Source organism: Lissotriton vulgaris, chromosome 8 (genome assembly GCF_964263255.1).
Source record: "Lissotriton vulgaris chromosome 8, aLisVul1.2, whole genome shotgun sequence".
Classification (NCBI taxonomy): domain Eukaryota; kingdom Metazoa; phylum Chordata; class Amphibia; order Caudata; family Salamandridae; genus Lissotriton; species Lissotriton vulgaris.
The window spans coordinates 677,090,627-677,234,805 of record NC_141696.1 but is presented as its reverse complement, the minus strand read 5'-3'; positions in this window follow the sequence as shown (position 1 = coordinate 677,234,805).

The window sequence follows — 144,179 nt, the reverse complement described above, 5'->3', positions numbered from 1 at the left end:
TTGCACCCCAGGGAGAAAAAGAAGGGAGCACAACAACTGAAGGAAGAACTCGTAAAACTATTGAAAACCGAGAACACAAATAGCCTAATTATCACAGGGGGCTTCAATCTAAATATGCTTAGCGCCTTGGATCCTGAAACCAAAGACGATGAGGACCCGTTCGCCTGGGAGTACAACCATCAAGACTGTACCTCGGGAGGCAGAACCACAAAAACATCAAGGAGCCTGCTGGCCAAACTAGAAAAGCTGGGCCTTAGGGCACTCAATGGTAGATTTTCAGGCGATCGACCGCAGTCTGCAACATTCCACAGTACACTGGCAAGCTCTACAATTGACTTTACCTTCCTCTCTCGCAGCCTGTACTACAGGGTAAGAGATTTCCACATCTGCCCAATGGATTACAGTGACCACCTGCCCCAGAAAACAACGAAAATCACACCGACAATACCAAACCCGCCAAGCGCCAACAACCTGGGTACGGACTTTACAACAAACGAAAAACTGGTAAAATGTAAAGTTACCAACCCACAAAACCTTTTAGAGCAAGCGAAGCACGCTTTCCACGAAGCGCAGTTCAAATCATCAAACCTGATAATACGTTGGGAGGTTTTCACAAAAAAATGAAAGACATCGCTGAAAGAAAAGTGCATACAAAGCGAGTAGGCAAGACCAGCGATGCGATACACAAGAGCCACTATAACTTCCGAAATTATACCAATCTAAAATGACTGAAGACACAAATTAATCATACTCTGCAAAGAGCAAAAATAGATCCCTCCGCCTACCAGGCGTTAAGACAGTTAAAAGGCGACCGAAGGAAATTAATATGGCAACTAAAAAAGGACGCAGATGAGACATTCTGGGGAAAAGTCCTACACGATGCCAAGACAAACAACAGCGCACAGTTCTTGCAAAAGATTAACGGCCTGATCAACCAGCAAAGCCACGCGATGGAATCCCATTTGACAGAAGATGCCTGGACAACCCATATTAGCACACACTTCTGCGACACCAACGAAACATGGAAAGAAACTGGCAAAACCAACATCAGGAGCAAAGAATACTTGCCTCCACTTAAAGAATCCTCGACAACCAACGAAGGACTATCAATTACGGCTCTACAAATAACTAATAGGATTTCCAAAGGGAGAACAGAGGGAGCTCCAGGCCCCAACGGTATACCCCCAATAATATTCAAGCAGGCACCAGAATACTGGGCACCTACTCTAAAACCAATGTTTGAAAAAATATGGCAGACTGCGACAATTCCACGATCATGGAGGGGGGCAATAATCTCACCAATATATAAAAAAAGCGTCAGGAAAGATCCAAGAAGCTATTGGTTAATTGCCTTTATTAGACAACGAAGCAAAATACTATGCTGGCCTCTTACTTCAGGAACTGACATTATGGGCGGAAGAAACTTCAGCAATCCCACTTAATCAAACAGGCTTCAGAAAAAACATGGGGACGACCACAAACATCCTTGCCTTGTCACTCCTGATCGACTCAGCTCTAGAAGGAAAACAACCCTTGTACCTGTGTTTTATTGACTACAGCTCCGCCTTCGACCGCGTAAACAGAAATCTGCTGTGGCAAAAACTGGAGAGAATGAAAATTCCAGCAACACTACTGAACCAACTAATCCTCCTGCACAGCGACACTTGGGTCCAAGTTAAACTAGGTACCGGCGACTTTTTAACTAAGAAAATTCCAACTAACACAGGAGTAAAGCAAGGATGTGTGCTAGCGCCAACTTTATTTAATCTCTTTATGGCCGACCTATCTACCACACTAAACGAAAACAACTCACATGCGCCAAAACTGGGGGGCACTCAATTGTCTAACTTATTTTATGCTGATGACTTGGTGCTAATCAGCCGGACCCCGATCGGCCTACAGCGGCTCCTCGACATCACCGCACAACACTCCAAAACAAATAAACTCAGTATTAATTATTGTAAAACAAAAGTAATGCGCCTCAACTATTGCAAGAAGAAACCAACATTCAGTTGGAACCTGGATAAAAATAAACTGGAAGTCACAAATAAATATCGTTACTTGGGAGTGACTATTGATCATAGGGGGAGCTTTAAACCGCAATGTGAGGAGATAAAAAAGAGAGGCTTAATGATAGCTGTATCTCTAAGGAACTTGAAAAATAAGATCATCGGCCCAAGCTTCACCCCACTCCTAAAACTGATACAAGCCAAACTGATACCATCCATTACATACGGTAGCGAAGCATTGAGAGGCAGAGATACCGGAACCTTAGAAGGAGTAATTACAAGAGCAATGCGGATGATGTTTGGCCTCCTGAGATACACTTCTCCGGCGCAGATCCGACTCGAATTTGGGCAGGTTAAGGAGGAGCTTGCTCGCAAGAGAGCATACCTTAAGACCTCGCACAAAATTAGCAGAGGGGAAGCAAACACCCTCAACGCACTCCTCTGGAAGGATCTACAAAGCAAAGACAACAGCCCAGCAAGACTCTTTCTAGAGGATGCAATTAAACAGCTGGGGGCGAGTCAACTATGGGATCTGCAAGGGAGCCTGGCAGGTTTCAAAAAAGCTGTACACAATACAGTTAGGAAAGAATCCCTCCTACAAGACAAAGCCTCACTAACGGAGAGAGTACATGGCTGGCTGACAGTACAAACCTACAATAAACTCACACCACAGGCATACCTTCTGACCAGCTTCACTAAAAAAACAAAAGAAACATTCCTAAAATTATGATTAGGAGTATTACCCTCAGCTGACCACATGGCCCCTTGGCTGCGGCCCCCAAAACCGGCAAACTGTCGCCTGTGTGGAACTCATGAGGAAAACATAGTACATCTCATTACCATCTGCAAAGAGCTGCAGCAAGATCGCAGGAACCTACTGAGACCCCTATTCATAAAAAAAGGAATCAGGACGTGCAGACAAGCAACTTTGGCTTGCTTCAGAGGCGACGAAGTGCAAATGACTTGCCGACTGGTAAAATACCTCAGAGCTGTAGAAAGCAGAATCAACACAAAGAAAGAACAAACGGACAAGGACAGCACACCCTCAATACTGTGAGTGCCAAAACATCAAGACAGCTCAGAGACTTAAACTGAATTAAAACACTGGCATACTATAACTAAAAGTTATGAACATTCAGGGTAAATGCCAGCCAGTCTTCCAAAAAGGAATAGGCACTGCAATACCTAACTTTGTATAGAAATGAGGGCCAGGACTGATAAAAGAAACCCTCTCCGTAGAAGGACACGACCACCTAACGGCAGACGGACACTCCGTTCTTTTTAACATTTTTTAAACTGCACTTTGTAACATGGCTTAAATTGAATAACTCCATCATCTATGCTGCTATAAATATTTTTAATACTTTCCTTTTTTACTGCTGATGGTTTTTGTAATGATTTTTATTAACTCTACAATAAAGTATTACCTTACCTGTGGAAAGTGTGAAAAAAAGGTGAAAAAGGCAAAGTGACCCCTCACGGGCAAACCACCAAGGGGGTAGCTGGCAGGTACTCACCAGATAAGCCCACTGTTCTCATCATTGGTAGTCATTTTGTCTAAAACAAAAAAGTGTTCTAAAGCAACAAAATGTGTGGGTGCGAAAGAGTGACAAATAAGTACTCTCTATAATAGTGACGAAATTAGATTAAAATTACCAGGCACACCTTTCACACAATTGCTTTATTATTCACTAGGAGTGAACTGTCAAATAAAAAATGTGTGCAGGTTGCTATTCATGCATACCTAGTCCACATGCCAACATGTTTCATTGCCTACAATTTTCGGCAAATTCTTCAGGGCTAAACGACTGGTCACAGAACCAGAGTTGGACACATCATTCTAGAGGGACCTCATTAAGCCTTTGTCTCTCATACCAGCCTATGAGACACACGCTTGATACACGATACTCTTTGCCTTAGAGAATGGGTTTTGTTGATGAATATGTCTCCTATATATGGCCCAGTTCTCTACAGCCTTATTCTGAGGACTCACAGGGCTCACAGGTCCAGCAACGCTCCAGGTGCCTCACGAGGCATCATTGTCTGTCCACAAAATAGCAGTCGCTATTGCCGTTCTCTCCTCGCGTGAACCCAAGAGTAAAGCTCTGTCACATAGTTCTCCTACCGGGCAGATCCCTGCGGCGCAGGAACCTGAGCCGCTCGGACCCACCCTCAGCACCGAGCTCTCACGGCCGCCTCCTCGGGTCCCGCAACCAGAGCGACCCACCAAGCTCCTCCGCCAACAGATTGCAGTCCAAGCTGCTCCGGGCCTCGAGGCAACGCAGTCCGGCTATCACCAGGGCCCACACAGCAGCCCCCGGGCGCAGCGCCCCTCTCCCCAATGTCTTCTCACCACGCCGGGAGATTGCACAGCGGGCACAAGCAAACTCACCCCTCACACGCGGTCCTCGTCAGAACGTGCCGCTTGGCTGTCGGCCACACAAGTCCCCGGCTTCAACAGCCGCGCAGGCCTCACTCCAGCCCGGGACTTTTTCAACAATATCTGCATCCTCCGTTGGGGTACAGCTGTCGGATCTGCACCGATGTGGTCAGGACCGGCCCCCGCACCTAGCGCTGTAGGTTGCTCCCTGTGTCCAGTCTGAGGTATGCGGATATTTGTCAGATTACCCCTTCAATGCAGCGGCTATTCCGCCACAGTGCTAAGGGGGCGGGGCGGAAATGCGGCGGGCACATGCTGGTGACTGAACCGCTCCGTCACCAGTGTCGGTTGCGCTGTGCTTATGACTGAGCGATTCCGTCATGGCCCCGCCCGCTCAATAGAACGCTCAGCGCAGGCGCTGAATTCGCGCCACGCATGAGCATCGGGCGGGCCATGAAGGAACCGCTCCGTCATCAGCTCAGCGCCACCGCACCTGATGACGGAGCGGTTCCGTCATCAGCATGCAACGGGTTAATGGGCTCGGCCGGCAGAGCCGCGTTAACAAGCGGCCATTCCGCTGCACGGCTAAGCCATGCCCCCCACAATTACCAGAGTTAATTACTATTTAATAAACATGATTAAACAGCTAATTATGAATTCATAAATTAAAAATAAATTACTACCAACCCTGTCCACCCTTTAAACCTATAAACACCCCAACACACACCTAAAACTAATTACACAATTACCATCATCAACTACCAATGAACTAATTAATAATTAACAACCACTTATTAATTATTTGATAATAAATTACTTTACACATGTAACACTATAACATCTCAATCAAACAAATATTAATAAATAAAAAATATTCAATAATTTTAATATAATTAAATTACTTTCCACCCTATTCCCCTATAAACCCACAACCCACTACAGAACTAAAAATGTAAAATGCAAATGAAAAATATGTATAACTACAAAAAGTAATCAATTAATTTTATATAAATAAATTTCTTCCCACCCTATCTATACTCTATACTACTATTATAAAGAGAGAACTGTGTCCTTTGAGCCAGGTAAACTCGAAAAGTACACAACCAATCGCAACACCCAATACAGCGTTGGAAAGGGGGGGTCCTGTAGATGGACATAGGTTATAAAAAAAAAAAAAGTTATTTAAAAAATAAACAATAAAAAAAGTAGTCCCTAAGAAGTAGCGCTGGCCGTGTGAGCAAACAACGTGGACGTGCGTGCTGACATCATCTAGCGCGTGGAGGAGCGGCGGACAGCAGTGGTGAAGTTGGGCTGAGGTAGATGAAGCGCGGGGAGGAGCGGAACGTGTGCGGCTGAGTGAAGCAATGGGAGGAGGCGGAACGAGGAGCAGTGAAGTCGGGCTGAGGTAGGTGCGGAACGTGTGCGGCAGACTGAAGCAATGGGAGGAGGCGGAACGAGGAGCGGTGAAGTCGAGCTGAGGTAGGTGAAGCGCGGGAGCGCTAGGAGGAGGTGGAACGTGTGCGGCTCAGTGAAGCGCTGGGAGTAGGCGGAACGTGTGCGGCTAAGTGAAGCGCGGGGAGGAGTGGCCCGTTAGCGGGGGGAGGAGCGGTGAACTGTGTGCGGATGATTGGGGGCCATGAAGGTCGCGGTTCGGCTGATTGGGGGCCCTGAAGGTGGCGGTTGCGCTCCAGGGGACCCCCGGACAACGTTGAACGGGCAGCGGCCATGAAGCAGCCTTTTGCTCCCGGACAACGTCGGGACGGGATGCTAATTCCCCTATAAAGCCACAACCTGCTACAGAACTAAAAATGAAAAAATCTAATAAAAAAACTGAATTCCTACAAAAAATTTCACACATGTAAAATACAAACAATTCTTATACAAAAAAATACATCACATACATATACAATACATACTAAAATACATAACAATAATAAAAAATCGATATTTTTAACAATTATACTTTTTCAAAATATATTTTACACTTAGATATTTTTAACGTCAATATTACTTAACTAAAATCAATACTCTTGACCACAAGAATTTGTATGTCGATATTTCTTCCCAATGGTATTTTTAACTTCATATTTGTGTAATTCGATATTTTTGATTCAATATTCTGTTTCTGCACCAGATTTGACAATGGATGGGGGGACACCTCCCCCCTTCTAACATATTATTCCTGGTGTCTAGCGGTTCCTGCTCATGGGTATGTTCATTGATTACCTGGTGCCTTAATATCCTCCTTGTGTGGGGAGATAAGGTGGTCATATATATGTGTGTGTCTGTAGTTGTTTTAGGGACATTGGTTGGGTGTACTTCTCCCATTACTTCAATGTTTAGACTAGTCTTAAATGAATTGGTATTCTTATTACAGTTTTTGTGGTGTGTGGTCTGACTGTTTCGAATGAGCCCTCATTGGGAATTCCAGGGCAGCTCTGAATTCTGAACACTGAGTCACGGCAAGGAAATGGTGTGTTTTATTATTATAAGTACAAAACGTCACCAGCAGTGTTGGCACAGGACATTTTGCACTACCTATGTAAGCGTGGTAAATGCCTCACAGGTGTATGTCCACACATCTCTAATTAAAATTTCACATATAATGTGTTTGGGCATATCGTATGGGACAGGGATAGACCTAAATCATGGCCGAGTCAAATAACACTTCTGCGAGCAACTTCCACTGAACAATACATATGTTTTTGTCAGGAGAACTGAGATGATATAGATGATGTATTTGGTCTCCTAGAAAATGTGGTCTAGCAGCTAGAGCTGCCCACTTTGAAAATGGGGATCCAGGTTTGAATCCAGACCTCAGCTCAGCATCTGGTGTTGCTTGCAAATGGCTTTGAAAATATGCAATGTTTAGTTCACATCTAAAGCGTTCTAACGCCCTTGGTCCAAGTCAGTGCTACATAAAAACTGAAAAATGAAAAAATGGTTTGTCTTTGTCATTGTGCTAAACATTTCTATTTTTTTGGGGATCACAGCTTTAAGAGACATTGACAAGGGTAGAACTAAGAACAAATTTGTACGTCGTGGTTTCGGAAACCAGTACATTTGAGTTTTAGAATGCACATGTGCTTCGTTGCTGAGCATCGCCATCAAGTTTTCGTTTAATGTTTCCTATTCTTCTTTTCGCATTTTTCACAATTGCACATCACATTTCCCAGAGCTAGGAGCCTTGAACAACGAATCCGCGAGTGAACCAGCATATCACTTCTCCATCTTTTTCACAGCAGGTTTTCTTTATGTGTCGGCTCTGATTTAATCAGGCAGCTGACACTTTTCCTGCTTGTATTGAATTTAATTTCGCACATCACATGAAATGCTGGAGGTGTGGTTGTTTGCTCCTTCCGATAAACAGCAGGGTGAAAAAGCTACTAGTCCAGCAGTCCTTTGCACTATCCTTAATTTCCTTGTTTTTCTCAAGAAAGGCAACTTGCTGCGTGTCTGATACTAATCTGATCTTCAATGCTGATAAGGTTGCCTCCTAAAAATCAATTCCCTTGTATTTGTCTCCTTCTTGTGAGGTAGCAGAGGTCACTGTGACTAAGCCAGGGCATGACTGCCAGAGATAGACGTCGAGAGGGAACTCAAGGCCATCTTCGCTGATATATTTAAAAGCAGACAGTGACCTTCGGCGAAGGGTTTTTCTGTGCTACATCAGATACTGTCTGCCAACAAGAGACGGAAATAGAGGATCCATTATTAAAAGAAAAAGATGATGTCGTATTCAGACTTTCTGGTGGCAGTGAAGTGTTAAACGATCACTTATATTTAGAAAAGGTGCGATTAGACACGAATCTTCTACTGACGCGCTCTGCAGTCGGCGAAAATTACAATGACAGTAACACGGCAGGAAAGAAAGGGATTTCTCTCTACACAGCAGGCTGACGGCTTGTATAGGATCAGAATAGATTTTTCACAAAAGAACCATGTAATCTGAAAGATTAAATCACCAGTGCTGTATAAACGCAATTACCGTTTCATTACAGTAGAACCTAAGGTCACATTTCTAAAACATAATATTGCAGTGTTAAATGTATGCAAATTCTGTCAGAGCACAGAGATTTTCTGATCTTAAAAGTGCACAACTCCATTGTGTGCAGTGGCATTTTCAGTTCAAAACACAATTTAAAGAGACCAGAATTTAAAGAACATATTTATATTATATTTGGGTATGTGTCAAATGACAATAGACTGCTGCAGTCTCACCCAAAACAGTTTCATCTTGTCTCTCTGCATCCTTTTAAAATCACGAGAGTTGTCTGATTCTAACACTGCTTTTTCCTCAAAAGGCCAATCAATATTGTCCGCTTCTCTACTCAGCAACAGACTGCTTTATCGTCTTACGTGTGTCTCGACACTTCCTTCCAATTGTATCACTAAACGTCTCTAATTTTCAGCATTGTGTTCATTCAATTATATATTTAACTTAACTGGCTGTGAAGAGGGATCGAGTGCACACCTATGCCAGAAACACTCAACATCTCGCCTTGCGGTATTTGGACAAAATATTGAATTATAAATATCAAGATACACAAATATCGAGTTTTTAATATCGTCGTGACACGTAAATAATGTGATGCAGAAATATAGTTGACAAGAATATCGATTTTTTTTAGGCAATTCAAATTGCTTACAAGAATATCTGTATTTGTAATATTGTTTTCAATAATATAATTGTTATAAATATCGTTTTTAATTATTTTTAATTGTTTCAGTTCATATATTAACTTTATATGGTAAATATTGTTTGTATAATTGTTGACAATATTTAAAAAATCATGTGTCATTTTAAGTTATTTATCTTTTTGAATTTAATTGTTAATAGTCATTTATAGTGTCATAGTGGGTTGTGAGTTGTTTAGGGTAAAGGGTGGCAAGTTAATTTTCGGCTGCACGGAGTCCCTCACCTGTCCACCGCTGCTGCTGCTGGCTGGGGCGTTGCCTTGCTACCGCGAATCTCCTTGCCGGTACCGCCAGCTTGCCCGCCTGCCCAGATCGCCCAGAACGCTGCCTTGTCATCGCCGGTCTCCTCCCCCCGCCGCAGCCTCTGACCACCTGTGCTGCCGCCGAGCGGGGGAGTTAGACACCACAACCCCCAGAAGCCTCCGCGACCTGAACGGAAGTCGAGTCGAGGCTGAGCGCGCCAGGAGGTGCACAAAAAGGGGCATCACTTGCTGGAGAGCGGGCGTTCCTTTTCGGCTGCACGGAGTCCCTCACCTGTCCACCGCTGCTGCTGCTGGCTGGGGCGTTGCCTTGCTACCGCGAATCTCCTTGCCGGTACCGCCAGCTTGCCTGCCTGCCCAGATCGCCCAGAACGCTGCCTTGTCATCGCCGGTCTCCTCCCCCCGCCGCAGCCTCTGACCACCTGTGCTGCCGCCGAGCGGGGGAGTTAGAGACCACAACCCCCAGAAGCCTCCGCGACCTGAACGGAAGTCGCGTCGAGGCTGAGCGCGCCAGGGGGCGCACAAAAAGGGGCATCACTTCCCGCGTCGCGGGACGCGCGCGGGCGGGCGCCGGGTGAAGCCTGGACAAAGGGCGGGCCCTATGAGGCCCTCAGAGGTCAACAGTGGTCGGGCGGGCCACTCCTCTAACCCTCATTTGAAGGTAAGCCCGTTGTCTCAATCATGGGGAAACGCAACGTTACCAGTAATGCTACCAATATAGACACACAGGATACTGTAGTTTCTGCATCTTTCCAACTCTCCTTTGAGAGTCTAATAGACACTGCCTTTAATGAGATTGCAGAGACTGAGAGGAGGCTCTCTTTGGGTTCACTTAACATCAGTCAACCTACTATCACAGTCACTCCCAAACATACCACACCCCTATTCCCTGAAGTAATTGTGGTGAAATCTATCCCTGCGGTCAGCTCATCTGAATTATTACGAGAGTGAAACACCCCCGATATAGCTCCTGGTGTTGTTCCTGATCCCGGGTCGCAATTAGCACCTCCACCAACAACTACGAACACTGAGAATACTGAGACGGTACACAGACAAAATATCGATTTTTAAATATCGATATGCAAAAATATTGAAGTTTAAATATCGAAATACAAAAATATCGAAGGTAAGTAATATCGACAGTCTAAATATCGATATTGGTATGATATCAGTAATATCGAAGTTGAAAATATCGATGTTAATAATATCGAAATTAATAACTTTGATGTTACTAATATCAATTTTTAAATAAATTTAGTGTATATTATATTGTATTTATTATGTTTTATTATTTATTTTTAATGATATTTTATTAAATATTGTCTTTTACTACTGTAGCGGGTTGTGGGTTTATAGGGGAATAGGGTGGGAAGTAATTTAATTATGTTAAATTAATTATTAATTAGTAGGAATTATTAATTAATTAATTGAGAATTAATTTTTAATTATTTTTAATTAATTTATTAATTGATAAATTTGTTCTGTAGCGGGTTATGGGTTTATAGGGGAATAGGGTGGGAAGTAATTTAATAATAATTAATTAATTGATATATGTTTGTACATATTTTAATTATTAATTAATTGGTAATTAATTTCTATTAATTAGTTAATTAATTATTATATTTTTAACATATTTATAATTATTAATTAGTTTGTAATTAATTATTATTAATTATTTAATTACATTAATTATAGTAATTTTTTATATAGATATTTTATTGTTATTCTTAATTAATTAATTGTGCAAAATAATATTAATTATTAAATTAAATTAATTACAGCAAATGTGCTAATATATTTACTTTATTGTTATTGTTAATTAATAATTAATTGGTAATTAAATAATAATAATTAATTTTGGGTACAGGGGTATTTTTAAGGTTCAGGGTCAGTTTTCAGTTCATGGGTACAGGGGTATTTTTAGGGTTCAGGGTCAGTTTTCAGTTTTTGGGTAAAGGGGTATTTTTAGGGTTCAGGGTCAGTTTTCAGTTCATGGGTAAAGGGGTATTTTTAGGGTTCAGGGTCAGTTTTCAGTTCATGGGTACAGGGGTATTTTTAGGGTTCAGGGTCAGTTTTCAGTTCATGGGTAAAGGGGTATTTTTAGGGTTCAGGGTCAGTTTTCAGTTTTTGGGTAAAGGGGTATTTTTAGGGTTCAGGGTCAGTTTTCAGTTCATGGGTAAAGGGGTATTTTTAAGGTTCAGGGTCAGTTTTCAGTTTTTGGGTAAAGGGGTATTTTTAGGGGTCAGGGTCAGTTTTCAGTTTTTGGGTAAAGGGGTATTTTTAGGGTTTAGGGTCAGTTTTGGGTTTTTGGGGTACCGGGATATTTTTTGGGTTCAGGGTCAGTTTGGGGTTTTTGGGTAAAGGGGTATTTTTAAGGTTCAGGGTCAGTTTTGTGTTTTTGGGGTACAGTCGTACAGGGTAAAAATAAAATAAATTTAAATTAAATCAATTAAATGAAATAAAAAAATATAAAATTACATTTAATTATTAAGATTTTAATTTATTTTAAATGTATATGTATTAGTTTTAATTTTTTAATTATGTTTTAATATTTTTATTTAATATTTGTAACATTATATGTATTTTACAATTATTTTTACATTATTATTAATACATTTAAAAAAACGATATTTTTAATTACGATATTTTTGTACTACGATATTATTTTTTCGATATTTTTGTACTTACCTTGTTAGGGATAGGATTCCGATATTTTTGACTTCGATATTTGTGTCCCGATATTTTTGTATTTCGATATTTTTGATTTCGATATTTAGTCAGACATTCACTGAGACTACTGGAGCAAAACGTAAAAGGGGTCCAGCCAAGACCACAATAAATAAGAGGAAGCAGCCCCCTAGGAGTAACAACCAGCCAACTCCACAGAGCATGTGGACTAGGGGGAAGAAACAACAAACAGGGCCCCCAACAGTTTGCTCTGACTCAGGGGATCACTGTGATACTGTTACAACAAATGAGGGCATAAACTCCATCTCTACACAGACTGAATTCCCTAATGAAAGCAGCCTTCAATCCAAACCAAAGGGGAAATTCATAGAGACCATTGCTGATACAATTTTTAAACAACTAGAAGGTCAAATGATCAAACAATTTAATATAATTTTTAAGAGACTTGATAGACTGGAAACCCTCGTGAAAAATGATGAAGCTAAGAGGAAGGGTATGGTTTGCCTAGACAAAATTAGAGGCGAACGCCTGTTAAAAGACTTAGAGTCTATTAATAGCGCCTTCTCTAGCGGAGATCTTACCAAAAACTGTAATCCAGCCACAGCTAAAGGGGCCAAAGGGGTATCAAATGCTAGTTCTCTCTCTATACCTAAATTACCACCGGTGGAAGTAAATACAAGGCAAAACCATTCTGCCTCAACTTCGTCATCCACTCCTTTACTACCTTCCAGTTTACCTAGCATCATAAACAATAATCAGAAGAGGAACGCCCCCAGAGGCATAGCCAAGCAGAAGGTACTTTCCAACCCTGTCCAGCATAGGGGACAACCGGAGGACAACAGGCCGATAAAACACCAAGGTCCTGCCCTACATCTCTCTCCTGAGGCTTGCCCCTATGTTTTGGTTCTGGCTGGCATACCACCGCTTGGGGAGGGTCAAGGAGAATCCTGGGTCCAGTTACATAACAAATGCATTGACTGGTTAACTAAACATAAGCGGGTCGGCTATGACATATCCAATGAAATTCTTTCTACACGCCGGGTGACCTGGGTCGGACCTCTGTTTAAAAATATTAACGGGGACTGTATCACAATCAACTTTAGGAACCCGGACACAGTAACATTTTTATTAAACAGGAATTTCACCCAGTACGGCCCAACTACTGTGGTGACCCCCTTACCACTGAGTTACTTTTACAGACCCCCACACAGAATGCTGCAACCACCCCCCTTGTTTCCGCTACATAACAGATTTTTGGCACTTTGTGACAAGGGAACTTTGGACTGACTGCCAGGAACCCAGGAAGATCCAGCTGCGGTGGTCCCTGATGTTGAATTTGCACAGAAAGTAGTGCCTGAGGTGTCTCTGACACCACCCGACTTTTCCCTACCTTCCAACTTACAATGTAATCCATTGGCTAATCCAATAGCAACTGCCCAGGTGTCAATTCAGGATGTTTGTCCACGGCCTGACGAGAACTTGTCAATCATAAGCTGGAACATTGCTGGGCTGAAGGCAAAAGTGGAAATTAAAGCCTGGAAGGATTGGGTAAACTGCCATGATGTCTTAATGTTCCAAGAAACTTGGTGTACAACTCATTTGTTATTTGAAGGGTATAGTTGCCATAATAGGATTGTACCGGCCCCTCCTTTGGGCGGTCCTAGGCGGGGTTAATCGATTTGGGTAAAGATAACTGCAGAGGTAAAAACAGAAGCAATACAAATTAATAACCCAAGTTTTATGGCACTGATATATACATGAAGGGTAAAACTATGTCTGATTAATTTCTACAATAATGATTTTATATCCCATCCCAATCGTAATTTTTTAGACCTGTTTTATTTTATTGATGAACTAGTGGAAGGACGGAAATACGGGAAGTTCGATGGCATTTGTTTAGGAGGAGATTTCAATGCACACATTCATTCAAGAAATCCCCCTTGTAGGAGAGGTGTAGAACTATTTGATCTCCTTGCAACTAGAGAACTCGTAAACTCTATGGAGTTCGCCGGTACTGGTATAAGCACTGCCCCGGTCCCCACTTTCATCGGCCATGGGAGTGCAACAACAATCGACTATATATTTGTTTCACCCTCCCTTGCTGATGTTTTATTAAAAGCTGAGGTATTGTGTAATGTATACAGTGATCACTATCCAATTGTGATTTATCTGAAATCATTAGGGGGTAAAATATCACATAGTGAAATCGGGGCAACAAACCTGGAAGCCTCGACGGATAGATTAAGGGTTGTTTGGAGGGGAGTGGATAACAGGGGAGTTTTGGCCAGTGTGATTAAGAAACACCCTGCATTGATCACAAACTGCCTTGCCATTGATAGCTGCGGGGGCAACACAATTAAATCATTTAGGGAACTTTGCTCCGCAATAAAAAGCAAGATCTCCATACCAGCATCTAGGAAAACTGAGGAAGCTCCAAGATGGTTTGATACCTCCTGCTCAAAAGCAAACCGGGATTTAAGGGCTGCACTCATGTCCAAACCGCGGGATATTTCCCGGGTAAGGTTCCTGAGAGCAAGGTATAAATCCACCTTACGCATTAGATCCAATGAATTAGTGAAAGATCATTGGGAATCCCTTGTATGTATGGCTGCCCTAAAAGATACCTCAGGGTTTTGAAGGGAGGTAAAGAACCTAAGATCTCTTGGTTCAAATATAACACCATTTAATTGTAACATCATTGGGCCTGTGTGGGTTGACCATTTTTCGAAGATCTATGCTGCATCTGGCAACCACGCAGCAACCCTTTCCCCTCCAACTCCACTGAACATCTCATTGCTTGAGGTAGAGGACGCCATCGCAGAAAGTGCTGGTAATAAAGCCCCTGGTCCTGACGGCCTTTCAATTGACCAACTAAAATGTGAAATCAACTTTTGGGCCCCACTGCTGTGTAATGTCTTTAACAACCTAACATATGAATCTATCCCTGAAACATGGTCCAGCAGTACTATTGTACCCATTTTTAAAAAAGGCGACAGGCTGGATCCTGGGTGCTACCGCCCAATATCATTAATTGATAACACCCTGAAAGTCTTGGGCAGGGTATTTTTTAAAAGAATTAGAACCTGGGCGGAGGAAAGTAACATTCTACACCCGAGCCAGCTAGGTTTCCGTAGTAGTGTGGCACTGTAGAACAATGTCTGAACCTGAATTTAATAATGGCTAAATATAATATTGCAAAAAAATTCCCCTTATACTTTGGTTTCATGGATTTAAGTTCTGCCTTTGATTTTGTAAATCGCTCCCTTTTATGGTCCGTCCTCCTTAATTATGGTTTAGATGACTATTTGGTTTACTTTTTATCCTACCTTCATAGCGACCTAAGCGCCCGTGTGTGTATTAACCACCCTGGCGAAGTTTCTAGTGACATTTTAATCGGCAGGGGGGTCAGACAGGGCTGTGTTCTGGCCCCTCTGCTTTTTATTTTATATATTAATGAGCTGAGTAGTTCCCTGAGTATCCTAACAAAAGATGTACCGTATGTAAACGGCACTCCTATACCCACCCTCCTTTACGCAGATGATGCGGTCCTAATGGGCCGCACTCCAAAGGCACTGCGTATTTTAATTCCAGGTTTTGTTAGTTTTATGGCCGACTTAGGTTTAACCACTAATTTCAAAAAATCCCTTTTTATGACCTGTGGTCCAAAAAAGTATAAAATTACTGAGATTATGTCAGGGGAAAATGTTTTTAAAAGTACCTGCACCTTTCCATATTTGGGGCTGCTGTTTTCTAACACTGGTTCCTGGCAACCACATGTTTCCTATGCGAGGAACAAATTAGGTAAAGCGATTAACTCAATAATTTCCCTGCGCCAACCTAATCATGCAGACGTGATCATGCCATTAGTAAAGATCTATCAAACCCAATCCATCCCTACAGGTACCTACGGTGCAGAGGTATGGGGACATACAAACTGTCTCCATATCCAGACAGAAGAAAATAGATTCTGTCGGAAGGTGTTGGGTGGAGTCATTTGTTCCTCAAACTATATATGCCATAGTGAATTAAATATCCCCTATATAGAGGACTTTGTTAGATCAAGGCCGCCCCTTTTCTGGTTAAAGATATGGATGAACCCCGCACCCACATTGACACGCGGCATAATCTCAGACTGTTTAAAATGTGACAGGGCACATGGTATACCATGGTTGAAAGCCGTAAATGAATGTTTAATAGTGTAGGGCAAGGACACCTGTTTACATTTCCTAATCTTATAGATCGTTCACATAAGACTCTGATCCAAAGGGCTCTGTATGACCTCTACAGAGAGGAGCGGGAAAGGAAAAATTTCTCAAAGTGTACAGTTATAAAGTACATGGGCCATTTTGAGCCCCCTGCCAGTTACCCTGCCCAGCCCCAGAAATATCTACGTTTACATCTCGGTAGATGGAACAGGAGTTTACTGTTTCCGCTTTCGGGACGGGAGCATTGTAAATTTACTAAATTTCCCCTTGGGCTACAATAAACATTTGGAAAACTTAGGTTGTCCGTGTAACCTGAACATGAAACAGAGTTTTATGCATTTTTTGTTCTTTTGTGATTTTTATAAATCGTTTACTGTCCATTATTTAATGCCTTACTGTCGGAAACATGACCTGTCAGATTTCAAGATAGCACTGAGGAATTTATTAATGTTAGGATCAGATGAAATAATATTTAGAGTGAGCTGCTTTCTCAAAGCCGCAGTCCGCTCACGAGCTACTTTGCACATTGATTGATAAAATTTGCACATTGCACTGTGCACTTTATATTTTTATCAATTTGCATATTTGTATTTTGTACAAATATCTGTTTTGACTTTTGTTTTCTGTCCAATACTTCATAGCCGTCGCTATTTTTAAAATGTTTCAAAAATCTTTTAATCGTACTTATTGTTTTGTTCTCTTTTAATATGTACCTGCCTTTTAGTAGAACTAGACAGACTATATTCCTAGTTGTTTATTTTCTATTCTTGTATTGTATTCTTTGCCATTGTATCCTGTAATGCACTTTTATGGATGTTTTATTCCGAATAAAGATCTTTGACTTTGACTGACTTTGAATTAAGTATAATTCATTAATAATACATGTTTAATTGAGTATTACTTATTTCATTGATCATTAATGATGAATATTGTGTATTATTGTCTTTTAAATTAAATTTTAGTTGAGGGTATTTTGGTATGTAGGGGTATAGGGTGGAATGTTAATTAAGTAATAATTAACACTTTATCATTTATTATTTATTTAATCATTTAATTCATGTAATTATTAGATTTTTTAAGTTATATTTTAGTTGTGGGTTATTGGGTATGTATATGGATAGGGTGGGAAGTTAATAAAATATTAATTAATTAATAATTCATTCTTAATGTATTATTACTTATTTAATTGATTGGTAAATATGTAAATTGTGTAAATATATTTTTTAAGTTTCTTTTAGGCATGGGTTGTTAGGTTTGTTGGGTTATAGGGTGAGACGATAATTAAGCAATACTTTATTAGCAATTAATTATTCATTTATTAATCATTTACATTGCTTAATACTTATATATTTTTTACATTTTATATTAGGTGGGGGCTGTTATAGGTGCATAGGGTGGGAAGTAAGTTATTTTGTCTATAATTAATTAAAAATTATTATTTCATTTATTACTAATTATTTAATTGATAATTACATTTGTTCATTGCGTTATAGTTCGTTATTTTAGTTACATTTTAAGTGTAGTCTGCTAGGCTCGTGGGAGTATAGTCTGAAAACTTGATAGAATAAAAATTATAAGTTTTTTCTTATTTAAAATTACGCCCACCGCAGAGCTTCCCGGGGAGCGTACAATGGGGAAAAAAGAATGATAGAGTTTTTTTAAAAAGTAGCCTTTTTTTATAAATTGGAGGTAGTTCTAAAAATAACTGTTTTTTTCTTCTTTTTTGTTGTTTTATATTTTTTGAATGTTTTTTGAACATTTTGTACTTTTTTTGGCTTTTATGAACTATTTTATATTTTTTTTGTTATTTTTATGGGGAGAAACAAAAAACAGGGAATTGAAAATGGCTCAACTGGAGCAAAACAAAAAAAATTGGGTTTTTTGGGGCAATTGTGGTTGTCACCAGCAAGGAGGATGAGCTTGATGCTCTGTTCACCATAGGAGATGGTCTTACCACAAAAATAAATGTAATTCTGTATTCCCCAAACCGTGGTTGTATGCAAGGGATTGTCTCCCTTTTTCTCTGGTCCCGATGGAGTGGGTTGCTTTCTTTTGGAGGTGGTGGTTGAAGATTGGGGAGGGTTACTGGCCAGTTCTCTCATCTATGCAGCAGAATAGTTGTTTGGATGCTTGCGCTGCATGTGTCTAATCATGGTATTATTACCAAAAGAATATTTTTTGTTCGGGTTCCCCCTTGAAAGTTCGATGCTACAGATTAGGCAAGTCACCTTGGCCCCATTGACTTTCTTCTTACCCTCTGGGATAGACAAAAACTCCCATACAATGTGTGGTCTTGGCTTGTATGGGGTATTGTCTTCTGGCAGCCACCTTCTCCCCTCCTCAACCTCTTCTTCCTCCTCCTCCTCTTCTTGACCACCAATGTAATGTTGTGGTGGTCCTCTTGGTGGTGGTGCAGATACTTCAGCTGCTGCTGCTACTGTAGCCATTTTAAAGTACAAATATTTCTCAAAGATGTTGAAACAGGTCTTCCTCAGTCAAAGGACACAGTCAGAATAAGGAAAAAAGGTGGGGTCTTTCATCATTTGGAAAAAAAAATTGTCCTGAACCAATGAAAAGTGTTATTTTCAGATCACATGACCTGGGCTTCATCATTTGGAAACCAAAACTGTTCTGCACCAATAAAAAGTGTTATTTTCAGGTCACATGACCCGACACGATTACGCGTAAGCGCATAGGATGTTTACGTTGCGCGATCGTATTCGCTCGAGTGCTTCCGGGTGCGCTTACGCCATGCGTATCACGCGGATGCGGCTACGTGATACGTCACGATGATGTTTTCGTTCGCGGCAATAGCGCTAACGGGACGCTAACCAGAGCGCACACCTGGGCGCGCTCCTGGAGCGCTCCATGGCAAAAAAATAAAATATTGTATTATATAAATATACAATATAGGATTCATTATAAAAAATATTACATTTCAGAGGTTTGAGGCCCTATATATAGTTAGGTATTAGCATTTAAAAAACCTATGAAATTCACTGAAAAAACCATAGGTTTCACACCAGTTATAGTTAGGAATTAGCATTTAAAAAACCTATTAAATTCACTGAAAAAAACATAGGTTTCACAGCAGTTATAGTTAGCTGGAAATTTTACTGACATAAAACCATTGAAATTCCCACGTTATAGTTAGTTGGACTCACTATAACTTGCACGCCTGCAATGCACTGCTGATGATGTCACCTATTACATCACTCATGACATGGTCAGTGACAACACTCATGACATCACTGATGACACCATCCTTGTGACAGACTGAAAGACCTCCTTTCAGTGTAATGTAGCCCTTGAAACACATATTCAAAAATAGAAACTAACATTTTCAAAAAATAGAGATACCCATACCAGTTACAACAACCAATTCAGTAATTCCACCATCTATATACACATCCACTCATTCAGCAACATTTCTATATAGTCACTCATACATATGCTCACTCATCATATGTAGTGATACAAATATACATCCTGTTACACACCGACAGTCATCCAAAAGTTACTCACACACATACTCACACATGCAAATAAACTATTGAACATCCATTTATTTGCATATACAACTATACACACACTAGCACATTGCTTCTAAGGAAACTTACACATACTTACTCTCTTAAACAATCACTTATAGAAACATATACTTATTTATACAGGAACTCTTTCAATCTCTCACTCTCACATATACTTTCTTATATACATCAATACTCACATATACTAGATTAAAACATATGTAGTTACTCATAAAGACACTAGTGAGGCAGGCATTCACTCACTAACACACACATATACACACTCATCCACCCATACAGTCCTGCACATATGCTGCCTTCAAAACACATACAAACAGTGAGTCAGTCACCAACCCATGCAGCCACTTATACACAAAGTGAAACACTGATACATATATTTAACTATTTAAAAATTACTCGCTAATATATGTATTCACTAAGATACACTTAATAAGCCAGTTAACCAATCAAGTTTTTTTTTTCTTAAAACATCCATTTAGACACTTATTTAAAAATGTATTCTTACATCGAATTTTACAAATACATTTGTAAAACATATTTATTTTACAGAAAGACACACATTCACTGGATGGTGTCATCAGTGATGTCATGAGTGATGTCACTGACCATGTCATGAGTGATGTAATATGTGACGTCATCAGCAGTGCATTGCAGGCGCGCAAGTTATAGTGAGTTCAACTAACTATAACGTGGGAATTTCAATGGTTTTATGTCAGTAAAATTTCCAGCTAACTATAACTGCTGTGAAACCTATGGTTTTTTTCAGTGAATTTAATAGGTTTTTTAAATGCTAATTCCTAACTATAACTGGTGTGAAACCTATGGTTTTTTCAGTGAATTTCATAGGTTTTTTAAATGCTAATTCCTTTCTATATCGAGTTTCTAACCTATGATTTTTTTTAAAATTTGCTGTTTTGTGTAAGTATTAATTATTATTTATTTATTTATTTTTTATTTTTTTCATTTTTTCCTGGGGCGCTCTGGGTGCGCGCTCCGGTAAGCTCTCCGGAAAGCGCACCCAGAGCGCTGCTTTCGATCGTGAAAAAAAATATGAATGAAAAGTAAATAATAACGCAAGACATTTAGTACCATACATATAAAAGCAGTTTTTTTGAATAAGGAAATGAAAATGATTTTGCATTTCCGTGAAACTATCAAAACGTCACTTCGGCGCGCCGCGTAAGCGCCCCCGGAAGCGCCTATGTTCGTGCTGCGTATGCGCCCCGGAAGGGCCTACGTTCGCGCCGCGTATGCACCTACGTTTGCGCCACGTATGCGCACCCGGAAGCGCTCCGGTGCGCGCAGCGTCAGCGCGTCAAGTCATGTGACCTTAAAATAACACTTTTCATGGGTTGCTAACAGTTTTTTTTTACAAAGAATGAAATCCCCACCCATTTCCTTCACTTCTTCTTTCACTTTTGTGACTGAAAGACCTATTTTTTGCTCTTGGATCTTTCTTGGTTTACCATGGCTGCCAGAGAATCCAGCAGTGAAGATCAGCATGAATTCATCAATGAAGACCCTCCTCAACCAAAGGTGAAGGAGCATTTCATTTGGAAATTTTTTAAAATACTACCTAACCAGAAAAAGGTGAATGCTCCAAAAGTGGAGTGCAGGATCTGCAAACAAGTCCTGTCACGGGGTGACCCCAAGAAGAAATATTCTTTTGGGAACTTTACAATGATACGGCATGTGGAGAGGAGGCACCCCCAGAATTTTGCCCGGGAAAGTGTCAGGGCTCTGGCACAAGAGGTTCCCAGTGATGGGGCCTCTACATCTACCGGAGGAGCAACTACTTCTGGGAGGGGGCGATCGCAGGAGCTTGTGCCAAATATTCAACCTGCTTTCAACAATGCTGTCCTGAAATGCAGATACTGCGATCAACTCCTTACCTATGGGGAGCAAAGTGTCCAGCTCATGGTTCGAGCATTAGAGAACCATCACTGCCGTTCCCATCCCTAATTTTTTTGTGTTTTTTTGCTCCTGTTGAGCAGTTTCCATTACCTGTTTTTGTTTCTGTTCTTAAAAAAAAGAAGAAAAAAAAGTTCTTTTCAGAACTACCTCCAATTCTCATCAAAGAGCTATATTCTTAAAAAAATGAAAAAGAGTAAGTGAAATGGAGTGCATTGATAATGGAAAGGAAAATGAGTAAGAAAAAACAGAAAGGTATGAGAGGAGAAAGGAAGTGAAGTAGGGGGACTAAAAGAAGGTGAGTGTTGGGAAGGAAAGTAAGGAGAAGAAGAGTGAATATGGGGAATGTGGATTTTCAAAGAAAATGTTGAAAAGGAACGGGGGTGGAAGGGTAAGAAAAGATGCATTGCTGGAGTTGAAGACTGAAGGCCTCATTTATGAAGCCATGCGTCACTTTAACGCCACCAGAGCATTACTTTTTGTGACGCATAAGTACAGTAAAAACTGCACCTTATTCAGTCATATTTACAAAGTGGCGCATCTAGGTAAATGCGTCACTTTGTAAGCCCCTGCGCCACATTATTCCTACGTCAGGTGTAATGTATGCAAAAGGGACGTATTGACGCAAGAAAGGGTCATAGAGGTGACGCAGTGAAATCTATGAGATATCACTGCGTCACTTTTATGATGCTGTTGCGTCCAAATATTACGCCTGTTTCACAGCAGACGTGCAGGCCCTTTCACATGGGGCCTGGTCCCATGTGATAGGATGCATTGCTGGAGTTGCATCATTTTTGAGACACACTCCAGCAATACATCACTTTTGCGCTTACTGATATGTCTGAAATACTGACATATCTGTAAGAACTTCCAACATAATACGTCATAAATTTAATATGACGCATGAGTAGAAGACTAAAGGCCTCATTTATGAGGCCATGCGTCACTTTAACGCCACCGGTGCATCACTTTTTGTGACACACCAGTGCTGTAAATAATGCACCTGATTCAGTCATATTTACAAAGTGACGCATCTAGGTAGATGTGTCACTTTGTTAGCCCCTGCGCCACATTATGCCTACGTCAGGTGTAATGTATGCAAAAGGGACGTATTGACGCAAGAAAGGGTCGTAGAGGTGACGCAGTGAAATCTATGAGATATCACTGCGTCACTTTTATAACGCTGTTGCTTCTAAATATTATGCCTGTTTCACAGCAGGCGTGCAGGCCCTTTCACATGGGGCTTGGCCCCATGTGAAAGGATGCATTGCTGGAGTTGCTTCATTTTTGTGACACACTCCAGCAATGCATCACTTTTGTGCTTACAGATACGTCTGAAATACTGACGTATCTGTAAGAACTTCCAACATAATACGTCGTAGAGGTGATGCAGTGAAATCTATGAGATATCACTGCGTCACTTTTATGACGCTGTTGCGTCCAAATATTACGCCTGTTTCACAGCAGACGTGCAGGCCTTTCACATGGGGCCTGGCCCAATGTGAAAGGATGCATTGCTGGAGTTGCATCATTTTTGAGACACACTCCAGCAATACATCACTTTTGCGCTTACAGATACGTCTGAAATACTGACGTATCTGTAAGAACTTCCAACATAATACGTCATAAATTTAATATGATGCATGAGTAGAAGACTGAAGGACTCATTTATGAGGCCATGCGTCACTTTAACGCCACCGGAGCGTCACTTTTTGTGACACACCAGTGCTGTAAAAAATGCACCCTATTCAGTCATATTTACAAAGTAACGCATCTAGGTAGTTGCGTCACTTTGTAAGCCCCTGCGCCACATTATTCCTACGTCAGGTGTAATGTATGCAAAAGGGACGTATTGATGCAAGAAAGGGTCGTAGAGGTGACACAGTGAATAAACTGGGGGCCTCATTTATGAAAAGTGACGCATCGCTGCGTGAAAACAGCGATGCGTCACTTTTCAGTGCGCACTCCTTACGACATTCCTGATGCTTCATATTTAATGTATGACGAATCATGTCGCAAGGAGTTACAGATACATCAGTATTTTCTGACGTATCTGTAAGCGCAAAAGTGACGCATTGCTGGAGTGTGTCACAAAAGTGACGCAACTCCAGTAATGCGACCTTTCACATGTGGAAAGCCCCATGTGAAAGGGCTTGCGTCAGTCTTACGCCTGCTGTGAGGCAGGCGCAAGATTTTGACGCAACAGCGTCCTAAAACGCAGTGAAATCTCATAGATTTCACTGCGTCACTATTACGAGGCTTTTTGCGGGGGAACGCCCCCTCTGCATACATTATACCTGACGCAGGTATAATGTGGCGCAGGGGTTTAAAAAGTGACCCAACTACCTAGATGCGTCACTTTTTAAATATGACACAACAAGGCGCATTTTTTACACCGCTGGTGCGTCACAAAAAGTGACGCACCGGCGGCACAAAACAAGCCCCATGTGAAAGGGCTTGCGTCAGTCTTACCCCTGCTGTGAGGCAGGCGCAGATTTTGACGCAACAGCGTCCTAAAAGTGACGAAGTGAAATCTCAGTGACGCACCGGCGGCGCAAAACTGTCGCAAGGCCTTCATAAATAAGGCCCTGGATTTTCCCCATGCTTCGCCCCCTGGTGCACTCCCCGGTGCCCGTACCAGGCGTTCCCCCGCGCAAATCGATTTTTTTTTTATGCCCCGCGGGACCCTATTATAGCCCCCACATCAAACCTAGGAGGTCAGGGGGGGGGGGTGTACCCTGCCCCCTTATAGTAATTTCCCCCTTTTTTTATGCCACCTCTTGTGTCTCGATCCTACCGAGACACAAGATGGCTGCCGCTCCGGACTGTTTCGAATGTTTACAGACACCCGTGAGCCAATCAGCTTTCCATGCGCAAGTCGCGTTGCACGCCCGGTGCGCGTACCGGGGCGCGCCTATAGATATATATATGTTTTTTTGAACCTAAATTACTCAAAATCCACTGGAGCACAAATCTTGAGACATAGCAAAGGCACATCGGGCTACCAGTCCCTACAATTTTCCAAGTTTGGTGTAAATCCATGCAGCCGTTCGGGCTTAAAGTGAGGTTGACCGCCCTATGGAAATTAACATGGGGAAAATGCGTTTTGGGACCCCCCTTTTATGTTGGCCCCCGCTTGACGCATCCCCCCTAAACTTACAGGGAAGGACCGGAGCTCGACGAGGCCATTTTGAGGAAATTTTCAGGCAGATTCGTCAATCGGCGCAAAAGTTATTCCAAATAGAATTTTGAGATTTAGCATTGAAAAAAATCTTAACTATAACTACTTACTGGCGACCGCCAGTAGGTAATATAGATACATAGCAATATATCGATATATATGTGTGGGTGTAAACATGTATACATTGTATATGTTTGGGTGTTTTTAAATGAATATATAAATATATTTTTCAATATTAAAATTAAGTATTTTATATTGTTTTAATATTACATGTTAAAATATTTTGGATTTACTATTTTATACTATATATGTAATGAAAATCTTTATTTTTTTTGTTTTTTAATGATATTAGTGTTAAATAATATTTGTTTTTTGATATTTTTGTATTTGCCATTATAAGTGTACACAAACTATATTTTCGTACTCAAAATTTTTGTCATATTTTTGTATCAGTATATTTGTATGATTGCTTTTATGTCAGTAATCCTGCCACACAGCCATGAGCAACGAAAACAGCCTTTACATAACTTCTGTTTAATCAGATGCAGGTGGAATTTTAGTGGAGGTAACTGTCTTCCTCACCCATTATTAAAATGAAAGCCTTTGTGTGATCAATTCCTGTTTTTAGTTGTAGATAGCTAAGTAGAACAGTCCGGTTTTACAACAGAAATGTGTTGGATTGACATGCTGTATCTCCTAGTAAACAAACCCAATACATCCAAGGTCAAGTTATAGATAATATATTTAATAACAAGTTAGATAGGTAGGGTAGTTAAAATACTGAACAACACAAAATAATCCAATGGTCCTAAAACATTTTGGATCTGAGATGTGACCAAACGTAAACAGTTACATTCCAGACACCTGTTAAAATCTATGTAGTGTTGTGTAATTCAAGGACAATTAAACTGTGGATAATGCAGGGAAAAGACAGAGAACGAATCATGATCCTAGGACCCTCTCTGATTTTCTTTATATTTTCACCTCCATTATTGTAATTTTCTTTTGTGTATATGAATGAGGTGTTTGTGTAGTGTGAGCAGCATACAGTCAATGACTGATAGGAGATATAGCTGGTTATAGGATTGTTACTGCATTGTGATGTAGTTTTCTTTAAAGAGATATGTCTTCAACGCTTTACTAAATTGGAGTAGCTTTGGAGCAGTCCTGATGGATAGAAGTATGACATTCCAAACCCTTGATGAAATAGATAAAAAGTACTTGCTGCCTTGATTTTTCCTTATTACACTTCTTAGTTTCCATTCTGATTGTGTACTGGCCATGGGTGCACTGAGAGTCACCAGAGATGGGGAACTTGACCGCAAGATCAGTAGGGATGCTTATCATGAAGATGTTTCCCCCTGCTTTTCCTTGGTATGAATTTTACGCTGTAACACACAGGTGTTATTCGCTAAATTTCAACTTTGAAGACGTTACAATGTATATATTTTTGCACACACGTTGAAGGTTCATAGTCTAAATCTTTAAAGAAAAGCAAATCAAATCAAATATATAGTCCTTGGCTAATACAGAATCGTCTGTTTTTAATAACAAACAGTCTTTTACACCAAGGTGAAATGGGATCCCAAATCATAAATAAGAGTGCTTATTTTGGCAAAAGGAATATTGGAAAGCATTTCTTGCTCTTGTGTCTGTAGTGTACAATGTCTACAAGATAGCATGTTGTTAATGTGGTGTCAGTAAGGCTGGGCTACAGACTTAGGAACAATTAAGTTACGTGCTGGTTCTCTTCAAAGCATAGCATGCCAGACAGTAACAAGGAGATGGATTGGTATTTTGTGGTTTTCACTCAAAGGGACACAATCAATATTATGGATAACTATCTCAGTACTAACTGCTCATAGTGAACATGTTCTGTTGGCATGGGCACTTACTAGTTTTATTGGCATCCACCATATTGTAGCAGAGAACTTTGTCTAGGGTGATAGCACTTTAAGCTCTTTAAATAAAAATACCTCCAGAAATCCTAATTCATGGAATGGTCACTCCAAGAGATATGAATTCAGAGTGACATGTTCTAACCAACAGGCCACCCCTCATTGCTCTAGGATGTAAGGGAAAACAAGTGTGTTCATTCATGTATGGGTAATACTACCTCAAAGTTAGGATAGTTGAGAGGCAGTGCAAGATTTTGAAAAGACTCAATTATTTGATGATTTCAACATTGATTCTGAAACCTGGCCAGATTGGCTGGTGGAGCTCATGGCCCCTCAGCAAAATATGACCCTTGAGACAACCTATATATAAGCCACGTTCATTTCCCAGGCTTCTGCCTGCTTTCCATGGCCAGCTGCTGTCATAACGAGTGAGTACAGAGGCTCATTTTCTTGGTATTGCAGCGCAGAAGGGCTTTTCCAGTAATTTAGGCTTGGGTTTAGACTTGAACAGATCAGCAATATGTTGTTTTGGCTAAAAATAGGGGTGGGCGGAATTTGTGTAGTCGTGCTACGCAAAACTTTGCGAAATGGTAAAAAATCTCTGCAAGCAAAAGTTCAGTGAACACACGGAATTGCTTGTTCCGCCCGTTCGCAATGCTTTTTTCCTGTTTGCGAACGCTGTCTGCGGGCTCGGGGAGAATATCTTGCGAACACGCATTTTAAAACATGAACAAGCAGAAAATTCTGCACATCCGCGATCGGGGAATTTATGGCAATTTTGCGTTCTCCGCGGAATGCAAAATTACCAAAATTCCGCAAATTCCACGAGCGGAACGGAATCTACTGCCCAGGCCCACTAAATACCTTGTCTGAACTGGAGTGCAGAGCCCAATTCAAGGTCAAAGGTGAATACAAGGAACTGGCACAGGAGAGTCAGATCGAATGCAGTTCTGGAGACAAGACTACTGACTGTAAACTAGCACCATTCAGAATGTAGAGCAGCTTCTAAATGCAAATCTCCGACCAATCCACAAACCCTTCTTGCAAGGAATGTTGGCAGGGAAAGGAATTGGGAATAAGTGGTCACCGGGATTTGTTTTGGTGTAAGCAGAGGATAACCTTCCCAGGAGATGGTAAAGTGTTAATAGGCAAACCTTTTGACATGGTACCTATGCAGACAATTCCACCGAATTTACTGTTCTCCCGCAAGGCTTTATCATGGAATGCTATGCACAAGTTATCATGTCCAGCTGAAAGACAATGATGACCTAAAGGTAAAATTCTATTGTGTTGTAAAATATGGTGTCCATGAAAAGAACACCATTCATGTCACACATGAGCTCAAATAAGTGGCATAATCACAAACACATCATGTATACTTGGGAGGAAGTGTAGGACCCCTGTGGTAGGAGGTTAAGCAGAGCTTCCATAAGAGTTCCTCCAATCAGGGTAAGGTGAAATAGGTCTCTTTTGTGTATCAGATAGTCACCATTCCACAATCACAGATTCATCACTCCACATCTGTAAAGGAAGTAGTCATTTCCACAATGTGTGGGTGTGGGAAATTGTGTTACTGGTTGAGGGAAGTTGTTGGAATGGGTGAATACGATGTCAATGAATACTAGGATATGTGCAGACCCAACAATAGCAATACCAATAAATGGTACTGCTGAAGTGAGTCAACTGACCCTTTGACTCACTTCAGCCTACCTGGGATGTAGGATGCACATCCAGTCTTCATTATAAGCAAGCAGGGCAGGCAGCAAACGACAGAGCAGCAGGGCCTCATACTTCTGTATTATCCATGCATCCAATATTTATAGCTGGCGCCCACATTTCAATAAGAGTTTCCCTCTATTTAGGTGCTTGGAATTTTCTGCCTCTCTGCCCTGTTCCCAGTCTCAATGGGGCACAATAGGCTATTGTGAAGATCTGTGAGTGTGTGCAGAGGCAGCCCCAATCAATTGCAAGTGTGGCAGTTAACAGCTCTCCCCCCTCATCCTGCCAGAGATGGTCCATCTTGCCAACACCCAGACACTCTTTTGTGTGGCTGCCTAGGAGGAATACACGAAGGCCAACTGCCAATTACACATAGTTATATGAGCCAGGAACAGGCTACAGACACCAAATTGTTAGGACAAGAATATGGCAACTTCTTAAACACAGCATTTTCAGACTTGTAAATTAAATTCTGGCTTTACCATTAAAGACGGTTTTAAATAACAATTCCTCAGATATCAACCTTGCTATTCCTACCTGTCCTCAATCAAAAGTTAGCCTTTAATAAATGTAATAGGTAATCCAATGTTTTCGTATGCGAGAGGCAAGTCTTGCAATAGTGAAAAACAAATGTGTGAGTTTTTTACTCTCCGGACTTATTTAAATACAATGCACCCTGCTCTATGGGCTGTTCAAGGACTACCCTAGGTGTGTCTTATATGTAGTAAAAAATAAGGTTTAGGAATGGCAAAAGTTTTCTTTTGCCAGTTTGAAATGGCAGTTTAAAACTGTTCACACAGGCTGCAATGGCAGACATGTGACATGATTAAAAGGGCTATTAGTTGCATTTAATTTACATGCACTGGTAGTACCACTTCACTAGGGACTTACATGTAAATTAAAGTTGACAATTGGGTGGGAGTCAATGTTACCATCTTTAGGGGAGAGCACAAGTAATTTACCACTATTATATCACAATATTATATCACTGTTATTGAAGCATTGCTGATTAGTTGATGTTAAGCCTTAATTCGAGACAATGGTCCATCCACCAAGTACAGCTTGTACTTGAATTTATACCAATGATTTGGATAGTGCAAAACCCATCCATCGCATCTTCAATTGTGAAAAAATGCTTGAGAAATGTTGTCTAAAGTACACTGATCGTGGAAATGAAATGGAAGCTAAGGCTGTGCAAATCCAAACAAGTATTGATGTGAAGTATGACACAAAGGCCTTAGCAAGTAGGCAGCTCTGGAAAAGGCACTATCTTGTAGTAAATCCACCTTGTAACAATGCGATTACATCTAAAGCTTCTTTGAAGGCTTTCACGTCTGAATGAATGCTGAATGTCCTTTAGCCTTTAATGATGTTTGTTGTCACAATGTCTTCATTGGGGTAGTTTGTGTTACTTTTCCTTTGAGCTTCTAATCAGTTTGTACACCATCAGCTACTCTTGTGTGTACATTCTGCTTGCAAGTTTTTTTGAAAGCCTTGAGCTTGTTAAGAGTCTGTTGTTTGGCAGTGATGCAGTGGATGGGCCTGTGTGGAGGTTGTTAAAAAGGAACACAAACATTTGCACTTTTACGTAATGTAGCTAATAGTGATATTTTAGGTCTGGCTTGACAGCGCAGCTTTTTCCATAATGTCTGTGATTACCAGAAAGGACATTTAAGAAGCAGGACTGAGAAAAGGGCACAACATCGTCCCACTTTTCGATCTTCCTCTCCACAAGCGTCTGATTAGGTGGAAGCTCTACACTTCCACTAAAATGAGTGCTTATATTTCACTTTTGTATGTCAGAGCATATTCTACATTCAGTAATCTTGAGATATGGTAACACGCCATTCATCCAGGCTGATCTGTTTATTAAGAAATGTTGGGGCGTGGCTTGGACGGCAATGTGGACGGTCGTCTAGGTCCGTCAGCTCCGCATCCCTGAGGGAAAACCAACACGCCAAACCAGCCAAACACAACAATCAAGCAAAGAATCGAGCAGGGGAAGCATCCAGGAAGCGGGGAAGCCGACCTGAAGCAAGGAATTCGCCAATCGCATCGTGAAAACAGCTCTAAGAAACTTTGCCAGGGGCCATAACGGCGAGAGTTCAAAATGGCGCCCCGTGTTTGTCTGCTGTGACAACATCCAAGCAGCGAACAGAGCACAACAGAGTAACTTGCCAGCAAGCGGAGAGCAGCGGAGGGAAGAAAAGAAACACGATAATCGCGGAAAAGCAGGAAGCAAAACGGGGTGGCACAGAAAGCGCTTTGGCCGAGAGCACTCACCAGAGAAGCGGCACGGACTCTCCCACCTCCGTAAACAAGGCGGACTCACAAGGCGGTGAAGCAAGGTAAGCCCGCCAGACCAGCGACCCCCTGAGCGACTCGAAGCAGAGTCAGGAGGACAGGCACCGGAAGTGGCAGGAGGGAAGGCGCCATTACATGAAGTCTTCTCCGGTCCCAGACGGAAGTCCGGGATCGGAAGCGGATGCACGTCAGTCCCCGAGCGCCGGAAAAGAAACAGCAGAGGAGCTGTGTGGTGAGTCGCGCAACAGCCCTGCAGTGAGGAGACGCGGAGAGGATCGCTAACGCCTGACAACCTGACAGCGCTTTACCAAGAATCACACGCGGCGAAGGAGCGGCTACTGACGGGGGGCAAGCAGAGAAAGCGGGACACGAAAACGAAGGTGCAATAAGGAAAAAAAAAAAAGAAAAAAAAATACGCAAACAAAACGGTGCGAACATTGGAAAGACAGCGCGAGTGCAGGGCGAGCGCTGCATCAAGCGTGGGGAGGTGCTTTAAAGCAATCGGTATAAAAACATAAAGGGGCGAAGCCACAAACGAGCAAACAAGCACTGCTCAGCAACAGCCTGCTACAACCTGCCAAACAGCGCCAAAGAGTAAGACCCCCTAAAAAGCCACAACGAAGCAACGACAAGGCAGATAGGCAACTAGCCTAAGCGGTGTAGAGGTCAGAGGCTGAAAGCGCCACAACAAAGCCAAGGTCAAGCTCCAAGAACCATACAAACACACACAGCAAGTGCATGAGAGAGAGGTGAGGTATCAGGCAGGACCAGATAACAAGCACGACTCCAAACACCAGCCTACTCCCCAGAACACCAGACGCTAGGTAGTAACCCGAGCAGTGGACAGAAGCTGGCCAGAACGTGAACGAGACAAGGCACACGCTGGCAGGTCTTAAGGCAAAGACCAGAACGAGGCACATCCGAGAGCCTAGCAGATATAGACTGCAGAGCATCGCCACACCAACGTCAAAGGCAACGGGCGTACCGAAGACGTCCCTAGCGGAAGGGCGACTAGGAAACGTCCTGTCAAGGAGGGGCATTGCAACAATGGCAGGCAACGAGGGGAAGGCAGCTGGAGAGCAAAAAAAGCCCAAGATTGACAACCAAGGATCGCCTCTGAAAAACAATAGAAGCAAGACGGCCACCCTCGAAGCGATCCTGCGGAGAGTAAATGAAGGGATCGAAGTGGGGAAAGATACAAAACTCAAGGTGGAGAACATGCAGCTCGAGATGGCGGCTATAAGAGCGGACCTCCACAAAGCTACGACAAGAATTGAGATGACAGAAGGTAGAATAAGTGCAGTGGAGGATGAGACAAGGGACAACACCAAGGCCATAGCCGAGCTGCAGAAAACCACGAAAGCCATACAAAAACAGCTTGCCGAGAAGGACGATAGAGCGAGAAGAGGCAACGTAAGGATCCTGGGAGTGCCGGAGGGGACAGAAGACAAAGCGGGATCATGCGCAGCAATGCTAGAGGAGTTGATCCCCAAGCTCACCGGCATCACATTCGACAGAAGGTTCGAGGTGCAAAAGGCATACAGAATACCGGCAGGAAAGCCCACAACAGGAAGAGGGCCGAGAGCAATAATATGCAGCCCGCTCAGACTAAGCCAAACAGACGCCATCTTTGCCTTCGCTAGGAAAAACCAGAACCTGAAGTGGGAAGGCAGCAAGATCGTTTTAACCCAAGACTACTCCAAACCAACGGTAGAGTCAAGAAAAGGATTCCTGGCCCTCAGAGAAACACTACGCAGAAGAGGAGCCACCTTCAGCTTCGTTGGTCCTGCCAGGTTCAAAGTAATGGACAAGTGGAAGACAATGATTTTTGAAAGCCCGGAGGAACTAAGGAGATACCTGCAAGGCCCACCCGTGGAAGAGATGGAGGACAACAGAAGCCCAGGAGCAGCGAAAAGAAGCGCCTCACCGGATGAGAATGGACAATCAGAATAAATGAACGCGATAAAAGCCGAAGGGAAAAGAAAAGGAATAAAACAGCCAATGCACAAGGAACATATCTACCTCATTAAACCCACAGCGGGAAATAAAAAGGACAATAATTAGAATGAAGAGCTACAGCTAGTACATCAAATCCAAGGTCAACCATGGCACTATCTAAACAAGACAATCAAGCCGCAGCAGAGCAGGGTGCCGGGCTCTGTCCTTGGTACCATTTCCACCTCAGCCAAGCTACATCAAGGAAGCAAACAGACACTACCTCAGGGGTAAGACGCGGAGCAAAGGAACTTTGTCGTCGCACACCCACTCAGCAAGTAAGGGAGGGGGGGAGGGACAATCGGGGGGGAGGGGGCGGGAGAACGGGGGGGAGCGGGGAGCACATACATGGGTCTACTCACTATCATCTGTCCTTTCTATACTCTATCTTTCTATCTTTCTATCTTTCTCCATACACTCACACGGAGGAGATGTACACGCAGGAGAAGGGGGATGGTCCCACACACAAGCCGAAGATCGAAAAGACGCAGAGAAAGGCCACTGCAAATGCGGAAACCAAAGCATTGTAAATGATAAACAGCAACAAGAGTAGCATTGCGTCCGACATCAAGATAGTGTCCCTAAACGTCAAGGGTCTGAATAGCCCCGTGAAAAGGAGGAAAGTACTCGAACACCTTAGGAAACTTAAGTGCGACATATACGTACTCCAAGAAACAAGATTGCAAGCAGAAGACATCAGCCGCATAGGGGCCAATTGGATAGGTGAGGTGCAGGGCTCACCAGCACAGAATAAGAAGTACGGGGTAGTAACAATTATAAGCAAACACTCCAAAATAGAAGTGGTAGGCTCTCAGGCAGACACACAAGGGAGAATGCTTACGACGACACTCAGAAGGGCTGGGGAGACATTCCATGTAGCTAACATATATGGGCCCAACAGTGACGACAGAACATTTTGGGAGGGGGTGGGCGCACAACTATACTCACTACCGCTAGGAGACCTGCTGATCGTCGCGGGGGATATGAACCAAGTTCTAGACCCAGCAATTGATAAGCATCCATACAGGCCAAGCCAATCAACAAACAATCCCCACATCCTTAAAAATCTCTGTTCCAAACTAAGCCTAAGAGACCCCTGGCGCATAAGCAACCCAGATGCCAGGGAGTACACTTTCTACTCCAACCCACACAACTCATATAGCCGAATAGATTACATTCTGATGTCAGAAACACATACCCACCTCATAGACCACACGGAAATAGGACCCAGAACTATATCAGACCACTCACACATTAGCCTAACACTATCGGGCAGACACAACGACGAGCAGACCCGCAGATGGCGATTCGATGACAGTCTGCTCCAAAACGCCCCAGCGAGAGCCAAAATAGAGGAGGCAATAAAAGAATATCTACTACTTAACGATAAACCAAACACAAGCAGGGAAGTCCTATGGGACGCCCTGAAGGCCACCATTCGGGGTACAGTCATGACAGTCAAGGGAAGGATGAACAAGGACAGGAACAAGAAAGTTGCAGACCTAGAGAAGGAAATCAAAAAACTTGAGAACAGCCACATAGCTAGAATAGAGGACAGGAACACACTCACAAACCTAACCAAATTAAAGTACGAGCTAAACAGGATACTGAGCGAGAGGGCGGGCACCTGGATCAATAAATATAAATCAATTAATCTATGTACCGCAAACAAAGCGGGCAAAAACCTAGCATCCTACCTGAGAGGAAAGCAGAGACACCACACGATAGGAGCCATCAAAGACAAACACGGCATATCCCAGACCTCAAACAAAGACATCCTAGAAGTCTTCAGGGATTTCTACGAGGGACTGTACACAAAGGATGTTACACTGCAAGATGATGGGGGGAAAGAGCTACTAGCAAACATAGCCACACCCACACTGACGGACCAGGAACGAGACATCCTGGAAATGTCCATAACGGCGGATGAGATAGAGAGAGCCACGCAAAGCCTCAAAGATAACAAGGCACCTGGGCCAGACGGGTTCACAGCTGGCTTCTATAAGCAATACCTGAACATACTCAAACCCACAATGAGGGAGGTATTCACAGCATGCGCCCAGAGCGGACACATGACACCCTCAATGGCGGAGGCAAATATAATAGTGATACCCAAGGAAGGGAAAGACACAACAGAGGCGAAGAACTTTAGACCGATCTCCCTCATCAATGTAGACTGCAAAATTTATGCAAAAATACTAGCCAATAGACTCAACGCATATCTTCCGAAACTCATACACAACTCGCAAGTAGGCTATCTTAAAAACCGGATGTCACATGACAACACGAGACTCCTATGCCACGTAATTAATCACTCCTCACGTAGCGAAAACGCAGCAGTCATGATAGCTCTAGATGCTGAGAAAGCCTTTGATAGAGTCTCATGGCCCTTCTTGGATCAGTGCATGGGGAAATTCAGGTTAGGTCCAAACTATAGGAAGATGGTGATGGCCCTATATGAGAACCCCAAAGCAAGGGTGGTGGTCAACGGAGGCACATCAAACATACTTAACTTGGGAAGGGGAACCAGACAAGGAAGCCCCCTGTCACCAGCCCTATTCCTCCTAGCCATAGAACCGCTCCTCACGATGATCAGATCCAATGTGGACATTGTAGGGATACCAATAGGGGGAGAGACTTTCAAGCTAGCGGCGTATGCAGATGACGTACTAATAGTCACGGAGGACCCAGAGAGATCCATAAAAGCACTAACTGACACCATTGACAAATACGCCAGGGTCTCGGGGTACAAACTTAACAGAGACAAATCTGAATGCAAACCTCTAAACATCCACACAACAAGAACAGTATTAGGAACATCAGGACTAACATGGCAACCAAAACCTATAAAATATCTGGGTATCCTCTTCGAGAGGGACCTAAGAATGACACTGGAACACAACGAGCACGCAACGATACAGAAAATCAAGGACAAGGTAGAAGGGTGGTCCCCCAGGTTCACAACATGGTGGGGAAGGATTGAGGCAATCAAAATGATGCTCTCACCGATGGTCAACTATCTACTAACTATGCTCCCACTGACTAACACAGAGGGCTTCCACAAGACACTTGACAAGTTACTTAACAGCTTCCTGTGGAGGGGGAAGAAACCAAGAATAAGCCTACACAAGCTAAGGCTATCTAAAGAACAGGGTGGCCTGAACATAACGAATTTCAAGCGATTCCAGACGGCATGTATAGCTAGACAGGGACTACATTGGCTAGACCCAAGAAAGGAATACACCCCAGCATGGCTATCTTTCGAGCGCGGCCTACTAAAGGGCATGAACCCTATAACACTCCTGACAGCCACACGACACCCAGCAGTGAGGGAAAACCCAGTCCTCAGGAACACAAGGACAGCTCTACTGAGCGTCGACAAAACACTGTCAACAAGCATCAGGGGAGGCCAATTTGAATCCCTCTGGCACAACCCTACCTTAAAATACAGAGATAAGGTTCTAGACATGCCTGTGTGGTACGGACAAGGCATATCCACGGCCCATGACCTTCTAAGACAAGGCGAAAACACAACGTTTGACACACTCAAGGATGCACACAACCTACAAAACATAGAACTATACAACTTCCTGAAAATAAAAGTAGCTATTAGGAAGGCAAACCTCACAAGCATGACACCTTCACTCTTACAGCTTGCAGCTAACCTCAACAAAACAGGACACCAAATAGCACACCTCTACAGAGCCCTACGCCCCAAACACACCAAACTCAATGACAAGGTCACAAACTTCTGGGGGACTGTAGCAGGGAAGGAACTAAGCGAAACAGAAAAGGCCGAATTGTGGAGATCGACCACTAGGAAAAAGATAACTGCTTCACTAAATCAGACCAAATACTGGTTAGTGCACAAGGCATACTGGGCACCGGCCCGCCTATCTACCCTGGGGATCCGAGAGAGCGACACATGCTGGAACTGTAACGAAGGTAGGGGGGATTTAGAGCATCTCTTACTCAGCTGCCCTCAGATCAAGGATTTCTGGGAAAGAACGGGGAAGCTTATCAATGACATCACTGGGGTAGCCATGCACATAGATTTTCCAAGTCTAGTCCTGGGCTTTGCATCCCCGTCCATTACAACGACAGAAGACCGCGACCTCATTGACCTACTGTTGACTGCTGCAGTCAAAATTATCCTAAGCAACTGGAAAGACACCACAAAAGCGACACCACAGGCATGGCTCAACTGGGTCACTTTCCTAAGAGGGGCAGATAACAATACAGCGAAATATACACCGAAAACACACAGGCAATCAAACATGTGGAGGCCCTTAGACCTCTACCTTTCATCACACAAACCCCCCTAGGCGCAGACACAGGACACTAGACAGCCACCGAGGGACACAGCACAGGGACCGACACTACAACAAGAGAAACCGGCTAGGAAGTACACTCTCCTATCTCCTACCTCTATCACTCTCTATCCTCTCTATCGTCCGGGGTGCTATACCCACCAGGCAGATCAAAGGGGGGAAAGAAGACAACGCCAAGCGAGACTCGGATAACGGACTTCTTCTTCCTTCTTGGACTAGTAGATCTATACAACCCCACGCACCATGGCAAGGAACGAACTATTGCAGGACAATATTACTATACCCCCCCCCCCGGCGCCTTCTTTTTTTTTTTTCTCCTTTCTTCTTTCTCCTCTTTTCTTTCCGCCACTCATGTATGCTCCATGTAAATATATATTTTTTTTATATACAATAAAAAATTACAGAAGTGAAGAAATGTTACAGCGAAGAACTGACTCTTTTATTGTGAAACACATATCTTAAGGGTGTGAGGTTTAATTCGGGATTGTTTACACACTGTGAAAGCCTGCACACTGGTGTTTTGTTACATGAAATATCACATATTACCAATATTAGTCAAGGGTTTCGATTAACTCATCTCACAAACCCTGTTAGTAAAAGGGTTTCACTGTGATAATCTGTGTGAAAATTGTATATTGTTTTGCTAATTGCAAGTGTGTAATTTTGACTTTATGCTGATGGTTGTAAGTCTTTACTCAATACAGTAGGTATGAGTCGACCATGGCGACAAGCCAACGATAAATGCTGTAGACCTGATTAATTACTGTTGAAACATTATGTCAGATCTTTTTATTTTTTAAAGTTACAACAATGGCAATAGGCCTGGCTAATTTATTGTAAAAACCATATTTCAAAGCTAATAGCCTTCACAGGTGGATTATTGTTGTTATTACATTGTGTTAAAGCCAGTAGATCAGTATTTGGTACATGGAAATCACATATTACTTTTGTAGGCAAGGGTTTTGATGTTTGTCACCCGGCCTTACCAGCCCTAGAAATAGAATATATGCATTCTGATAATCCTTGTTATCTCCCTTAGGAGGTACTGTACATTGTTTTTCCAAATATACGTGTATAAATATTTGCAATTTTGTGACTGTGGGCCTGATGGATGCCTTGGGGGAAAGCTTATGCTCAGGACAATAGGGATGCAATTGTAATGATAACAAGCCAGAGATAAAAGGCTTATATCTGACTTGTTCATTAGAAAAACATTTCATGTTGTAAGCTTGTTATGTTTAATATGAAACATTGGGACAAAGGTAGTAGGCCTGATCTACGTAGTATGAAAAACATATACTAAAACCAACAGGTCTTTATATGTGCATTGTTACTGCACAAAGTTAAAGCCTGAAGAAAGGCACTTTGCTAAATGAAATCTCACAGATTACTGCAGCATGCAAAGATTTTGGAGTTGATTAGGCCTCTGACAAACACTGAGGCTGGAAGATGTCACTATGATAATCAGTCAGTCAGTCAGTCAAAATACTTAATTCGATAATTCAATATCATAAAAAGACAATGATGAACAAAATACAATCAATTACAATCACACATTTTAAAAATCTTAAAAATCCAGCCAAATTTAAAAAAAACGTTAAAAATTCAAAAACATTAAAAATGGTCAGTTCACAGAATGGTAGCTGCCATGATAGGTCATTAGTTTAAAAAGACAATATATACAGAAAGTGCATTTTTATAGGGGTACATTTAAGCACGAAGTTTCATTATCTTATTTCTCTCCCGAACTGTCCCCACCAAAAAACAAGCGACATGAGAAATAACCCTCGGACTGTCTAGTAGTTGCAGGTACAGGAGTGCGGGCCTCGCTTGAATGAAGCCTGCCTCCTTAAGGATAGGCACAAGAAACTTCCTCCTTGCGGCCATATAATGGCCACAGAACATTACAAAATGCATTGTGTCCTGCTTTGAAAAATTATTGAAGGAATACGGCGGTGCCTGATCAGAAGTGTTCCATTCCGTGAGTTGACCCAATGTTAAATAGATCAAATTTAAACGAAAACGCGTTAAAAGAAACCTATGATAGGGTCGATTCACTAAAAGCAAGTAAAGTTCAGGACCAGGGGGATTAGCAACCATAATGAAGTATCTAACAGTGGTTTTTCTGAGCTCCCTTTCCTCCCTGTCGAGAGATAGCATCTGTAACATAGTCCCCTTTGTAATTGCTATGTCCCTACGAGTTACACTTTCTGGGGAGTGAAAAAACTCAGGTCTTCCAATTTTCTGAAAACCCTGTTTGACGTAGGATAGCCACTTAATTTTATTTAGGTTGTCTAAACTAAGACAATCCTTAAGAATGGCATGACTCAGGGAGAGTTCATCGTTCAACTAAGTCTTCAGCCAAGTTATTAGTGGGGCTACCTTCAACATGTCTGTGATAAAATCAACACCCAACTCTGCATGCACTGCAAAAGAAGGGGTTGACTGCGGCACCGATAAGATTGATCTCATGAATTTATTTTCGGTGGTTTGCAAGCAGTTCGTAGTACTGTATCCCCAAAGTGAGCAGCCATACGTGGATACTGACAAGCACTTAGCTTTGTAGATGTTTAACAGAGCTGATATGGGCCTAGCCCCAAGTTTTTTGCTAAAGGCCATGATTGCCATAGAGGTTCTAGCAAAAGCAATATTTCTTGCTTTAATCTGTGGGCCCCATTTCCCCCTCTCCTCAAAAATAATACCCAAATACGGAAAGGTGGGGACTCTGCTAAGTTCCTCATTGCAACAGAAAAAAGTTTTTATATTTTTCTTTCGAGATCCTCTCTTGTCTGATTGGAAAACCAGGGGGGGATGGCTACGGAGTTCCACACCTCCGTGTAGCCTCCTGTGACCTGTGGACTGTGACCCTGCCCCTCGAATGGCGGAATGCGAAGACGCTGATCGAGACACCGCAGCCACGTCGGGGCGATGCTGCTGCTACGGCGTCTATTGATTTAGCTGAGGAATCACGGCGTATCGTTTGTGCGGTGGGGGACGCCTGCTGCTGCAAGCCGCTGGGAGAGTCGCGGATTATTCTTCATTCATGTTTGCCGATCAGGTGTTCTCCTGGGTCCCGGCGTTACAGCCTCCCTCAGCTTGCCCCAGCCTGCCATGGACACTGCCTCCTTCCTTTCTTGCTCGCTCGAGGTTGCTTGCTCACGGCTTTAGGTATTCCTAGCTTCTAGAGCCTGGGGCAGATTTCTTTAAGTTTCATCGGGCTTTCTACTGTTACCTGCCGAGTTTTCCACTGCTCTGCGCTGCTAATTGAAAGCGGGGTTTGCAGCTACAGCTACCGGATCAGTGCAGGCGGAACCTTTGAATTTAACACTGTGAGCCTCCTGAAAAGCTCCCCCGAAGAAAAGGATCCTAAAGAAAATCTTCCTGTAGCACTGGCTTGTTAAGAAGCTCAAACCCACAGCACTGGTAGTAGCAACGGGTGTGGGGGGGTAAGAAGACTGCATAAGGAATTTTTTTTTAGTTTTTTTGACAAAACTGACAGAAAAAATACGTAAAAATGGGCAAACCTCAAAGGGAAGGTGGGGAGGCAATTAAGGCCAGCAAAGCCGAATTAGCTGCCCGTCAGAAAGCGAGAACTCGCTTAGCCCAAGCTAAAAAGTCCTCTCGCAAGGCGGCTAAGGAGAATGATAAAAGCAAAGGTAAAGCTGGGGGGAAAAGCTCAGCCGGGGATACGCTACCGGAATCTTCAGAGGATGAATTACCTACTCCTCCTAACCCCAAAGAGATAAAAAAGGCTGGGATAGTCTGTCAAGAAAGCAATGACTTAATGATACAGTCAGATCCAGAACTTGAATGAAGCCTGCCTCCTTAAGGATAGGCACAAGAAACTTCCTCCTTGCGGCCATATAATGGCCACAGAACATTACAAAATGCATTGTGTCCTGCTTTGAAAAATTATTGAAGGAATACGGCGGTGCCTGATCAGAAGTGTTCCATTCCGTGAGTTGACCCAATGTTAAATAGATCAAATTTAAACGAAAACGCGTTAAAAGAAACCTATGATAGGGTCGATTCACTAAAAGCAAGTAAAGTTCAGGACCAGGGGGATTAGCAACCATAATGAAGTATCTAACAGTGGTTTTTCTGAGCTCCCTTTCCTCCCTGTCGAGAGATAGCATCTGTAACATAGTCCCCTTTGTAATTGCTATGTCCCTACGAGTTACACTTTCTGGGGAGTGAAAAAACTCAGGTCTTCCAATTTTCTGAAAACCCTGTTTGACGTAGGATAGCCACTTAATTTTATTTAGGTTGTCTAAACTAAGACAATCCTTAAGAATGGCATGACTCAGGGAGAGTTCATCGTTCAACTAAGTCTTCAGCCAAGTTATTAGTGGGGCTACCTTCAACATGTCTGTGATAAAATCAACACCCAACTCTGCATGCACTGCAAAAGAAGGGGTTGACTGCGGCACCGATAAGATTGATCTCATGAATTTATTTTCGGTGGTTTGCAAGCAGTTCGTAGTACTGTATCCCCAAAGTGAGCAGCCATACGTGGATACTGACAAGCACTTAGCTTTGTAGATGTTTAACAGAGCTGATATGGGCCTAGCCCCAAGTTTTTTGCTAAAGGCCATGATTGCCATAGAGGTTCTAGCAAAAGCAATATTTCTTGCTTTAATCTGTGGGCCCCATTTCCCCCTCTCCTCAAAAATAATACCCAAATACGGAAAGGTGGGGACTCTGCTAAGTTCCTCATTGCAACAGAAAAAAGTTTTTATATTTTTCTTTCGAGATCCTCTCTTGTCTGATTGGAAAACCAGGGGGGGATGGCTACGGAGTTCCACACCTCCGTGTAGCCTCCTGTGACCTGTGGACTGTGACCCTGCCCCTCGAATGGCGGAATGCGAAGACGCTGATCGAGACACCGCAGCCACGTCAGGGCGATGCTGCTGCTACGGCGTCTATTGATTTAGCTGAGGAATCACGGCGTATCGTTTGTGCGGTGGGGGACGCCTGCTGCTGCAAGCCGCTGGGAGAGTCGCGGATTATTCTTCATTCATGTTTGCCGATCAGGTGTTCTCCTGGGTCCCGGCGTTACAGCCTCCCTCAGCTTGCCCCAGCCTGCCATGGACACTGCCTCCTTCCTTTCTTGCTCGCTCGAGGTTGCTTGCTCACGGCTTTAGGTATTCCTAGCTTCTAGAGCCTGGGGCAGATTTCTTTAAGTTTCATCGGGCTTTCTACTGTTACCTGCCGAGTTTTCCACTGCTCTGCGCTGCTAATTGAAAGCGGGGTTTGCAGCTACAGCTACCGGATCAGTGCAGGCGGAACCTTTGAATTTAACACTGTGAGCCTCCTGAAAAGCTCCCCCGAAGAAAAGGATCCTAAAGAAAATCTTCCTGTAGCACTGGCTTGTTAAGAAGCTCAAACCCACAGCACTGGTAGTAGCAACGGGTGTGGGGGGGTAAGAAGACTGCATAAGGAATTTTTTTTTAGTTTTTTTGACAAAACTGACAGAAAAAATACGTAAAAATGGGCAAACCTCAAAGGGAAGGTGGGGAGGCCATTAAGGCCAGCAAAGCCGAATTAGCTGCCCGTCAGAAAGCGAGAACTCGCTTAGCCCAAGCTAAAAAGTCCTCTCGCAAGGCGGCTAAGGAGAATGATAAAAGCAAAGGTAAAGCTGGGGGGAAAAGCTCAGCCGGGGATACGCTACCGGAATCTTCAGAGGATGAATTACCTACTCCTCCTAACCCCAAAGAGATAAAAAAGGCTGGGATAGTCTGTCAAGAAAGCAATGACTTAATGATACAGTCAGATCCAGAACTTGAGCTAGAGCCAGAACCAGAGCTGGAAGTAGAATTACTAGCCGGCACTTTAGAATCAGTTCCGGAAACGTCACCTCAAACAGGAGAGGTTAAAAATAAAAATGGTAAAGGAGGAAAGGAGGTTAAATATTATCCGCTCTTTGCAAAAAAAAACACTCCTAAGTCTCTTTCTGCACAATCCCCCGTTGCCTTAGCTCCTGCCGCCTCACCAACCACAGCATCTTTATTAGCCTCACCAGCCAACATAGCACGATCTAATGAACAATCTAATGACTCTGGCCCAATAAAATCGTCCAAAGGAATCTTTCATGATAAGACGTCTGCGCCTCTTCTTTTAAGTGTTTCACAACCTTCCAGAAACTGCACACTAGAGTCTCTGGGTGGGAAGGGTCACACGCAAGTCTGCTCTTCATCTCCAGTTAAACAAAGCGAGGTACTGGGAGCCCCAAATGCAGAGGGGAATGAAGTACAGTTGTGCTCTGTCGAAACCAATTTAGGTGCTACAATAAATCCTTCAGTAGGAGAAGATAATTTTTTGGGGCTGGAAGAGAGTCCAGAGGCAAGATATCAGCTCGGCATCCGCAAAATGTTGAACCTGATTCTAGATGAAACTTGAGAAATCAAACATAACCAGCAAGTGGAGATAGCTGCCCTTCAATTGAGAATGGATACATTTGAGGAATCCATGCTGGTAATCCCAAAGAGACTTCAGGAGGCAGAGACGAGGATCCCTACACTCGAAGATCAAATAAACCTGGTTGCGGGAGAGGCAAAGGAGGCAGCTAAGAAGAAGAATGCTCTTGAAAACAAGCTAGAGGAGCTCGAAAATCATTCTAGAAGGTCAAACCTAAGGATCGTGGGGGTTCCAGAATGATCAGAGGGCTCCGATCCCATTCAGTGGGTTGATTCTTTTATTCACCATACAGCTTTACCTGAATTCGAGGGGAAGGAAACAAGCTTCCGGGGACCGGTTTCTTGCATTTCAGCCGTCGTCGGCCCGGCTTGCTTGAATCCTGATGGTGCAATGAGCAAGGGACTCACATCTGAGTATACCCTTCCACGCTTAGGGTGGACAAAATATATAACAACAAGGGGTGGTGATGGACAGAGTTTCTGAATTAAGCAGAATACTCTCACCCAGTCAAGAGATCAGGGCTAGATCCAACACCGTTTTTAGCTCACTGCACCATCCCAGCTCAGAACCTGGCTATATGCAAATTAGTCTGTTCCTGTCCCAGTGCATGATGGGAACAGGGCAAACTAAACTACCAAGCCAATTCTTACACTGGGAAGGAAACAAGCTTCCGGGGACCGGTTTCTGGTATTTCAGCCGTCGTCGGCCCGGCTTGCTTGAATCCTGATGGTGCAATGAGCAAGGGACTCACATCTGAGTATACACTTCCACGCTCAGGGTGGACAAAATATTTAACAACCCCCTTTTTTTAATTGTTTTTGGCCACTATAGGTGTGGCAGGGTATACTCAGACATGAGTCCCTTGCTCACTGCACCATCAGGATTCAAGCAAGCCGGGCCAACGACGGCTGAAATGCCAGAAACCGGTCCCCGGAAGCTTGCCTCCTTTCCGGTGAAGAATTGGCTTGGTAGTTTGGTCTGCCCTGTTCCCATGATGCACTGGGCCTGGGACAGACTAATTTGCAAATAGCCAGGTTCTCAGCTGGAATGGTGCAGTGAGCTAAATAACGGTGATGTATCAAGCCCTGATCTTTGGACTGGGTAAGAGTGGTCTGCTTAATTCAGACACTCTGTTCATCACCGCACCCTTTTTTGAATCGTTTTTGGCCACTATAGGTGTGGCAGGGTAAACTCAGACATGAGTCCCTTGCTCACTGCACCATCAGGATTCAAGCAAGCCGGGCCGACGACGGCTGAAATGCCAGAAACCGGTCCCTGGAAGCTTGTCTCCTTTCCGGTGAAGAATTGGCTTGGTAGTTTGGTCTGCCCTGTTCCCATGATGCACTGGGCCAGGGACAGACTAATTTGCATATAGCCAGGTTCTGAGCTGGGATGGTGCAGTGAGCTAAATAACGGTGATGGATCAAGCCCTGATCTTTGGACTGGGTAAGAGTGGTCTGCTTAATTCAGACACTCTGTTCATCACCACCCCCTCTTTTGAATCGCCAAATAAGACATCTCCTCCTTTCCTGATTCTGTTGTATCTAGTAGGACCTCAAAGAAGCTCTAGGAATCGTCTATCACAGGGTAACTGCAGGTACGGGGGATAAATGAAGCCATAGGTTAGGAAGGTCTGGGAACACATGTATCTTCCTCAATTGTTAACAGTCTCGCACTACTTACAAACATTACATGGCAGTCATCCTGATAAACCAAATAACCCTTCTACTCGAAGAATAGGGATTTCAGTAACTGTGTCCAAATAAAGAGACTCAAACACAGCAACGCTGTATAGTTGTTCAAGTCAGTGAAAGAAATAACGAAACCAGGAAGTAGCGCTCCTGCGCAATGTAAATAATGCAAAATCAGCAAGGCAGTATGAACAGAACACAAAATCAGCAAGGCAGAATAAGCAGCTCCCAAAATCAGCAAGGCATGGAAACAAAAAGAACCAAAATCATCAAGGTGTAATAGCAGAACACAAAGGGCTTTCAGCATTCCATGATATGTCCCAAAGGAAAGTACTCGGACAATAGAAGTCCTACAACTCGATACAAGAACCTCTTTAGAAAATGAAAGTCGGGTTTGAGATGAAAATAGGCTCTGGCGACGGAGAACGGCAAACGCGCTCCTGCGCAGTTATCTACGTCTGAATTGCCTTGACATGCAGCCTACTTGTTAATACTAAGGGGAAGGAGGGGGAAGAAGGGTCGGCTTTCACGAGGTACTGTATTGGAACGGCCAGACCCAGGGGGCACGAGACGGAGAGCGGTCAATGCGCTCCTGCGCTGCTCTCCGTGTATCATACCAAAAACCTTATCTAGGTGTGGTGCGGGCTTCGACAAAGGCTCCGGGTCTCGGACAAATGTACGAACAGCCGTTCATTCCTGGGCTCTCCTCCGGAATGTAAATTGACAAGCCCCGCTCCTTTGACATGGAAGGGCTTTGTAGGGGAAGCCGGTCTTACCTCTTCTGGTTCGAAACCCCGTATGCTTCTGGGTAATGTAGTTCGTGGGATGCCTGGTTCCTCCTGATGGTATCTGATGGACTTGACGGACATGTCTAGTGATGCCACGCATACTACTCTGTTGATAGCGTGGTCCCAACCCCCTACCCTTACACAAAAGGCTTGTGATCGCTACAGTCTGCTTGTCTTAGGTTCAGGGGGAGTTCATTCCAGAGGTGGGCACCCACCACGTTGAATACCCTCCCTCCAGCCCTGACCCGTTTGAACCTGGAGACCGACAAGAGGCCAGTACTCGAAGAGCAAAGATTCAGTTTGGGTTGGTACCACCTAAATTTTTCCTGCATGGGAATCGGTCCCAGTTTGTGCACTGCTCTGAAAATCAAACATAAGGACTTAAAGTGTATCCTTTCCTTAATTGGCAGCCAATGTAGCTCTCTGAGAACCAAGGTGGAAGATGAACTGCGCGACCTATTGAGTGCCAATTTTGCCGCAGCAGACTGTAATCTCTGCAAGCCCTGAATGATGTATTGTGGGGTGCCCAAGTACAGAGAGTTACAATAATCCAGCCTGCTTAGTACTGTGCTTCTTACCACCTCCGGGTGAGAATCCATTGGTAGCAGCGGTAGTATTTTTCGTAGCAACCGTATCAAGGAGAAGCATACATTAGCAGTCTTATTTGCATGTGACTCCATCTGGAGGTTGTCGTCGTTCCAAACCCCCAGGTTGCGTACCTTCTTGACCGGCGCTATAGGTCCCTCCTCAGGAGTGAGTTTGAATTCACAAGCTAGAGGTTTAGGTATACTTGTGGAGGAGCTATACAGCACCTCGGTCTTTCCGCTATTAAATTGAAGGGAGTTTCTCCTGAGCCAGCCAGCTGTGCATTGCATGCACTCCTGGAAGGTATCCAGGGAGATCGCGTGTTCACCTTCTAAGGAGAACGCCAACTGAGTATCATCAGCATATCTTACTAGGCTGACTCCAAAAGATTTAATAATAAGAAGCAAGGGCTGCAGATATATATTGAACGAAATGGGGCTGATCGCAGAGCCCTGCGGCACTCCATTTATTACCGGCGATTTACTAGAGGAAAAGGTGCTAAGGACACAAACTGCTGTCTCCCCGTCAGGTAAGACTGAATCCATTGCAGTGCTCACCCCTTCACCCCTAGCCTCCAAAGTCTCTCTACCAGGATGGAGTGGTTAACCGTGTTGAATGCTGCCGACATATCAAGAAGCACTAAAACTGTGGCATTCCCGTTGTCGGCACGCATTCACAGGTTATCCATCATGGTGACAAGCGCCGTCTCAGTCCCATGGCCTTGTCGAAACCCAAATTGGTATTTGTCAAGTAGTAGATTTTCTTCCAGAAAACATGACAGTGTCTTACTGACTGCTTTCTCCAGGATTTTGACCGGACAGGGCAAAAGAGAAATTGGTCTAAAACTGGCCGGGACTGATGGATCGAGGGTAGGTTTCTTAATCAGCGGGGTCACCACCGCCTGTTTCCAACAGTCCGGGACAGTTCCCTCCAACAGTGATTGATTACAAATCTGTCTCAGCCACGGGAGAGTTTCTTTGCCAAAAAGTCTTCCAGACTTTCAGGAGGAGGGGGATCAAGGGGAGGCCCCGATATGACACTGTGCACCAAACTGTTAAAAACATCAGCAGTAAGAGCCGGAAAGTCATCCAGGGCTGCTTGCTGGGGAGGATCTTCTTCCCCCGGTAGTTCTAAGTCATCAAGGCCTTCATTATTAGGATGAAGAGTGTTAACAATGTTTTATAATTTTGTCCTGAAAATAATCAGAAATATTATCACATAATTTTTGTGATGCTGCTACCTTATTGCTTAGAGATATCGGAGCAGACAGGTCTTTGATGATTAGTACTTTGATGGTCTAGTACTCACCAAGCCCAGGGATCTTGACACCAAGCAGGTCGAGCAGGTCTTGTTCCGGGTCCAGGATGTCGGACCACCGGTGTGTCACCTGGTTGTAGGTGCGCCGGACCCCAGACTCTCGATACATGACCCGGCACACCTTACCCCATAGCTGGTGATGATCCCGAAAGCCATACCCGGTACCGGGCCTGCCGCGGTGGTCTTACGGAAGATCTCCCTGGGACTTACAGACTCCCCCCTTAATTGCCCACAAGAGAGCCGGCTACGGGGTGCGGGACTCTTCCCCTTCAACTTGCCGGCTCCCTTTGCCCTGGTCCTGGGTCAAAAAAGAAAGGAAAAATAGGAAAGAATAGGGAAAAAAGTAAATAAAAGAAAAGAGAGAGCTAAAAAAAAGTAGTTATTAAAGTAACAAAAAGTTGAAAAAAACACAAAATATAGATGTACAAAAATAGAGATAAATAATCAGTAAAAAAGATTTTTAAAAAGTTCAAACAAACAAAGGATTACAAAGATTGAAACAGGATAGAAAAGGCATGCCCAGAACCCTAGCAATGAATGAAAAACAAGATGGTGCGCCCATTGCAACCACGTGGGTAAGTTTGCGCAATATTTTCCCTGCAAGCACGCAAAAACGGACGCGAACACGCAATTTTGCCCCGAGAACAGGAAATGCACAATGCGAGCATGCAACTACCGACCGGAAAAAGAAATACGCAACGCGAACAGTGAAATCAAGATTATATACGACCGCATGGATAAGTTTGCGGTAGCCGCGGTGAAAAAAATCCAGCGAACATGAAAAAATAAAAAAATCCGCAATCTTGCGAAAGTTTGCGGATTTTGCGGACCGCGAGTACGCTTTTGCACAAATTCGCATAACGCGAATTTGCAAAATTCGCCCATACTTACCTGTAAGGCACCTCTATTGCTGGCATTATCAATCCTGAAAGCAGGGTCCCATAACAAGTAGCCCCAACCTCTGGTACTATTTCCACCAAAGAACTCTGGCCTCCTCACACAGAGTGCTCCGTGGGCTGCTGTTTTCCTGAGCCTCTGGCATGTGGGTCCCCTTGAGGGTCAACACTGCTTTTCCTGGTCTCCCCTGGTTGCTCCAGCCTGCCATGACTCCCCTGTGTTTGGTGAGTCTCCTGGGCCTTGCTGGTCCAAACTGTAACTTTCTTGACCTTCATTGTGGGTTGCTGTTGCCAAGGCTTGTTGGTGCTACCACCGAACACTGACCCCCCCAGCACTCGACATCCATCATGGGACAGCTCATATACAGCTCCTGGTTGTCCTCTACATCTGCGGTTCCCAGTGGCTGCAGAGTCAAGAACCCCCGCAATCCACCTGAAGCACCTGACATCGGTGGGCATTCGTTTACCAAGCCCCAGGTCACTCCTGATTGATCCCGACTCTGTCCCCTCTACTTTCAGGTACTCTTCATCAAGAATCCACCTTTGGATTCCAATGAAACTTATCTTCTTCCCAGCAGTGGCTCTTCTTCAAAGTCCACCATAGAGATCGACAGCAGTTTCCAACACCACTTCAGACCTATACACTTAGCTTCCCTGGGATAGGTAACTCTGGTACTACAGTATCCATGGGTGGGGTGACTCCAACCTCCTAACTTCTACAGGGTTCCTTTGAAGCTCACTTATACGGGTCCTTGAACTTTATAACAGCAACCGTGACTCTCCCATAGAATTGTATGGCGCCCGCGGTCATGTTCCCACACTGCACCCGTCCTAGGTTGGTTCCCTACTTACTCACATTGGGTGGTTCCTTGGGATCCCAGCGATTCTACATTCTCTAGACACTGTCTTGACTCGAGTCGTGGTTAAAATACCACTATTTTAGCATAAGGTTTGGTCTCTCCCTGGAGCCCGCTGTGTATTAGTGCTACTTACGATTGTTTCGGGGCTACAGTATTGTGTGCTTTGTGTTTATCTGCGTGTGCCAGGTACTGTGAAGTATTTTAGAGTGTGTTATAATAATAAATACATGTTTTATAACTACTGTGTGGTTCTCCTTTCATTTAACTAATACAATAAGGTTGCATTCTGGTAAAAGAAGCTGCTTAGCATTCCTTCAAGACTAAGCCTAAGGCTGCTCTCCACAGCTAACACTTGGATAGCTTTCTAAGGTTATCTTTGACCTCTTAAATCACCATAAGGGTTGTTTGGACAGGTACAGGGTCCCCACTTTAACTAGGTGACAGCATATACCAGGTCAACTTCCCACACATTCATGTGCATATAATTTTGGCACTGAGTAAGAAACCTATATGAAGGGCCCGATTCAGAAAAGGACTTATGACTCGTAAAGTTATGAGTGCCAAGTTTCCGCCCTCGTGGAGGAATCTCTACACTGCAGTGCGAACTGGGGAGGTTTCACGACGAGTGCAGGTACTCCGCACTTGTAACTTTACGAGTCATGTGTCCCTAATTGGTAGGTAGCTAGCGCGTCACCCTTTTGAAGGTATTTCCAGGTTTATATAAGGGGCAAGCTAAAAAGGTGGATTGAAAAGGTTTTTTATTGCTAATTTCTTTAGTGCCATTTGCTGAATCTCCACCATATCCACCAATTTTGGCAGAGAAAAAAAAAACATTAATTTGCTAATAAATTAGCAACAGCTTGATGAATGTGCACCGATTTTTGCAAAGGTTAGTAGGCTCAACTTTCTGGAAGCGAGTTAACTTTTGAGCAAATTGTAGGAGAGTAGGGTCTGCTTCCTATGGTTACCCTCACTTTTTGCTGTGATTCTCTGTTTTTTCGACTTTAGTGTGGCTGTGGACCTGCTAATCAGGCCCACAGCCCAGCTGTTCTCTCTCTAAATTGATAACATGTACTTTAGGTACATACCAGATTGGTTACTGGGTCAACCTTGTGAGCCCTTGTATAGTGTACCATAGGTACCCAGGGCATAGGTGCACCCTAGGCCTACCAGTGGCTGCAGCATGTATTGTGCCACCCCTGGTTTGCCTTCGAAACTGACACCACAGGTCTGTTCACACAGCCTGGGTTAGGTGGTGTAATCCCCCCTTACTTAGATATAGTATACCTATATCTATTTATACATAAAAACACATAGACACCTATAAGTCACTCCTATGGCAGGCCTTGACAATCCTGGAGGCACAGTGCTTGGTTTTATGTGAGAGGGTGCCCTAGCATAAGCTGAGCCCCTCTGCAGCTTACGGAACCATCTCCTCATAGCTGTTCTATGATATAGCCATACCATATACTCATAAGTACATTATAATCCTCACGGTTAATGCTAACTTTGGTTTGGATTTATCAAAACATGTCGTGTAAGGTGTAAAACACTTTGGAATACTACCCCCGCCAGTCCTGCCAGTGGGGGTAGCATTCCACCCTTCTAGAGGGAGAAGACATGTAGTTACTGGTTTACCCGTTTAAAGGTAAACAGAGCCTCAGCGTCACAAAATGGAGACTGCTGTCACAGGCACGAGTCTGCCCTCCTGCTGCTGGATGAAACTCCATCAGGGGAAGCCTGGACAATAGGTTTCCTGTCCAGGGAGGTGCTGGCACCACCCCAGACAGGCTTTAGTGTATTGGGGCAGGGAGGGCTGCATTCAGTGAATGCTTTTCAGACTCTGCCTGGGGCATACAAGGTGCTCCATGCATTTCCCAGTTCAAACCGGTTGCTGGGGAACTCAGCCCCAGCTGTGGTGCGAAACTGAACAAAGGGGAAGGGGTGTAACCACCCCACCCCAGGTCCACCCCTAGGAGGGACCTTAGAGTTGGTCCAACCCCTACACTTACTATAAGCATAGAACCCCAGTCCCTAGGAATTTAGATTACCCTGGATGAAAATTTGAAACATATATCCTGGACCTTTGACATTCCATTTCGACTGGAAGATGGAAGAAATCTCCCTTGTGGTCAAGGAGTGACCACCCTGTCCAAACAAGCGCCAACAGCATCTTTGCTGGTCTGCATTTTCAAAGCTCCCGTTGGATCTCAAAGATCTGTGATACAGGACATGGACTTCTAAGATATCTCTGACCCTGATCTTCGCTCACAGCAAAGCTGAGACTCGTGACGGACACGAGAGACGTGGGACCAGAACTCCTGGACATCCTGCATTTTGCTACCTGCATCAACTTCCCGAGGTATCCTGAAGTTGTGCAGTGTGGTGCTTGAAGCCCCAGACCAGAGCACCTTTTGCACCAAAGCTCAGAGCTCCAAACTACAGGAGTGGCCCGTGGGCTTGCTTTGTGCATTTCTGCTCAATGCGTGTTTGTGGTTCCTAGTCTGTTGGCTAGTGAACCCCCAAGAAGACAACCCTTTGTTTTAACTTGCTTTCCTGGTTGCTCCAGGATTCCTACGACTTCCTTGGCTGTGTTTAGACACTACATGCGTCTCCCGTGGGCCTCCTACATCCTAACCTTTGGTTGTCCTGAGTAGCCCCAGCAAACCACAGGCCCCAGGCCTGCTTTCTATTTCTTATGTGGTTCTTATACCACTATTTTAGTATATGGTTTGTGAGGCCCTTAGAGCAACACGTATACTGTGCAACTTATCGTCTGCTAATTAAGTTCCTTGTATTGTACTTTTACCTCTGACCTCATAAAGAGTGCAGAGGGGTTGTGTTTAGAATAAATACATATATATTTGATATATACCTTGTGTGGTGTGCTTTCATTTGGTACTCAAGGGATTATAATTAAGGCTCCCGGTTTTCCGCTTTTACGGATTTTTACAGATAAATACAGACACAAAACAATGTGTTTTCTGTCTCCATTTATCTTTAAAAGTGGATAAGTACAGAAAATTGTGCTTCTTTTAAGTGACTCTTGTGCTTTCTTTCATGAATTATAGGCCAGCAGCTAAGCAGATGAACAGCATGGGAAATTAAAAAACAGGATGAAATGTCTTTAAATAATGGAATATGCTAACATATTTATGGTATAGTGCTAATATCCACCAGTGTATGTATTGTGTAAGATTTGGCAGCCTAAATAGCTAACACACGACAGACATCAAAGTATGAGTGTGCGTATGTCAGTTAAATAAATATAGACATGTACAGTTTTACAGCTTTATTTATACGCAAACACAAAATAAATATGGATAAATACAGATAAAATGGCCCCAAAATAAATATGGATAAATACAGACGGAAATGGGCAAAAAATAAATACCATAAAACCGGGAGCCCTAATTATAATTGGTGAAACAACTAGCATAATTCGCTCTCCGAAGTCTTAGCCTGAAGACTGCTCGCCATTGCTACCCCTAGGATAGCTTTCTATAAGGTTGACTTCACAAGCACCATCAATAAGGGTCGATTAGACTGGTGCAAGGTGCCCGCAAGAACTAGTGGACATCTTATGCCAGGCTACCTTCTCACACAGATCACCAAAGGAGGAGGGGGGGCAAAGATACATGAGGATTATAACATTTTTTTTTGGGCTAATAACCTTGACCTAGCATAAAATGTGGCAGCCAGCGTTATAAGCCCAATGCAAACATATTAGGTTTCATGCAAATTAGAAAGGAGTGAGGGGCAAAGTTAAAGGAGAATCCCTGTTGTCCGCATTCAAAGCCCATGCGCAAAGGAGTTGTCTGCTCATGGGCTTTTTGGGCTGGACCTGCGGCCAAGCCCACCCAGTTGGAAATGTTGCACTGCGTGTAATGGGAACATGAGAGGTGAATGCAGCGCATTGTAAACAACCTAGAAATCCACTGAAAAAAAGCAGTTATTGATCATCTATTGTTCAGCAAGCACAAATTCGAAAATCCCTGAAATTTGCCTGTGATGCTACACAACGCACGCAACAAACACCTTAGCTGAATCTGGCCAACACGTTCAGTGTATCTGTGCTGATGGCATCTGACAAAAAGCTATCTACAAAGAGCAAAACATGGAAGACAGTGTGAGTTATATGCGTGTTGTGTTGCGTTAAATACCATATCTGGCGAATTTCAGGACTTCTTAGGTTTTGTGTTTGCTGTCTGTGCTTGTTTGTGTGTGTGTGTGCGTGCTGTCGATTTTCATTTGTTGTAATAAAATGGAGGCCAAATGCAGGACATGTATGCATTTGAAAACATATTGTTGATTGCTTTTGACCAGTTGTAAGTATTTTATGGATTTGACAATTTTCTGAATGCAACTAGCGTCACAGACTGGAAATATTACCTCATCATGTTCGTAAAACACCCTATTCTACTTTATACCCAAATGTATTTTAGAAGTAAAGTTACTTTCCCAATTGAAAAAAACATAACTCAGGGGATCCAATTATGTTTCAAATCTTTCATGTTCATCTTCTTCTTTGAAGATCAAAGCGGTTAAGTCATGGAAAAAATAACATTCGGAGTTCCAGCCTTAAGCCAAAGGTCTAACTTAATTCCAGTTGCATCCACTGTGCAATTTAGCCAAGCTTGTCAAATTTACTTTGATCAGGGTTTAATGGCCCTACTTTCATGCACTGGCAATCGCATCCCAGCAAGTAAGATCGGTTTGCACAGGTTTATAACTCTTTCTTCTTATTGTAATACCAACCAGAACCATGTAATAATAGGATTGTTATGGCTTCACTAAATCTGTGCTATATCTGCTTGCAAAATTGCTTTTTTACATGGCTGATTTTCTACTGCAAAACTACTGGGGCCCACTTGAGGTTAGAGTGCTGAATTGCACTACTAGCTTGTGGTGTCCTCTGCAAGTGTTTTTCACCTGGACAGTATTTTAGTTACTAGCAAAACAGCCGCGGAGTGCTGCTTGGGCTCCCCTTCACACTCTGTTTGCACCACACTCTTCCTTAGCACCACCAACCACTCTGCTGGTGTTCTACACCAAATAGGTAAGTGGGTTCTATATAAGGGCTGAAATGAAATGTTAAAGGCAATGCTACGTTGCAGCATGTGACGGGGGCCTTATTAGGTCTTAAACTTTCAGAAGCACAAGCTTGCTATTAACCGCATCCTTAAAACTGTCTTCTTCCAAAGAAAGACGTGTTAGACTGCTCATACGTGCATGTATAACATCGAAGACGGGTGTTTAGGTTGCAAGTGGACCCACAATGAAGTACAGTCATGGATACACAGTCTATTGTGGTACATATCCTAATAGTGACGGAGAAATTGTTTAGTAGCCGACAGAAATGGAAAATGCAAGGCTGTGTCACACCGCTTCTAGGGAAAATCGTGTGTTTTGACCTAAAAACAAAGAAATAACGATGTTCCCTTAGGAGTGTTACTTATAATATTAAAACCAGGCATGTGTATTTAGCTTTCTGGATTCAAGCAAAGTTACAATAGGACCACGTCAGCCTAGATTTTTGTAGTTCATACACAAATAATATTAATTACTTGCAATCATAATGCACTCAGAGGACCAATTGCTTCAACTGATACAATGATAAGGTATCAATATTTGGTGACAAAATAAACATATATGCCAAATAAAAGTGCGAATAACCATAACTCCTTGGATGACTTCACATACTGCACAAAAAATATAATGTAGCATATTGTAGCCTTATCTCTGTCATAACAAAGACAAGCAAATTCAATGCGGCCTACAATAGTTTCAACGCATTTATATTTTCAGGACTTCATCAGGACAAGCAACAACACTACAAAAAGGCTTCACATCAATGTCACAATAAGTAAAATTCAGAAAGAAACATAAAATACAACTGTTGGCCTCATGGTTCAAGTGATTTATCGTACTATTAGAATAACTGGTTGTAATGCTCACCCTCCTGAATAATTCCCTTACTCTTGGTTCTGTCCCTGCTTCCTTCAAAACTGCCACAATTCTTCCAATACTAAAAAAAACGGGCGCCGAGCCATCCTCCCCGGCAAACTATTGCCCCATATTCATTCTCCCTTATCTGGGAAAGGTAGCTGAGTCCCATGTCACTCAGGTACTCAGCTCTTTTATAGAGGACAGTAATTATCTCGCACCCTGTCAGGCGGGCTTTTGTTTCGCCACTCCACTGAGAAGGTGGTTATCTCGGTCATGGACCAACTCAGGGAGGGACTTGACACTAACACCCCTCAAGCCCTGGTCCTCCTAGATCTGTCTGCCGCATTTGACACGGTGGACCATTCCATCCTTTTGTCCCGTGTCAAGGCGGCGGCATGTGGGAACAGGTACTGACCTGGATAGGTTCCTTCCTGGCCGATCGTACTCAGGCAGTCCACCTTGCTGAATTCTCTGCCCTGCCCCGCAGGGTGAATTGTGGCGTTCCCCAGGGATCTTCCCTCTCCCCCCTCTTATTCAATCTTTACATTTTCCCCCTTATTTCTGCACTGCAACAACTGGAGGTCACAGTCTACAACTATGCTGATGACCTCCAACTCATTTTTAATTTTTCTTCCCCCCTATTCGGGGCCGCTAGCCTCCAGTCCATCATGCTGTTTATCTGGGATTGGATGAATGCAAACCATCTGAAACTCAACCCGGATAAGACAGAACTGATTTTGACTGGAGGCAGTGGCAATCCCTGGTCTCCTTCATTTTGGCCCCCTTCCCTTGGCTCACCTCCCACTCCCTCTTTTTCAGTTAAAACCCTTGGTATTACTCTTAATCAGGATTTGACACTCCATTCTCACATCAGTTCTGTTGTTTCTTCTTGTTTTTTCACCCTGCGCATTATCAGGAAAGTATCCCGGTTCTTTTCCCCCTCTGCCCTGAAACTTACAGTGATGGCCATGGTCTTATCCAAGATCGACTACGGGAATATAATTTATAATGGTGCTCCCACCTACGCACTCCAGCGTCTCCAGCTGGTGCAGAACCAGGCTGCTCGCCTGGTACATGGCCTATCCAAATATCATCACTCTTCACCTCTTCTTATTGCCCTTCACTGGCTCCCCATCAAACAACGCGCTCTTTTCAAACTTGGCTGTCTCACTTTTCAAGCTCGGGCGGGCACTGCCCCTGCTTTTATCAACTCCACCATCGCTAATTACTGCCCCTCTGGAGCGTTACGCTCCTCTTCTAAATCTTTATTAGTTATCCCCCGATTTAAGAAAAAAAGATCGGGAGGTCAGAAATTCTCGGTTCTTGCCCCTACCTTCTGGAACTCTCTCCCACCCCAGGTCAGACTTTCCCCCTCCTATCCTGAGTTTCGCAAAGCTCTCAAGACTTTTCTGTTCCAACAAGCTTTCAGCCCATAGCCCCCTGTGTCTGCCTTAGCTCAAGAACCCTCTAGCGCCAAGAAACTGCACAGTGAACGCGCGCTTTATAAAACATTTTTTTAATTTAAATTAAATGCAGCAGGGTAGTACGATTCAACAAGAAACTGGGATCAAGTCAACTCCAGCTTCAGTCAACAAGCTATATTCAATGCAACCTGACTGAGAACTCTGCATTGATTATATTACAATAACATCACAAATACAATGGCTTAAATGAGCCTTTTCATTCTCATGTACAATATAGTTGCACATACCTCAAATGGATGATGTATGTTCATTGAACGGCAACAAATATAGAAGTTTAAGAACACTAAAGGAGATAATCTATAACAAGTTTGTGAACTGAACAAAACAAGTCAACAAATTCTGAAAATGGGTTCCATATATCTGCATGTACATGTTCTATTTTATCTTACCTTAGATCACATGCTTTAGGCTGCACAAAAATAGTCACTGCTGGCTGTTAGAATTATGAATCTTTGGTGGCCATTGTAGTACTCTTAGTACCTATCCTTGTTGCCAAAAAGTTGTAGTGTGACCCTATTTTTTCACACAAATGGTCTGAAAAGATGTTTATTGTCATATTATTCCATATTACCGCGACAAACGGTGGCTGCACTGCTGGGATTTGGATGCCAGCATCCAAACATGCAGTTCCAAATCCTGCAAAGAGCAGATGGAGTAATGTGGCTGTCTACCACCCAGCTTTGTTCAACATAAGCTGCAACTTAGAATTCGTTCCGCAGAATCTTTGTCGTGAGAAAGAGACAAAGAAAATGAAGACACTTAAGAAAATGTTTACTGTTTAGTAAAATTTACATTAAATTGAGTAAAGCAAAATCATTAAATACTGTATATTTTCTTAGAAAAATGAAAGCAGATTTCCACTCAGCATTGATTATCTGATCTCCACATCCCTGATCCAATGCAGCATTAACTTGTAGTGTTGCAATAGAGCATTCACCACAGTGCACAAGATACAGTAAGGGCAATGGCTGACCTCCCTCCACCAATGGGACAAGCTTAGAAAATATATTGATTATTAGCGTCCTGCCAGGGAGCCAGCCTCAGATATTATGAGCAGCCTTACTCATCCTAGCATAAAAAGAAACTGTCTGGCGTTCACACATTATTTCACTCTACCACTTGCAATGCCCTAAATTCATCATACTCCTATAAAACACCAATCAATCAAAAAGCATCCCCCATCCGTCCACCCAGACTTCTCAGCTGATATGTAGAGGGCGCAATGCTTTTTGCGCCCCCCCAGAGGGGGCCTTAGTAGCAAATGTTATACTTCCTAGGCTAGTCTAATTGTACAGTCCCACACGATAGACATTAATACAATAGGCAGGTGTTAGAACTGGGATTTCTAGTTGGCTAAGGCTGACGCCAAAGCCAGGCAGAAACCACCATTCTAGTCAGGGCAAGGGAGTCTCACGCAAAGATAACCCTTGCTCACCCCCTAGGTAGCTTGGCACAAGCAGACAGGCTTATCCCGGAGGCAATGTGTAAAGCATCTGCGCACCCTCACAGCAACAACATCCCAGGCACACCACAAAAGGAACTCCACACAAGGTTATATAAAAATAACTTCTGTATTGTCAAAACACATCAGATAGTAATCACACAATATACATTGTGCCAACTGGCACGGGCAATATTCACAAGGGATTATTTACAGGACAGGGCCACATGGGCCACTGTCAGAATCAACACTTTTAGAACTAGAAATACTGTTAGAAATAGCACTTTTGAACATATAACAATTAGAAGTTTCACACATGATGCATAGAACATTCAGAGGTGTAGGAAAGACACATGATGTATGAACATACATTCAGCGGTGTAAGGAACAAGGCACATGACGCATCAAAACACATTCAGAGGTGCAGCACAGGATAACACATGATGCATAAAAACATTCAGAGGTGTAGGTAAGACACATAATGCATAAAACACATTCAGAGGTGTCACAGGCATAATGGCATAGCACATTAGGCATAACTCACATTTGGGCCTAACCAGTAAAAACTACAGTAGGCAATCCCTCACTAGTCTAAACACATTAGACTCTCCCCCAAAGCATAACTCACATTTAGGGGCGTAACTCCCATAGTGAACTAACTCTCACTAACATAAACCTACATAGGTAAAATAACCTCATAATCACATAGCGCAAACATCACCTTAGGCTATTACTATCAAAAACATAGTAAAACAACATTGCGCAGAAATCACATACCAGCCCCCTGGCCAACTGGCCATCCAACAAGGGGACTCATAAAGGCCCTGTGTCCAGAATGTCAGGGTGCACTGTCAAGCAGCGCCAGTCAGGGGTGCGCCACCGGCGCAAACCAAAACGTTGTAGCTGCCCACTAATTGCTGGGCAGCTGGGAACAGTCACAAGGCCTAAGCGTTGCAGCTGGCACTAAGTGCTGCGCAGCTGTAGAAGGCCTCGCACCACTGTGCCATCTCTGTCCCACACAAGGACTCTCTCTTCCTTGGCGCCTAAACGGTGCAGCTGCCCACTAATTGCTGGGCAGCTGGGAATAAGCCAAACTGCGACAGGGCCCTCACTGGCCCTTTAGAAGACATCTGCGCCAAACATTTGGAGCCCACACAGGCTCTGGGCAATCCACTGCACCCCAGGAGCCCACTGGCCCCTTACACAATCATAGGTGCCCCTAAACGTTGGAGCTCTCAGGCTCTGGCCACCAAAATGCGGCTTGGGCTCTCACTAGCCCTCTGTAAACAAATGTCCCTGACGTGGGAGTCACACCGGGCCCTAGAAATAGACTTGCCCCCAAAGGCCTCTTGTGGCCCTAAACAAACAGAATGGCACCCACGAGCCTCTCTGGGCTCGAAACGCGATGCCCGGCACGTTGGAGTCCCTCTCGGGGGACTTGGAATCACTGAAATGCCCTTCAGATGAAACCCAGCACACACGGAGCCATCGCCTTAGCCCTCTGCCATCGTGTAGCGCACTGGCTCCTGCGCCCCCTCCCACAGCCGTTTACACTCACCGGCTCTCTCGTGGGTCGCGGCGTGTCTCCTCTCCACAGCGGGACCGGCCTCCTCTTCCCTTCTCAGCAGTGCAGTGCTTCACTCGGCGGTGGCAGCGGGCGGGGCTCTCTCACTCCTGAGAGCCTCGCGGGGATCCGCTGCACCGCAAACTTCTTCAGATGCTGCAGGGCTCCCTCAGCTCACGGGAGCCCTGCCGCCCAGACGCCATGTTCTCTCTTCCTCTCTCGGGCTCCCTCAGCATACTGGAGCCCCGCAACAGGCCACACTTCCTCTTCCCCTCCTTCCTCCTCAGGTCCCGGGCCGGCAGCCAATCACAGCGCGGCCCGGGAATGACGTCACGGGGGTGTCCCGGGCCGGCCGGCGGTGACTTCTCGGGGCAGTACCGAGGGGTGGGCACCCTCGAAATCCAATTAAAATATAGAAGCGAGGTGGGCACTCGCTAAGGGGCCTATAAACAGGAGAATACCCGTAATTATAAAAATAAAGTGCACACGAAGCACTCGGGGTCACACAAAGGGCAAGAGCGCTTCCCCCCTGGGGTAACCACAGCGCTCTGTCAGAAAATGAAAATAAAGCGCTCCAGTGCGCAGAGAGAGACCCAGGGGCATCTCAAAACAACGCCAGCACTCCCAAGGTGCTGGGGCAGCCCCCCAAATCCCTAGGGCTACAAGCAGCCCAGCAAAATGGTTCCAGCGGTCCTGGAGGGATTAAGGTGGAGCAAAAAGCAGCTCCCAAGAAAAAGGAAAGTCCTCGAGCCTCCAAGTCCATCAGGCATCCAGGGGCTGGGCAGGGCCCAGGGAGGCAAGCCTTCCCCTGGGCCCAAGCAGCAGCACGCCCCTGGCAGGATTCAAGTCAGAAACAAGAACATTTTAGAAGGAGATACAGCTTCTTTTTATACAGAGAAATCCTTTGTCTAGCAGGGTGCAGGCAGTGTGAGAACCAGCTACCACTGGTTATAGGGAACTCCTTTCACAGACCAGGCTAGGGACATCAGACACACCACAGGGGGTGGAGCCAGCATTGTGTGGGGTAAACCCAGCCCTATTCAGGCCCAGGTGCACCCCTCCCCTCACATCAGCATGCTAAACACTCCATTCACCACCGGGGCAGACCCTCCCAGACTCTTGGAGCCAGGCTCACCATCCAATCACACCCCAGACACAAATTACACAAATATGCCAACTTCAAAAAGTGGCACTTCTACACTAGACACAATCATGCTGCATATATCATTGTGCAACTTTCAATCTCATGAGTTCGCACATACCAAACTCGACCCTGCACTCCCCACACATCAGGAACTACCATGGTCACACATATTCCCCATGCATTCCTATGGGAGGGCAGGTCACTCACCACACATACACAGAGAGCTCACGCACCTTACACTGTACCACAGTGAAAAAGTGTGCAGAGGCTTAAAATCACCAACACCAGGTCACAAAAACAGGCTAGGAAAAAGCAAAAAGTCTCGGGGTGAACCTGCCAAAAGGGCCGGGTCCAACAACAGGTAACTACATAAGTAACCTGGACTGCCCCCCTGATTAGGTACTTTAGGTACACAAACCCACAGCAACATCCCACTAAGGAGAATTCAGTATGTTGGGCATCATTAAGCCATCCCACCAAATGCTGAGGTAGTTACACTAAATAATAGTACTCAACATCAGAGGCATTTACCACCCCCACCCTTACTAATAAGGCAGTGTTAAAGTCTGCATTTTAATCCTAAAGCATTCACCTGACCAAATGAAAGAGGTTAATAGGCCATTGAGTTTCTTGAAGATATGTTTCAGTGGGATGCAGGTAAACTAGCATAAAGAAACACTGGTAGGTTCATAATTTGAACTAATGCAGTTCCGGCAATCGTTGAGAAAGGAATCCTATACCAGAAGTAGAGTAACTCTTTAGTCCCCATCAGGGGTCTACACACATTCGATTCCACAAAAACTTCTCTCGACTGTACGTCAGCCGCACACCCAGAATTTCAGTTCAACCCCATCGCAGACACACATTTTGAAGTTCCTCAGTTATTCTTTTTTCCATTGCACCTAATTGAAACTACTATTGTAATTTGGATTAGCTAGTATGTAGAATTGAAAGGTCTCCATAATCGTTCAGCAATTGCAAAATGCAATGGTTGTGTAGGCTCCCTCAAGTAAATTAACAAATTGTCCATGCAGAGTGACATGTGTACAACATCATCTACTTTCATCATATCCTAGTTTTTTAAATGTGCCCAAACCATTTTAGCCATATTAGTCATTGGTAACCAACGCGAAGAAGAGGGAAGAGATGGGGCATCCCTGATTGATTTCTTTACGAAGTTTAGAAATCTGAAAGCCGGTTCTCACATGTGCATTTGGTTTCAAATAGATAAGCCCAAGACGTTGTGGGTCAAGCCTGAATCATAGCAACTGCATATTCCTGCTCATCGAGATCTAGGATTCGGACATACTGTACAGGTAAAATCTACGTAAGTTCCTCATAGTATTTCAGTGTGGTATGACACATGAATGGTCCGAGTGTATTGGCTCAGATACTACTGTTATCAGTGCCTCTTTCGTGGACTCACGGAGTAAGTGAATCTTCACAGATCTCTGGCAGCCTCGTCAAGATAACAATTGTAAAATAAAGTGGTGTTTGTTCTACCCCAGACGTTTTCCAATTTCTGCTTCTTCACTACTGGAACATTAGAGCAAATAAAGAAATATATAAGAAACCTGAAATGCTGAGGTTTTTGAGAAAATATTACATCATATGCCAACAGGTGACGTGGTCGCTTGCCTCAACCCTAATAGATGATTACATTGAGTTATTTGGTCCACAATACCATTGATCTGTGGAGGACACTCTCCAGGATATACATAATCTCATGCTGTATTCTAAACATAATGACATCATATTAAAAAAGCTAACATTTGGCAGGATGGTGCGCATAAATCAAACTCGATAATTGTATACAAGTAAACACCTAAATACAAACCTAAACAAACAAAAGAAATCTGCAAATGCCCTCATGACTATGATCTACACCATAAAGTCAGAAGATTCTAACCCATGTGTATTATTAGAGGGGACTTAATTTTAATTATTTTTTCTTCCAGTATTCACTCAATGTGGCTTGATATAACTATTCATACAGGAAATTCCCCCATTAGATAAGAAAGGTACAGACCTTGTTAACAGATTACAGAACCTTGGCCTTCGACTATTACTTGGGCGCTTTCTATTAGCTCAACCTACAGTGTTTGGCCACCTAAGGTTATACATGGGTAATTATTAAGGACTTCAATGAAAACTTCGATTTTTCAATTGTTCCTTCTCCTAAAAGAGGACAATTCTATAAAAAAAAAAAATAACCATTTCATTTAATCGAGGGTTTAATAATCTTCAACATCTGTTCGGATTTTAAGTTGAGATTGAACCATTCGGAAAGTTAATTGCCACATTCTGAAATCCGTAAGCACGAGTGAAGAAATAAAACATTGTATGTATGGGTAAACATATTGGAGGGGATGGACCGCTTTCCTCCCTCTACTCTCAATGGGCCCATTTTACAGCACTTTTGCTTTAAATTGCATCATGGGTTTTCCACGCGTCTAGTCACTCTTTCATCTCAAACACAAGGAGATGATGAACGAAGCACTAAAACTTTTCAGACACTCACCTCCAGTCATAGATCTGGGTTGAATACATCATCTTTCTTTAGCTCACTCCGCCACCCCAGTTCAGACCAAGCCATAGGCAAATCAGTCTTGACTGTGTTCTTTATGGGAACAATCCAGCCCAAACTGCCAAGCCATGTCTTCCCTGGACTGTAAACAAGCATCCTGGGACCGGTTTCGGGGTAACACCTCTCATGAGCCAGGCTAGCTTGAATCCAGTGGCAAGTTGAGCAAGGGAGCCACGTCTGGGCATACCCTGCCAACCAAGGGCAAACAAAGCAAACACAAGGAGATGATGGCATGCTCTCTTTCCCACTGGATTCAAGCTAGCCTACCTATTACCTAGCTGAGGTCAAATACTTCCCCCAACATGGCGCTGTCTACCCAGCATGTAGAAAAAGGGGGGAAGTACGCCACCAGGCCCGCGTGTGAATACCAAAGAAACCAAAGGAAAGAAAACAATAACCATAAACAGAAATCCATGGCGGGAGGGACAGGCTCAGGAATTGAATAAAAGGACTAGGAATTAGGGTAATGAAGATTACGGTGTGTAACCGAATTACCACCTTGTCCGTCTTCCCGTCCCATTTCTTACACATGAGCCTATATCCAAGCTCATGGTGATTGAGATACCCAAAAACCAAGGTTGCTGAAAATAGACATGAATATAATGCCATAAAACAGTACAAGTTCAAGAGAAACAGGGGATCCCTACCCACTAAGGAACCAGGGTAATAGTTATGTAGGAAAAACAGTGGTTCCTGTGGAATGATATACTATGAGGTTATGATGCAAAAGCACAATTGCAATATAGAGGGTTAGATAATGGCAGAGCGCAAATGAATCACTAACCCACCGATTTCAGTGTAGTATATTTTATGGATTTTCAAACAATAAAGTTAGGATTAAACATAATACATCAAAACGGCATGTGTGCATAGTGTAAAAGTGACAAGGGGGACCTAACCTAAGTGACGATGTGAATATTACATACAAGGTTTCCACAGTTTGTACAAGTCGACCATTATCAAAATACTTCCATGTGAACAGCAGCTATATACAATGATATGTGCTGGGAAAATGGTTCGCTTCTTCTGTTTGTCAAGAACAGTACAAAGCACAAAACATGTACAGCAGACAACACAGGAGGGCTAAAGTCAGCAGATGCCCCCACCCTCAACTGAAGATGGTAGTGGGAAACAAAAGTGTGGGGAGAGAACCATGTAGCAGCTCTACAAATGTCACACAGTGACACACCCTTGAACATGTCCTATGATGAGCAAAACCCCTGAGTGTACTACTACCGGAGAGAAGAGTGAAAAGAATGACAGGAAGCCTTGTAAGGCAATAGAAAAGCACACTCCACCCGCTGAGCCAGAGTGGGCAAAGACGGCTTGAGACCAATCCAGAAAGACCATCTGTAACAAATAAGGAATCCACCAGTCGAAAACCACTGGAACGATCCAGGGAGATGCGAAGGGCCCGCAAGACCTCCAGAGAATGGAGAAGCTCTCCTCTGGAGAAGACAGGGAGAACACTATCCTCCTGACAGTGAAAGACAGACAAGATCTTAGACAGAAAAAAGTGACTTCGCCGCAAAATCACTCAATCCAGGCAAAAACACAAGTTAAATCTCTCAAACATAGACTGCTCAAAGATAATCCAGAAATCCTTATCTCTGATCCATATTACTAGTGACCTGATCTTCTAAACTAAAAGAAGAGCCCAGTGGAGAAAGGTATTCCACACTGTACTCAGGATTGCCTCGGCTAAGAAATTCCCTCATGGACTAAGGCTCTCGCTATTGCTCTCATCCCCATTCAGAGCAAATGCCACCATATCCATATACAACAATGGGACTATCCTCAAACAAAGGGTCTGATCGGAATCTGGGTATCTTCGATGACAGTTTCTCCATCATAAAAAGTTTTCTTGATCATAGTAACGCTCACAATTACTCAAGGGACCCTAGTGCCTAACCATCCCTCAGGACCTCCAAGAACTCTCCTTACTGAGCCCCAATTACCAGGTGACTTCCCCTCCTACCTTGAACAACACTCATATGACCATAGATCGATCACATCATGGCTGCACTGACTCCCCCACCCTCTTTAGACTACCCTGCCTTAACTTGCTTCACTCTAGGATGACTAGATCACATGATAGCCACAGCATTGATTACCTCCCTAGCACTTCCTCCATTACCCTTCTACCTTGCACTAACCTAGATAATTCCACAACTCCGCAGCAGGCTCACCTACTCTCCACCTGGAAGTTGGATCTCCCAAACCACATTAAACAGTTAAAGACTTTACTCATTTTAAAACCCCCCAACTCTTGAACCTTTCTCCCCTGCCACCCAAGCTCCTTCTCCACTCCAACTCTTGCCCCCGCTGCTGGTCCCATCTGTCCAACAGTGCTGGTAAGCCTCCTCAGGGGCTAGCCCCCCTCTTCATCGTCCCCTTTCATGGGACTCACCTACCTCCACTCTAATGAACGATCCTGCTCTTCTCCTCTCCAAGAGCTATGATCCTCATTCCTGTTCCTCCACTAGACTTATGGAAATAAACCGGGAGCTTCTAAAACTCCAAACTGACATACAAAAACTCATAAACATCACCTCAGAGTTGGCCCTTGACCTATCGTCCAAAAAGACTTTGCAGGAGATCCTGCAAGTGACCAACCAATTCCCTACTACTGCTTCCCCTATGTTATCGAGTGACCCTAGGAGGCAGAAAGCGTCCCTCCATAACTAGAGTACCACTCCCTTCCCTAACGCCCCCTCCAGACCCATCAAATACAAGAACCACTTATCTTACCCGGACATTCTCCCCCTCCTCTGAGCCTACAACTCTTCTCAATCTGTCAACACAGTCTCTCCTGGAACCATGCACACCTTCCCCACTAAACCCTCCTGGAGCTACTAAACACAAGCAAGTCATATTGTAGACTATCCAAAACACTAATCACAAACAAATCATACCTGACACTATCCTAACTATTCCACCAAAACAGCATAAAGCTCACAGACACAACTCTAATGCCTTAAACATTTCTAACATTATGCAAGTTCTTATTACACAGCCTTCTCTCACTGACCTCAATTCACACCTGAAATGCATGTTGCTCAATTGTAGATCAGCTGTGAAATATCCTATGGACCTCAATGACCTCATCATAGATCAGGAACTTCACCTGCTAATCCTCACTGAAACTAGGCTTAATGACTCCTCAGGTCCTATCCTTGACATTCGAGTCCCTCCTAGCCACAACATTATCAGACACAATCGAGTTACCAGAACTGAAGGAAGCATAGCCTCTATATACCATAAGTCTCTCAGCAAAACAGTCCCCCTTTGCAACTCTCTAATCCTGTGAATATCTGTGCATAGACATCATCAGCAAACATAGACCCTTATGCAACCTGTACATCTTTTACCATCCTCCTGTAGACAACCTCCCTCTGATCGAACAAACTATGGAAACCATCTCGTCCAATTTGGGTCTCCATTGCCCCCAGATCTTCCTTGGTGACTTTAATATTCACTGGAATGACCGAATAATCAGGCAGTGAACTGTTTCAAAAGCGTCCTAGCTGACCTCAACCTGACTCAATTCTGTGACAGCCCAGCGCACAACTTAGGCTCAACCCTTGATCTAATCATCTTCAATCCCAACTCGATTCAATTGGAATCTATCGACCCATCTGACTGGTTGGATCATCACTATATCACCTTCCGAATCCTAGAAAGATGAAACACCAAAAGATTCCAACCATTGAATCAAAAACATTGGAAAAGAACGCTGCAAAATGCAAACGCAAAATGCAAACGTAAATGAGTTCACATCTCATTGCAATCTGTCCCTACCTCCCCCTGCGTGCTTGTCCGACGTCCATGAACTCACTGAAAACTACAGCAACTCCATGTTGACAGCCCTAAATGCAATTGCCCCTCTTCAACTAAAAGGAAAGTCCAACGAAGACTCAGTTCAATGACAGCTGAAACTCAGACAGACGTAACCTAGACTAGCAGAACGCTTTTGGTGATCCTCTCCATCTATTGATCTCCTTAAGATTTTAACACTGAGAAGGAGAATGTACAACAAAGACATCAGAACAGCTAAATCAACCTTCTTCAGAAGCCAACTGAACAAAATCACCTCAGGCAAACTGTGAGGACGTTGCCTACTTTTTCCTTGAAAAGATGAGCAAGATTGAATCTGGACTAAGGTCTGCCCTGATCGATCTATGACTCTCTCCTTACTCCCCCTTACCCTCACAGCCTCATATTGTGCCTTGTCTCTCCCCTAAAAACAATGCCTCTTGGAGTCAACTTGCACCCTTCAACGACACATCCATCTTCAACATTCATCGACCCTGAAACCTTCAATTCACTTCAATGGTTTACTTCCCCCTAATTTCTTTAAAGAAATGATAAGGTCATTAGTCCCACTCAGGACCAATTTTATCAATGTCTCACTTTTTCAAGGTGAGATCCCTGACTGTCTCAAGTCTGGTCTGGTTCTGCCTATTCTCAAAAAACCTACGGCTGACCCAGAAGACTTGAATAATTTCCAACCATTCACAAAAGTACCTGCTCTGGCAAAACTCCTTGAGAAATGTGTTACTGAACAATTGTGTAACCACATTGAGTAATTCCAACTTCTTGATCAATTCCAATCAAGCTTTCATCACAGCCACAGCACCGACACAGCTATCACTCATATAGTCAATTACGCTCTCACAATGCTTGACCAGAACTAATCCTGCCTAATAATCCTAATCAACCTTTCATCTGCTTTTGACACTGTCAAACAAGACAATCTACTGAGCCTTCTGGAACGTAGGATGGGGCTCTCATGCTCAGTACTAAAATTGTTTGCCTGTTTTCTCAATAACAGAACTCAGAGAGTCAAATCCAATCAAACGCTACCCAATTACAGTCTGGGGTGCCACAAGGGCCCTCTCTCTCCCCCACACTTCTTTACCTATTCAATGAACTGAAATCCTCAAAGCATCTAACATCCAATATGACATGTATGCGGGTGACACCCAATTGTACATGAAAATCTCTTCTCCTGACAATATCAAGACACTCAATGGAACCCTGCACAAAACCCAGAATTGGCTAACCTGCAACCACATAAAACTGACCGCCCTCAAAACGGAATTCCTCCTTATCTCACGAAGCAAGCAAACCCCCATAGTGGAGAAAAATTTGAATAATCTCTACACTCTCAACTGCACAGCACACATCATAGACTTTACGAAATCGCTGTGAATAGCTCTGGATAAGAACTTAAACATGCATGATCGCATCAGTGCATCTATCAAAGTGGCTAACTTCCAACTGAGCATCCTAATGAAACTAAAACCCTTCCTTCCATAGGATGACTTCAAATCTTCTGTGTACGTTTTAGTCATCTAATGATTGGAATACGGCAGTCCTACCCTATTTGGCCTACTGAGGTACAGACTAGCCCCTCTCAGGGCATCTCTAAATGCTGCGGCTAAGCTCATCACTGGCTCCAAGGAAACCAACCACATTACTTCGGACCTGAAATCTCTTATTTGGCTTCCGTTTGAGGCAAGGATTCAATCAAAAGTTGCATGTATGACACATAAAGCACTGCATTTCCTGTGTACTCTCTGTACCTGGCAAATAAACCTGAACTGTCAGGCGGTGCCCATTCCTCAAGGAACTCCAGTACCTTGCTCCTCAAACCGAAGAAATTTAAATACATGAAAACTTACAATTGTACATTCTCAGGTATTGCCCTGAGAATCTGGAACTCCCTACCGGTGGAAACTAGATGGATGCCTTCAACATTTTCCTTCAAAAAGGAGGTACAATCTTTACTTATAAGCGCATCACTGAGTTAGAAGCTTTTGCCTTTCCAAAGTGATCTGGGGGCTCCTCTATGCCCATGGCATGCTCCTCCTCATCTAGTCTCACAATGACTCGTCTTGATTTATTCTACTCACATGTTCTTCTGTCTCCTATCATCCACTGCTGCTTACTTTGTTACTTGGCAACTGTATGGTCTCAATTCCTGCCTCTATTATGTCACTACGTACTTGTTGTTATTTCTATATATTGCTGCTTTTCTCCCTCAAGTGTCTACCTAAGTGTTCCGCAACTCATCTGTAAAGTGCTCTGATACCCTCTTCGGTCATATTTGTGCTACATAAAAGTTTTAAAATAAATAAATAAAGAGGGAGAAGCCAACACATCCCCAATTTCAACAATTTGGTAACCAGATGAAATTGCCACACAAATAAATCCCAGCAGAAAGAAATTGAAGGCCAATGGAAACCAGGGGCTCAATTGGAGGACCAGACAATACCACAAACACCAAACAAAGCTCTGAGGCTGTGACCGGAGAGCGGGAGACAGGACACTGAAGCAAAAAACCCTGCAAAGGGGTTGTCACCAAGGGAGAGACAGAAACCAAAGCAGAACCCCCAAATCCCAGAATGGCAAGAAATAGGGCACGGAGAGCAGAGACAGCCAGACCCATGACAAAACCATCCCGCAAAACAATCTTGACCTCTCAAGTGCCATACCCCCAGCCAAAGGTGCAGGAGAGAGGATGCATTGAGAAGAGGAGCAGGCAGTGGAGAAGGGTGCATGTGAAACCTCAAGTGGGGGACATTGCCAAAGACCAAAGAAGGGGAAACCAATGCCTCCAGGACTAGACTACACCGGAGCAAGGCCTGCATTAGGTTTGTCCTGGGGTGGTTGGGGCTCCTGTTGGTGTGAAGAACAGTGAGCGAGTAAAACTTGTGTGGTAAAACCCAGGCAGCAGCAGTGTCACTTTGTCAAAAGTCAGCAAATAGATCAGGCTGGAACAAGAAGGTACTAGAAGCAACTGGCAAGTGGCAGGCGAGGTGCCCAGGTGCCCAGTTTTAAATTGCCAAATCAACTTGCCAATACAACCTCCTTGCCCAGCCTTTAACTCCTCTTTTATTGCTTATGTTACCCCTAAGGTAGGCCCTAGATAGCCCATAGGGTAGGGTACATCTACACTAATATAATAAAGAGAGAGCCAAACCTTTGAGGCGGGTAATCTCAGGAACCACAGCACCAATCACAACACCCAATACAGCGTTGGAAAGGGCAGTTGCAGCAGAAGGACATAGGCTTTGCAGACGCCCACCATATACATTTAAAAGGTAAAAGAAGCGTGCCAGCAAAGTAGTCCCTTGTGGGCGTGTCTGCATTGTGCTGTGGGCGTGTGCTGGGGACGTGACAAACGCTGGGGGCGTGTGGTACGTTCCGCCCTTCATGCCATGTCTTATATCGTGTGCTGTGGGCTTGTGCTTGGGGCGTGGGCGTGTGCGGGGCGCGGGATTGCGGAAAAAAAAGCGAGCGTTCTGCCCAATATTTCATTGTTTTTTCTTCCCAGGTTCTGTGCATTCCAGCTCCGTGTGTCCACGCTGCTCCCTTTAAATACCCCTGCACCCCATATTGATAACCCACCCTTACTCCTTAAAATACCCCAACACCCTTAAACACTAACCCATCTTAACCCTATAAATATACCCTGTACCCCAAAACCCAAACCTAACCCTTAACCCTAAAAATACCACTGTACCCCAAAACCCAAACCTAGCCCTGAACCCTATAAATACCCCTGTACCTCAAAACCCAAACCTGCCTCTGAACCCTAAAAATACCCCTGTACCCCAAAATTCAAACCTAGCCCTGAACCCTAAAAATACTCCTGTACCCCAAAACCCAAACCTACCCCTGAACCCTAAAATACCCCTGTACCCCAAAACCCAAACCTAGCCCTGAACCCTAAAAATACCCGTACCCCAAAACCCATACCTATCCCTAAACCCTAAAAGGGTTGCAAAACCCAACCTAGCCCTGAACCCTATAAATACCCCTGTACCTCAAAACCCAAACCTGCCTCTGAACCCTAAAAATACCCCTGTACCCCAAAATTCAAACCTAGCCCTGAACCCTAAAAATACCCCTGTACCCCAAAACCCAAACCTACCCCTGAACCCTAAAATACCCCTGTACCCCAAAATCTAAACCTACCCTGAACCCTAAAAATACCCCTGTACCCCAAAACCCAAACCTAGCCCTGAACCATAAAAATAACGCTGTACCCCAAAACCCAAACCTACTCCTGGACCCTAAAATACCCCTGTACCCCAAAACCCAAACCTAGCACTGAACCCTAAAAATACCCCTGTACCCCAAAACCCAAACCTAGCCTGAACCCTTAAAATACCCCTGTACCCCAAAACCCAAACCTAGCCCTGAACCCTAAAAATACCCGTACCCCAAAACCCATACCTATCCCTAAACCCTAAAAATACCCGTACCCCAAAACCCATACCTATCCCTAAACCCTAAAAGGGTTGCAAAACCCAACCTAGCCCTGAACCCTATAAATACCCCTGTACCTCAAAACCCAAACCTGCCTCTGAACCCTAAAAATACCCCTGTACCCCAAAATTCAAACCTAGCCCTGAACCCTAAAAATACCCCTGTACCCCAAAACCCAAACCTACCCCTGAACCCTAAAATACCCCTGTACCCCAAAATCTAAACCTACCCTGAACCCTAAAAATACCCCTGTACCCCAAAACCCAAACCTAGCCCTGAACCATAAAAATACCCCTGTACCCCAAAACCCAAACCTAGCCTGAACCCTTAAAATACCCCTGTACCCCAAAACCCAAACCTAGCCCTGAACCCTAAAAATACCCGTACCCCAAAACCCATACCTATCCCTAAACCCTAAAACTACCCCTGTACCCCATAACCCAAAACTATATCTGAACCCTTAAAATACCTAAACACCCCAAAACATATACCTCAGTACCTCAAAACATATACCCCTACACCCATACTTACCTTATCCAAACATTAAAAAAAACATGCTTTTACCATTCATGCATTTACATCGAATTTCGTTGTAAATGTATGCGTGGTAAAAAAGCATATAAAATGTAATGCCATGCGTTATAATGGCATTGCGGAGTCATGGTACTTTCGTAATGAAAGTATGCGGAGTGATGGTATGCGGAAAGAAAGTTGCGGAATAATGGGTGTTTACGCTCCCCCGGTAAGTACATTGGTGGCACGGCGGCCCACATCTCATCATCATCTGCACAGGTCTCACTGATGCCCAGCACCGACATACACTTTTAGACACACCTCCCGCCACAAGTTCTAGAATTACGAACTTTAGAGCTGGGGAGCTACGTTCGAATCTTGGCATCAGCTCAACATCCTGTGATTCCAGGCAAATCGCTTTGTCTCCCTGTGCCTACCACAAATGAATGTGTTCTTCTGTAATGTAGATTGTGCTCATGCCATGTTGTCAAGTTCACACTATATAATATTGCAAGGAAAAATAAAGTAGGGAAACTCGAGTACAAACACTACTGAACGCACACTCTTAGGTGCATCAGCAGTGCACTGTGAATGGGAGCATTTCACAGGCCTGTCACAGATAAGAAATGCTATCAAAACGAAATCCTACAAAACAATATACTACTGGCCGGCAGCAATTCATACCCGGACAACGTTGGGACGGGCTGCTAGTTGTAAATAAAAGGTTAGAGATGTACCTTTAAGTTTTACATGTCCTAGTGGTGAAAAAACTCCTAAGTTAATTTTTCATTAGTGTGAGGCCTACCAGTCCCATTGGATAACATTGGGTTGCCTTATTATATTTAAGACGTGCTAATTTTTGATTGGGAACAGATGGGCATTTTAAATTTGGTATCTATTAAATTGTAATACAAAATCCTTTTTAATAGTAGGGTCAGGTTTTAAGTAAAAATATTAAAAATTGAACCTTTAGAAAATTGCAATTTTCCTGCCCTTGCTATTTGGTTCCTTCAGCCTTTACTAGGTCACATTCCTGGGTATGGTTGGCAGTTGGCTTTTGTTAATTCCTCCCAGACAGTCATACAATAGAGGGATTAGGCGTGCCTGAATGGTCCATCAACTAGCAGGATGAGGGGGCTGACTTGGGCGCAGCCCCACTTGTAACTGCATAGGCTGTGCTCTGCTTTCACACAAATTACTTGTCACCTCTGCATTGTTCCTGCAGACAGCTAGGAGCCAGGGCAGGGGAGTCAGGAAATCCTAACAACTTCAAAGAAAATTATGAGAAATTTCTCCTACTTCAAAGAAGCACAAGGTATAAAAACAAGACCCTTTGGCACACTCTTCAGTTCACTTTCTGAACCTGCAGAAGAACTCTTAGAGGACTGCTGGCTGCTGTGGCCTGCTGTGTACTCCACAAGACTGCTTTGCTGCCTGGAGCCTGCCTTGAAACCTCAGAGTCCTGCCATACTGTGTGAGCCCTGCTTTATCACCTGAACCCAGTGCTGCCAGAGTGACTGCAAGAACTATTTTACTGCTTCCTGTTCAGAGCCTCAAGGACAGAAAATGTTCACACCACCTTGAACCTGCACCTGGCTCCACCCAGAGGGAGTCCTAAACCCCACCCCAAATAGTGCACCACCAATCCTAGACCCTTTGTGGTGGTGCTAAAGGTGCCCAGAGAGTCAACATTCTAAATTTTAGACTTAGAAAAGTTTTGGCTAAAAACTGCTCTGAGAGCCAAAGGAGGACGGGGACTAACCTGCCCAAATTGCAATGCCTGTCAGCTTGACTTTGCAATACCTCCCACAATTAACTTCTCTGTAGCATCAAATCCTGTTCAGCGGTCCCTCGTGCAAGGGAATCTGGCCTCCTAGAACTCCAGCTTTGTCCAGACAAAGATTTTCAACTTTCATAAATAAGATTATGGGTCTGAGTTAGATCTTAGCGGATCTGGTTTCACCATCACTTTTTTCAATGGGATTACAGCCCCTCTATTTGATGGTCAACCCACTTTATTTAGATGTTAGTGGGTTCATGATTGAAAGACCGACAGAGTGCCGCCGGCTCTGCCAGGAATTTTCACCTGCGTTAAAGGCTGCATTAGCAGAAGCAGCTGTTGGCGGGAGCCAGCCAAGATTACTGCCCGGCCAATCACGATGTGCTGAGGTAACCGTGGCGGGAATACCTCCTACTTTGAGTTGGTAAATCAAAAGAAATGAGGTAGAAAATTAACTTTCATCCTGTTTTTCACTTCTGTATCCATGTTGAACTCTATTGTCCAAGTCCTTCCTTTGCTGCTACTACTTGACCACAATGCTACTCAACTCTGTTGTCGCCAGGATCTCAGATAAGACTATTTTACACTTGTTTTATTATGAGTTGTGTGTTTACAATTGCTTTAGCCTTGTGTATTTACCATTGCTTTTGCATGCATTTTTTTCTTATGTGTAATGCATTAGTTTTCATTTTTCATCTTAAATGAACACACCTGTATTAACACTCAAAAAAATAACTTAGTAATTGTGGTGGTTGAGGATGTTGTGCATGTGGTCCTGTTGGTGAGCATTCAATAATGGGTGTGTATGTCGTTTGTGTGCAATGCAATATGGAATATGAAGGGCATAAGACATTACTTACATATATTTTAGAAGCAAACAAAACATATATGTTCAGTGACAATGTTCATCCAATATTCAAGATATCTAAGCAAAATCCACTCAGATGTAAGATGTTCATAAGTATTAGCAATAGCATAGAAACCAGGACTCTTGTAGTTTCCCTCTCTCATCGTTAGTGTGGATTTGCGTTTAATCGTTTTCCTATGGGCTGACAGGATTTGAACATTTTGGTTTACCATAGCCTCGTTCACTTTGGAGGATGGGAGTCTTGTACCAATGACCTATGTTATTGGAATCCTCCATCAAGTTTCTATGCTATTGTGAATACTTATGAACATCTTACATCTGAATGGATTTTGCTTAGATATCTTGAATATTGGATGAACATTGTTCACACATATGTATACCAACATTGTATTGGACAACCCGGATTGACTTGTTTACAACATATGGAAGTTAGCTCTGTACATACATACTTTAGAAATTGTATTGCACTTGCTTTGGTCTGATTTTGACCCATTAGTATCCGGACTGACAGAATGGAACTTGGTCCATCCAATGATCTTTCGGCACTGAGGAAGTTCCTATAAAAGGAACGATAACGCATTGGCTGTTGTCCTGTGTTTTTAGACGAAGTAGATTAAAGAATTTTGAAAAATATATTACTGGCTGAGTTGTGACTTCATCCCTGGTGCTGCATCCATAGTTCTTGAAGTATGTCCTACTCAATATCAGGCCGACACAGAGAATCCAGAATTGCCTGTAGCAGAACAAAAAATAGCTCAATTGTTATGTGCTTCAACTGTGAAAAGAACCTTTCACCAGTGCGGTTTGTGACTATCATGGGCAGGAAAAACCACAGTGTGGTTTCAACTTCATAGCAAATTATATCTCAGTTATACGCTTTTTTCTTTCTTAAGAGACAGGAGTTTGACATTGCTTCACCTAGTTGATATGCATAATTCTTGAACTGATGACATTCAGTGATATGGTCTGATCTATCTTGCTTTTCACATTGCTCCAGATTTGATTTGTATTTATGTTCCTCTGCTCCAAATAGAAGCAACAAAGATTACGTACATCTCTGAAAGATTAACCTCACTGTGTTAAATTATCAATGTTTCCATGATTGTTAAGTATGATGCTACTTGAAATTTATTTCAACCTTTAAGTACAGTGTCACTCACATATCCTTCAAATCGAGTTAGGCAATACGTTTGTTTATACGCTTACAGTAGTCACTGTTTTCAGTATCTGGAACGTTTGCCTTTGGCCTGCTTTGAAATGAATCAAAACATGGTTGAAATGGTTTTGAGCTGTCTATCTTAACGCTACTTACAGCACATGTGTGGTATCTTGTGACTGCCTGTGGTCAATTGTCAGTGAATTAAGAGCTGTTTGTATGAGGAAGCACAGAGGGCGCTAGAGAGTGGTAACCGTGAGCAGCAGCAGCGAGCGGTGGCAGAGGGAGGAAGACGGAGAGTGCTGTGGTGCGCGGCAAGCAGAACGCCGCCGCCGCCGGGATCCGAGATCAGATTCGAGATCTGAAAGGCCGATTTGAAAAAGGCTTTAACCCGGGAGCCGGACCCGGTCTGCCGCCACCCCAGCCATCGTCACGGTCGCCGCTACAACCCACAGCGGAGGCGGAGGCGAGGAGGCAAGGAGAACGAGGCGAGGCGAGGAGAACGAGAAGAACGCGGCGGTGGTGGCACGTGGAAATGCAGGGAGGCAGCAAGCGGTAAGCGGTGACCTGCACCTTCACTGCACTGCAAACGCACCTCACCGCTGCACCGCACCGCCATTCACCACGCCAATTGTCACATTCAGCCGCATATTTACCCGCCCCCCCCCGGCGTCAAGCGAAAGACAGCCGGCTTCAGAGCAACAGAGCAACAGCAAACAGCGGCAGCGGCAGTACACAGTGGCAGCAAACAGCAACCATTAACTGCAGAGCAACAGAGCAACAGCAAACAGCGGCAGCGGCAGTAACCAGTGGCAGCAAACAGCGACCATTAACCAATTAACCATAAGTGCACAAGCACAAGTGCACAAGTGCAGCAGCAGCAGTAAGCGAGCAGCCTCCCAGCCTACCAGCCTACCAACCCACCAATTCACCAATTTAAAGCGGCCAAGCAGCCAAGGCGAAAATCAGCGCTAGGCGTGAGGCGCGAGGACCCCTCTTGCAGCCGGCGGACCCCACTGAAAAGCGAGTGGTAAGAAGCAAGAGGCGACGCCAAGAAGAAGAGCAACGCAGCCCCCCACCGCCTGTACCCTTCTGAGCGGACTTTGCCCAGGTCCTCGCCTGGGGGGCCTTGGCTTCCTCCAATCGAGTAGTAGTAACCCAGGAGCCGGCAAATCACCTAAGCCACCTAAGCCAACCCTAAAATGAGGACTAGAAACTCTACTCTAATCCAACCCCAGGAGAAGCCTCGGCCGCACAGCTCTGCCAAGAGAAGGAAGGCAAAGCTATTCTACCCTCCAGTATTAGAGCTAGGGGGACCTTACCAAGGCCCAGGGCCCTGGGATGAGGAACATGCAGGGGGAGCGGGAGCGACTGGAGCAACTCCAACCTTCCCGGGACAAGACATCAATTTCATCGTGGAACTGCCGGCTCCTTCCCTCCCAGCTCACCCCCCACCTGACATCAGGGGGAAGCCTCCTAGCACCCCGAACCCAAACATGCTCAAGCCCAGGCTTAGCATTAAAGGCCACTTAAACTGTCCCGTCGGGAACAGAGATATAAGAAGTTTTTTGAATCCCAAAACATCCTCTACCCCCACTTGCTCCAGCTCTTTGGACAGCTTGCTCGCTATCAAAGTAATAGAGGAAGAAGAGTTGAGCTTAACACTAGCAAGCCCCCGGGCAAACAGGATACCTCTCTCACCAACAATACTTACCCTCCAGAGTGGCATGCGCCCCAAATCTTTGATACTGGATATGGAGGCACTTGGGCCCACCCAACCAAACATCACAGCCCAGACCCTTCCCCCTTCAGCGGACTGCCAGCGGAGTAGCCCTTCCGCAGTTACAGCGAGCACATATGTCACTTCAGACAGCTCCCATGCCGACAAGAGAGGAGGCACAACCCCCCTCACCATACCAATGCACACAGAATTGTTCTATGACTCGCCGGCCGTTGAGGAAGGTGTAACCCGACAATTATTCGACAGGACCCCAAAACACCCACTGAATTTACCTAGATCGGGCCTCCAAAAAGATGATAAAATGGCCCCATCCCCGCCCTCGGATAGTGGCCCTGTAAATACTAACCATCTATCATCAATCAGTGAAGCCCTTATCTCAATGACCGGCGCAGCGATAATGCACGCGGACAAGCTTGATGTGCAGATCAACATTCTACAAATAGTGGCAAATCTGTTATCGGGGATAGACTCAAAACTGGACCACTTGAACGCCCTGATACGCAGAGCGCAGGACAGCACACAATTCAAACAAGAGTCATGCAGTTGTAGTCCGATTCTGCACAGCCTAGAAAAACTCCCAAATATTATGACCACTCTAATAGAGGACCTCAAAGGTGAAGCAAATAAAAAAAAACGGTTTGAAGAGTACGCCTTCAATTACACAGGGTCCCGCCATGGCACACTCCACGGATAACAGCCCGGTCATCCCCTGCCCAAGCAGCTCGGAAAAGCCAGCACCCTTGGCCTCGCCCTCCGCTGGCGGCACAAGACTAACCCCGACAAAGGCTGAAAGCCAGGACCACCAACCAACCATCAAGCCGTCCAGCCCAGAGTCACAAAACCTGTCAAGAAAAAACAAGAAAAAACTAAGAAAACTCAACAAGGAGAAGAAAAGTAACGCATACGCCACCAGCGTTATTCACAATTGGCTACGACCCAATAAGCAGCCCACCCTGGCAGCCCCCATGCATACAGCAGAAGTCACAGGATCATCGACCGAAAACTTACTCACCTTCACTTTAGCCCAGGACCCAAGCTTGCTAGCTCCCCCCATGGCTTCTCAATCCGCGACAGAGCCAATAAACCAAAAACATGCGCATGATTCGCAGGCAACTAACCATGATGAAGCCACGCAACACCCGCAGGAGCCTCGCCAAACCAGATCTGAGAACCCAGCGCAAACCAAGCCCACAATGAGCGAAGCAATAGCCCCCGATAACCCAAAAACTATCAATGTCAACATCGGAGACTCTCAGAGTGCCCCCTATGGGCCAACTCCCTTTAAACCGGAGCAGGCCGTCGATAGGCAACGGAATAAGCACTGCTCCTCCAGCACAATGCCCATGGAGGCACCTCAAGCGACAATAGGACCAAACCAGCAGACAAACTCTCACCTGCCCGGCTCGAAGATGACACCTCCAATCAAAATCCAGGGCAAAATTTGGCTTAAAGAGGCCATTCCAAGCCAAGCAAATACAGGGGACCGGAAAATACTGCTATATCCAGAATACACCTCTCAAGGAAAATGGGACATCTTGAACCGAAGTAATCTCTTAACACTCTGCGCAAACCTGCCGGGATTGGAAGGTATAAAAACCAAAGACATCGAAACCATCTCTTTCCTGCCCCCAGATGCAGAAGAAAAAAATGAAACAACGGAATTAACTTTCACCAGACCAAACCTGGCAGAGGCACTGAGGAGCCAACAACCATTACTAGAAAGCTGGGGCATAAAGATAAAGGCAAAGCCGACCCAAAAATATCCCTTAATCTTAAAAGCATCGACCCTACACCCTAAGCCTGACAATCAGGCACAGGGCATGGTTGACTGTACATCCACCAACCCTCCTTTCACCCATCGGCGAAAAATTGAGTCCGTTCTTCAGGGGTGCAAAGGTAGCATAAATAACTGCCCAATCGACGGCACCCCAATTAAGATCACAACAAATCTTACTCAAGGAAAACGACTGTGCACAACTAGGGGTCACTCATGCAACGACTGGACCTGGCTGTCATCTGCACTAAATCCCAGCTCCTAATACAGCCCGCCCCGCAAACTCAGCCCAAACATCTCAACATGCTGCTAGCGAGTGAGAAAAAAATCTAAAGAAAAAAGAGAAATCCACTGAGAGTCTAAAAATATTAACGTGGAATGTCTCAGGACTCAAAAAGCTGCTACTAAGCCCAGCTGCGGTGAAACTCTTGGAGGAAGCAGACATTATTTGCACACAGGAAACCTGGATGACCCAACCACTCTTGTTAAGAGGATATGCAGAATATAGTAAAGCGACTAAAAAGACCAACATATTCGGAAGACCATCAGGGGGAAAGTGTGTCTACATAAAACATGCCTTGAATATAGAATTCTTGGAACTACATAATCTACCAGACACTCTACAGGCGGGTATTCTGAAATTCCCCAACTCCACCAACGGAATCCCACCAATACTACTAGTTAACATCTATCACAATTTGCAGGAGAACACATTTAACTCGCTCATACTCGCAAATCAACTAGAAACTTTACTGCTAGGCTATCCATCATTAGACTACATTATCCTCGGTGACTTCAACATTCCTAACATAGGGGTTTCCACCAAGCAAAAACAACACCGCGGGGGGACCGAAGCACTGAATGAATTCTTAAACTCTCACAAACTGGCGACGGCCCACACATTGCTCCTAAAGAACATCCCGGGAGCCTTGATCGGTCACACGTATAACAACCAAACGACGATCGATTACATCATCTTAAGCGATAACCTGCAAGACAAAATGATAAACTACATGGTTCACCAACGTAATGATAGCGATCACGCAGCCCTAACAATAACCATGAACTTATCGGTGCAATCACGATATCAGCCGATATGCGTGGGGGCATCGGATGGCTAAGAATTAACAAAACTGCCCAGAAGAATAAAATGGGGGCAGGCAGCCACAGCAACCTTTAACAACTGGGCAAACAAGTGGACAGACTGGCCCCCGTGTAAACACAACCAGGAGATAATAGCCATATGGGAAGGAATCACCTTGACCCTAGCGGCAGAACTTAGAGGAGGTGGAGACAAACCAAGGGCAATCCGCTGGCACCCTCCTACCACACTCGGATTCAACGCAGAAATTAAAACCAGTGCAAAGGACTTAAACAAAAAACGTAAAGCCTATAGTAAAAATCGCACAACTAAAAACAAAATCCAACTGCAAGAGGTCGCAAAGAGCCACTCCATAAAAGTGTGGGCCGCAAAGCGTAACCATTGCGAGGCTCAGTGGCTGAAAATTTTTGATCTATTGAGCCCTGGAAAATCACAAGAGTTCTGGAGTTACATCAGTCATCTTGTTCGAGGCACAAATCATAGAGAAAACTCCCTTGAGGCATCTGTCTGGGTCTGCCATGTAAAAGCGCTTTACAAGGAAGAAGGATTAACCAACAAGCCTCACAACATGACCCCACAAAAACTGGACCCGGCTTCAACTACTAACACAACATCCCCTCCCGGAAAAGCTCTAGTGTCCAAAATATTAAAAAAAATTAGAGCAAACGGCGCACCGGGCCCCAACGGTCTACCAGGCCATCTATTCAAATCAAACATCGAATTCTGGTCTGAAAACCTGACCCACCTATTTTCTGACTGTTGGCTGTCGGGGGCTGTGCCTGACTCATGGCGAGGCTCGCTCCTACACCCAATTCATAAAAAAGGGACCAAATCAGACCCAACAAACTACCGCATGAGCGCCCTGTTGGACATTGAGGGTAAAGCTTACGCAAGTGCCATCCTGAAAGACCTCACAGACTGGGCAAGCGAAGAAAATCTCCTGCCATTCTGTCAAATCGGTTTCAGACCAGGGTCCTCGACCGTGGATAACATCACAGCACTCTCTTACCTAATCAATCGTGCACGGCTGCGTAAAAGCCTCCCCTTATTTGCCTGCTTCATCGACTATTCTGCTGCGTTCGATGGGGTAGACCGGACCATCCTATGGAGAAAACTGGTCCACTGGAACATCGATCCTTCCCTGTTAAGAACGATACAATCCCTGTATCAAAACACCTGGGTAAGAATCAAACTTTCAAACGACTCTGCAACTGATAAGATAGACACGAACAGCGGTTTAAAACAAGGGTGCGTGTTGGCGCCCCTACTGTTCAACTTATATACAGCAGACATGGAGATAGCTCTGCTGGGGGCCACCTTAGTAACACCAAAGATCGGGGCAACCAAAATACATTTCATGCAGTATGCGGATGATCTCGTAATTCTGGATCACACAAAAACAGGACTCCAAAAGGCACTCACCGCCCTGGCAATATATAACAACAAAAACAGGCTGGTAGCAAATCCGACTAAATCAAAAATAGTCATTTTTGGGCACTACCCCCCAAAAAAAAAGAGCAAAATGGAGCCTCGGCCATTTAACCTTGGACAGTATCCAGAAATACTTATACTTAGGGGTCTCCTTCCATGAATCAGGGTCGTGTGGTACCCACTTAAAGAAAATACAGGGCAAAGGTAAGTCCATCACCTTTGCCCTATGCCAACTACAAGCCCTTATACACAGTCCATCAGCAACGGCCATTCAAAGAGTCCTCAAGGCCAAGTTAATGCCTGCCCTTAACTACGCACAACAGGCGTATCCAGGCAAATTAAATAAGGAGTTGGAAAAAATCCATTGCGGGGCATACAAGAGACTGTATCACCTGCCGAAACGCACAAGAAACACTCTAATCCGCCTGGAATTCTCCCTTAACCAACAAACCTTGGAGGAGATGGCAGCCCTAAGTAAATATTATTACCTCACAACAGCGGCATGCGATAACACACTAAAGGCCGTCCTGAAACACATTTTTACTGAACCAGGGAACCCCTGGTCAGCTACCATTTAAGCTGCCATGACGCAATTGAACCTGGCGATCGAGTCGTGGAACCCAGATCTTGTCAACTACACGACCATCAAACACGTGATAAAGAGGCAAGTGCGCGCATGCTCCCGGGAGCTGGACTTGGAGTCCCTCAGGAAAAGAGCCTTCCATGAGTCCTTATGCTTGCCACACATCGCGCACAATCCTCGAAACCATCTCACGCAGGCCGTGGGCCTCCCAGCTCTCCACAAGATTCTCGCCTACAGATTGCACCCCCTGCCGCTCAGTGAACTATATCATCCGGAAAACGCAGGCACAGGAGTTCGGGATTGCAGACTCTGCAACTATAAACGAGAGTCACTGGCCCACTTACTGTTTTGCTGCCCCGCCCTACGTGCACCCCGCACACTCTACCTTAGGCCCATTCTTAGGAATGCTGGGACACACACACAGCCAAGGAAGCAATCCATCATCTAAATACCTTGAACGTAGTAAAACAGATGGCCTCATTCGGAAAATTTATACATCAGACTCAGCTCGAGTTGATAGCTGCAAAGGCCACGCAGCAATAGAGACATTGCTGTAGGACCCCCGTATGAACTTTGGGAACTTCTTATAAACGCTTTCATCAGAAATTCTGTGGTTTTTTGTCCTTATGAACTTTGGGAACTTTTTAACATACGCCTGCCTACAGAAATTTTGTGGTTTTTTAACTTTTGTAATTTTATACCTTGTTCTTAATGTAATGGTTTTAAGTAACCACACAATAAAGTTATTCAATTAAGAGCTGTTTGAATTCTATCATAGCCATCAAACTTTGCTTTGAGTGCATCTGCTTAGGCTGACCATCAAGTAAAAGTCATCCATTTTACAACCTAATCCGGACAGACAGATTAAACCAATACCTTCCAATTAAGAGCAGGGGAAGATAAAGATGTATGAAAGTTACACAATTTCAACATAAGGAACTTCTTGCATGCTATACTCAGCACCCTTTTAGGTTCAAGGAATGTCTAGCACATGAAATATTAAGAGTAAATGTGTCCATTTCTTTCATCTTTGCCTCTTGGCTTGAATACTCACGGGACATATTTGATGTATTATAATATGATTTGACCACAGAATTCTAATAAGGGAATACAGGCCCTCCCTAATAATTTCACTTCGACATCTACTAGGTCCTTTGCTCTATGATCATGAATGGAGAGAAACTCGAAAATGGACCCTTTTGGTTTTTGAGTTTCTACATATTGCACTGTAAAAGTTTACTGATAAACTTGCACGCATTTGGAGTACAGTCAAGAAGACAAATGGCCTTATTATTAAGTATGAGCGGAAAATCCGTTCCGCTCGCGGATTTTGCGAATTTTCGGTAAATTCGCGATCCGCGAACTCCCGCGAATTTACCGAGAATTCGCAAATCCGCGAGCGGCGGATTTTTCCGGGGGCAAAAGTTGAAGCCTGCCTGTTGTAACTATTTTAGGATGGCGCCGGCAAGCTGCCAGCGCCATCCTAAAATAGTTACTAAGTTAGCTTCAACAGGAAGCTCTAATAGATAAAATAAAGCAGGTGCTCAATTGTATCTATTAGAGCTTCCTGTTGAAGCTAATTTAGTAACTATTTTAGGATGGCGCTGGCAGCTTGCCGGCGCCATCCTAAAATATTTACCATGCCCTTCCTGTGACTTCTTCACAATCTACCGTGGAAAATCAGCTGTGATGCTGGATAAAGGCTTTTGCATCCGTGACTTTCACGAGCGCAATACCCGTGCTGTTTCTGTGACCAGGAGCTTATTTCTCTTCATCTGCTGAACTGATCTTTCTCTGACCTTTTATAAACACTAAAAGCATGTGTGAACTCACATGGTAGCCCTGCCCGTTTGGCCCAGCCCACACACTCGCGGTTTGCACCGTCTTCCCGCCATTCACCCACTATGATGGACAGCTCACTCAAGGGACCCCTGCGCCCTTCGGGGCGATTGCATAGTAACACGCACATGGTCGCTCGAACTAGTTGATGTTCAAAATCAGTGACTCATTCATTAGCCCAAAAACAATCATGAGCGTCTTCGAGGCGGGACAGGTGTGCCTCTTCCCAAATCTACTGTGGAAAATCAGCTGTGATGCTGGGTAGAGGCCTTTGCATCCTTGACTTTCATGAGCGCAATCCCCGTGCTGTTCCTGTGACCAGGAGCTTCTTTCTCTTCATATTATTGTGTTCGCACGGGTTGCTGCAAGTTCGCACGCGTTTTGTACAATTTTGCAATTTGCGAAATTGTACAAAACCCTCGCGAACTTGCAGAAACCCGTGTGAACCTAAAAAAAAAAATCCGCAAATTCGCGAGAATTCGCGGATTTTGCGGATTGCGAGTTCGCAAATCCGCAAAATCCGCGAACGCGAGATCCGCAAAATTCGCCCATGCTTACTTATTATGAGTTTGGTGATGCAGGAGTGGGATCGCCTGCTCCAACACCGTCAGCCAACCCCATTTAGGAACTGCCCACCGGATCAGGAGTTTTCTCCTGGTCTGCTGCATGGTTCTTTGGCGTACCTAGGCCAGTGAGTATGAAATAGGCACCACAATGGGAACCTCAATAGCATAACGTGCATGGCATGGACTGTTGTAGTCCATCCCGTACAGGTACTTGGGTGCAAGGACACGGGGCCACATGTTGTGCCCCCCCCATGAGCATCCACATGGTGTGAGGCACCAGGAGTCCCTGTAGGGCCCCCTTTCTTTCCTCTCTTCCACGCTTTTCATGGCGGGCTCACTGCCATAAAAACCATGGAAGAGAGGAAACTCATAATATGCTTGGCGAACCCACGGTTGTCCCACTAAGCATATTGTGGGCTCAGGACTGCAATGCAACTGCCGGGGGATGGTGGTTCTCTGGCAGTTGTGACAGTTGTGGCAGTCCCAGGGTTGCCCTACTTCCCTAATTGTAATAGGGCAGTTAGGGAGATCACCACTGTGAGTCTGGCGGTCCGTGGATCGCCAGACTCATAATAAGGTCCAAAGACAATTTTGTTTTGTTTAGCTTACTTCTAATATGATTGTAAAGAAAAGCTTCTTGAGAGAAATTGTTTACAAATAGTTGCTGAGAGATACAAGCCAGCATTTCTGTATTTCTTGATGTGCTGTTCAAAGAATGGGTCCAATTTACTTAGCAGCTCCAAAGTCCCCGACTAATTTCCATTATGCTATGATTGTATCATCTGATTTCCTCCTTTGAATGCCATACCCACTGATGCCAAGAACTTCAACCTGGTATCATTCTTTTCAACATACACTGCCAGTACACTTGCTTATGTTCTATCTGTTTTAGGAACGCTGAATCAATACTGCCAGCTTCTTTTTAATGAATGCTGTATATTACTATTCACTTTTAATGCACGGCGCAGATTTATGTTGAGAAAAACAACTAGCTTTGTGCTTCTAGTCAGTAAAACCAATAGAACTGAATGCACAATCTCTACTAGCAAAACAAATACAAGCAACATAGTTGTATACTTTTTATGGACAACATTCTTTCTTGTTCTTTCAGTGCAATTTGCAGATATGGTTTGTTGCTCCTTATTTTTTGAAGTTTTGTAATCTTTTGCTTGCCGATGTTTTTTTTCCCAGCTCCATGAATAATTCATTGTCTCCAATGGAAAGTTAAATAATGAAACTTTAAGTTGCATTTGTTGCACAGGTGTTCAGGATCCGAGGAAACAGAAAAAGATCCTTCTATTTAAAACTCTGTGGGCCACATGCATCAAAGTCAGGATTTGCGAATCCTAAATAGCAAATTTTAAGAAATTGCTATTTAGGACTCGCAAATCCCTATACATGTAGGAATCGCAAAACAAATTGCGATTCCTACATATTCCTTAATTGCGACTCGCAAATTGCGAATCACAATTAAGGAATAGCTACCTATTCATTTCTATGGGCCTAGAGACCCATAGGAATTAAAGGGAATGGCATGTTCAATTTGTGAGTACCAAATAGGTACTTGCAAATTGCACATGCAATTTCAAGGGTGCAAGGGTGCCAAAAGGACTCCCTGTTGCACCCCTAAAATTGAGATGTTACCATATGTTGCACACATACATGCCCCAAGGGCATGTGTGTGTGTAACATGACACTTTGCACTTTGTAAAATGCACTTTAGTGCATTTTTCAAAGTTTTTGCAAATTACCATCAAGTTCAAATTGATGGTAATTTGCAATCCCTAATTGCGAATTCACAATTTGAAATTGCATCATGCATTGCATTTAGGGTATCGCAATTTGCAATTCCCAAAATCCATTCCCAATTTAAGTAATCACAAATTTTTGAATTACTTAAATTGCAAATATGCATTTTGGTTGATGCATCCCAAATGCAAAAATACAGGTCGCAAAGGGGCAGATTCTGCAAATCAGCCTGTTTGCGATTGATATTTTGTTGGTGCCTGTGCCACTATACGCTGTTACCATTTATTCAATACATTATTGTAAACAATAACGCTGAGCATAAAAGAAACTTGAAAATCTTTCTGTTGATTAACAACCATTCTAGTGTTACTAGACACTACTATGAACTAGATAAGGGTACACAATACAATGCCAGCACATCCCAGCAAATGGAGCAGTGAAAAAAATAGGTTACTGACGACATTAAGGGCCTTATTTATGACCCTTGTAGTGCAGGGCAGCGCAGCAAGTCACCTTGCTGCACTGCTTTGTGATTCCAGTGAAAATGTAAATTTGTGGTGTATTTATCCAATACGGTGCATTCCTGTTCTTTCCCCTTGAACTGGAGCCATTTTGACAGCCACCGACATTGCAGGCACCCTTGCACCATGGTGCAAGGGTTTCTATATTGTAGGCATGCTTGTTTTATGCAGGAAGGGAAACCTTCCTTCACAAAAAAACCCTGAAAGACTTTTCTTCTTTCTATGTGTGCTTGTGGGAATATCGACAAAGTGCCCATTGAATGCCTGCTTTGCGCAGAGTAATGCAAGTCACCAATTTGCGCTGCAGTGCTCCATATTTTTAAAGCCATTCAAAGCCAGGCAAAGTGGCTTTAAAAATATGACTTTAGGTTTGTGTGCACTCTTACACCCCCTAGTGCAACTCTGTGACAAGATTTAGGGCAACTGAAAACATTTATTTTCTTTGCATGAAATATATTTTTTGAGCAAAGTTTCTTTCTAAATTCTAGAGGTGGCGGTGTCATAATTCAATAAATTCCATAAAAATGTACTAACAGGCCTCTGTATGTCATATGTTGTGAGCACAAACTCCAATAGTTGTAATAAAAGTGTCTTTTAAAAGAATCGCTTTCCAAGTCAAGTATTTGTGGGAATGCCACTTTCCACAAATCGAAAAATAGGTAACTATTTATTAAATTACTTTTTCTTGCTCTATTATGGAAGTCTTAACAATAGTTCTTGCATATTTAATATGCTTGATACATACAATGCCCATCAATATTTCAATTAGAAATTTTAGAGAAATAAATTATTCTCAACTGGAGCTAGTAATTTCAAAGCATCTCTTTCTTTTGGAAACTAACAACGTTTGGTGCAGATGTTTTCATTATTGGCCTCTTAGTCCCCAACCCCGGCCCACTCTTATATTACTTTTTTGGATAACATAACGTAACATAACATAACAGTGAAGCACAATGTGTTGAGGAGGATCAAGGCGAGGACAGTCAGAGGGTGAAAACTGAATTAGGCATGTGATGCTGTGGAAATGTTCTATATTGGAACAAGTGGGTGACTTGGGGGCTACAGAACGGGTAAGTGGTGAGATGGTATGTGCATCTCCCTTGCTGGCAGTATAAAGCAGTCTCTGGATTCTAACAGCACAGCACCGAAAAAGTGTAATGTGGATTTTTTCACACATGGTGGAACATTATTGAAGAGATTTTGAGCCTTTTAACAAAAAATCTGTGCTATCTTACACCTTCTATGGAGCAGAAGGGATTATCATATGCCATACGAGTTAGTTCTCTCTGCAGAAATAATGTTACTAACCCTTCTAGGCACCAAGGGCCTGATTATGAGTTTGGAGGTGTGGGCTGATTCTGTCCTGCCAGCGCACCGCCAAACCCGTGGTCGGGCCGTTCACCAGATTACGAGTGTGACTCGTGTCTTGCGTTTTTTTTTGCGCTCCCACGATGGTGCTTTTAAAAACAGGCACCGCAATAGGAAGGCCAAAAAAAGCTCCTGCACAGTCTGGACAGAAAAGTCCATGCTGTGCAGGATCTGGTGTGCATGCAACGGTTGCAGAAGAAGTAGGGGGCCCTTTGTTCCCTCTCCTCCGAGGCTTCCATGGAGTAAAAACCTCCATGTAAACCCAGGCGGGAAAATGTGCTTGGTGGGACTGAGATGGCCCCGCCATGCATATTGATACCTCCACACCGCCATAACACCGCCTGGGAATGGTGGTTCCCTGGTGGCTGTAGTGGGGCGGTGGCGTTCTGACTGCCCAAGTCTAATCAGGCGATTGGGCGACTGCCACTGCCCCGCCCCGTCTAGAGGTACAAGGACTGCCAGATTCTTAATTAGGCCCTAAAGGACAATGTTTGCACTATGGAGAACATTACTCACAGATGGTTTTTTTTCCATTCAGTTTGATTCACTGCTTGATTTTTATTTTGCAGATCTTTCATTATGCTAAAAAAAAGATCAGGTTTACCAAATTTGTTGTTGTTTAATATGCTGTATACATATATTGCAAATCAGTTGTGATGCACAAAGTAATAGTCTGTTACAGAGATGACGGAGGTAACTCCTGTGGCTGAACTGCAAGTTGTGAGAGTGAGACGGAAAAACCTGAGCTGAAATCCCAGTTCTCAAACTATGCAAATGTATATGATCATAGACAATAACTATTTGGTCTAGTAATATTGAAATGTTGCTGACACCTTGAAAGGGTTAGTAAGGTTCTGCACAAATGCTGAAAGGCAATATAATACCATATTGCTATCCATCACCCCATCATTGTGTTTTTTTTGTTGGTAATATGGATTTGACCAGAGCCCATCGACAAATTTTCTTTTTCTATGTGCAGCATCTCAAGTTTGAATATCCTCTATAAGTCATCTGCTGCGTTTTGGAGTTAGATTCACGCTATAACAAATACCTAACACAAAATAAAAATTACATTGCAGACACACATTTTATGCAGCAGGTGCTTTAAGCCAGTATGATATTACTGAATACAATCCCAATGAGATTTCTTAGTGGGACTTCAATGAAAATCTCTCCATAGCCATCTCCTACCTCAATACCCATCTATTTTACTCTTGTCGCTCGATCTTTTTAGATGGACACATTATTGTATTGTATTGTAAGTGCATTTATATAGCACTTACTACCCCTGATGAGGCGTTGAAGTGCTTTTTCGGTGAGTAGCACGCTACTCCGGAACCCATAAAAAATTAGTGGTGAATTAGTATAGTCAAAAATGAAAGTAATTTGAGTGGTGGATATTAGTCAGTGATTTGGATTGAGAAGGAAAGCAGAGCGATAGAAGAGGGAAAAAACTTTTGCATTTATGTAGCGTTTGTTACCCTTAATGGGGTGTTGAAGCACTTTCTTGGCGAGTAGCACGCGACTCCAGAACCCATAAAGATTAGTGGTGAATTAGTAGAGTGAAATATGAAAGTAATTTGAGTGGTGGATATTATTCAGTTATTTGGATTGAGAAGGATAGCGGAGGGATAGAAGAGGGAAAAGGTTTGCATTTATATAGCGCTTGTTACCCCTGATGGGGTGTCTAAGCGCTTCTTTTTTTTGGTGAGTAGCACCCTACTCCGGAACCCATGAAAGGATTAGTGTTGAATTAGTATAGTGAAATATTAAAGTAATTTGAGTGGGTAGTCAAGTATTTGGATTGAGAAGGGTAGCAGACGGATAGAAGAGGAACAAAGGTTTGCATATATATATATATAGGTAAACAGTCATAATATCGATCCCAAAATATAGAATGGACATAATATCGAAGTAAAAATATAGAATGGACAAAATATCGAATGGACACAATATAGTGGTTAAAAATATCGAATTTAAGGTAAGTAATATCGATTTTCAAAATATAGAAGTCAAAATATCGAAGTATACAATATAGGCATTAAATATATCGATTTTTTAATAATATCAATTTTTTTAAAGTGTTTTGTATGTTAGTATATGTGTGAAAAGTGTATATTAATTTTTGTAATGTATGTTTAATGTATTTTAAGTAATGAATTGTATGTTATTTAATTTTTGCGTAATTTAAATCTGTAGCGGGTTGTGGGTTTATAGGGGAATAGGGTGGGAAGTAATTTAATTATATTAAATTAAATATTATTTTTTAGCAATTATTAATTTTTAATTAAATTTTGCTTTTTAGTTCTGTAGCGGGTTGTGGGTTTATAGGGGAATAGGATGGGAAGTAATTTAATTGTAATTAATTAAATATTTGTATTTATTTATTGGTATTCATTTTGAATTTATTGTTATTTTTTAATTGGTAATTAATTTTTATTAATTGCCAATTAATTTGTATTAATTGATTAATTGTTAATTATGTTAATTTTCTAAATTTATTTTCTGTAGCGGGTTGTGGGTTTATAGGGGAATAGGGTGGGAAGTAATTTAATTGTAATTAAGTAAATAATTTTTTTCATTCATTGGTATTGATTTTAAATTTATTGTTAATTAATTTTTAATTGGTAATTAATTTCTATTCATTGGCAAATAATTTGTATTAATTGGTAATTATTTTGTATTAATTAAATATTTGATAATTATGATAATTGTATTAATGTATTTTCTGTAGTGGGATGTGGGTTTATAGGGGAATAGGGTGGGAAGTAATGTAATTGTGATTAATTACATGTTAAAAATACTTTTTGTGTATTGATAATTAATTTACTGTTAATTTTTAATTGGTATTAGTTTGTATTATTAATTAGTTTTTGTTATTGAAAATTAATTCGTTGTTAAATAATTATGAATAGGGTATTAATTTTTAATAACTAATATGTCGTTGTATTTCTAATTAATTATTACATAATATTAAATTCGTTATAAATTTCAATTAATGTTTTATTGGGATTGATATTTAATGTATTTTTAATAATATATTAAATCATTACTTTCCCTACTGTTAAACTCACTGGAGTGGGAATAGTAATTTTCACCCTCCTGCTATCCAACGCTTTCCCTACTGTTGCACTCTCTGGAGTGGGAATAGTATTTTTTACCCCTACGCTATCCAACGCTTTCCCTACTGTTGCACTCTCTGGAGTGGGAATAGTAATTTTTACCCCTACGCTATCCAAAGCTTTCCCTACTGTTGCACTATCTGGAGTGGGAATAGTAATTTTCACACTCCCGCTATCCAACGCTTTCCCTACTGCTGCACTCTCTGGAGTGGGAATAGTATTTTTTACCCCTACGCTATCCAACGCTTTCCCTACTGTAGCACTCTCTGGAGTGGGAATAGTAATTTTTACCCCTACGCTATCCAATGCTTTCCCTACTGTTGTACTCTCTGGAGTGGAAATAGTAATTTTTACCCTTCGAATATCCAACGCTTTCCCTACTGTTGCACTCTCTGGAGTGGGAATAGTAATTTTTACCCCTACACTATCCAACGCTTTCCCTACTGTTGCACGCTCTGGAGTTGGAATAGTAATTTTTACCCTCCCGCTACTCAACGCTTTCCATACTGTTGCACTCTCTGGAGTGGGAATAGTAATTTTTACCCTTATGCTATCCAACGCTTTCCCTACTGTTGCACGCTCTGGAGTTGGAATAGTAATTTTTACCCTCCCGCTACCCAACGCTTTCCCTACTGCTGCACTCTCTGGAGTGGGAATAGTATTTTTTACCCCTACGCTATCCAAGGCTTTCCCTACTGTAGCACTCTCTGGAGTGGGAATAGTAATTTTTACTCCTACGCTATCCAATGCTTTCCCTACTGATGTACTCTCTGGAGTGGAAATAGTAATTTTTACCCTTCGAATATCCAACTCTTTCCCTACTGTTGCACTCTCTGGAGTGGGAATAGTAATTTTTACTCCTACACTATCCAACGCTTTCCCTACTGTTGCACGCTCTGGAGTTGGAATAGTAATTTTTACCCTCCCGCTACCCAACGCTTTCCCTACTGTTGCACTCTCTGGAGTGGGAATAGTAATTTTTACCCTTATGCTATCCAGCGCTTTCCCTACTGTTGCACTCACTGGAGGGGGAATAGTATTTTTTACCCCTACGCTATTCAACGCTTTCCCTACTGTTGCACTCTCTGGAGTGGGAATATTAATTTGTACCCCTACGCTATCCAACGCATTCCCTACTGTTGCACTTTCTGGAGTGGGAATAGTAATTTTTTACCCCTACGCTATCCAACGCTTTCCCTACTGTTGCACTCACTGGAGTGGGAATAGTATTTTTTACCCTCCCGCTATCCAACGCTTTCCCTACTGTTGCACTCTCTGGAGTGGGAATAGTAATTTTTACACTTACGCTATCCAACGCTTTCCCTACTGTTGCACTCACTGGAGTGGGAATAGTATTTTTTTACCCCTACGCTATCCAACGCTTTCCCTACTGTTGCACTCACTGGAGTGGTAATATTAAATGTTACCCTCCGGCTATCCTACGGTAAAATATTGTACATTTTTTATTATTAACTTAAATTAATTATATCTTACTTTTAAGGTTATTTGAGTATTTTTAAGTATGTTTTAGTTCATTATATTTTTTATTTCATTAATTTTAAATTACTTTTAAGACATTTAAAAAAATTCGATATTTTGACTGACTATATTTTTTGCAGACTATATTTTGGATTCGATATTTTTGTACTTACCTGTTTGAAGATAGGAATTCGATATTTTGGCATTCTATATTTTGGTGACTATATTTTGGTAAGTCTATATTTTGTCAATCTATATTATGTCAGTGATCCAAAGGATTAGCGGTGAATTAGCATAGTTAAATATGAAATTTGAGAAGTGGACATGTTAGCCTATTATTTCACTGAAAAGGATAGTGGAGGGATAAAAGAGTAAAGGCTTTAGGCTTTTTTTTAGGTCATAGCAGTAGTGGTAGGGTTGAGATGAGTAAGTAGGGATGTGGAGGGGAAGAGTTTAGTAAGGCTTATTTTGGGGGAAAAAAAGTAAAGAAAAAGAGGTGTCAGGTGGTGCAAGGAGAGGTAGAGTAGGGGAGAGTCTAGAAAGGGACATTTTGGGGGTCAGAGTAGTGGTATGGGGTTTGGGATGAATGAGAGAGTGTAGGTAGTGGATATAATGATAGAGGTATAGAGTGAGAAATAGGGTGAGAAATAGGCTAGTGCATCGGAAAGGGTAGTAGAAAGAGGTTTGAGATGTGTCAGAGAGTTGAGGTAGAAGATATATTGAGAAAGGTATAGGGTGAAGATAGGGTAGTGCCTTGGATATGCTGAATTAGAGGAAAATAATAAATATATAGATCCATAAGTACATGGAAAGCTTATAGATTCATAAAGGATGTAAGTATATGTAGATAATAGATATTGATAGTGGTATAGGGTGAGAAATAGGGTAGTGCATATAATATTTTTTGGGAAAGGAAAGTAATAAATATATAGATCCAAGTACATGGAAGGAATATAAATGCATAAAGGAAGTAAGTATGAGTAAATTAAAGATGCATCTGATAAATTCTGGTTTTGAAGTGTTGTACTTAAAAATGTATTTATTTATTTATTTTAAACGTAATAGGTACATATCTATAGTACAAATAAATGCTTATATACAAAGGGATATGATGTATATTTCTGTTTGCGTATGGTGCTTATGTGGGGAAGAGTCAATTCTTGAGCAGTATTCTGAAGATTTGAATTTGAATTTGAATTTGAAGTGGATTTCTAAAGCGCGTAGCAAACCGTGGGCGTCCCAGCGCTGGATAAGGTGGTTATCAGTGGATCTTATGTTGGGGGTTAAAGAGTTCCATATTTTTGCTGCTTCAACAGAGAAGGATGTGCCACCCATAGTTTTTTTCTTGTATCTTGGGATTTTAAAGCAAGGTGCCACTCTAGAGTGGAGGTGCCTATGATGAATGTGTTTGGTGATTTTGTTCCTGATGAAGCACTGTCCCATTCCATATATGGCTTTGTGGGTGATACAAAGTAGCTTGAACGTGGATCTTCTGGCAACTGGTAACCAATGCAGGGCTTCAAGGCAGGGAAAATGTGGACTCTTGGTTTGATATGCAAGAGTAGTCTGGCAGCCGAGTTCTTAATCCGCTGTAGTGTTTTCATAGTTGTTAAGGTGACCCATGGTAGAGGCTATTGCCATAATCGGCTTTGGACAGACCAAGGGAGATGGTAGCTTGGACCTTGTGTGGGAATCCCAAATAGGGGAAGATTCTTCGCAGGGTTTTTATAATAACAAAGCTTGATCTTGCTAGTTTGTCCACTTGGACATTCATTGATAGCTTAGAGTCCATGGTCATTCCGAGGTCTCTTACTTCAGTCGATACTTTAGGCGGTGATCCCAGTTCATCAAGCCTGGGGGCAAGTGGGTCATAATGTTTCCAATTGCCACATGTGAGTATATTCATTTTAAAAGCATTCAATTTGAGATGGCTCCAAGTGATCCATTGATCCACGGCTCTGAGACAGCTGAAAATTGGTGAGTTTCCAATGTCTTTGGGGCATTCTATTTGAAGGAGTATTTGTGTGTTAACTGTACAGTGATATCATGTGATTTGAAATTGATTGATCAATACTGCTAATGATATAGATGTTGAAAAGCATGGGTGAGATGACAGAGCCTTGAGGTACCCCAGCATTTGTGGAGTACGGTTTGGACGAGGACGGTGGGGTATGGATGACATTAGTTCTGTTTGGACTGTAGGACATGATCCAGTCCAAATCAGTCCCCTCTATGCAGGCATTGTAGAGTGTTTGTATTAAAGAGTCATGGTCAACCGTGTCAACAGCAGCCGGGAGGTCCAAGAGGAGTAGTGCATCAACTCTGTTGCAGTCAACTGTGGTCATCCCAGATGGCAAGGAGGGCAGATTTTGGGCCTCTTCCCAGACGAAATCCTGTTTGGAAGTCTGAAATTATGGCATTCTCTTCAATTAATTTTGACATCTGGGCAAACCAGGAAAGGTCCATTAGTAATGGGTCTGTAGTTATATGGGTTCAGCGGGTCCAAGTTTGTTTTCTTCAGTAAAGGGCGTATGTATGAATTTTTGAGTTGTTCTGGAAATATTCCAGAAGTTAAGGAATTGTTGATGATTTTTCTTTTTGGAGTGGCAGCAGAGGTTGACAGAAGAATACTCTTGAATGTTTGTGGTGGACATGGGATAGAAGGGCTGCCGGCAGGCCTGCTTGCGTTGATCAGTTTAATAAATTAATCGTGTGAAATGTGTTGGAAGGAACGGAGAGGCTGAGTTAGAGTATTCTTAGATTGCTGTTTTGTAAAAGGGTTAGTGCTTATGCTTTGTCTCTGTTTTAATTACGAGTTCAACGTGTCTGCTTTGTCTGTGTAATGATTTGCCAGTTTGTCAGTGAAATCTTGAGTAACTGGATGAGTTCCTTCAAGGCAATTTGGTTTACGAAATTTATTGAGCATTTTATAGAATTCTTTATTTGCACATTTATCATTTTGAATTCTGCCTGAATAGTACTTTTTCTTTGCTTTTTTGATAACTGACTTGTATAATCTGTTACTTTTCTGTAGGTGAAGTTTGTCTTGTTTGTTTTTTGTTTTGAGCCAGGCTCGTTGTAGCTTTCTAATTTGTAGTTGTATGTCTTTTATCTCTGTATTTCTCCAAGGTGCTCATTTTCTTTTGTTCAGTTGTGTGGTTTTGAGTGATAACAGGATATCAAAAGCTTCCTGTAGCCACTCATATCGTTTTTGAATAGAATTTATTGTTTCCAGATCTGTACTGGGTGATAGTTGTGTTTCCAAGTGTTCCAAATTGAGTTTGTTCCGAGGTCGATACGTGGATGCATGTAAGGTGGTTTTAGGTGAGTCGCTTAGTGTAGTTTTATGTTTGAAAGCAAGCAAATGGTGATCTGACCATGTGACTGGAGTTATAGTTTGAAAGGTAACTAGTTTGGCATTAGCAAAAAGGACATCTATGATATGTCCAGCGATGTGTGTGGGTTTGCTGACACTCTGATGCCGGTTCAGTGTGTCTAAGCCAGTCATTATTGTTTTTGGATGGGTCATATTGGGTTTGTCAAACCAAATGTTGAGGTCACCCAGAACGCATAGGTTGGAGTGTATTGCTATCAGGTTTGAAACTTTGTCTAGAAGTGCATCTGGGAATGTCACCTTGCTAGGTGGAGGTCTGTAAAGGAGCAGGAAATTACAGGAGGAAGACGGTGTAGGAATGCATCTTGTTAGAAGAGCCTCACAATTCTTTATGGAGATGTTGTCAACGTTAGTAATATGTAATGTTTACTAAAACACAACAGCTAGACCACCTTATTTTTGCCTAAACGATTTTGGTGATCGTTTGATAGCCTAGAGAAATGGCTTCATGCAGGACTGGAGCCATATCATCTCCCAACCATGATTCAGTTATGAATAGTATGTCTAGTTTTGCATTGGTGAGAAGGTTGAAGATGTGATGTTTGTATTTAGAGACAGATCGAACATTTATTAGTAGACAGTTTAGAGAATGTGTTTTGCTGACAGTGAGACTTTGTTTTGTAGAAGAGTGGTCAGTATTGTATGGGTTAGTAGCAGATGTGTTTTCAGTGCTGGTATTAACTGTATGATAATAGCAATCGTGAAGCTGTTCTGTAATGTGTTCCTCATCCATCAGGCTAAGAAGGCATTTTGATGGGTCTGCGTGCGTAAGTGGGGGTGACGTTGTTTGCGAGTGAGTTTGTGTGCGGTGATTTTTTTGTGTTGTAACTTTGTTGTGCAGTAGACACGGAGAAGCAAAGTTGTGATGTGTGACACTTTGTTTATATTTTGTTGGTATAGTTAGGGCAGAAGGTGTATGAGTCAGTGGTGGTGGTTCAGTATTTGGGTCATGTAGTAAGGTTCTAAATTGTCCAATGGATGAGAGGCAGTTGGAAGTGAGTTGCTGTGTTATTGTATGTGTGTTAGGTGTGGTGGAAGAGAGAAAGCTTAACATTGGAGTTTGTTCATTTGTGTAGTTTGAAAGGTGGGTGTATGATTGCATTTTGTGACTAAATATTATGAAGTGTGGTGTTTGCCAGAACTTCATGCGCCGCTGGGAGAGGGGGCGCTCACTGCTTTTTTTATAGCTGCACGCAGGTACATGCCTTTATTTAGCCCCTGACTAGGCGAGCCATAAGTTAATAGTGGCAGACTATAAATCATCATGCTAAGATATGTAACAGCGACTCAACCTACATAGTTTAGATGGCAGTTTGTAGTTTTGTAAATTTGTACCCACACATGACTTCTTATCACACATTGTCAATCTACATTATTTTATTTATAATGTTGTTCAAGTCTGAGGATAGGTTATTTTTATGTGATGGAATAGCATGTATATCAGGTATTGTGGTACTGGCCCAGACAAGATATGTCCTGATTATGCTGTGTATGGCCTTGCATCAGATACAGTGACCATGATGTGGCAACATATGCGAGCAACATCACACTGAGACTTCTTCATATGTATCCAACATAACATATGTATCTGTCAGCAGGAATGATGTGTTAACAGTGGCTTATTTTTGTTGTCATATGTACGTCATGTAAGTGTAAGTGTAAGTCACACAGGCTTTATAATTTTGCGATGGACAACTTAAAATGCTGTATAAAAATATGATGCCAGTTATGATAAAATCAGAAAATACTAATGAAGATATTTAAACACAATAAATGAAGTGTGGTATTTGCGAGATTATGTTGTGCTGATGTGAATGATATGTTTTGTTTTTGAGGAGTAGTGAAAAGAGGTGCTGATGTATTTCACTTATCAGATGGATTTGTTTGTATAGTATTGTTTGTGAGTGGAAGTTGTAAGGTAAAGAGGTAGGTGATGTATTTGTGTGTAGAGTTTATGTTGTGTGTAGGAGGGGATGAAGTAGATTCAAGACTGTTTGTTTTAGACCTGTTTGCTGCAAGAGTTAAAATGTGTGAAGCTGTGGCATGTAAATGTTGTGTTATTATGTTATTGTGGTAGAAATAAGAGGAGGGTGTTGGTTGGATGACTGATGTAAGGCTGAGTATGGGTTTGCTAATGATAAAAGGTGGTCTGCTAGGAGTAATTAGAGTGGGGCGTGTGTGTCTGGATGGGTTGTAGTTACATATGGTATGGATTTTGGTTGTGTCAGTGATGAGTAGATTGGTTAGTGGTATAGGATGGAGTTGTGTCCTGTTTGTAGATGATGGTGGAAATGTGTGGTAGCTGAGATAGAAGGGTGTATAGATGTGGTTTGTGTGGTTTTATGGTGTATGCTGGTATATTGATTTGTGCATAGGGTTTGTTTGTAGTATGTGTTGTACATTTGGTGTGAGTGTGTTACTCTGTTTGTGGATATGGATGGTGTGGGGTGGGTCCCGACCAGTCTTGAACAGGTTCAAACAGGCAACTGCCCTTGTCCTCTCCGAGCTTAGCCTCGACACCCGGGCTGGGACGCCCTAAGCCTTGGGCCTTTCGTATCCCTAGTAGTCAGGTGACCCCTTCTGCCAATGGGAACCGTAGCCCTAACACTATCCAATCCCAAAGTCAGCTCTAAGTTCTAGAACCAATAGGAGACCAGGACCTTACTGCCAATCTGAGTCCCAGTCCAAGCACTAAATAAGGTTCAAAAGGCCTAATCTCTATTTCCAATAGAGGCCCTGGCCTTAGCAGTACTCCCAAACCTCATTCCAGCAACCAATAACACAGTAAACCCTAGTCCCTACTGCCAATTATAAACCCAACCCTAGTCTTAGTACCACACCTTATCCATCAACCAATCACATAAGAAGCCCTAATAACTACTTCCAATAGAAAGTCTAATCCTAGCCCTAGTCCCAACCCTAGTCCTAGCAACCAATCACACAGGAAGCCCTAGTCCCTACTTCCAATAGAAATCCTAACCCTAGCCATAGTCCCAACCCTACATTGATTGAGTCACAGACCCACTAACCAATCAGAACCCTCAAATACCCAACCAATGAGAACACTAACCCTAATCAAATAGAAACATCAGATACAACCACCAATCAGTGAACACATGTACCATCCAACAGCAGACCCTGCGACCTCAGACAAGGTATGCTGGCCCAGGGGTTGGAAGCTGCTCCTCTATTCAGAATCTTCTATAGGAGACAGACAGGCTTATCCACACTTTGAACTTCTGCAGGTAAGGGCCTAACAAACTTTGGGACATATTATCAAGGGATTAAAAGCCAAGAAAGCGGAAATAAAATTATCTCCCTATCAGCAACAGGGTGCTAACACGCGAAGTCGCATGTTAGCACCCTTTTTCTCTACGCTTCCCCTTGCATCTCTAATGAGATGCAAAGGGGCGTTCCAGAGAAAAATAATAGGAGAAATGTTGTTAAGCGACATTTCTCCTATTATCAAGGATTTTGCTAACCCTGTTAGTGATAAAAAAACTCGGTTAGCACTGCTTTTTTTACACCTGGTATTTTCCTGACTTAGCCATGATATCCTATGGAAGGTGGATATCATGGCTAAGTTTGTGAGCCCCTATCATCAAGCTAACTCCAAACTTCGAGAGATTATCGTTGGTTTTCCAGTGATAATCTCTCAATTGGCAGTTAGCATGAGGATTTTTATCACTTCTGAGATAAACCTTGCTAATAGCAAGTTATCTCTGCGATAATTTCCGGCGATGCTTAGCGTTAAAAAATTTGTTGCTAAGCATCGTTAGCGATAACTAAACGTTGGTAATATGCCCCTGGGTCCTCTAGAAATACTGTTTGATTCAAATTTTACTCACTCTCCTAGACAAAAAACAAGTGCTATTAGAGAGATTATTAGAAAACTTCAGACCTATACCGTTTCAATTTCACAGAGTAAGTTGCTCTTCTTGACAGAGAGCTATTCAGCTGAGGATTTTACACATTTTGTGTGCCCATCGACCTTTGTGTTTATTTCTTAGTTTAAGAAGTGGGTGTCTGAGATTTCTGCCTGCAGTTCTTTGTACGTAAATCTGGAGTGTGGATATCAGGAAGAGAAAAACAGAAAAGGAACCTCGCAGAGATGAGGAGGATGCTGCCAGAAGAAGCGATTCTGACTTAAAATGTACAGAGTGACTGGACTGTGAAGACACAATGTGCTTTAACTGAGAGAGCAATATCATGTGAGTGTCATCTTGTGCATAAAGAGCTGTCACAGTGAGAGACATAGCTAATCATTGTAGGACTTTCTTTTATTGATAGAAGGTGGAAACAAATACATTTTCTTTACCTACATCCTGGATGAAAAGCCACGTTTCAGCAGTGAAGCACAGCACAAACCTGTGGCAGTTCAGCAATATGTGCCCTCAATACATCCAACTAATGTGACTAGTGTCTACCTGTGTATGTTAGAGTATCATAACAGGGTATCTTCACATTCAGTTCCTCGGTGGGAGCATAGATGTAAATTAGAGTGAAGCATGCGCGTGATGCCCATGATTTGACAGAAAATATTGAACTGAGAACGCGGGGTGCTGATTTTAGTCACCAGCAACGTCTCTGTAAGAAACACCTGAGTTGTAAAGCTGTGTACTACGTCAATGAGTCACGAATTCCTCTGAAAACCTGTCCAGCAGGGACCCCGACTTTGTTAAAGGTGAAATCAGTATAAATAATGAGGGGCTAGTGACTTGCAGAAGTAGTGCGGTGGGCACACATGCACCCACTCACTTCCACCCGTCCACAAGCACACACACTCACACCCATTCATTCACAAGAACATGCTGTGCACACATATACCCATCCTTTCACAAACACACATGCGTACTCATACTCACCACATCCATTCACAAATGCACAGAAGTTACACACATACCATACTATTCCAAACAAGCTTTATTTGACAAAGTAGTCATAAAAGCACAATACAAAAATATTTCATAAAACACCAAATCAAAAGTAGTGCAAAACCTGAAAAGAAAAATAGTTTACATCACATTAAAACTATTGATAAAAATAATTATAAACATTAACAATTATGATAATAAAACATTGTCTATTATTGAATTCCCTTTAAAAGTCAATATCAAGCCACTGTTGATTACTATAAACACTGGGTTCTACCTACTAACTAATACATTTACTAGGTGAATTTTATCACTGGGTACTACCTACTATCTAATACATTTACTAACACATTACCTGCACACGTCAAACCACTATCTAATGCCACCTTTCTCCAATTCCCTTCTATGCCGCTAGCTCAATCTCTGAAGATCATGAAGAATTTAAAATCCGGCTCACGATCAGACCCCTGCCCTGATAAAACATTGGCATCAGTGGCTGAGGTGATTAATGCCGAGGTCAATACTGCACTGAACTTATCTCTGAGCAGTGGCCAGGTACCAGCCATTTGGAAACACGCCAAAATCCTGCCACTGTTGAAAAAGCCTACAGCAGATCCTCTAATAGTGTCTAATTATAGAAACATCTCACTCCTGCCTTCCATGGCTAAGGTCATTGAAAATTACGTGAACTGTGTCACCACCGAATTTATGGAGTCAAACAACTGTCTCCACGCGAGTCAATCAGGATTCCGAGATAACTTTAGCACCGAATCAGCTCTGCTCGAAATATCGGAATCTATCAAAATGACCCTTGACTCAGGCAGGAGAGCGGCTTTAATACTGCTAGATCTATCTGCCGCTTTCGACACCGTGCCCCATGAGAGACTCCTACAGAGACTGAGAGACTGCGGGGTTGGGGGCACGGTGTTGAAGTGGTTCTCTACGTTTTTAGGAGACCGAAGGCAGGAAGTCTGGAACCCACCTTTCTCCTCCCTCATGCCTCCTACGGAGGTGGGTGTTCCTCAGGGCTCTACCTTGAGCCCATTATTATTTAATCTTTACATGGCTCCCCTCGCCCTTTTGGCTGAAGCGGCTGGAGCCATGATTATATCTTACGCAGATGACACCCAGCTTTTGTTTACCTGTAAAAAGGGAGAGGTTCTGGATGGCGACAAAATCAGGAACTTTTTAAGACAGGTCTTTTCCTGGTTTGGTCACAATCAGCTTCAGTGCAACTCCGCTAAATCATAAGTAATTCTTTTCGGAGATTCGGACCAGGATGTCTGGAGACAGTGGTGATTGTCTGATATGTCCCCCCACCAGACCTCTGTGGGAGTAGCCAAAAACTTAGGGGTTAAACTGGACAACTCACTGAACATGAAGACCCAAGTTCGATCTGTGGTCGGCACCTGTTACTGAACCCTGAAAATGCTCTGGAGATTTCTTCCCCTTCTGTCCCTCTCCCACAGAAGGACTGTGGTCCAGGCCCCTATTACCTCCAGGTTGGACTACCCTAATGTCCTCTATCTGGGTCTCCCGGAATGCCTCCCCAGTAAACTCCAGGTCGTGCAGAATACGGCCGCAAGAGCCATCCTTATGCTGGGACCCAGAGTCCATATCTCACCCCACCTTAAGAAGCTGCACTGGCTTCCCATCCGCCACAGAATCCAGTTTAAAGCCCTGTCCATCACCTTTAAGGCCCTACCTGGTATTGGGGCCACCTATATTAGGAAAAGAGTGACCTACTATACACCTGGTAGAGCCCTCATATCATCTCACCAACATCGGATGAGTGTGCCTAAAGTCGCCAGCGCCCGCTTGGGAGGGCGCTCCTTCCAAGTCCGGGTTGCTCACCTATGGAATGAACTCCCTATAACAATCAGACAAGCGCCAAATATTCTGCACTTCTGGAAACTATTGAAGACATGGCTGTTCCTGCAGGAATTCTGGCTCCACTCCGTACTCGCGCCTCCCTCTATCGCTTTGTCTTCGCTAGGGCCGGGACACTCTTCTGAGTAGCTGTGCGCTCTATAAATATGGTAAATAAATAAATAAAATAAATAAGTTATATCTTCCTCGTTCTTTAACAGATGCACAACATCTGATACCATCTTATTTAGAACTAAGGGAACATAATCTTCTGGCCCATGACCACCCCAGAATTGTTGCCAACGCTATAACAATGAAAGAAGACGTGTTAGTGCAGAAGATTCTTTCTGCTTCAATGCACCTTCTGGTTCCCAATAGTTTGCAGATTGGTGTCAACCAGACTCGACAGGGCTGTATATCCAATACAGGCAAACAATAAGTGGGCAAACAATTCTTTGGTAGCTTTGCAAGCAGGGCACAGTTCAACACCAGATTTAGACCATCTAGCAGAGAAAGCTCTTACTGGCAGCGAACCCACCCTAAACTGGAAATATAGCTTTCAGTTCTACATACTTACACTCATTCATTAACAAGCACACAAGTGCACACAAGTGTACACACTCTCACACTCACACCCACCCATTCACAAGCACATACAGGCACCCACATACACACACCCTTTCACAGCACACATGCAAAACACATACATTCATATGTGCACTCAGATATTTAATAATACACTTACTGGACCTCAGTGGCAATGACAGGACCAGCAGTTGCCAGGAGAGAGAAACACACATGACCATGAGGAGCCAGAGGCTTCAGAAGTGAAAGCAGGAAGCAAGTCCCTCCTCCCTCCTCTCATTGGCTAAACTTATCAAGTGTTAATCAATAGGAGGAGGACCTTCCCTAAGTTGTCACAGAGTGGGGATGGATCATTGAGACTTGCTGTTTCTGATAGGCAGACACCCCTGGGCACTTAGGGCCTTAAAACGAAAGAGCTCAGGGCTAACTCTATCAGTGACTCTCCACTTTGTCATGAGGAACCGTATCCTTTCAGGGCTGATGATGTCACTGCCCTCACTGTGAGAACTTCCCCTTACCAAACCTTTGCTCAGACTGCAGGGACCTGTGCATTAGCACAAGTGTAGCGCCTGGCTGCCCGACCTAGACATAGTTAATATCTGTCAGGCTGACCTTTTCCTCAGCCTGACAGACACTCATCATGCTTTTAAAAATTGGGTGGTGAGTGAAGTCACTATGCCAGTATGGATGGGCCACTGCTGGTATAAATGCTAGTTGAGGATCAGAAAGAAAAGAATTCACATAGACTGTCACCGAAATATCACCATTTGTATGCATTGTAAGTTATTGTAAATAAAGGTGACTTGTACTTATTTAATTTGTCATCCTTCATAGAATGAAAGACTGAGCCCTTGCTAGAGTTCAAGCTTGTGCTTACTGTCAAAGTTTCCATGATTCTCACATTTGAGAGTACCTTGAAGTCAATCTGTACAGGATGGGCCCTATACAAACACATCTTTTGTGTAAGATTTAATAGACTAATATGATACTTAAAACAATATCAGTATTTTCTGTATTTAGGGAGCACGTAACAACAAATGTGTGTGTTGATATCTCCTTGCATTGACTTTTAGAGCCAACAACAACTCTCCAAGTTAATTTGCTGGTTTGCCCATCTCTATTAAAGTATCTACAAGACAATACTTAAAGAAAGTGGCGGCCGGTAATCTTGACAGGAAGGACAGCAGGTGAGCCATACACGCACACATATACATACTCACTCACACCCATGTATTCACAAGCACCCACACACACACCCACTCACAACAAATTCCTACATTTATACATACACGTATGAATGCACAAAACATTCAAAATCATAAAACTTACCTGCCCTGCAGCTCATGGAGAGAAAAGCCTAAGAAGTCCCAGGAGGGTTTGTACTGCTGTTTTCTCTCATTGACTGAACTTCGATCAGCAGTCCCTCTCTATCACAGAGGGCCCCATTATGACTTTTGGCAGTGCAGGTGTGTTTGGACCACCACCACCACCACTCCCCTGTACCACCAAAGGACGTTGCCACTTGCCCTTCAGATTACAAGTAATTTTGTGGTATGGCAGGCGGGCGGCAGGATGGTTACAACAGCGGTGCCTCATTCGAAGGTGGTGGCGCCTTTGAAAAAGGCACCAATATGGGTATGCCACACAGATGCCTGCACAGCATGGACTGTAAAGTCCATGCCATGCAGGAACTGGAGCGCATGCACACATTTAGGCATATGTTATGCCCCCTTCATGTATCCCCAGGCTGAGGGGGCACAGGGGGCATCGCCAGCCTTTTCTTGGAGGAAAAACCTCCATGAAAATGCTGGCACTCCTGAAACGTGCACTATGCATGGCATTGATGCAGCAGCACTATTTGAATTTTACTGTGGCCCTTACCGCCGCACCACCGCCAGGGTACAGCAGTTCCCTGGCGGTGCCAGCTGCCCAATTACTGTCTAACTGCCCAACATGTATTGGGGCAGTCGGACAGCCGGTGCGAAAGTTGCTCAACTTCCACAGCTGCGTCATCACGAGTCTGGCAGTCCTCAGACCGCCAGACTAATAATTAGGCCCAGAGTGGGATGAGGTAAGTGGAACTGCTGACCCCACCCCACTCTGTGACGAGGTATCACTGATTGAGCACATCAGGGCTTAAAACTGAAGAGTCAAGGTCAAAGGCAATCAGGGACGCTCCCCATTGTCCAGAAGGGGAGGGCCTCAAGGAACTATTGCCAGGCTGAGGATGTCATGACCACTCTGAAATCCTCAGCCTGGCAAAGTTCAGCTCAGGCATCAAGGAACCTGTGCAATTAGCCTTGTCTTGTTCCTTGCTGCCTGTCCTGAACAAGACGATTGTATGTCAGTCTGTCCAATGCTCAACCTGACAGACACTCCTCTTCTCCAGGTGAGGGTGCGTGCCCCCTCGGCCCATCTGTACGGGTCGAAGCGTCTCAAAGAGCTGAAATGGCTCTTTATGAAATGCCAGTTGCATGTTGTGCCGCATTGCAAAGGGTGTTGTATGATTGCTTCCTATTTATAAAGCAATTTCTACTGCGTGAGAATATAAAAAGAATAGAGAAATAACATAAAAGGAATTATCATTCAAAAAGAGGATAATGTGAGCTGTACATTGTTATTTACGTTATATCTATGTTTTCCTCAGTCTCAAGCTGCAGCAGATGCTTTATCTATAGAGTTACATTAAGATCAGCAAAACACTGCTGACGCACACCAAAACACACACCCACCACACATACAGCCCCAGTCTAGTGCTAACTTCAAAGTGAAACAAAAGGGGATGATGGACGGAGCGTTTGAGCAAATCAAACACTCACCCCCAATCAACTGATCTGGGTTTAATCCATCACCATTCTTTAGCTCACTCAGCCACCCCAGTTCAGACATGACCATATGCAAATCAGTCTGACCCTGTGCCTCATGGGAACTGTCCAGCCCGAACTGCCAAGCCATGTCTTCCCTGGACCGGAAACAAGCATCCTGGGACCGGTTTCAGATTCATAATCCTCATCAGCCAGGCTATCTTGAATCTAGTGGCCAAGTGAGCAAGGGCCTCACGTCTGAGCATACCCTGCCAACTTAGGGTGAACAAAGCGAAACAAAAGGGGATGATGGACGGAGCGTTTGAGCAAATCAAACACTCACCCCCAGTCAACTGATCTGGGTGTAATCCATCACCATTCTTTAGCTCACTCAGCCACCCCAGTTCAGACATGGCCATATGCAAGTCAGTCTGACCCTGTGCCTCATAGGAACAGTCCTGCCCGAACTGCCAAAACATGTCTTCCCTGGACCGGAAGCAAGCATCCTGGGACCGGTTTCGGATTCATAATCCTCATCAGCCAGGCTATCTTGAAACCAGTGGCCAAGTGAGCAAGGGACTCACGTCTGAGCATACCCTGCCAACTTAGGGCGAACAAAGCGAAACAAAAGGGGATGATGGACGGAGCATTTGAGCAAATCAAACACTCACCCCCAGTCAACTGATCTGGGTTTAATCCATCACCATTCTTTAGCTCACTCAGCCACCCCAGTTCAGACATGGCCATATGCAAATCAGTCTGACCCTGTGCCTCATGGGCACAGTCCAGCCCGAACTGCCAAGCCATGTCTTCCCTGGACCGGAAACAAGCATCCTGGGACCGGTTTCGGACTCATAATCCTTATCATCCAGGCTATCTTAAATCCAGTGGCCAAGTGAGCAAGGGACTCACGACCGAGCTTACCCTGCCAACTTAGGGCGAACACAGCTAAACAAAAGGGGATGATGGACGGAGCGTTTGAGCAAATCAAACACTCACCCCCAGTCAACTGATCTGGGTTTAATCCATCACCATTCTTTAGCTCACTCAGCCACCCCAGTTCAGACATGGCCATATGCAAATCAGTCTGACCCTGTGCCTCATGGGAACAGTCCAGCCCGAACTTCCAAGCCATGTCTTCCCTGGACCGGAAACAAGCATCCTGGGACCGGTTTGCTCAGACGTGAGGGACAGGGTCAAACTGATTTGCATATGGTGTTTGCATATTCCGCCCTAAGTGCGCTGGGGATGCCCAGACGTGGGTCCCAGGCACTCCACACCACTGGAGTCAAGCTAGCCGGGCTGATGAGAGGTGTTACCTCGAAACCGGTCCGGTCCTCGGATGCTTGATTCCGTTCTGGGAAGGACATGGCTTTTGTAGTTCGGACTGGACTGTTCCCATGGGGCACAGAGTCAGAGCTGATTTGCATATCGCCATTGTCTAACCCGGGGTGGTGTGGAGTGCAAAAAAACGATGGATTTGGGCCCAGATCTTTGGACTGGGGTGAGTGTGTGACATTGATCCACATTCTGTCCATCACCTGTTGTGTTTGCATATTCCGCCCTAAGTGCGCTGGGGATGCCCAGACGTGGGTCCCAGGCACTCCACACCACTGGAGTCAAGCTAGCCGGGCTGATGAGAGGTGTTACCTCGAAACCGGTCCGGTCCTCGGGTGCTTGATTCCGTTCTGGGAAGGACATGGCTTTTGTAGTTCGGACTGGACTGTTCCCATGGGGCACAGGGTCAGAGCTGATTTGCATATCGCCATTGTCTAACCCGGGGTGGTGTGGAGTGCAAAAAAACGATGGATTTGGGCCCAGATCTTTGGACTGGGGTGAGTGTGTGACATTGATCCACATTCTGTCCATCACCTGTTGTGTTTGCATATTCCGCCCTAAGTGCGCTGGGGATGCCCAGACGTGGGTCCCAGGCACTCCACACCACTGGAGTCAAGCTAGCCGGGCTGATGAGAGGTGTTACCTCAAAACCGGTCCAGTCCTCGGATGCTTGATTCCGTTCTGGGAAGGACATGGCTTTTGTAGTTCGGACTGGACTGTTCCCATGGGGCACAGGGTCAGAGCTGATTTGCATATCGCCATTGTCTAGCCCGGGGTGGTGTGGAGTGCAAAAAACCGATGGATTTGGGCCCAGATCTTTGGACTGGGGTGAGTGTGTGACATTGATCCACATTCTGTCCATCACCTGTTGTGTTTGCATATTCCGCTCTAAGTGCGCTGGGGATGCCCAGACGTGGGTCCCAGGCACTCCACACCACTGGAGTCAAGCTAGCCGGGCTGATGAGAGGTGTTACCTCAAAACCGGTCCGGTCCTCCGATGCTTGATTCCGTTCTGGGAAGGACATGGCTTTTGTAGTTCGGACTGGACTGTTCCCATGGGGCACAGGGTCAGAGCTGATTTGCATATCGCCATTGTCTAACCCGGGGTGGTGTGGAGTGCAAAAAAACGATGGATTTGGGCCCAGATCTTTGGACTGGGGTGAGTGTGTGACATTGATCCACATTCTGTCCATCACCTGTTGTGTTTGCATATTCCGCCCTAAGTGCGCTGGGGATGCCCAGACGTGGGTCCCAGGCACTCCACACCACTGGAGTCAAGCTAGCCGGGCTGATGAGAGGTGTTACCTCGAAACCGGTCCGGTCCTCGGATGCTTGATTCCGTTCTGGGAAGGACATGGCTTTTGTAGTTCGGACTGGACTGTTCCCATGGGGCACAGGGTCAGAGCTGATTTGCATATCGCCATTGTCTAACCCGGGGTGGTGTGGAGTGCAAAAAAATGATGGATTTGGGCCCAGATCTTTGGACTGGGGTGAGTGTGTGACATTGATCCACATTCTGTCCATCACCTGTTGTGTTTGCATATTCTGCAAGAATACTGTTGTCAAGAATTTTCATTTTAAGGTAAGTAATATCGATTTTGAATATATCAAAATCATTAACCCCTTCGCTGCGGCGGCTATTCCGCCGCAGCGCTAAGGGGGTGGGGCGGCCGCGCGGCAGCTCCATACTAGTGACGGAACCACTCCGTCACGGCTCGCGGGTGAGCTGTGCTTGTGACGGAACCGTTCCGTCACGAACCCGCCCGCCCATTAAAGCGTCAGCGCAGGCGCGAAATCAGCGCCGCGCAGGCGCGGTGAGCGGGCCGTGACGGAACCGTTCCGTCACAAGCACAGCTCACCCGTGGCTTGTGACGGAGCGGTTCCGTCACAAGCATGCAACGGGTTAATATTGTTTACAAAAATGTAGTTTTTAATAATATCTTTTTTTAAATACTGTTGTGAATTTTGGTATATATTTTAAATGTGTGTTATAACTGTTTTATTATTATTCTTTTAAATAGAATAGTTACATTTTTGGTAGTTATTAAATGTAATTTTATGAATATTTATGAGTTTTTGTTCTGTAGTGGATGTGGGGTTCATAGGGGCACAGTGTGGGAAGTAAATTAATTATAATTAAATAATAATTGGTTTTTAATTTATTGTTGATTGTGTAATTAATTTTTTTAACTTATATTTTAGGTTCGGGTTGTGGGTTTTGTAGGGTTTTAAGGTGGCAAGTAAAATAATTATATTTAAGTAATAATTAATTTGTATATAATATCAATTATTCATAATTACTTATGTTAATTGTGAAATTATTTTTTTAAGTTATATTTTAGGTGTGGGGTGTGGGTTTTGTAGGGGTGTAGGGTGGGAAGTAAATTAATTATAATCCATCAATATTTATTTATTAATTAATATTACATATTTCATTGATGATTATTTATGTTAAAGATCTAATCATGTTTTTTAAAAGTTATGTTTAAGGTGCACGTTGTGGGTTTTGTAGGGGTATACAGTGGAAAGTAATAGTTAATGTTTTATTTATATTAATACGTTGATTGGTAATTAAAAAAGTATATTGTTTGATATATAAAATATTTTTGGGGAGTGTGTAGTTATTTTTGTATGGCTAAAGGGTTAGTTGAAAATTAGTTATATCAATTAAAAAGTATGTGTATTTTAAATGATTATTTATATAATAAATATTCATTTAAAATGTGCATTAAGATATTGTTTAAGATATACATTAGATGTGAGTTTTGGCATTGGTAGAGATAGAGAGTCAGAAGTTAATTAAATATAATGAATTTCTTGTTAGTTAATTATTAAAATTAATTGTATAATTGATAATTAAATATGTAAATTATGAATTTAATATATTTAAAATATATATATTGGGCATGGGCTGTTTGTTTTGTATGGATAAATGGTGGAAAGTAATTCAAATATCATTAGTTTTTTATTAGTTAAATATTATTAGTATTGTAATAAATGTTTAATTATGTGAAAACCAACACAAACCTGACTACTCCCCTTAAATATCTACAGGCTGTCTTTTCATTGCCCCAGTCCTGATGAAGACCTGCACTGACCATACAGTAATGCAGAACTAGGGTTGAAACGTCGGCAAATATCTCTTGGACCAGTCTAAAGATTCTGCGATGAAACTTACTTATTCAGTCCACAGCTCTATTTAAAAAACGTGCTTTTCTGGCCATAACCTTCCCGATTCACTTTGTATATATTTGACATCACCACCTAATCACTGAGCACAAAATGTCACCTTGTTGCACACTATATCTTAATATGTTGTTCTTGACAGCCTTGCAAAAAAAAATTTGGGGTATTTATGAATGATGCAGTTTATAAAAGCTCGTATAATACCACAGATGGTCTATGTTTGTGTTGTTATGATTAATTGGTCTCTTTTATAAATAGACGCTTGATCAAGTCAATTGTTTGAAGAAATAATAGCCACCCGGCAGAACCAATTGTATATTTTTTGTTTAACTAACTAGAGCATGAATAGTAAATGTTTCCCCTCAGCAATCCAACACTTTCCCTACTGTTGCACCTGCTGTAGTGGGAATAGTACATTTTACCCCTCAGCAATCCAACATTTTCCCTACTGTTGCATACACTGGAGTTGGAATTATAAATTGTTCCCCTCCGCAGTCCAAGACTTTCTCTACTTTTGCACTGACGAGTGAAAATAGTAAATTTTACCTCTTTGCAATCCAACTCTTTTCCTCTTGTTACACTGACTGGAGTGGGAATAGCAAATCTTACCACTCTGCAATCCAACACTTTCTTACTGTTTCACTGACTGAAGAAGGAATTGTAAATTTTACCCCACAGCAATCCAACACTTTCCCTACTGTTGCACTGATTGGAATGGGAATGTAAAAACAGTGCTATCACCATGCCCGCTGGATAGTGTAGAAAACATGAAGTGGCTTTCTACATACAAACAAAATTTATAGTTCAAAGGTTATCCATTGTTATGTGTGATGCCATCAGCTAATCCTCACTTTTTACCCACCCACAGTTTAATATTGGACATTTGAGCCTATAGTTGTAATGTTAAAAACAACATTTCAAGTCTAAGAATACAATGTTATTTCTTTTAAAATGTCAAGACTGACTTAAAGTGAGACATATGCCATGGGGACACTTGGCAGTTGTGAATGTCAATTGATCAGCAGCACCAAATTATTGGGGTCAGGCAAAGAGTTTAGAACAGTAGCGGCAATCATGTTTATAGCATTGTGGTTTAGTGCCTTAAAATGCAGGGCTACAAATTAATCAGGTGTATTTTAAAATTGTAAAGGTTTCACAAGGTACTGTGCTGTTTTCAGGGTTGATCACCCGTATGGTGTCATCTTATACAGTAAAGAGTATGTGAATGCCCCCCACAACTGTTTCCAGGAATTTGTTTATTAAAACATTTGAATATATCACTCTTGCTTTTTAAATCCATTAATAGTACTGCAAACCAGATACAGTCCAGAGTGATTGTAGGATGTAATAAGATGTGAGAGAGGACAATGAGTTGTGAGAATGAGTGAGAGTGCAATTCTCGACTTTCTATGCTTAAACAGTTTCACATAAGTCCACTGGAAACACTGCCAAGGGGAATACACTGCATACCCTGCATTACTTCTCCTTTAAATTAAATAGGTGTCTTATAACAATCACTGCATAAAATCAACATATTGCGTAAACACTGAAAAATACTGTTTTTGTCTTTTTGGCAGTTAGGCAGCTGAATAAACACTGATATGCCCTGATTTCAAATGCTTTGGAAACCACTGAGAAAACACTACTGAAATCCACAAAAAATAAACAATATAAACTGGGCAGCCTTGGTATGTACCTTAAGCTCATGCAGGAGGTCAGTCAACTAGCCCTTGGAGTCGCTTCTGGTGGTCCTGGGTTCAAGCAGATTGCCCAGTTCTCCTTCAAGCAGCAAGGTCATCCTTCAAGCAGCAAGGGAGAACTCTGGTATCAGCAGGGCAGTCCTCTGTGGGGGTCAAGACAATCCTTCTGATATCTTTCACATGTCCAGAAGAGCTTTGAAAAGTTGTTGTGAGGGCCCAATGTTTATACCTTGCACCGGCCATTAAAGAGGGGAGATTCCCTATACTGCCCCCACATCTGCTTTTGAAAAGTTCTTCCCTTCTGCTGTCAAGGTCCAAGAAATCTCGGGTGACAAAAGATTATTGGCAGGTTCATTTGTGTGTGCTGGAGGCGAGCCTTTCGAAGTGTAAGTTGGGCAAGGCACAGCCCAGCCCTAGTGATCCTGGCAGGAAGTCCCATCCTGCCAACACCTATTCCTCCTTTGTCTCACTGTCTGAGTGGAATACTCAAAGCCTAACAGCAGGGCCATTTACAGTCATGTGACCCAGGATATTGAAAAAGCGCATCAATTGCTAGGATAAGAAAATGTGACTTAAAATCTGACTTTACCATTTTAGAGTTCCATCTCTATCTGCTCCCAATTTAAAGTTAGCACTTATTAAAAGAAATAAGGCAACCCAACGTAAGTGTACAGGAGAGGTAGGCCTTACAGTTGTGAAAAACTTCTTTAGGACCTTTTCACTACCTGGACATGAAAAACGTACCCACATGTCCTACTTTTTAAATACAATGCACCCTATGCTCTGGAACTTTAGGGCCTACCGGGGGGGGGTTACTTATTTATATTAAAATGGAAGGTTTAGGTCTGGCAAACGGTTAGTTTTCCCAGATCAAAATGGCAGTTTAAAATTGCCCTGCAGGCTGCAATGGCAAGTCTCAGCCATGTTTTAAAGTGCTACTTTAGTGGGTAGCACAATGAGTGCTGCAGGCCTGCTAGTAGAATTTAATCTAGAGGCCTTGAGTACATGTAATATCATACACTCTAAACTTTTAAATACATTAAATATGCCAATCAGGTGTAAGTCAATTTTTCCAGCACAAGCACTTTAGCAATGATTAGCAGTGGTGAAGTGCACATAGTTCTATTGCCAATAATTGTGTAGCCTATTAGAAGTGTATTGAAAGGTCAAGCAGATTGTTATTCTTCAGAAGACTCTGAAGTAAGCCATTATAATTTTGACTAACAAACCTGTTAAGGATCTCACAAATTCTGGGTCATATAGATCACTAACGATGATTATTGCAAACGTAGAAATCATTAAAACATTTCTCCCAAATAGACTGCTTCACATGGGGGTTCCTTGTTCTACCACGATCAGTGGGGCTTCATCCAAGGATGCAGCACACACATGAACATTAGGAGACTTATCGCCAGATGTATGTAGATAGCATTTTATGATTCCCTAATTGCGAATCACAAGGATTCGCAATTAGGGAATCGCAAAATGCAATGTATGCAGGTTTATAGTATACCTTTTGCCATTCCTAGGGGGTGGCAAATGACCTACCTCATGAATATTTATGAGGTAGTTCGCAATTTGCGACTCCCTAGTAGTCGTAAAAATCAAGGGGAAGGTGACCTGCTGAGATCAGTAGACCACGGTGTCCGTGATTGCTTTTCAATAAAGCAATCCTTTATTGTTGTAAAGCAGCCTGTTTTCCTTAAAGGAAAACGAGATGCTTTACAAAACGAAAAATGAAAAGTTTTCTTTTCATTTTTTAAGAGCAGGCCGTGATCCGTGGGACCAATGCTTGCTCTTAAAAATGGTTTTACAAACATTCACAAATGTTTGTCCCGTAGGGACCCCTTCCCATTTGCAAATCGGTAAAATATGAATGTTTTGCGGCCGCAATTGCGGTCACAAAACATTCATACATACCGATGTGATTCGTTATTAGATAGGAACACCCTAAACCTGCCCCTTCCTAATACAGAACCGCAAACCCATTTTACCCAGGTTACCGAATCGCAAGATTAGGTTTCTACATCGTAAAAGCATTTTTTGCGTTCGCAAACGGGCAGATTCTGTGAATCTGTTCCTTTGCGAGCGCAAACATGCTTGATACATCTGGCCCTTAGTCATGTGATGCACAAAATACAAAAACAGTGATTGAGCTTGCTCTAGGAGCACTAGATAGCAAGAAAGAATTTGACGCTCTAGACTGGAACTATATGTTTGCAGTGATTGAGACAATGGGCTTTGGCCCTAACTTTCTAGGATGGATCAGACTTCTGTAAACAGAACCCCAGTCCCAGGTGATATTGGACAGATGGAACACAGAGAAATGTAGCAGACGGAGATGGTTGCAGTTTCTGTTTATTTCACTCTGGCGATGGAACCCTTAGCAATACAATGAAGGATTTTCATGCATAAATGGACATTAAGGTAGAAGAGACTGTGCACGCTGAGGCAATTTACAGTTCCAGCATATTTATATATCTGTCACAGCCTCAATGTTTGATTTTAATGTTACTGAAGAAGTTGACGATTTCAAAGGTGGCTTTGACCTGGTTAACAATAGAGAAAAAAACAGTACAATTTCCCCTGGAAGGACTGGTGGGCAGGAATCCCAGAGGAACGTCAGGTGATGGATCTGAAGTGAGAGACAGGACATTTCAGATGCGTTAGAGTACAAATGGCTCTTATGCTGAAAAAATAATATAGGGAGAGTCATACGGGGATTGAAGGCCTCAATTCAGCTCTGGAATCTCCCATTCTCCATCACTGGCAGAGTAGCATTAGCAAACATGGGGCTGCTGCTTCATTGCTTGCATATAACACATTGTGCAATTATGAGACCTAACTTTAAGGAACTAGACAATCTCCTAGTATCTTAGTCTGGGCAGCTAAAAGAAATAGGGTAAGACTTAAGACTTGGAAGAGGGACAAAGAAGGAGTAGGCCTCGGGTTGTGCGCCCTATTTATGCGGTTTTTACATAGCGCAGACTTTACCCGAAGGTGTCAGAGCACTTCACAAAAGGAACAGTAATGATACATGAGGAGAAGATTACAAGTGAACAAAGTACAACAGCAAACATTAAGTTACATGAGGCAAAAAATACAATTGTGAGCAAACAAAATACAAGAGGTAGCAAACAGTACAATTATAGGAGGAAAAAGTGACATCTGTGCAGGTTACGAAGGTATACAAAGTACAAGTAGCGGTATAACGCTGCAATAAATGGTAGACACTCAAACACAAGAACAATCGTTACGTAGGCAATGGTGGCACTTGAGCAAGTATCTAAAGCAAACAAAATGTAAGAGGTAGCAAACAGTGTGTTACAAGAGAAAAGTGACGTGTGCCTGTCAGAAAAGAGTACCAAACACAGGTAGAAGGATAATACTGCAATAAAAGGCAGACACTCAAACACAAGAACAAACGTTACGTAGTCAATGGTGGCACTTGTGAAGGTATCTAAAGCAAACAGAATATAAGAGGTAGCAACCAGTGTGTTACAAGAGAAAAGTGACTTGTGCATGTTACAAAAGAGTACCAAACACAGGTAGAAGGATAATGCTGCAATACTTGGCAGACACTCAAACCACAAGAACACACTGGGAAGGCACTTCCATAGTCATGGAGAATAGAATTTTCTATAATGGAAGGTCTTCCTTCAGGTAATAAATAGGGCGTGAATTAAATTTGGAAGTGTCTTTAAAGGAGGAGAACCTTGAGGTCAGTTTTGAAGGCCTGGGAGGAGGTGGTGGTCCGGAGCTGAGGCGGAAGTGAGTTCCCGATTCTCACTGTGTTGCCTGAAAAGGATTAGGCCATCGATTTTTCCTTCTTGAAAGCAGCCCAGCAACAGCATACTGCGCAGTGGTGTGTAGAAGGGGGCAACTTGGAAAAGAGACTTCTCAGATAGGTACTGGGAGCTGAAGTGAGTTTATGATTTAGGAAAGCCTTTTTTGAAACATATAGGAAATACATAGAGCCCTCGTATTCCCTGTGGTTACTTACTACATTCTCGTATCTTTCGCAGTCCAACACAAGAATTGACATAAGTGAAATGAAAATCTAGATGCAAAACTCTACTATGGTATATAAATTGTGAAGGTTTAGCACGAAGGCAAGAGAAGAAGTCCAGAAAATGACCTTCTATGTCAATATCCAGCCAATCAACCTTTCACTCTTTCAATTACAGTGAAGAAGAGGAATACCTACTGTTGATGTCTGAAAAGGAGCCAAAGAATCAAACCATCACAGTCAGTATCTGGATGGGGACCATGATTCACAGCTCATAGTGGTTAGCGATGCATCAGTGTACGTAATGGGGATGCAAGAACTGGCCCGCCTGCAGCAGAAACCTTAGCTAGTCAAGACCAGTGGGAAAATGTACATATGAGTGGGATAGAAGTCACTGAAATGCACAGGCAAATTCACAATGTCCAAGGATGATCTGTGACAGCTGAAGTCTAAGTAGTAGAGAAATGCCTACCAATGCCAGGCAGCCTGTGCCTAACTACAGAAAGACGTCTGGGAATAATGGCTGTACACCACACCAGTGAAGAAATACACCAAGTAAAACTGAAAAAGGCAAGAAGCGACTGCCCAGTAGTCCATACAAAGGGAAACGTCCACCCAACATCGTTCATAACTGAAAGCAGAGTATCAATCAATGCAATGACTAGAGAGATTCAAAGAACTCAATCCAACCCTGAACCTAAAGTAATCAGATGTTCAGGTATACTCATGGTCTACATTCAAGCCCCTAGGCAGCCTGCGGTTCTTCAAAGAAACCCTATAACACAAAATGACAACCATCAAAAAAATCATACATGTGCTACAAGGAAACGAGTCAGGTGCATATCTCCTCGGTTTTACCACAGCAATTGAAATGGGATCAATATGTATTAACTGCCACGTACACGCCAGCCAAGGGATGCAACCACTATTCCCCAAGTCATTCAGCAGCTCAGGAAAAATTACTTTGCCCATGTCAAACTGCAATCCTGCCATTCGCACAAGGACACAAACGAGTAGCATTTGACCTCCAAGAAGTGGTGTACCAAAGTGAGAACAAAGGGAGACGCTCGGATCTGTGTTGACATGCACCAACCAAGCAAAGCAATAGAATGGAAATGACACCTAGTCTGCATGCCTGGGATATGATCATGTAAAGGAATGGAGCAAAACTTTTTTCCAAACTCGACATGAATGAACGCTCCCACCGAACAGAGCTTGATGAAGGATGCTGTTAGATCATGACATTATACACACAATTTGGACTATTCCGATGCAAGCGGCTGCACTTTGCCTTATTCGATCTAGTCAAGGCCTTTAACTACAGTAATGACATACCGGTGTACATTGCACTAGGGAGACACTCTGCAGCACTACATGGGGTAAGTTAATTACTTGTAGAAGAGGGTGTCACACTCAAAGTCAGGAAATGCGAGTTCCACAAGACCAACCTGAAGGGTTTTGGATGCATCTTCTTAGATAAAAGAATGACACCAGACCCAGGCAAAGTCAAATCCCTAATCACCACCAACCTGCAATAAGACATAGGCATGCTGAGATACTTCTTAGGCATTGCGAGCTACTGTGCTAGATACATCTGAGACTATGCCACCATTAACGCACCCCTTGAACATTAAGAACATGCAGATTTAAAATCATCGCCTGAATATGAACAAAGCTTCCAGAGCATCAAAATAGAGATAGAAGAGGTGGCACTTATGGCAAACGTTAACCCTGGGCTAAACACAGAGGTGACAATAGATGTCAGCCTACTAAGGATGGGAGCCATACTAGTGCAACACACACACAATATAGATTCACTATGACAGATGGTAGCATATGTCTGCAGAAGCCTATTAGACACCAAAAGAGCCATCCCTCAACTTGAAAAGGTGAGCCCAGCAGTGGTCTGGGCTTGTGAACATTTCCACATATTCCTTTTCAGGAAAAGGGTAATCATTATATTGGACGATCAAGTTCTGCTGATGATCTTTGGTAACCTCATAGCCAAGATGCCCCCAAGGATCAAGAGATGAGTCATCTGACTACACAATTATTCACAAGCCAGGAAAGAAGAAAACCCCACTGACTACATCTCGAGATACCCTCCACAGTCAACGAAGCCAAACCTGTCCATCAATGAAGAATAGCTCCATTTCATATTCAGAGTCAACTTACCCACAGCACTATCAATCCCTAAAGTGCTTGCTGCAATGAATGAAGACAGAGGCTTAAAGATTGTCAAGCACCTGATCAACACTAAAAAATTGAGACACCGCTAAGAATGGGGAGGCGTCCTTGAAAGGATCGGAGCCTTACACAATATCTAGGAATAACTGGCCATAAGAGAGGAAGGACACATACTGAGGGGGTCCTGCTTTATCAACCTCAGGAGCCTTTGAGAATAAGACATTGAATTCACACTTGAGGACCACTGCGGTATACTGGTGACCAAAAGAGCCCTCCGGGCAACACTATAGCTACTGAAACTAGAAAAAATTGTGGAGACAGAGCTGCAGAGAAGTTACATGTGGTTCTTCACAACAAAAAAACCAATATCACTGATGATGTCGGAACTACCAGAGAATGCATGAGAACTAGCAGCCATCAACTTCTTTGGCCAGCGCCCTCAGCCAAATATTTCCTGGTACTGGTGGACGAATTTTCTAGATTCCCTCTCATCAAGATGACAATCTTTAGGAGCACTGAAAGTGATCTGAATGCTATATGATATCTTTGAAATGTGAGGGATCTCTCAGATCCTCAAAAGGGATAACGCCGACCATACACCAGTGGAGTGTACAAAGACTTCTTAGCCTAGGAAGTCACTAAACACTGAAGTATCATGGAACCCTGGCTACAAGCTAATTGGATAGTAAAAAGGTTCATGAGGATGGTAAAAAGTGCCACACAACAAGCCACTGGAGAAGGTGTGACAATTGAGAAAGAGATGTGCCAAGTCCTTAGGGAATAATGCACCACCCCTCACTCAACAACCAGAGAAAGCCCTGTCACCCTCATGTTTGTCCATACTATCCAAATCAAGCTTCCACAATGGACGATGTCTCGCAACATAAACATCACCAAACTCAGATCCATGGACAAGGAGAAGAAGAGAAACATGAAGACGCATGTTGATTCCAAATAACCATCATTGAAGGGTACCAGGTGGGGGTCAAGCAGAAGCAAAAGAAGAAATCAGCCACCCCATATGACATGGAACCTCTGAAAAGTGATGGAACGGAATGGGAGCATTGTCACAGCAACCCAAACTGGGTAGCTTGCCCCTGAAGACGGATTGAATAAATATGAATGAAGAAAGAAGACCCTAAGTTCTAGTCTAACAAAGGGGGGATGTGTGGGATCGAGCACAAAGACTCAGAGGACCAAGCTGGGAAGCTCAGCACAGGAAATAACATCAGCAAAAGGAAAGGGGATACACCTCAGTGGATATGGAATCAGGATGAGAATAAAGCAAGCGCCCACATTGTCACAAACTTACCAAGTATGTGCCCTCATTCCATAGCCGATTCCACACATAACAGTAATTACTTTAGAGTAGGATATGCTGATTCATGCCTAATTTTCCAATTTCTGCGCAGTTCTAAATTACTAGAGGCACTGAAAGGTAGCAATAGTTCATGTTTTCTAGTTTCTTTATTAATTTATCTGGGATACTTCCACATTCAAATGGAGAAATGTGATTTGGCCAAATCAAAAATCTTATTAGGAGCATAGGCCTAACCAAAGAGCTCCTAGGGATGATAGGTGGTGTGTGGAGACTGCCTAAAACGATTTCTACTCCCAGAAAGGAGATGTTTGAAGGGGCAATGAGGGTCAATGCTAAAACTAGGCCAGAAGACTCCTGGAGAACAGTCGGGTAGAGCTGATAGGACCTTGTACCTAACTCTGCCAATAGGAAGTCTTGTAGCTGTCCCATTGAGCCTGCATGCCCTCATGGTCATCAGGACCACCTGCACAGTCAAACACCTGTACAGCCACATACAGGAAGATAGGGGAATCTGTGCACCTTCCCAAAGGAACAGTTAACAAAATGGTAATGAGAGGGCATGTAAAACACAGCAGCCAAATGTGTAGGTACTCTACTACAGTACTGCAAGTAAATGTGCAACAGGTTACTGTGCGTTTCCCCCTGTGTCTGGTATACATTAGCGTTCTTGTATAATCCACTGCTTGATGTATGCCTCAATATTAAATAATTCTGATTAAATTCCTGGTCTCTAAATGTCATTTAATGCAGTGACAATTTTTACTCTGTGAGATAGCTGCTGGGAAATATTGAGAATTACTTACTTGAAATTAATTGATCCCTGTGGAGAGCTTTTACAGGAATTTATGAAACATTACATGGGAAATTTCACACACAATCTGTGAGCATGAACAAGACAACAGAAAGCTGATCAACTGGAAAAGGATTTGGTGGAAATGATATGCAGACATGTATATGAATATGAAAATATATTTTACTTACATTTTTAAATGCAGATATTTTGCAGAGAGCACACCATTATATCTTTCTTCAAGCAAAGCTTTACTTTCAACATGTGCTTTGTATTCTGTAGTTCATACCCTATTTATGTTCAGGAGACTACATTTTTTCCAGTGGTGGCTCAGAACATTGAAAGTTGTGTGGGGTCCCTGCCAACGTTGCTTTGCTGTCCTTTGCAGTTTTGTTGCCCTGACGCCACCCTGCCAGACCAGCCCACGAGGGGCTGCTACTGCCGCTACAGCTGCGGCCGCCATCTCCACGCGGTGAGAGGCGCCCGGGACTCAGTTTCCCACAGTCCTCGGGTGCACATCAACAGCGTCACCATTTTGCGCCAGGAGGCGCTACTTAATCCTTGCAGGGCTCCCGCAGCGCGGGTCCCTGCTAACGTCGCTTTGTTGTCCTCTGCTGTTTTGTTGCACTGACGCCACCCTGCCAGACCAGCCCACGGGGGGCTGCTACTGCAGCTACCGCGCAGCCCCCATCTCCACGCGGTGAGAGGCGCCCGGGACTTAGTTTCCCCAGAGTCCCCGGGGCGCACATTAACAGCGTCACCGTTTTGCGCCAGGAGGAGCTACTTAATCCCTGCAGGGCTCACGCAGCGCGGGTCCCTGCCAACGTTGCTTTGCTGTCCTTTGATGCTTTGTTGCCCTGACGCCACCCTGCCAGACCAGCCCACGCGGGGCCGCTACTGCTGCTACTTCCGCAGCTGCAAAAACCACAGTTGATGGTCAGAATGCAGAACAATGTCATACATTCTCCCCAGTACAGAAATCTGGGCCTAAATCCATCATTTTTTTGCACTCCACACCCCCCCAGTTCAGACATGGCCATATGCAAATCAGTCTGACCCTGTACCTCATGCGAACAGGCCAGCCCGAACTGCCGAACCATGCCTTCCCTGGACCGGAAACAAGCTTCCGAGGACCGGTTTCTGGCATTCCAGCCATCTTCAGCCCGGCTTGCTTGAATCCAGTGGTGTGGAGAGCATGGGACTCACGTCTGAGCATACCCATCCCACTCGGGGTGACAATTGCAAAAAACACAGTTGATGGACAGAATGCAGAACAATGTCATACATTCACCCCAGTACAGAGATCTGGGCCTAAATCCATCGTTTTTTTGCACTCAACACCACCCCAGTTCAGACATGGCCATATGCAAATCAGTCTGACCCTGTACCTCATGCGAACAGGCCAGCCCGAACTGCCAAGCCATGCCTTCCCTGGACCGGAAACACGCTTCGAGGACCGGTTTCTGGCATTCCAGCCGTCTTCAGCCCGGCTTGCTTGAATCCAGTGGTGTGGAGAGCATGGGACTCACGTCTGAGCATACCCATCCCACTCGGGGTGACAATTGCAAAAACCACAGTTGATGGACAGAATGCAGAACAATGTCATACATTCACCTCAGTACAGAGATCTGGGCCTAAATCCATCGTTTTTTTGCACTCCACACCACCCCAGTTCAGACATGGCCATATGCAAATCAGTCTGACCCCGTGCCTCATGGGAACAGTCCAGCCCGAACTGCCAAGCCATGCCTTCCCTGGACCAGAAACAAGCTTCGGAGGACCGGTTTCTGGCATTCCAGCCGTCTTCAGCCCGGCTTGCTTGAATCCAGTGGTGTGGAGAGCATGGGGCTCACGTCTGAGCCTACCCATCCCACTCGGGGTGACAATTGCAAAACTTCCGCAGCTGTCATCTCCACGCGGTGAGAGGCGCCTGGGACTCACTTTCGCAGAGTCCCCGGGGCGCACATCAACAGCGTCACCGTTTTGCGCCAGGAGGCGCTACTTAATTCCTGCAGGGTTCCCGTGCTAGACAAGGCGTTTGTCATGACCACAAAACGTAATCTGGCGGGCCAGAAGCCAGTGGGGGGGTTGTAGGCACATTGGATGCTTTTTTAATTAGGGCAGAATCAGTGCTACAGCATGAGATACTTCTCACTGAAAAAAGACTTTCTTTAGCTTGTTATGCAGAACAAAAAAGATCATCCTTGGGGGCTATAAGAATGGTTAAATCACCAACGGGAGCTATTCAACCCTCTAGTCTCTTAAACACAGAGCCTATTAAAAATCTTATTGTAAATCCTCAAGGCTCTATGGTGGAGATGAGGCATAGTATGACCCTGGAGCAGGGGGGTGAGCCTGATATCTGTGTTGTGGAGGAGATCTGCTCCCCAAGACTATCCATACATGGTGACACGCTCGGCCCCATTGTGGAATCCAGTAATCCCCTGGTTCAAGCCCCACCTGGTGCTCATGCCCAATCCACTCGATTGATTGAGCCTGTGGTAGTCCAAATAGACCGAGTTACTAGGCCCAAGAGACCAGCAAGAGAAAGCACTGACATTGAGGGTGGGCCAGGGGAATCACTGGCGAAACGAACGAGGGTCGGCTTAGCCATAAGAGATAAAAATAAAGACAAAGGGAAAAGCAAGTATCATAAAGGAAAATCGCCCGACCTTTTGAGCCGGGTGTGTCTCCATCTGCAATCCATAATGTGACTGATCTAGGGGATAAAGGGGAAAATCAGGCTTACTGGGAACATATGAAAACATTAATCTTACCAGTATTAGCTCCATTCTGGACGAGGTTAGGGGCCATAGAAGAAAAAGTTGCCAATATGGTAAAAAATTCTGAGGCAAGAAGCAACATAGATACACTGAACACAGTAGTGGAGGAATGCATATTAAGAGCAGACTTGGGAAATTGTGCACCAGGAGCTACACAAAACAAATCTTCGCCCGGGCTGGTCGCAGATAATGTGAGTGGAACAACGCACATTTTAAACCTCCCAGCCAGGATGCAAGTTTAAATTCTGGTGGGCAGCCCTCAAGACCTAGTATTAATCTTCATGGTGGGGAACAGCAAACTATCCCGCCTTGCCTAGGTCCTCATTATACGCAAATGCCAAGGGAACTGTTAGGGGGACCAACCGCCCCACCAGCTGGTCCAGGGGGGATCAAAATATAACAAATGAGGCAACAAATAATGTGCTCTTCAAACCTTCGCAAGATGTCATTGATCTCCCACCTGCGGCAAGTCCCCTGGTTGTAGTCCTGTCTGGTGTCCCCCCATTGAGATGGGATCAATCCGAATCTTGGGCGCAGTTAAAAAACAAAACTGTGCATTGGTTGGCCAAACATAAAGGTTTAAGGTATTCTATGGCCAACAACATTGTGATGGTCCGCAGAGTTGCATGGGTAGGCAAATCGCAAAAAAGGATAGGGGGGGATTGTTTTATTATTAATTTTCAAAGTCCTGTGTTTTGCCCAAATGATCCTCAAAGCCCAATATCATCACTTCTCCCCAAATACCTCTATTGTGACTCTCCCACTAGGATATTTATATGGCCGCCGTTGAGTCATCTAGGGGAGCTTATCCCCCCATTAGCGGTCTCTAATAATGTTAGTGCCCTGTCCAATTTAGATGATCAGGGATGACTGGAAACTAATTATGTGCCTATGGAGGTTTTATCAACTAACGGGACCTTGGGTGAAAATGAGACCCCATCTTCAATGCCTAGTCCCAGCTTGGCGGTATTACATCATACCGATGAGTCTATTGGAATGATGCTGGTGGACATTGACGTTAACTTAGCGGGGCAGACTATATCTGCCAGAGTTGAAAACACTCTCATGGAACATTGCCGGCATGCGGTCTAAAAGGGGGGATATGAATTGTGAGTCTTTTCTTTCAACACATCACATTATTGCTTTGCAGGAAACTTGGGATTGTAATAACACTTACTTTTTGGATGGGTATTGTTCTTTTAGTAAACATTCTGTTCCCTCAACAATGGGCAGATCAAGGGGGATCTCCTATTACTGATTAGCCTTAAATTACTGCATGAAGCAAAGCTGGTGGAAACAATTTCACCGAATATTTTGGCAGTCAAATTAACGTGTGAAAACTTACCAGCCCTCGTGGTGGTAAATTTTTATAATTCTTTAACAAGGTTGGATGATCTGGAGCTTTTAAATGCCCTGGCTACCTTTTTAGATGACTATGAGGCCAATAATGATGGTTCCTACCATTTACTGATCCTTGGTGATTTTAATATTCATGTTTGTCCTTCTAATTGTATGTTAGGTTTAGAGGATGAGCATGGCCCGCAGGGGCTAACTCATTTTGAGCATACAAAGTCTGGGGTTTTTCTAGTGAGTTTTTTATGTCCTTACTATTTGTTCTGCCCTGTACAGTCGGAAACTCTTCCTCCTATTCCCACATACACCGGGCAGGGGCATCAAAGTATTATTGATTTTATTTTACTCTCAGTCCCATTGATGGATCTATTAGGTTCCTTTCGTGTAAAGCAGACTTACTTGAGTAACCATAACTCCCTAACCCTGGTAATTAATGTCCAGGCTCTTGTTACTATCAAACCCTTGGCACTCATATCTAATTCTAATACTGCCACTAAACTTCAAGAACAGAGGCTAAGATGGGAGGCAAATACTCTGGAAGGCTTCCTTGAAAACGTGTACAAAAGTAATTTAGATGACTTTGGTGTATGTTCAAGCAAGGACTCTGATCCATCACAAATCTTGAGCGCTTTTGACCGCATCACGAAACAGGTGGCGGCCAATCTGACGCTTCACTGTAGCTCTAAACCCAAAAAATATAAAAATTGGTTTGACCAAGCGTGTGCTCGCGCACACGCAGCGCTCTTGGAGGAGCTGAATGAGACCCCAAGGGATCCAACTAGGGTCAAGCAGGTTAGGAGGGCATATAATATCGCTGTCAAAAGAGATAAGACAGAGCTAAGAGAAAGGGCTTGGGATGAACTTAGTCAAGTGAGCACCCTGTCTAGCAGCTCCAGCTTCTGGAAAGTGGTCAATAACCCTGTGTTTGACGAGACAAACAATTCTGATAACTATTGTCTCATATCTGCAGAAAGATGGGTTGAGCACTTTAGTGGTATGTATACTGACGGGAGCCTGGAGCTAACTAGTCAGCAGGGGTTCGGCTCTTATACGCGGGGACACGCCATCTGGCGTAACGAGGCGCTTTATAAGCTCCCTTATTATTATTATACCTGAACGTATGTTTTCAGAGGAGGAAGTAACTGAGGCAATTATGTCCACTTCAAGGGGAAAAGCACCAGGCCCAGACGGTGTACCGGCTGATCTTTACAGGGCATACCCTGTTGTATGGGCTAAGATTTTAACTTTTGTTTTTAATGCTGTGACACAGGTCGGCTTTCCCCTGTCCTGGGCGAAAGCGGTGATAATTCCAATATTCAAAAAGGGTTCAAGAGAGGACCCGGCCTGTTACAGACTGATTTCACTCTTGGACCCTGCAGCCAAGATGGGGAAGGTCGTACTTGTCCATTTAACGGATTGGCTAGACAAAAACTGCATCATCTCGGATCTCCAGTATGGATTCAGGCAGGGCAAGGGCACGACGGGTCAATGTCTTAACCTTCACCTAGTAATAGGGAAATACACGGTCGCTAAGCGTGGTGACGTCCACTTAGCTTTTATGGATGTATCCACTGCTTTCGACCTCCTAAATAGGCAAAAACTTTGGGCTTCCCTACACTGCATTGGCCTGGAGCCGGCCCTGATCTCTTTTTTGGCGGCCATCCACCTCGGCGGCTGTTCGCTATAATGAGAACGGCAGCCTAACCGATGCATGGGCTGTAAAGCGAGGGGTACGACAGGGGTGCATTTTGGCTCCCCTGCTGTTTACTCTTTGCATCAATAAATTGGGAGATGTTTTGACCGCTTCTTGTAAGGATATCCCAAGAGCAGGCACAAAAATTATCCCTGCCCTACTGTATGCAGATGATGCAGTTTTGATAGCAAGGACGTTGCGTTGATTACAATCCCTTTTAGATTGCTTTATTGATGTTTTGGACTCCCTAGATTTAATTACAAACCTCAAAAAGTCACACTCAATGTCAATTGGCATGGGCCGGGCAAAAAAGGTTACATTTTATTGTAAGGGCCTGGAACTCATGAAAGTCCACGCCTTTCCTTATCTAGGCGTTCTTTTCGATGAAAGATGCTCGTGGGTGATGCAGCGTGCCCATAAAAAGAACACCCTGGCTAGGGCATTCTGGGGCTATATCGGGGTTTGCACTGAGAATAGGATCCAAACCACTCCCTGCCCTTATGAAAATTTATAACGCCAAGTGCCTCCCAATGGTAACCTATGGGAGCGATGTATGGGGCTACACTGAGACTAGAGATATTAAGACAGTTGAAAATATTTTTTTACGTAAGCTGCTGTCGCTTCCAGCTTCCACTCCAATTTTTAACCTTCATGAGGACTTAGGTGCCGGTTTTATTTCAGACCAGATCGCGGTTGCCCCATTAATATGTTGGCTAAGAATCTGGTCTCAGCAGTCACCAAATCTGAACCAGCTGACCATTCAGGACTGTGTGTCTTTGGACAAAGGCATTGATATCCCGTGGATCTGTTACGTCAAGACAGAAATGGAATCACTGAGTTGCTCTGATCTATTTTTAACTCCTAGAGCTCTTGGTAAGGTGACTATTAGAGGTCTGAAGCACCAGTTTCTGAATAGATCAATGCTAATAAGGGAGGAAGTGGAAGTAGTCAAACACTCAGTGAGGAGCTTTGTTATGTTAAGTCTAGGTAGGGAGATGCAGCCGTACCTAACTTACATAAATAAACCCTCTCATCTATTTACCCTAATTAGATTTAAATATAATATGTTGCCATGGTTATTAGCACATCCAAAAGGCTATTTCAAAGAGGGATCGTTACGACCTTGTCCATGTGACAACTTCTCAGAGCAGAACACCCTCCATATGGTATTTTTCTGTGATTTTTATGTTACGCTACGCAGAAAATTTATCTTGCCACTGTTTAGAGGAGGTAACTTTGAGCAAGTTAGACCAGCGCTAGCCTACTTGCAAATGCTGGGCTCCCCGCTTGTATGTTTTGGGGTAGCAAGCTATATTACAGGGGCAATTAGGCCACATAACAGTCTGTAATTATAGTGCTGGTGTCCCTTTTCTTTTTCCTTTAAATCTTTTTTAAGAAAAACAGAGCCCTTTAGTCAATGGATTGTGGTGTGTGACAAACATTTTGACATTTATTCAAATACCAAGGGTTGTTTTTGGTGGAAATGTGTATCATAGGCTGGCCCATGGACTTTTTTGTATTTGGCATGTGATTCTGAAATTAATTTTTTGTATTGTCAATAATTGGAATTAGGTAGCATGTAATGTGATCTGTACTTTGATGGTTTAAAAATTTTAATCGAATAAAGTACGTTTTTGACTTGACTTTTTGACTTGACGTGTGGGGTAACTAAGGGCCTTCAATTGCAAAGAGCGAGCAAGTGAGGCTGGTTTCTCTTAGGACAGTTTGAGGGCAATCTCCCACAAATAAAACCTTTAAAAATTGCTTCCAATTCCAGCTTCTTAGTATTTTCTAAATAAGTTGCTTTAAAGCTTACAGGTTTTACTAGTACTTCCAAAGTGACATTTCTAGGTTATTCCAATATTTATGTTGTGATGCAAGCAATCACAAACCCTACAAAAGATTGTTAGGGAGGTAAAATTTAAATTCCCTTGAAAACTTCGAAAATAAAGTTAGAAAAATAGTTAACCGTGTATTACCCAAAATATGATTAAAGCCATAGTGCCTCTTATAGAGCTTGGCCTCACTAAGGGCCAGATGTAGGTAGCCAATTACCGGTCGGTAACGGCCGAATTCGGCCGTTACCGACCGGTAATTGGATTTTGAGATGTAGGGCCCTTTATTTTACAGATTCGGTAAATTTACCGAATCAGTAAATTTACTGATTCTGTAAAATACCGAATTGGTAATTTGACCGATTCGGTAAATTTCAGATGTAGGTAGCACGGTTTGCAGTGCTACAGGCCTTCAGAATTAGGTATTTTACCACCCAATCCAATTGGGTGGTAAAATACCGAATTCAGGTGTACATGCACATCTGCGCATGTACACCTGTGCCATGTGACACACAGACATGCCCTTAGGGCATGTATGTGTGCCACATGGCACACAAGCCTGTACTTGGAGTGCTAGAGGGTGTCAAAGTGACACCCCTGCACCCTTGCAGGATTCGGTATTTACTGATTCGGTAAATACCGAATCGGTATTTCCCATTGATTCCTATGGGCTTCAAGGCCCATAGGAATCAATGGGCAATACCGATTCGATATTTACCGAATCGGTAAATACCGAATCATACAGATTCGGTAATTCTCAAATTAGAATTACCTACATATGCCCCCTTCCGATTTACCGACTCTTAAATACCGAATCGGTATGATTCGGTATTTAAGAGTCGGTAAATCGGAATTACCTACATCGGGCCCCATAAACGGCAGAACCTCTGCCCATCTAGTCTTGAATTGTGCCCAGCTGCTTTAGAGGTGGGTGATTCACAGAGTTTTCACCAGGTGAGTCTCAATGGGCTCTACTGGTGGGAACACTTGAACCTGTTGCTTGTTCCTCACCGGCTGTCATTTCAAAGTGACGATTGCCTTGTCCTGTTTAGGGAAGGGTGATGTTTACCAGATTTTCCTGTCCAGGACCTCCATGGCAAACAGGGAGGGAATTCAATTATTGGTCCCTATGGAGAAAGAGAAATGTTCCTGCATGTCACTAAAGTTTGTTATTGAAACACAACAGTCTAGTAATGCTATATACCTTCTGTTCAACCTCCACACTGATGGCTTTAGAGATACCCACCAGACAGACATCCTGCCCTCCAACAGACTAGAGGAGGCCATAGTCTATGCTGATCAGGCAGGTCAAGGGCTGCCCACCTTTGTTTCAGCGACTACCTTCCTGATTTCAGGAAGTTATTTTGTTATGAGTGTGCAGTTGACACAGTATCCTACTGCATAGGGAGCATACTTTTTCACTTCTACCATCCCATTAATTATTCCCATACTCTCACTTTCAGTTGCATTCTCAGGTATATGTTATGACTGAAAACCTTCTTGAAAAGGTAACTAGATTCAGAGTTCAATGCCATGTGTGAGAATCCATTTGGCAGCCCCAGGTTGGAAAATGAAAATTGTCACATATTTTATAATCTCAGGGCAGAGCTATTTCTTGGTTTGCAGAGATCTCATTGGGTCAGATACATTTCTCAGTATACAAATAAAAGTTATATCCTTTAGGTTACACCACTTAACATAACATCTTTAAAAGCTGTCTCAATGATGAAATAGCTCAACATTATACATACATGTAACAATAAATGTGCAGTTCCGACAATCCATTAAAGAGGGGGAACCATTGATATCACAACCCTGTAGGAAAGTAGGATCAGCTTCTACGGATACCCCCACTTTCTGCCTGGTACTAAGCTGAATTTAACTAGTCTGACTGGGATCCTGCTGATCAGGAACCCAGTCTATCAGCTTTGTCCCTAAATTGTTATGTTCAGTACACCCCTGATTGGATACTGGGGTACCCTTATAAGTTCCTAGTATATGGTACCAATGTATCCAGGGCATAGGTAGCCCAGAGGTCTCACATGGTCTGAAGCATGCATTATGCCACCCATGAGGGACCATTCAAAATGGAACTACAGGCCTACCATTGCAGACTGTGTAAGTTGGTGCTTGCACCACTTACTAAAGATATAGGTTTCATATATCTAGGGTCACTGCGCTTAAAACCTATGAGTCACCCCTCTAGCAGGCCTTTGCAATCCTGAAGGCAGGGTGCTTGGGTCTAAATGAGAGGGTGCCCCTGCATGAAGCAGGACACCCCTGCAGCCTCCGGAGTCCATTCTCCGGGGTTGTCAGAGAAGCAGCCATATACAATATAGAGGGGCACCGCATAATTACGCTATGACCATCTTGAAATTGGCTACAAAGAATCCTATCATGTTTGGTATCAAACATGTTGGAATCATACCCCCACACCATAAATGGTGTGAGAGGTATAATTCCAAGCACAGTAAGAGGCCCCCGTTAGGCTCTCAGGACCTGATTCACAGAACTAACTTAATACAAAATCCTAAACTTACTACCATTTTGTTATTCACAGAAGGCACTGACTCCTTTTGGTGTTCACAGAAGGCACTTACTCATTTTAGTATTCCCAGAAATTAGGAGTCCTAACTTTAGGACTCCTAAATACCTTCTGTGAATACCAAAAGTCTTAAAGTTAGGATTTTTCTCAGTTTAGGAGTAGTAAAGTTCGGACTCCTAACTTTAGGACTCCTAAATGCCTTCCGTGAATACCAAAAGTCTTAAAGTTAGGATTTTTCTCAGTTTAGAAGTCCTAAAGTTAGGAGTCCTAACTTTACTACTCCTAAACTGAGAAAAATCCTAACTTTAAGATTTTCGGTATTCACAGAACAGACATTTGGAGTGACGTAGGCTGCGGGCCTAGTCAAGACATGGTGACCCACAGAGCAGTGGACAGGGCCTACCTGAGGAGTAGCAGTTGGCAAGCTTCCAGGACACGATGTGGCTGAGAAGAGTGTTGGCAAAGGAGTTGTTCTATCTCCCCTATTCTGGTTGGATCTACGCTGAAGGTGCTGGCATGGTGGCCTCCAGGGCGATCAAAGTGGCAGACAAATGAATAGCGGTTAGAACGGAGGAGAAGTGACGGCTAGGGACAATCTAATAGACGGGCCTAGAGTAAAGCCATACCGGTCTGCAAGTCGGCGGACGGCCAGTTTCGGAGTGGTTCTGCGCGGAGGAGCACGCGGGGCTTCTCCGTTTGGATAAAGCGCAGGGCTAGTGAAGACTGCACCAACTCTGTTATTACGCGTGGCTGCTGAGACCTGTTGGGCTTGGGAAGAAAGGTGTGCGCCATGGCTGCAGCACGAGCTTGTAAAGAAAAATCGCTAAAGGAGCTTATACTGAACCAGACTGGGCACTCCACATCCCAAGGGGACAAAGGCACCAGCGCACCGGAGGGCGACGATTCCCCAGCAACCAAAGCTTTTATGGTGGAACTCTTCACAGTCATAAAAGAAGACATACAAGACCTAAGATCCCAAATGGCCTTGGATTTAAAAGAGGTGCGTCGCGATGTGGATGAGATCAGGGAGAGGGTGGCGACCCTCGAGGAGCATGACCTTAACAGGGATGAAGAGCTCCACCACTTGCAACAAGACATGCAGTGTCTCAGAGAGCAGAACAGTGATCTCCAGGCCCATGCAGAGGACCTGGAAAACCACTCCAGGTGGAACAATGTGAGAATCAGGGCAGTTCCATGAAAGGAGGAAGGAGACGATCTCAGGGCCCATGTCAATGCGCTATTCCAGCAAATCTTTGGGCACGAGGAGATCTCGGACATTCAAATGGATCGGGTTCATCATGTTGAGCCTCCCTCGAGGTAACAAAGAGCCTCTTCCGGATATACTAGTGTGTGTATATGACTTTCAATTAAAAGAGCTCATTATTCAAAAAGCACGTGAGGCCCAACCCATACTCTTTTGCAGACATCAACCAACTATCTTTCAGGACCTGGCGGCCCCCACTCTTATTAAGAGACGGGCGTTCAAACCTGTGACCATGCACCTGTGGGAGAACAATATACCATACTCATGGGGTCACCCTTTCCGCCTGGTATTCAAACATTAGGGCAAGTTGCTGCAGCTCAGATCGCTGGAGAAAGCATTGGGAATCCTGGGCCTTGAGCATACCTCTCCTACAGAAGGTGCAGAGAGACCCAGTTCACGGCATGCACGTTGCGCCTCAGGATGGCAGCGAGTGGGAAGAACTTCCCCATTCAAGAAACCTGACCAGGCCAAGAGAGAAAGAGGCGGTGCTTTCCTCCCTATTGCAGGCCACTGATCACCCAGTCACCCCGTGAAGAGAACAACTGAAGGCACGGGAGCGGGCTCAGAGAGGGGCGTTGGAGGGGCAGAAAGCAGTGTCTGGTTCATCGTACTGACAACTCTTCACCGTCAAGGTAGACACTGGTCGAACTTTCCTCAGGCTGGACGTTAGTCGAAGCCATGATCCCCTGGATTTTATCTAATGTCACAAACTTTGGTCATGATTTTATTTGTTAACCTTTTTTTCATTAGGTGCTATACTGTCTTTGTTTTTGTTGGGTTGGGGTTTGTTCGTTCTGCAGTTGGGGTCCTCCGGACCAGTTCTTGTACTAGGGCGACCTGTTAAAAGATGACTCAGGGTCTAAGCTAGGACCCACTTAAGGGGCAGATGCCGGCGACTGCCAGGCAGAGCACAGCCCTGAATGTTACATGGGTAGAGACCTTAAGGTGCTAAGCCTGAATGTTCATGGGTTAAATAATCTGGTAAAACGGGCTGCAGTGCTCTCCCTCTTTGAAAATGCAGATAGTGATATTTGCCTCCTCCAGGAGGCGCATCTGCTCTCCAAAGATGTTATGCGCATGCGTGATAGGTGGTACCCACAACAAGTATGGTCAGCAGGGCCGTCCAAGAGGAATGGGGTGGCGATCTTACTAGGAGCACATTGCCAATGCCAGATAATATCAACTGTGACAGAAATAAGCGGATGATTGTTGGTCATAAGGGTGCAGTGGGGGGAACACACCGGTCTGTGGGTCACTATCATCCTGATTCATCATGCTGAATTGCGCTCGCAAAGGGCCAGAATCTGAGAATCTGGCCCTTTGCGAGTGCGATTTTTGCATTTGGGATTCATCATCCCAAATGCAAAAATCGGTAATAGCGATTTCGCTATTTAGCGAGGAATTACATTTAAGGAATCTCTATTTGAGATTCCTTAAACGCAATTCATTAACCGTTTTTAAATTGCGAAATCGCAATTTCGGGCGCTATTTACCACGAGGTCAAACCTCGTGGTAAATAGCGAAAACTTAGAAAAATGCTTTTAAATGCATTTTTCTAAGTTGCATGTTACACACACACATGTCCTTTGGACATGTGTGTGCGCAACACCTGTTTCAATTTGCATTTAAGGGGTGCTACAGGGTGTCCTTTGGACACCCCTGGCACCCTTTAAATCGCTATCTTATTTGCGATTAGCAAATTGCTAATCGCAAATAAGGAATACACCCCATTCATTCCTACGGGCCAGGAATGAATGGGGAGTATTCCTTATTTGCGATTAGCAATTTGCTAATCGCAAATAAGGAATATGTAGGAATCGCATTTCTTTTTGCGATTCCTACATGAATCCCGTTTTGCGAGCCTGTAATAGCGATTCCTTATGAATCTCTATTAAAGACTCGCAAAACGGGTCTTTCATGAATCAGGCTGTATATGCCCCAAATGAGAAACAAGAACACTTCCTTCTCTCCGCCCTGTCGGAGGTCCTCACTTCTCTGGATGCTGCGATTCTGTTGGGAGGGGATTTGAATCTGGTGATGGATGGAGGGCTGGATAGATCAGAGCAGCGGACGAACCAAGCTGGGGCTCTTTCACCAGCGGGTAGGGACTGAATCCCACTGAGCGTGACTATACATATTACTCCGCCCGCATAAAATATATGCACGCCTTGACCCTTTTTTGGCCTCTACCTCGCTCATGCCTAGCCTCCATTCCTCTGCAAATACTTCCCGTTCTCTCTCTGATCACACCCTCATTTCTGTCATTTTGCCTGCGCAGCGTACACAAACATTTCTTCTGGGTTGCCGGCTTAGAGAGAATCTGTTGCACTCTGAGGATGTGGTAAAGCACATGCGAGGCACTATACTACACTACCTCCAGGTGAGCGATGTGGGGTCCACGTCATTGTCATAGGTATGGGAGACCCTGAAGCTGGTGGCACACGAGGAGTTCATTGCCATTGCAACAACCCACAACTCCATTCGCAGGGGAAAATGCGCTGAGTTTGAAATGGAGGTAGGTGAGCTTGAGGCGATCCATAAGCAAACGGGGGCCCGAGAGTGTGGCGTGAGCTAGAGAATTGCAGGCACACGCTGAAGCACTTAGACCTGGACAGAGCGGAGCATACCCTCCTAAGACTGCGACATGAATTTTATCTTAGCAGTGATAGGTGCGGGAAGATGTTGGCCCAGAGACTGCGTGCTAAAACACAGATTTAGAAGAAGGGGACCCCTACATAACAATAAACTTGCTCTACCCAGGGACAAAACAACAGTGGGTACGGAAATTATAGCAAGCTGCAATCAAGTATGGCAAAATAGTCTAGGTATATGAATGGAAGTAACCACTAACAATGCTCCACACATAGAACAAGAATGCAAATTTGTTAGGAAAAATATATGCATGATTTTATTTGTGTTCATCACTCATTTTTTATATATATATATATATATATATATATATATATATATATATATATATGTATATATATATATATATATATATATATATATATATATATTCACTGAAAAAACCATAGGTTATAGACCATATATAGTTAGGAATTAGCATTTACAAAACCTTGAAAATTCACTGAAAAAACCATAGGTTATAGACCATATATAGTTAGGAATTCGCATTTACAAAACCTTATTTTACTCACACAAAACCATTGAAATTCCATATATAGTTAGTTGCACTAACTATATATCGCGCACCCGCAATCCACTGCTGATGATGTCACATATTACATCATTCATGACATGGTCAGTGACATCACTGATGACATCACTGATGACATCTCAAATGACATCACTGATGACATCTCAAATGACATCACTGATGACATCACTGATGACATCTCATTTGACATTACTGATCACATCACTGATGATATCATTCATGTGATAATACGATGAACCTCTTCAGACTCTAATATAACCTTAGATACAATCAGTGTAAACAGACACTCACAGACTGTCACTCATCCATGGAGTTACTCACACACCTAGTCAGTCAATCAAAGAATCAATCACACCTCCATTTCCTCAACTATACAGTTATACAAACTTTACTTATTCAAACATATACTAACACATATTAACTCTCTTATACAATCCCTGATACAAGTTCACAATGATCCATACAGCCACTCACACATTCACTGGCTCTTATGCACAGTTATTTATATATGTCAACTCTCACATGTACTGTGTTTTACATATGTACTTACTTTGACATGTAGCACTGAGATATCCATTCACTCACCAATACACTCATGCACACAGTCAACCGCCCATACAGCTGTTTCCACATGCACTTTTGAAACCATACATCTAGTGAATCAACTGCTCACACATCTATGCACAGAGTCATACACCTCCCAGCCACCCACACACACACTCAGTCTCCCATACAAATACTTGGGCAACCAATCAATAACCCATATAGTTACTCATATAGCTACTTATCAACACATGCAACAGTTTACAGAACAACAGACATAATGATGCACAAATTAAGACAGTTTAGTCACTAACCCATGCACTCAGTGAGACACATTTAATCACTCACTCATACAGTCAGTCATGCACCTACTAAATCCTTCATCCAGACACTTATACATCCACTCATTCTTCAATATGTAAGACATATTTTAACTTTACAGAAACATACAGTCACTGGATGTTGTCATCAGTGATGTCATCAGTGATGTCATTTGAGATGTCATCAGTGATGTCATCAGTGATGTCACTGACCATGTCATGAATGATGTAATATGTGACATCATCAGCAGTGGATTGCGGGTGCGCGATATATAGTTAGTGCAACTAACTATATATGGAATTTCAATGGTTTTGTGTGAGTAAAATAAGGTTTTGTAAATGCGAATTCCTAACTATATATGGTCTATAACCTATGGTTTTTTCAGTGAATTTTCAAGGTTTTGTAAATGCTAATTCCTAACTATATATGGTCTATAACCTATGGTTTTTTCAGTGAATTTTCAAGGTTTTGTAAATGCTAATTCCTAACTATATATGGTCTATAGCCTATGGTTTTTTCAGTGAATATATATATATACATACATATATAAACATATATCATCTGTATATCTATATAAATACAAACATAAATGCATGCATACATATACTTATATGCATTTTAGGGTTGTTAGGGCGTTTTCGTGTGTATTATGTTGCTTTTTTAGGGCTTTTGGGTCAATTAAGTAGGGTTCCCGGAGCCTAGGGCTGAGGGGCCGGTTCAGTTTCGTGCGTATTGGTGTTGGCAAGGTTTTGAGGGATTTTGGCGGTTTTTGGTCGAGATTTGGCCGTTTTATGGCTTTTTTTGTGTTTGCGGGGGGCGCGTATTCGGGTTGAAATTCGTCCCCGTTCCAGTGCATGGATTGGGCTGATTTTTGGTGAGATGTTAGGGAATCGCTGGAACTAGTTTCCAGCCAAGTTTGAAGCGGATCGGAGCAGTGGAAGTGCTTTAAAGAGCAATTTTTGTGCGGAGTAGCGAATTGTCATGTTATTCAATGGGAGTTTTTGGTGCGCATGGAGAAGGTGAATTTGGGGTGTTCCAGTTGCGCTAGAGGGACGGGGCTTGGGTGAGCTGTAGGGAGAGTGGATCGGCAGGTGTGCCGAATTTTTGGGATTTGTTGGCCGAAGGGAAGGGTGTGATTGGGCAAAGTCGATTTGGTGAAAACAGTGCGTTATTTACATGAAAGTTGAAAAAACACTAATAAAAGCAAAGCTAAAAAGCCACCTCATTACAAACAGAATGGCTTTAACTTAAACGAGGGCGAGATCTATTGCATTTTCAATGCTTGTTTACTTTGGTTCCATCAAGAAGGCATTCAGATGTGTCACACATTTGCCATAAATTCTGAATGTTAGCACTCTAGTTGCACATTAGATCACTGTAGTAAAGCTACTGCTCACCAGGGACGTCTGCTACTGGTATTCAAAGTGCATGTTTCAGTCTGCATGTCAGAATTTTTTTAATGAAATAGAAGAGGATTTGAGAAGTCACTCAAAATGATCCCTAATTTTTCTTTCTGAAGCACTAATCATACTTTCTATGGCAAAATTAACCCCCTCATGTTGTTCCTTTTTAAATTGAGTGTCTTCAGACTTACCACTTCATTCCAATTAAGATGGCTTCTGGTGTGCCATACTTTTGTCATAAGTAAGACTGTTAGCGCTCTAGTTGTTCTTTAGAACACTCTGGGACATTCTGTCATTGGGCTATACTTGGGGTACATCTGGGTGATATTTGGGCTACATTTAGGCTCTTTTGTCTCTGGTGGCCATCTTGCGAGACTATGTCAGAATTTTTTAATGAAATTGAAGAGGGTTTGAGAAGTCACTCAAAATGTGCCCTAATTTTTCTTTCTGCAGCACTAATCATAATTCATATGGCAAAATATACCCCCTCATTTTGTTCCTTTTTAAATTAAATGTTTTAAGAGTTACCACTTTATTCCAATCAAGATGGCTTCAGGTGTGCCATACCTTTGTAATAAGTAGGACTGTTAGCGCTCTAGTTGTTCTTTAGAACACTCTGGGACATTCTGTCATTGGGCTATACTTGGGCTACATCTGGGTGATATTTGGGCTACATTTGGGCTCTTTTGTCTCTGGTGGCCATTTTGGGAGACTGCATGTCAGAATTTTTTAATGAAATAGAAGAGGATTTGAAAAGTCACTCAAAATGTGCCCTAATTTTTCTTTCTGCAGCACTAATAATACCTTCTATTGCATAATATACCCCCTCATTTTGTTCCTTTTTAAATTAAATGTCTTAAGAGTTACCACTTTATTCCCATCACGATGGCTCCAGGTGTGCTATACCTTTGTAATAAGTAGGACTGTTAGCGCTCTAGTTGTTCTTTAGAACACTCTGGGACATTCTGTCATTGGGCTATACTTGGGCTACATCTGGGTGATATTTGGGCTACATTTGGGCTCTTTTGTCTCTGGTGGCCATTTTGGGAGACTGCATGTCAGAATGTTTTAATGAAATAGAAAAGGATTTGAGAAGTCACTCAAAATGTGCCCTAATTTTTCATTCTGCAGCACTAATCATACTTTCTATGGCAAAATATACCCCCTCATGTTGTTTCTTTTTAAATTAAATGTTTTAAGAGTTACCACTTTATTCCAATCAAGATGGCTTCAGGTGTGCCATACCTTTGTAATAAGTAGGACTGTTAGCGCTCTAGTTGTTCTTTAGAACACTCTGGGACATTCTGTCATTGGGCTATACTTGGGCTACATCTGGGTGATATTTGGGCTACATTTGGGCTCTTTTGTCTCTGGTGGCCATTTTGGGAGACTGCATGTCAGAATGTTTTAATGAAATAGAAAAGGATTTGAGAAGTCACTCAAAATGTGCCCTAATTTTTCATTCTGCAGCACTAATCATACTTTCTATGGCAAAATATACCCCCTCATGTTTCTTTTTAAATTAAATGTTTTAAGAGTTACCACTTTATTCCAATCAAGATGGCTTCAGGTGTGCCATACCTTTGTAATAAGTAGGACTGTTAGCGCTCTAGTTGTTCTTTAGAACACTCTAGGAGGCTGCAGTAGAACACAAAGGAATCAACTGACAGTCTCTGTCCTTGTTGGATGTACATGTTTTACTGAGAATGTCAGACTTCATTTTCACATGACTGAGAAAGATTATGTGAATTTACAGAAAATATGCTTTCAGTTTAGCTTATAGATCCCCTTCCAAACCACTGTGGGAAAATCATGAGATATTAGTTTTCTTTCAAACAATATTCATGATATCACAGCAGAAGGTTTTTTCACATGGTAAAATCACCTTAGAACCCACCACAATTCCTAAAACGAGTATGGTACCATCAACAAATGATTTATAATGTAACTAAAGTCCTAAAACCCTCTATTAACTACAATGCTTTTTAATGAGGTGCTATCATGTATATTGGTCCCAAGATGGCTGCCAACACTTCTTGGATGAAGTGCTGACAGCCAATCAGATCAGATGTGTGGTTAGGCTCCGCCCAGATATATATATTTTTTTGAACCTAAATTACTCAAAATCCACTGGAGCACATATATTGAGACCTAGCAAAGGCACATCAGGCTAACAGTCCCTACAATTTTGCCAAGTTTCGTGCAAATCCATTCAGCCGTTCGAGCTAAAAGTGAGGCCAACCGCCCTATGGAAATTAACATGGGAAAAATGCGTTTTGGGACCCCCCTTTTTTCTCGGCCCCCCCTTGATGAAACCCCCCCAAATTGTCAGGGGCTGCTCAGAAACAAAATGTTCCATTTTCCTGAAAATTTCAGCCAATTCCGTCCACAAACGCCAAAGTTATTAGACATAGAATTTTCAAAAATCCCATAGAGAAAAAATCCTAACTATATATACCTACTGGCGACCGCCAGTAGGTAATATATATATATATATATATATATATATATATATATATATATATATATATATATATATATATATATATATATATTACCTACTGGCGGTCGCCAGTAGGTAGTTATAGTTAGAATTTTTTTCAATGTTAAATCTCAAAATTCTATTTGGAATAACTTTGGCACCGGTTGACGAATCTGCCTGAAAATTTCCTGAAAATGGCCTCGTCGAGCTCCGGTTCTTCCTTGAAAGTTTGGGGGGGATACGTCAAGCGGGGGCCGAGATAAAAGGGGGGTCCCAAAACGCGTTTTCCCCATGTTAATTTCCATAGGGCGGTCGATTTCACTTTTAGCTCGAACGGCTGAATGGATATACAGCAAACTTGGCAAAATTGTAGGGACTGGTAGCCCGATGTGCCTTTGCTATGTCTCAAGATATGTGTTCCAGTGGATTTTGAGTAATTTAGGTTCAAAAAAATATATATATCTATAGGCGCTCTCCGGTGCGCGCACCGAGAAGCGCTCCAGTCGCGCCACGCGACTTGCGCGCAGAAAGCTGATTGGCTCTTGGGTGTCTGTAAACATTCTAAACAGTCTGGAGCGGCCGCCATCTTGTGTCTCGGTAAAATCAAGACACAAGGGGTTTAAAAAAAAAGGGCAAATGACCATAAGGGGGAAGAGTAGACCCCCTCTGACCCCCTAGTTTTGATGTGGGGGCCATAAAAGGGTCCCGCGGGTAAAAAAAATAAATAAAAAAAAATCGATTTCCGCGGGGGCGCACCCGGTACGCGTACCGGGGAGCTTACTGGGGAGCGTACGATGGAGATAAAAAATGACAGATTTTTTTTCACAAAAAAAATTGCATTTTTTTATAAATTAGAGGTAGTTCTGAAAAGAACTTTTTTTTTTGATTTTGTTGTTTTATATTTTTTTTTTTAGACTTTTTAAAACAATTTTATAATTTTTTTGGATTTTTGTCAAGGGAAAAACAAAAAACAGGGATTCCAAAACGGCTCAACAGGAGCAAAAAAATGTGAAAATTTAGGGACTGTCAGGGCAGCGGTGTTGCTGTTTCTTTTGGGCAATGAGTTCAACACTCTGCTCCCCATAGCAGAGCAGTTCGTCACACTCCGTGCACAGAAATTTGATGCCTGCAAACTCTGGCTGTATGTTAGGGACCATTCTTCTACGGGATGGTCCCGAAGGTGTTGCTCCACCAGTGGAGGTGCTGCCGCCATCTGTGGGTAATTTCCGTGCCAGGTCTCTGACACTCTCCCTCGCACAGTTGTTTGGGTGTCTTCTTTTGACATGCCTGATTAAATTGGCATTTCCAAAACTATATTTTTTCAGAGGATTGCCTCTGGATAAAGTACTACCACATATTTTGCAGGTTACTTTTGGAGCCTTGACTTTTTTTTCTCCTTCAGGGATGTTATAAAATTTCCAGATGAAATGGATTTTTTTCTTCTGCCTAGGAGGGTCCTCATCTACAAATGCCTCTGAATCACTGCTGGATGACTCTCTTGCAGCCATTGCTGTAGATCAGGAAAGTAGGAGATGAAGATAGTACACAGAACAGCTCTTGCTCTCTCCAAGTACAAAGCAATAGTGAAGGAAATGGGTGGGGATTTCATTCTTTGTAAAAAAAACTGTTAGCAACCAATGAAAAGTGTTATTTTAGGGTCACATGACCCGACGCGCTTACGCAGCGCGCTCCGGAGCACTTCCGGGTGCGTTTACGCGGCGCGATCGTAGGCGCTTCCAGGGCGCAAACGTGGCGCGATCTTGGGCGCTTCCGGGTGCTTTTACGCGGCGCGATCGTAGGCGCTTCCGAGGGCACTTACGTTGCGCGCCAAAGTGACGTCATCAAACTTTTACAGAAATACATAATCATTTTCCTTATAAAAAAAAACAGATTTTATTTGTATGGAACGAAATGTTTTGCATTATTATTAACTTTTCATTCATATTTTTTTTCACGAACGACAGTAGCGCTCTGGGTGCGCTTTCAGGTGAGCTCACCGGAAAGCTTACCGGAGAGCTTAGCTGAAAGCTTCCCGGAGCGCGCACCCAGAGCGCAAAAGAAAAAAAATATATTAAAAAAATGAATACTTAAAAAAAAACAGCAAATTGTAAAAAAAAAAAAAGGTTAGAAACTCGATATAGAAAGGAATTAGCATTTAAAAAACCTATGAAATTCACTGAAAAAACCATAGGTTTCACACCAGTTATAGTTAGGAATTAGCATTTAAAAAACCTATCAAATTCACTGAAAAAACCATAGGTTTAACACCAGTTATAGTTAGCTGGAAATTTTACTGACATAAAACCATTGAAATTCCCACGTTATAGTTAGTTGGACTCACTATAACTTGCATGTGTAATGCACTGCTGATGACATCACATATTACATCACTCATGACATGGTCAGTGACATCACTCATGACATCACTGATGACAGAGAGACTGACCTACTTTCACTCGCTAATATATGTATTCACTAAGATACACTTAATAAGGCAGATATCCAATTATTTTTTTTTTTAAAAACATCCATTAAGACAATAATTTAAACAAATATTCTTCCATCGACCTTAACATACATATATAAAACATATTTATTTATCTGAAAGACACACATTCACTGGATGGTGTCATCAGTGCATTACACGTGCAAGTTATAGTGAGTCCAACTAACTATAACGTGGGAATTTCAATGGTTTTATGTCAGTAAAATTTCCAGCTAACTATAACTGGTGTTAAACCTATGGTTTTTTCAGTGAATTTGATAGGTTTTTTAAATGCTAATTCCTAACTATAACTGGTGTGAAACCTATGGTTTTTTCAGTGAATATATATATATATATATATATATCTTTCTTCGATTCAATCCATTAAATTCATTTCATTTTTTCTAAAATAGAAAGAATATACAGTACCAATAATTATTAGGAAGAATAGATCACATATATCCAGAAATAGCAAAAAAGGGGGATATCGTCAAATTCATAAAACAAAC